This window comes from Pelecanus crispus, chromosome 4 (assembly GCF_030463565.1).
Source record: "Pelecanus crispus isolate bPelCri1 chromosome 4, bPelCri1.pri, whole genome shotgun sequence".
Lineage (NCBI taxonomy): Eukaryota > Metazoa > Chordata > Aves > Pelecaniformes > Pelecanidae > Pelecanus > Pelecanus crispus.
Genome location: NC_134646.1, coordinates 37,200,286 through 37,344,464, shown reverse-complemented (window position 1 = coordinate 37,344,464; position 144,179 = coordinate 37,200,286). Strand labels below are relative to the sequence as shown.

The window sequence follows — 144,179 nt, the reverse complement described above, 5'->3', positions numbered from 1 at the left end:
AGGAAGACTTTTTCTTTTTTTTTCCTCCCAGATGCTGCAAATAGTCAGTCTCAGAGTGTAGCAGCCAGACAGGTCTTGTCGTTCTCCTGTGTAATTGGAAGGTCCTTTTCAAGCAGAGGCGTTACAAAAGGTTGGCAGCTCTGAACGTGTGCAATAACCTGCTCTGCGCTGTGGCTGTGAGGAGTGGCGGCCCTCGCCGGCACGGAGGATGCTGTGGGCGAGCGGAGGATGCTGTGGGCGAGCGCGTGGGGCTGTGTGGGGTGGGGCTCTTGGCTGTTGGCTGCTGGCGTAGCCTCCTCTGGCCGGGGCCCAGGCTGGATAGGCTGTGCTGCTGGGAGGGTAAAACAGACTTGAAGTGACAAGAGCCACGGAAGCAATAGTCAGCAAGCAGTTTGGAGAGATTGCCATCCCTGAATTTACTGCTCTGTTAGACAGCTGTCTGTCTCTTCAAAGCAGCTTACTTTGCAAAGAGGGGTCGAGGGAAAAACATACACATTTTTTAAACGTGAGGTATTACTTGCTGAGGAGACTGGCTGACATTTTTTGAGAAACACTTTTTTTTTTTTTTCCTTTCTGTTTAGCAGTCTTAATTTCAGCCAGGGAGCTGCAGAATGAGGCAGCTGGCCAATTTTGAGTGTTTATGGGACAGTACTGGTCCTAATTTCTTTAAGAATAAACTCGTCTGATGAGCAAGTCAATGTGTGGCTGTGGCTGCAGCATTATTTCTTCTTTAATGAAGAGGCTGGGCTGTTCGACCTGCTGCTCCAATCTTCTATCTTGCAGTCATACATCAGAGCAGTTGCAGAGACTATCCATTGAATGTCTCAGTCAGCCGAAGAAGGTAACTATATTTTAAATTTTAACTATACCATTAAAAGGATGCTGTATAATTTGGACTTACATGATAAAAAGGCAAATTTCAGATGTTCTTAGCAGTTTTCTTGACCTTGCAGTAGCTATCCAATATCATTTTGTCATTATCAGGTTGTGTAGCAATAGAAATGTACTGCAGTAATTGATTTTGTAATAGGATCAGGTGATTTACTGGCTGCACTGACAACCACTTGCTTGCTTGTTCTGAAACGTGGAGCACTCTAATGGATGTTTTGATTGCAGCCTCGAGTTGCTCTGAAACTGCTAGATGCTCAAAGATGTAACATCTCATTTGTCAGATTGAAAACTTCTTTAGCTGTATTCTCCAATAACATTGGAAATTAATTGAATTTTTTAAATACTGACTCTTCAGATTCCAGATTCTTTGTAAAATCCTCTCAGTGTAGAATTGGAAATTGTCTTGGTCAACTTCATGCATGTCAACTTATCCCCTTTCCTGATAGCCACTTAAAACACATTAACACATGTGCTTTATGCATTTCCTGAGAATTTGGTCCATGCTAAATGTAGTCCAAGTCTGTGCCTAGAGGAAAGTATACAACAATTCTCTGTGGCTTTCTATTAAATGTATTTTTCTGTTAATATATTATGCTTTGGGAGAAGAAATCTCGCTCTAATTAGAAAACAAACCAAACCGAACTAAACAAAAAACATTCCATATCAGAATATGGATTTTACTGTAGAAAAAGTCATTAGGAGCTGTGATCCAGTGAATGAAATTGGGGGAACTTAATTGGGTCTATCTTTTGGACCAAGCTGTCTTAGGCTGATAAAATTGAAACATGTTGTTAAACTCTTAGAGCTTTTAAGAGATGTAGCGCACCATTCATCTCCAGGTTAATTGGAGAGTAGTATGAGCACAGAATATGTTACAGTGGTTATTAATAGTTTATATGTAGTTCTTTTCACTTTCAAAAAGTCTTAGTTTTTATCCATTATTGTGCAAGAACAAACATGCGCTTTTGAGTGCTTGTTCACTGTTATGTGACATATCATGTAAGAATGAAAATGTAACTCAGTGGGGTTTTTTTGTTTTTATTGAAAGTGGCTTTTAATTGTTGTTGTGCCTATTTTGGAGTGAAAACCGATGGGGAAAAAGTTGCATCAGGCAGTAGAAGAGTCTCGCATGGACCTCGAAGTAAGAAACAGTCAAAAGATAACTTCAGTATGCTGAAGTTTAAAGGATGACAGTCACTTTGGCCTGAGGACATCAGTATGCTGTGTACAATAGGCGATTAAATAACTAATAGCTAAGATCAAATACGTAACGATTTCTCAAGTGATCATATATACAGTGATTTAAGTGGCCTGAAGTAAATCAGGGTGGCTGGACTTGAAATTGTTGGCCCTAATAATGATTAAACTAAACTAAAAAGTTAAGATCTTTCATCCAGTTCTCACTTGATAAAAATCAGTGAGCAAGAAACATTTGATTTATACCAGTAGATTTTAATTTTGGTTTCCATTTACACTTCAGAGAAGGTAACGAAAAGAAAATTGATTCTCACTCATGTAATTTGTTACACCTTTTTCCTAATGAGGAGAATATACTACTATTTCCACGTTTGTTCATGTACTGTATTGCGTGACACTCAGATTCTTCTCAGCTGTTTGGTTTGGGTTTATTGGTTGTTTTGGTTTTTCAAATTTTTTTTTTTTAACATTGTGAAATGAGTATGAGTCCCTTTGCAGAAATAGGTTTCTATCTCACCAATTTATACATGTGAAAAGAAACCCAAATTCTGATTCCTCCAGTGTACAATACGTTTTTTCAGTCTGAAAGAACTGGTCATTGTGTTTGAGTAGCAGAATGAGCCCAGGCATGTTTTTTGAACCTGCAGAGGAGTAGTGTTCAAAGGTGGTCGTGGTGGTAGGGGGTAGCACTTCACTGAGCTCGGGTTGCAGGATTTACTTAGCGATAATTGAATTCAGTAATTTGACTTTAAAGAAGGTGTGTGGGGAGGCAACAATCTCACAGTGTTTCAACTATTTAAATTGCCTTAACAGGCAAAAGAAAATGCAACTTTTAGCTTAAGAGAGAGAATAATTAAAAATCACTTCCATTTAAAGGAGTTAACTTGATGAGAAAAATAAGCTTAAATAGTTTGCTTCTACTTTGTTTTTATTTTTATGCATCTTTGTCAAGGTTAGTTTATACTACATGGGAATTTTGCCACCATGATGTTGTATATTATAAAAGTATTTGTGAGAAAGTTGATGTGATCTGCTGTATTTTGTGATTCTAAACACAATGATAAAGAGCTAATGAATTATGTTCTGAAGTTCAAGAGGAAAATCTTTGTAAATCACTGAGGAAAATAGTTGGAAAGAATTGCATTTTTCAGAGAAAATGGAAAATAGGCTCTTTTTTGTAAAATAGTAGTGTTTTGTGTGCAAAACTGCACTGCAAAACATACAACTCCATGAAATAGTAGCTAGGGCAGGGAAGAGAAAGGGCCTTTCTGTTGAAAGTGATATGCTACTGAAATGGTAGTAAATACTGATAATAGGTGCTGCGGGAGTACTGTTGCCCTAATGGAGCAGAAGGAGTAATGGAACTAATTGAATAGTAGTACCACAATTGTTGAAATTGGATTTAGTAGTCTGAAAGTTCAGCTGGAGACTTGTCAGAGTGCCTCCAGTGTGTGTGGGTGCCCCTGCCCCACCGCCCGTGGCCACCCGTGGTGCACCCCAGCGTCGGCTCCAAATGCCCACTGCTCGGTTGCGTCCGGGGCGGATGGGGCAGCTAGACCTTATGTACAGCGTGTTACTCTAGGTCCTAGCACCTCGCTGGTGCTCTAATGAACAAAAGCCAGCACTTTGCCAGATTTAAGATGAGTTTCCATCTTACTATTCAGCCAGGAGATACTTCTAATGGTAGCTGCTACAACAGCCCTCAAAAGGACTTGTTTTCGAAAGAAATTGTTGTGAGAACAAAACTTTGAGTGTATGAAACATTAGGCTAAACATTATAGGAAAAACCTATATTAAAGTTGCAAAGAAACTGGCTTTGTCTTAAATGGTATGTTCACTGTTGAAAATTAACCTTGGTAATTAGGCCTCAATGTTTGCCGAAATTGATTTAATTCTGCACGCCATTTAGTGGGATGATTTTGTAGACTTAAAATGGTGCATGTTTAAAGTGTCTCCCAAAGTGTCAGCAAAAGGAATCTTCCAACAGATTAAATTCCTTTATTTAAAAGGAAAAAAAGCATGTGAGAGAATTATATCGATTTTATAAAAATCGATGCTGCTAATACTTTTTACCTGCTTTAACAGAACTCTTAGAGGTGTTTCCCAGAGAAATACTGACAAAATGATGTTTCCTGGAAGGACCTTAGTTTTTAATGAGTCTAGTTTAATTTGATTTTGCCGAAATGTGATAGAACTGGGTTTTTGTGTGCATGTACTGTTTTGCATAACCATACTAGCTTAGGGGAACTGAAAGTGTTACCAGATTGCAAATGCTTGTTACCTATAGGAGAAACCCCATAGTTCTGTTTACTGATTTCTTTGCAAAAATTAAGCGGAAAAAAAGAATTACTGCGTAACACTCTTGCAATATTTCAGTCCTTTGTTTGAGAAGTTCTAATATTCTCTATATCCTGGAAATGGAGCGTAGACCTTCATTCCTTTCTGCCTTAGCATTACAGTGATACAGGTAGCACTTGATAAAGAGTTGGATGTGGAAAACGTATGTTGTAATGGCGTCATGAGTAGAAAACACATGCTATAATGGCACCCTCGGTCTCCACTGAAAGTAGAAGCAGCTCAGCCTCCCCAGCTGGTCTGTGGCAGGGCAAGCGGGGCCCAGCTTTCTTTTGGGCAGCTTGCTCCGAGGAGCAGATGGTTTCAGGGAGAGAGTGGCTGAGCAGGAGAGCAGTTCTGGGGGTCAGGCTTACCTGGGAAGCTGCCTGTCTGCGCCACACTTGGGGTGTTTTGAATTGGGGTGAGAATGGGCAAGGCTAGAAAATGAGTGAAACTTTGCACGACTGTGGGAGCAACGTAGCTAGGTTAAGAGTAAGTTATTTCTAATGAGCTTAACTCATATGGTAGGTTTGGGATACTGGCAATGGGAAGAGTCTGTTTCTAATGCAGAACTGTGGAGCGAAACTCTCCCCAATAGTCTGCAGTGAGCGCTTTGCTATTTGTGAATGCCTCTGTAGCTAAAGACAAAAGGTAAGATCTGAACTGGTTTTCTTGCTCTCCCTGACCTTCCAGATCAGTTGAGGGCTTCTGTACCTGATTACTTAATGAGGAATTGACCAGATTGATTAAAAGCTTCCCCCTGCCCTTCCTGGTGATTTCAGTAGGAACAAATACTAGTTCACTGGCGGTTGCAGGTCGTTTTAGGGCCTCATCTAAACCTAACTTGAATTAAGTCCAGAGTAAAATAATGTGACTATGAAAATGGGTGCATGGCATATCTTGCACCTCGCAATTTGTCAGACATGCTCATTTTATGAGAATGTAGATGACGGTATTCTTAGATGTTTAGCCCTCATCTCAAACTGGGAAAGGACCAGAAGTGGAGAAGAAGAGATAATTTTTTAAAAAAATGGAAACAAGAGTCCTGCATGAAATTGGAGGAAGACTTGAGGAAGCTAAAGATGGGATACTAAGGGGAGAAGCAGTAAGTTATAAGGAACTAGAAACAGGCAGGGGTTTTATTGGAGGGTGGAAAACCTTGCTGTAAGCCACTGTTCTTATGCACGTATGCATGAAACTTGCACAGCTGCTGAATCACAGTTTTGGTTTTGCTTTTGCAGATAACATGCAGTGTGTGTGTGTATATTTATATACACACGCAAGAGTTATAGTTGGGATGTCTGTTTTCTTGTTTGTTTCCAGCTGCCCTCCAAATTGGTGTCATTAGAAACTTATCATGGGATCTGAATGTCAGGCTTCATTCTCTCAGGAATAAAATATGTGATAATAATTCTGCGTTTTAGATAGCAGTCCTGATGTGTCTAAAAGCAACCTGGTAACTCCCACATGGCTAATCTTAGCTCTGCTAGGAATAATGTTTAAAAAAAAAAAAAAAGGCAAAAATCAAAGCCTTCTTTTGGTAGAATTAAGAGAAAATATAAATCTAGATATATCCAATTAAAAAAGCACAATTATGCCTTTTCAGGTCAAGACCTTTAGTAAATTTAAGATTAATTCTTCTTGTAAATGGATTTTCATGTTTAAATGTTATGTTGTACAGATGCTGAAGGCTAAAAGTTCCTAACTTCTGTTTCCTGTGGAGATACCTACTTCCCATATTTTGTGTATGGCATAACAAAACCAAGTAACATGTCATGTAACAATGGCATAAAGTATTTCAGCTGAGCAAGCAGATACGTATTTTTTTGGAATTTCTTCAGTTATGTCATCTTATGTCCATTTTCTGGGTTAAGAGGTCAGCGTAATTATAACAGAATCATAGAATGCTTTGGGTTGGAAGGGACCTTGAGAGATCATCGAGCCCAACCCCCCTGCAGTAAGCAGGGATTGAACCTGTGAACTTGGCGTTATTAGCACCATGTTCTAACCAACTGAGCTAACCCGGAGAGAGAAGACTTTGCTGTATTCCATCGTATGGTGGCCTATGATTTTTATGAAGGAATGTTGACCTATGGGGTGGGTTTTTTGTTTGTTTTAAACTGGTCCTTCTCAGCATAGATGGGCTGTTCTGTCTGCCAGCAGCTTAACAGTGAAAGAGTCTTGTAGGCTTACGGGGGAGAGACTGGAAGGCCATGATGTTATGCATTCAGAAAAGATGCCTTGCTGTAACCAGAAGGGCGGAGAGGGTAAAATGGGCTGTGAATACCCCAAGAAATAAGTTTAACTTTAAATAGCAACAGACCTTTTCTTCTGAATAACTGGGAGGCAGAGAACCTTCCTTGGTGGTGTTTGAATGAGGTGGTGAGGGTACAGAACTGAGAGGGAAGAAGCCTTCTGTGTGTGGGAGACAACAGACTATGCTGAGGAACTGAGCGGAGGGAGAAAGGACAAATAGATTTTTAAGGTCAGAAGAACCATTATGATTATCTAGTCAGACCATCTGCATAGCGCAGCACAGGATTGCACCCATGCTGTAACCCCAAGTTTGAGGTTCAACTGTAACAGCATTCAGAGCTAAATCGTACCACTTATTCTCTTGATGCAGACCGTTCCGTACCACAAAACCCTAATCCAGCATTCACTGCATTGTCATCTATTAAGTCTTTAAAGATTCCTTTCTATATTAGTATTTCGATTTTCCTTGGTCTTTCTCAAGCTAAAGTGGTTTCTCTCTCCTACTTTTTTCAAAACGGCAGCACATAATTTCTTTCCTGCTGTTGGCAAAACAGGAAAAATGATGACAACCCAGTAAACAGCAACATTTTGTGGTAAAATGCTATTACTGACATCAATATTGTCATTATCAGAAGAACAGCAATGTAAGAGAGAGCAAAACCATTGCAGTGTCCTCTTGCTCAAAGCTGAATTTAGAAAAAAAAAGATCAATTTCGGAAATAAATGAGGTTTCCCAAAATTCAAAATTGGGACTAATTGGGATGGCTTACCACAATGTAGAGTTTTTCTATATCCCAACGGGCTGACATCGATAGTCTTGATTTGAGTACAATCATTCTCTTACAAATGGTATTACAAGTGCTACAACACAGACAATCCTGTTAATAGTATTAAAGACTGTAAGATTCTGGGGGTCAAATTAAATGTCAATTTTAATCAAACCAACTTTTCATATACAGTCTTAATAACTCTCCCCCCCCGATTTTCCCCCCAAAAAGGTTGCCTTTTACTCATTAAATTACACAAGACGGCAATGAGCCATGGAGAGTGAAATGTCATCACAGCAATAGAGATCTTCAGATTGTTGAGTAGTAATGTCACTGGAGCAAAAATGAACATGTGTGCTTGGCTTGGCTGGTTTGAAAGGCCCTCCAAGAAACTTCTTACCTACTGGTAGCTTAATGTTCCTGCTGTTCCTGTGAATGAATTTTCATTTTGCTAAGTACCAGACTTTACTCTTTGGGACTTTGTGCCGTGACATAGAGCTTGTTGCCTTTTAGCCTTAGTAGATGGTATTCAGGGACATATCAAGACTAAAGCTGATGCAGTATGAACCATTCTGGTCATTCTTTGCAACACTTTCAGTTGCTTAAAAATATCTTACATTCTCGTAAGATGAATGCTATACTCTGCTCTGTTTTGGTAAAGTGATTGCAAAGACTTTTTTTTTTCTTGTACATTTTATTTTTTTTTAAAGCTTCTGTTCTGAAGCTTTCAAATAGCACAGTTTTTATTCCAGTTTTAGTAGCATTTTATCTGTTGCCTTAACTATCTTTGCAGTTATACTGTAGTGCAAGAAAAACGGAGAAACAAACATCTTGGATATTGGTATGTTATGCTTTGTGGATAATATTAAATTGTAAATTTAACAACTTGTTCTCCACGGACCTCAAAAGATAGATTTTTTTTTTGTTGTATTATTATTAATACATATGATTTTTCTTAATTCCATAAGAAGCCTCTTTTTTTCCTTTATCCTCCCTATTGAGATGTCACTGATGATATTGTATTGATCCACTAAAAAGGTTTGCAGTGAAGCTTTTTACTTGATGTAGGCTGTCTTTTTAATTATAGCTATGCCACTAGGCTGTGTGGAGCTCTCTAGTTAGGGTTGTGTCAGCACTTATGTTTTAAATCCCTCATTTTTATCAGCAACTTAATACTGACAATAAAAAAATTGCTTTGAAGTAAATCATAGCAAGATCTTAGCCTTCAGGGTGAGTCAGTAAGAGTTCACTATATTAAAAACTATTCAGATGAATCTGAGTTAATGAAAGGTTATAACCTTCTCTTTTACAGACACACTCTTTATGTGTGCCCTGCAATACTGTTTTCAAAATATTTTTTTAAGGCTTTTTTCTTACTTGCGATACAGTCATTCAGCATCTAAAAAGCAGCAGATTTCATTGCCCCATTCTCTGGGTATCTCTAAGAGATCTACAATAGCTCCTGAACCTGCCTGTCTCTTTGTCTTGTTCCCTTTGCCCCCCTTTGCCCCCCTTTGCCCCCCTTTGCCCCCCTTTGCCCCCCTTTGCCCCCCTTTGCCCCCCTTTGCCCCCCTTTGCCCCCCTTTGCCCCCCTTTGCCCCCCTTTGCCCCCCTTTGCCCCCTGCAGTGGGTCTGAGGAGGACCTGGTGAAAATGAAGGGTGACTGTCTCAGTTGTGTTGCGTTCACTAAATGTATACTTACCAAATGTGGGATCCCACATAAGAAAGTAACGTGTGTGGAGGTGTAGGGATTATTTTCTCCTTATATTAGAAACATAAAGCTAATACTGTAAAAGAATGTTTCTAATATTGCAGACTGAGGCTCTTGGAAATGGCTGTGCATTAGATATCTACGCTGGCTCATGATCCAGAGCACAGAGCTATTCCCTAATGATGGGAGCCTAAATGAACAGGACTTGTTTTTTCCAGAATGGTCTTAATGGTAGTGCCTACACTTTGCACGAAAGGGTAATGGCTAGAGCACTCAAGGCCTGATTCAGTTTCTTCCTCATCCTGCAAGGCTGTAAATGCACATTCCTCCCTTTTCTAGACGAGTGCTGAGAAATTGTTTGGGTAGGGGCATCTTCCAGCTCTGTTGTGATATGCAGGCCACTGTGTGATCAAGGGGGAAAGAAAGCAAGAAGGAATATGATTTTGCAGACTTAGTGTACTTTGCCCTGAGTTTGGGGAAGAAATGCCTGAATACCAGAAGTTGCTCCCTGCGTTATTTCCAGGTCTCTCAAAAATTTGACAACTGTGCAGTTGAGAGCCCTGCAGAATGAGCAGGACTACAATACAGTTTTCCCTCCTAGCTGATATCCTAACAACTGGTTAGAGTCTTCATCGCTTCTGTTATTCTGCGCTTTCTGGGTAGAATACTGTACTGAGGAGAAGGAAACACTGGTTTAAATCTCCCTCATCAAATTTCGCTCTGGTAATGCATATGTGTGTGTTTCTTCATTTCTCATCTGTCTTCACTGAGCCTGACATACAGATCTTACGATCTTTTGACTTTTTTGTTTTGGTTTTAAAGCCTGGTCATTGGGCCCTCCTGGGATGGGAAAACGCTAGAGGAAAAAGAAGCATAATCAGCACAGGCAACTAGTGATGGGTGCAACAAGTGAAGAGGGAAGAGGTGTAGTGCTCAAAAAATTGAATTTGAAGAGTCAGAGTTGTAGCGTAGCTGTGCTTTGAACTCTGACATTGCTATAGATACAAGTCTGGATTTCACAGGAGCTTGATATCACAGTTAACTTCAATGTAGCTGACCTTGCTGAAGTCTGTGCAGACCTGTCTGCAGAAGGGAGACAAAATCGCTATTTCACCTTATGTTTGTTGTTAAGATAAAGCAGTTAACTATGAAATGTACATACATACCATAGCACTGAGCAACCTACAAAATATGTATAATAGTATATACCCTGGAAACTTCTACTGAATAATAAGGGTGGAAAAATATCTCATTAAATACACCTTGTTTGCATTCTGTGGGCATGTTGATAGGCCCTGAGGGCAAATATTGATACGTGAGATTCTATTGTAATGCACGTGCAGGAAGAAGTTGGACTGACAAGACAATGACGCTGTTGATACTTTATTTACCTTTCACTTTTTCAAAGCCTTCTTGCAGGGAAGTATATGTAATAAGTCTCACTTTATAAATGGGGAAATGGAGTGAAGAGGCTGAAGGTCCCTCTTCAGGCCCCTGGCAAATCTGAGCATGGAAACCAAGTCTCCTCAGACTGAATTCAGCTGGTTTTCCACTAGATCACATTTTCTCCCCATAGTATTTCCTTTGTGGGAAAAGGACCAAAAAAAAGTTAAGTTTCAAGTGGCTGAAAAGTGGCAAAACATTTGTATGGGTATTCCAAGTACCTTAAAAAGGTGATTCCCACTTGGTATAGCTGGAAAAATAAGGCACAAAGAAGATAGTGACTCATCTAGATTCTCACATCTGGAGTCAAGATAAAAATTAGATGCGATTCCTATCTTCTTAACACTTTTTAACAAAATGGTCTCTGTAGCCTCTTCTTACAGAAAGATGGAACTCACTGCTTCAGTTTCTTCTGTTCCACTTCTTCACAAGTACGTGTGTAGCATCTTTGCCAACTGTTGGGGACTGTGTGCCAACTAATGCAGCTGTCACTTGATATTCCCCCCCCAAGCTTTTTGGCTCCATCTGCTTGCCTGGTCACTTCCATTGTTTGCTTTCCATTTCCCACTGTGCTGGCTCCCAGATGCATAGTTGTCAGTAATAGTCAGTTTGTCCCTTTGCCCCCCCAGTCTCCCCAAAGGATGCAGATTACACCTTTCCGTCCTCCGAACGCCTATGCCCATACTCACAATTCAGGATGGGGAGTAGAAGAAGCTTCCTGAACATGTCAGAACTTAATGTATACAAAACCACTTTCCATCTGCTTTCTACCCACAGCCATAGCTATTTCTCACAATATCTGAAGTGACAACAAAATATTGTTCTTGAGCAGGTTTTGGTTAGGTGGCATAACTTGAGGAAGAAAGGAAACAGCTAGACAACACGGACTGAGGGATAGTAGAGGAGCTGGGAAAGCAGTTCTGTAATTTATTTTTCAAAGTTATAACAACCTCTAATTTTGAGTGGTAATTTACTGATGAAAGATTGGTCACTAATTCTTTTTTCTACTTAGAAAGATACCTTGCATAACATGAGCAATTCAAGATCTTAAGATGTACAAATCATGTTGCTAAGTCAGTGCAGGGCATCAAAATTAGTGTGGCATGCCAGCTGAATTTGAAACAAACATGAATTGGCAAGCCACTTAACCTAATTCAAGTGAGTAATGGGGATAGATTCTACCTGCTCCTTATGCCCGTTTGAGGCTCAGTTTTATTTATTTATCTACTTATTTAAAATATCTGTATGTCTCGATATATCTACTTGTAGCTGACTTGGTGCTAATTTTTGTTTCGGAGCTCAAGAACTGGCAGTTACAAACTGATCAAGCTTTGCAAGTATTGTTGGTCTGAACTGGGTCTCTCATTCCATTTATGTCACCAAGATTTTTTTTAATCTTGCTTATGTGTACATAATACATTAGTAGCTTCTCCTTTCAAAATTTCTTATGATCAGATGGGAGCACTGATGCCTATATGTAGGTTAATTTTTAAGTACTTTGTGTATTGTGCTTAACAGTTTGCACGCCTGGCACTTTTTCCTTTAGAAGAATGATTAGTTAACATGTTTTTGCTGTATTTCATCTTTGTAGAGCTTCTAAACCCACAGAATTCTGAGGGGAAAAACATAATACTGCATGTAAGGATAATCGTCATCCTGAAGAGACAAAAAATTGCCACTTTCCAGTTTGATTCTTACTAGAAATGTGAAGTAATCTTTCCCAGACTGAGAAGTTCCTGGCCATTTGGTGACCGTAGCTTCCATTGTGGACAAACTTGCAGAAGAGGTATCTTTCTTTATGAAGAACTCAATGGATTTGTATGTTTTGGTCTCAAATTAAAGGCTTCCTCAAACCTGTTTTATACAACATATAACATTAATCCTTTTGCTATTCTATAATGCTAATTGTTTACATGAAAATCATCCCCCTGCCCAGTATGCCACTTTCAAGTTCTTTGCAGACCTTTACTTTTGTAAATAAAGTAAAATAGCAGCCTTCTATCTGTGGAAAAAGGTAGGCAAAGAAGCATAGTATTTTTTGTTGGAAACTACATTTGATGGTTCTTAGCTGTTACATTGACTCAGTGGCCAGCAAAGGTAGCAAAATGACTTGGTTTTTTGGAATGTTTCAGATCCTTTATGATCCCATGGCATCTAAAAAAATCCCCAAACAAAATGATGCCCCCACTAGCACCAAACAAAAACCAGCTGTGAACCCTGTTCTGAGAGAAAAAAGATACAAAATGTGTATTGATATATTGAGACATTAGCTCATTTTATGGCAGTGACTATGCTTTCTCTAAACACACCAAGCCAAATCTTGTCCCTTAGTTGTTGCATCACATCTGAGTAAAGGGAGGAGATGGCACGTTTAGAGTAAGAGGAAGCTATAGTGTTTTCCATTAGAGAGGTGAGTGCTTTTATGCAAAGGCCCTGGTCAGCCAATACACAGCAGGGTAGTCTGGCATTTTCTAATGTCTATTATTTATCTTCAGCTTTGTTATGGGTGGCCAGGTTTCATCTCTTCTTGAACAGAGAAGAATCTGATATTTTTTTCAGACTCTACAGGAAAATTAAACATAAAAGCAGACTGTAAAACAGGTAAAAAGTAGAGCTAAAGGAGTGCAGAGCCTCTGGAAAGAATTTAGGACATTTTCGGGGATTTTGTCTACTTGTAAGTCAGTGTAAACTTTGTTATACAGATCCAGCCAAATTCAGGATAAAACATATTGAAGTTCTCACAACAAAGTCTTAATAAGTACCAAGCACTTCAGCTGTCGTTTGATGTACTGAACATGCCAGTAGCAGCAAGTGGGCACAGGATTTGATTTCTCTGCAAGTCAGTAGATGAGGCTGTCTCACTCTGTGTTAGTGCGCAGAGGGGCTGTTTGTGGAATAATGGGTTGCAGAAGTGCTAAAAGCCAGCGGCATCAGATTCTTGTAACTTATGGAAGAGAGTCTTAATGTCCTCTCTTGTCTGCTGATGTAAGAAGCACACTTTTAAAATTTCTTACGTGTGCTAGATCTCCACATACTGAATGAAATGGATGCTATTCCAATGTATGTAGTTGATCTTTGACTCTCAGAATTAAAATTCTAAGTGTAGGAACTATAGAAGATAATGCACATGACAAGTTCCTGCTTGTGGAAATAGCTGAGAAATAAAAAGGTGATGGCAGTTCATTGGCTGGCTGTTATCAATTTATTTTAGCTATTGCATCTGGAAAGGTTTTTGTATTGGCACATGCAGCTTTACAGATGTTTGTGACTGGTTCCATGAACAGGAAAATGTAGGTAGTTGAATACTTAAATCTTGTGCCATCACTTGCAGAGCGATGGCTAAGGTAAATGTCCTGATGACATATATTATATAAGGTGTAATTAGGTGACAGATGGCATCAAACTTCACTTGCAGTTGTAGTTGGCATAGTTTTTTGAGGAGGGAACAGTAAGGACACAGAGGTATTTTTGCACTTTATTGAGCCACTTCTATTCACAAATAAAAGATTTAGTGCATTACTCATGCTGTTTGAATGCAATTACAGTTTTGATTTTAAAAAGCAAGTTCTCAGATGGCCAGTGTAGATATCCTTGGTGCTGAGGAAGGCAGGTACCACTGCTATATAAATTTAGGTTTCTTTTTTAGTGTGTAAGTATACAGTGGTTATTGTATCTTGACAGACCATCTGTCACAGTAGCAGGATTGATATTCCTAGAACCACGAGTCCACTGTTTTCCACAGTAAAACTTACTATGACTGTAAATATAGGCAAATACTGCTAATACATGAAGAATTTTGTCTTCTCTTTAGTTGGTTTATATTAATGATTGTACTGATGGCTGGCAAAAAAGCTGGTGTCAGGCAAAATCTATTACAAACAGAACATTTAATTTCATTTTCATGCAGGGATTGTAGTACAGTTCTGCATTTTCTCAGGTAGAATTCAAAAAGGCATTGTTTTGGTACTTCATGGTTTTTAATTCTATAAAACCGATTGCTGTCCCAAGGTCAAATTTTTGTCTCTACTAGTCACAGTGAGAGGGCCTGTTGTTTGTAAGCTTCTAGTCTTGAGTTTGGTTTTGCTCATTTACTTGGTCAAAACTCTTATTAGAGATGGTATGATAGATCTACAACAGGATCCAAATAACTTGGCTCTTGCTAAGAGTCCCATGGAAAGGTGAATAGACTTTTGCCTCTTTCACATGAGATGAAACTTGGGTTGTGCTTTAGAAGCCTTTACATTTTAGGATCGTACACAGATTTACAGAAGCGTATGTTGGGTATGTCAAATCAAAGGAGTTCAGAGAGATGAAGGCTTTTTGAAAATACTTGCTTCTAAACACTGCAGCTGCTTTAGACATCACTTAGTCTAGTTGGTGAACTTCACTGCCTGACTGGTTTAACATCTTAATTGTTAGTTTCCAAGTCTTGTCCTAACAGTATCGATAATATGCTGCAAGGACAATGCTGCTTGGACTTCCTTCATCTCCATTGTTAGAGAAGCTTTAAATATTATTAAATTAAGGAATTGAATTCTTGGCCTTTGTGGAAGTGTTCCTCTTCTGGGTGCACAAAGCCAATTTATCTCGAAGCATAAAATAAACAAGTACTAATGTTATGAAGTGTCCATTTCTGCTTGTTTCAGCTGTTACTAAATATAAAAATTGATATGCTGGAACACTTACTCCTGAGTCGTCGTCTTTTTCCAAGCCCTGCATAATACAGTAGATCAATAATGCACTTTCTTGGCTACATGCGCTGAACAGATCTGATCCCGTTTACTCTGTATCTAGTAATGAATTATCTATAATTCGTCTGAGACCTTATATTGTATAACTTGTTCTACTCTTCACATGTTTTTACCTTGCTATCACTTCTAGTTTTATGCTGCCACATCTGCCTGGAATGTTTTCTGTTGTGACACACAGCTTCTAACTTCATCATCCAATTTCTTTTCAAAACACTTTTTCTGTGATCTCATCAAGTCCCACTTTCCTGTGTTACTACTTCTAATTTCCTTAAACAGTAGTGGAGGAACTTATAAGCAGCAGATCTGTCCCACTGCAAGCAACTGATTGCGTAACTCGATTTTTACATATTCCTTCTCTTCTTGGTCTGAGATTTCTGAATTCTGTTGAGCAAATACTGTCCTAAAGGGCAGTATAAATGATGGACTCTGCTGTACAGGAGCCACTTGGCTCATTCTCTCTGGAAAGATATGTGTGTATTGACAGTGGGAGATCCTAGTATTTGTCAAACCTGTTCTTGGAGAAGGGATTTGCCCTGTGAAGGGCAAATGAAAGCATCTGCATTTGGATTTCATATTTATGTTCTGGGTATGAAGCTTACTGGTAACTAATTTGGAGGGGATACATGCATACTAAGAAGCAAGCTCTGTGGTTGTTCTAATCCAGCAGATCCTAAGGACTTGAACAGACTTTTCAGAAATGCACTGAGGCTGCAGAGCAGTACGGAGCATTTCAGCCATGGGGTATTGTATAGCGGAAATGGTATACCTAGTATGTGAACAAGCGGGGATAGGTTCACTTCCTAGAGCCTTTTGTAGGATATGTTAACTCTTGGAAAGATATGTCAGTCTTTCTTCCCCCTCAGATTTTATTTCAAAAGATAGAGCGGAGCTTTTACATGCCACTTCATTACCATCTTTCACTACCTCTACTGTCTTTCATTACTACTGAAGCATACAGTCACCAAGTGTGTGGTCATTACATAAACAAATAGATGAATGCTCAAAACCAACTGCGGATACTTTTCAGAATAAACAAAGAATCTTCAGATATTTTGGACTTCTCATCACATCTTGTAAACTTACAGTAACAAGTCTTTTATAGAATAGAATATGAATGAACACATGATCAACAAGTGTTGATATTTGAGAGTTTTGTGTTAATGGCTGGCTGATTCCAGATCACTTTTGAAATAGTGTTTGGCACTGCTGCTACCAGAAGAGACTCAGTTGGTGTAGATTGACCTGTGTTGTATTTCTTCTGCTCTATTACAACATCTGTGAATATCAAAAGTCTGTGGCTGTTTCTACGTTCAGGTGTGATCATTCCCATTGCTGCTTATTGATGAGGGTTTGATAAGAGCAGCATGTACTACTGAACAATGGTACTGTATTTTGTAGCCAGAAATCCCTAATTCTTCAACCATGTTAACTTTCCTGCATCTTCATGAAGTGTCTTACCTTCTAATCTGTCCCACACATGCCTGCTTTGTTTAAAAAACAACCCACAAAACAAAAAAAAAGGGTGGGAAAGTCCTTGACAATGTTCAGTTCCTTGAGGGATGTTCGAAGTACAAAAGCACCTGCCTCTCCCATGGTTCAGCACAATCTTGTTAACGTGGAAGGTGTTTAGAAAAGGTTAGGGATTTTTGTAATAAGTTTCAGAGGTTTAGCTTTTTGGTTCCTTATTTTTGGTCATCGGTCTGAGTGGTTTAGCTGTCCTGTCTGTCTGCATCTTAGGCTCTCCTCTGTATAAACTGATTGCTTTGCTTTCTACTTGTAGATAAAGAATGCTAGGGCAAATTTATTCTCTCAGACCTTCTTGGAGAAGTGAATAACAAGAAGTGGTAGCAGAACAGAAGCAGACACATGTGAATGCAACATAATGGTAGCAAAAATACTAAATCCTTTACCTTTAGAAAGACCGTTTTTCATAGTTCCAGTTGTGGAACGCATATGCCCTCGCATGGCACATCTCCTTGAAGCCACTGACGAAGGGATTGATGATATCTTTCCTTATGCTTTCAGAGTATTTGCAGACTTGGCTTATATTTTGTTAAAATTCTAGGTTATTTTAACAACTTAAGGAAGTTCAAAAAAAAAAAAATTTAAAACTGTTTTGGGAGTAAAGCACTCTGGCCAAGTAGTAAATTCTGTGGCCATCTGGATATATGTATGGACTTTTGTTTTCCTCACTTGAAATTATCTGTCCTCATGAGCTTTCTCAGGATGCTCAGTTATGAAAGTGACTGCCAAAAAAGCAGGAAGCCCACGAATTAGGGTAGTGAGATAGGATCTTTCTGGAGTTTCCAGCTGACCAGTACTCTTTTCCTCATTTATTTATCAAACAAAAATAACAATAAAATAATTTTATCCCTTGGAAAATATTTAACATTTTAATTGTATTTACAGCTTGTTCTCTGCTTAAATAAGAGAAGTGGTAGCAGTTTGTCTCTAAATACCCCTTGCATGTTTCTTACGATTTCCGAGATGTGTGTTACGTCTCAAACTTTGTAGGCTGTAGATGGCAGCTACTTTGTAAGACTAGGGTTGATGTCCTTGGTTCACTTTTGATGGGTCTTGTGAACATGGAGAAGCTGTGAAACAGAACAGGCTGTCAATCTGAAGTGAGCTTTTACTAATTTCCCAGGTGGACGTTGCTGGGTTGCACTGGGTGTTTAGTTCAGGTTCAGCTGGGCTGATGACAGGTTACAGCCGCATGCCGCCTGTCCTGTCCCCCTGCTGAAGGAGATTGTTCACGTCTCTAATCTGTTTGTGGAGCTGCTTGTGCGAGTGCCTCCTAATCTGTTTCAGGCAAAACGAATCTGCTTAGCTGAGAATTTAAACTTGTAAGCTAACCTGGCTCATTCTGACTGAAGAGGATTAGTGATGCTTATGTGCGCAGGTATGCCAGGAGATCTGGTTGGATGCAGTGATAAGTAGGTTGGGTGTGGGAGGCTGAGCTACGCCTCAGGAAGAGTGTATGCATGTCTGTCTACACTCCTGTTCTTTCTCAAAGTTTCTTTAAATAGATTATTTTAATGTGTCAGGAAGTCTACTTTGAAAGCGAAATAAATCTTGTGCAGAGTAAGTGTGCTGGGGGGCTTGCTGAGCACTTGCTTTCTACTAGCTGCTAGTCCTTACCTGTTCTAAACCTTTTTTTAATATGAGTGCTCCGTTGCAGTTTTATCTCTTAATTCAGTGAGCCAGGATTTCCCCTATGATGCTTGTTTTAGTCCTGGCTATAAAAAGTTCAGCTAATATTTCAGTTCCCACTGGAACTGTATGTGCACAACTAATAAGGAAAAACACCAACTAAACGATCTTTCAAAAATACCTGCTAAAAAAGTGCTGTCAACTTGAAGTTGATTTGCTATATTTTGAAAAAGTCCTGCTAGAAAATCTGCTGAAGCTTTCTTTCATTTTTCAAAGAGATGTCACCAAGTTCTGTTGCATAACTAGGAGAATTTCTGTACAAGCTCATAAAAATCTCATGCTTTCTTGAAGTTGGTAGTGTGATTTCTACTAAGTCAATTATTTTTTTATTGATGGATGGTGCCTGCATCTCAGCTGCTTAATACTTCCACGTAGGGGTATAAATGATGGAACACTTGTCATCCAATCTCTGTTCCTTCACCAGTGGCAGAAAGACCTAGTGGTGTCCAGCCTGCTACTATGAGTTGAGCCTTTCCCAGATGTTATGACTCTTCAGAAAAAGTTTCCTGAATGCATTCTGCCTTGTAAATTTATCATCTGGGACTGAATAGACTTGGGATCAGACTTTTAAGTTGCCTCCTCCTGTCCACTTGTAACAAGTCCTTTAAAACAGACAGCTCCAAATCTGTTAAGGTATCTTTCTGGTGAGCACTAGCGCTGAGTGTGGCAGATGTTGCTCTCTGGGACAGCTCCACCTCCCAAGCCAGATGTGCAGCAGGCTTCTTTTTTTATTTTATTTCCACTACACACAGACTCAAAAATCAAGGAATGCAAGACTGTATTTGGGCAGTCTGTAAGAAGGCTTTGGGCCAGAAGTTCCAAAAAGAACCAGAACTGCCTAAGTTTACACTGACCAGTACTTCTAAAATGGTCAGTTCCTCAACAGAGAAGTCAATGTTGAGTGCAGGAGCTGCTGCTGAGAACAGCCACAGTCCTGAAACAGTTGGTGCTCTCAGTGTCAAAGTAGTTATTTCACATATTGAAACAAGATACCAGAGGCACCTAAAGAGTTTGTGGGTTTCAGGTCAATGCCCACCCATGAAGATGAGATACCTTGGAAACATATGCTTGATCTCACTAGTGTCCAAAGAGTATGTGCAGATCTGTGGACCCCATTGGTGCCATTACCTCTTGTTAACTGCAATACCTTTGAGAATGGCTATGAACTCAGTGGGAATGGATTTCAGTACATGAGCACTGTTGGAAGTAGAAAGTATGTTCTTGCCAGGCTTTGATAAAAATCTACGAGTAATGTCGCCAGGAAATGAAACCATTTCTTAAAGCCTTGTTTCTTTCCAGGATTCTTACTGGAGAAAGAAAATTTATTTGCTAGATACTTCCCAGGTGTCGAGATGGTAGGAATGGAAACGTAAATACCTTAGAAAGTTCAACTGTATTTTTTTTGTACCATTTTACAATTTATACCTAATCATTGCTTCTGTTGAGCAAATAGCTGACTTCTATGTCCTGGTGACCAAAAAGTGATTTCTGAACTTTGGACAGAATGGTGCCATTTATAAATCAGCCTTGCATCTGAGAACATGGAAGGCCACATGTAGATTATAAGAAAGATGAAGATAGACACAGACTTGAAGGCCATGATGGATGACTTGGACTTCACATTGCCAGCATGGTTTGTACTATATTCTGTTTTCCTCAATGGAGGACTGGACCTTTTGACAAATTGAGCTGTTTAGTGAGAGAGCCTTACAGTTACTAAAAGCCTTTTTGGGCTGCTGCAGTGAGAAGAGTTACTGTAAGGTCTATTTTGCAGGCTTCAAGCTGCGCCTGTCATAGGACATAACCTAATCAGCCAGGTTTTCCAGTAAGGACAAATATAGACGCCCTGTTTTTGATGGTGCTGTTGCTACTGACAACCAATGTATTATTCAGAAAGTCATCCAATTTGGTGTTCTATCAGTAGAAACGTTGTAGTGAAATACAGCTGTTACAGCTGGACTGTTCCACACATCACTCTACATGGTAGTGATAAAACCACATTCTGAATTGGTTGGATAATGGCCTCAAAATTTGGTTTAAATCGGTCAGTTATTTTACTAGTCCTTCTTGAAAAACTTTCTCTGTTAGAAAATAAACAACCAACTCAGAAATGTGCCTTGCCTGTTCAGTGCATCTATTCTCTTGTGTCAACTGGGTTTGACTCTTCAGACTCCTTTCCCTATCGTGTTGTGGGTCCCTGTGGCACATAGGAGACAAAACGGTCTTGTCTCACACATTGTACCATCTCAGCTGCTTTGGATTTCTGCCTGTCTGTTAATCTGTCAGATTATCAGCAGTCTGGCAAGTCTCTCCCTCTGAACATCAACACACACTTCACTAGGGCCTGAGCAACTTCACCTGCTTGCTTCAGAAACGTGCTGGTCTCCAAGATCAGCGTAGCAGCTGACCTTTGCAAAATGCTGTACACCTGATGTAGCAGCAAGGGCAGACACCAGGTGTGGACGGGGAGAGGTGCAGTCTATGTTTGATCGATACAGCTGATGCTGTTTAGCACTGCTGTCCAGGAAGGGTAGTGATTACTCTTCACCTACATGAATCTGCACTGACAATGCCCTTGAGAAGTCAGGAATGTAGATTGGCCTGCAGTAAAGGTGGATTGAGGCAATGACATCGGGGCCTCTTCCTCTTTGCAGCTGCCATTGTGTGACGGGTTCACTCTTGCAGAGAAGCTGTCCTAGCCTTGCATGCCTTTCCACATAGGCATGAGAAACGGTGGCTCATGCATGCCAACTCTGACAGACTAGTGGTTTGGTGAGACTTCCGACAACAGTCAAGTTTAGATCCATAATGCTAGCAGTGAAGCATGGCTTGCTTTTATTGAAGAATGTAGCTTCAAGTGTATGGGTAGGTGTTTATTTTGCAGTGGTGCAAGACGTTAATTGGTCCCTAGCTGTTACCTGCTCTCTGCTGGCAGGGTGTAAGGTCTGCTGTCCTTACGACAGTTCACATGGGTCACTCTTAATCCAGTGCCATCAATATCATATAAATTAAAGGCAACTGGTGAATTTAAGTTGACTTGCCTAATTTTGTCTGGAATGGGTTAGGGGGTACTCAGTTGACTTCAGTGAAGCTCCACTGAAAATACCCAGTGGCGGAGCATTAGCAGCATCTTAAATGATACTAGTCTCCAAAAAGGATCTCTCTCTACAACCTGTTTTTCATCCATTCAAATTATGATCCCAATGTCAAATGTTAAGATTGTTTATATTTGTATAGGCTGTATTAGAATCTCTTTGCTGGTAGTTCAGGTAAATCATTTATTTGTTCACTGTATCTGTGGTCAGTGCTTTCCCGCATTGGACTCGGCTCTTTTTACTGCTAGTATTCACACCACCTTTCTGCAGTAGGAACGTGCTGTAGAGCAGAAACATAGAATATTTAGAGTTGATGGCTTCATATGATTTGAAAGAAAGTTTGAATGCCTGCCTGACATTAATATCATAGGCCACGTTACATTCTTATCTAGGCACCTACTTTCACCTCTGGTCATGCAGATACAAAAAATTACTTTCCTGGTCCCAGAAGTAGTTTGGCCAAGCCAATTTAGGTTTCTGTAGGTTGTTAGGCAAATGCCCTGCTGCTGAACCATGCTGCTTAATCAGTTACTGAAATAAGATTCTCAGAGAGCCATTTTAAGGGCATTAAATCAATAACAATAATTGCAACCATTTCCATTTCTCCAGTGGAGCCTGCTAAGAGTCTGTTTGGGCTGGGGCCAGATTCTTTTAGACAGGTTGGGATATCATCTTCCTTCAAACCTGGCAATCTTGCATGCTGTTTGTCAGCAAATGCCTTGTTGTTCTGCAAGGTCAGACTTTAGATCTACTGCCGGAAAGCTTCCCCATGACACAGAGAACACTTAGGAACCAATGTGTGGTAGGCAGTGTTCTGGAGATGTGAGGTTAACAAGAAGGCATTTGCTTTTTTTTAATACCATGTGGAGACTGTAATTGGTGGTTTGGGTTTGGGGTTTTTTTTGGGTTTTTTTGGGGTTTTTTTTGCTTTTTGCTTTTAAGTGAGATGCCAGGAAGGGGAATTTGTTCTACTGTGTCCTGGTAGTATGTGACTTTGTTTTACTTATGTCTTTCTACTGCTGAAGATGCTGAAAATGCAGACAAACCGATGTATTAACAGATTTCAGCAAGTCTGGTAAATGCTGCTGTTCTGTTTGTCTTTCTATTTCTTGATTTTATTAAAAGGAAAAAAGTGCAGGTCAAAGGCTCCTTATCAGATATTGATGCAAAAGCATTTAAGGAGTTCATTGACTAGCTCCGGAAGAAAGTACATGATTAGGAGTTCATCTTTGAAAATACAGTATTCAGAATGGAGACAATGTTGCCCAGTGGATACTGCACAACATCTGATGGAATGTACACAGCTGAACATTTCATAAGATATGAATTGGGACTGCGGACAGATAGGCATTCTTCATAAAATATATATTACTCATTGTTCTTTTAGAGCAACCTCACAGGAATAAGGCTGAGCTGTATTTTTTTCCCACCAAAACGGTAAAATACACCAGTCTTAATATCGTGTTGCTTGCATGAAGCATGTTTTCTACTCTGGTAGATCCCTAGCTACCTTTTCTTATCTCAGAAATTCAGTTTATAACTCTGCTGAGCTCAACACAAATAAGAAATTATCTTTTTCCATAATATATTACAGCCTTTTACTCCCAGCTGCTTTAACAGTACTTCTTTTTTTTTCCTAGCAATTAGGACTACCTGACAGCTGAATATTATAGATAATCATCCTTCAGACCTTTTTTAAAGAAAAGGCGACTGAAAACAGGAAATTAAAATAGAAATTTTTGGCAGTGGCCTGGAAGAAGCATTGTCCATTATGGATCTTGAAGTAGGAAATGTTGTAGATGATGGCTTAGTGAGACTTTGGGGGTTTTGTTCTTTTTCCTTTGTCTGTCATTTCCTTGTATGCTTGGAATAATATGGAAGGACTGGGAATTTTAAAAAAGTTTTTAAAAAAATGTAGTATTTGAATTAGTAGATGGCTCTTTGATCTCTGGTAGGGTATTCTTTATTTTTACAATAACCTGATAATCTTTTCTAGAAGGCTAGTCTGAAGCAGAAGCCTGCGTCAGAACAGAATAAAGAGATCGCGCTTCTCGTGACATAACTTGCGTTGCTTCTCCTTTACTTCATTAGTCATTATTAAGATGCTTGAAAATACTGTTCTGTGCCGTGAAGCTTCTTGGGAATAAAGGGAGTTGATCATTCTTGGTGATTAGAGGTAGTATAAGAGCTGCTTGAAAAGGGGGTATTTATTTTAAATTTTTTTTAATCGCTCAAATACAAATGTTCTTAAATAGTATTCACTGCTCTTGATTTTCACTTTCCTCAGCTTCAGTCCTGCTGTCTTTAACCACTGGAATGCTTTTCAGTGTAAAGGGTATATGTGTTACCATTTGTTGGTGTGTTGTCATTCCACATTAGAGGTGTTCTAGCTCAAACAGCTCTGAGGTAGGGGAGAGTTTAGTACTTGGTGTTAATTTCCTCCCCTTCCTCGCATTTAAATTTAACTAAATAACATTTAAATGCAACTAAATTTAGTTGCTATTTGTCCTCAAGGTCTAGTCCCCCACTTCAGTTAAAGATGACCTTTTTTTGGTCCATCTTTTCTGCTCTGTGTGCTAAGTTGACCTTTTTTTTGGCTATCTCTGCTGTTCTGCGTGTCTGCCTGTTTGTGCTGCGCTACTGCAGCGTTTGAATTGGAGATTCAGTCCAAGAAATCATGCTACTGTTTTGCCAGAAGCTGACACCAGCCATCTGGTAGAATTACAATTCAGGATCAGTAAAACCCATAATTTGGGGAAATGTACCCAAAATGGCTTTTATGATTAGTGGACAGGAAAGAAATACAGAGAGAGTAGTCAGTTGGGTACTCTATAAGCCACTTTGAGGTTTTCAGACCAAACGTCCTAATGGCAGCATTCTGGCTGCCAAATGCTGTTTTGCCTTCAGAATAGTTTGCATTAATAATGAGCAACTCTGCTTGGAAGTTATTTATGTATTGCTCTTATGGTACAGCTTTGCAGAGCAGCACCACACTAGATAACCAACTGTGTGAATGGATTCATAAAGCAGTTTAGCATGTAATACAGCTAAGGTCTGTAGGTTTTCCCATTGGAAATGCATCCCAGCCCCAGGGCCATGTTCAGCAATGTTGTGGAAGAGGAAGAATTTATGTTAAGGCTTTTTTGGCCATGCCATGCTAGCCTGTGTGCTAAGCCTGGTAGTTGTGAAATAAGCCTGCACTGGAACTAGGCAGGTTTTAATCAGCAGTTCAATAACGTGTTTTGTCACTGTGGGAGCAGAGAGGAGGTGAAAAAAGCAGCTCTTGTTTGCATATATTCCCAGGGAGAGGCGGTCAGCTAACCGTGTCTTGGTAGCTGCGCATGTGCCGCACGTTCTCCAGCTGTTGAATGTGTGTGTTAAACTAAGATGGGGTATATTTCTAATTTAACTTGTAAAGTGGTGATGAATTCACTAGCTTACTAGGAAGCTATTACAGTGAGTAATCATCCTCATAGTTAATTCCATTTGGATTTTTCTCATTTCAGCATTCAGTGATTGGATCTTGCTTCTTGTCTATTAGATAAAATCCCTGTTTCCCTAGCTAGTTGGGGAGAAAGTAGTTGTTTCTGCATAGTAGTCCCGTTGCCTGTTTACTTAAAATAAGTGTTGCTGAATTATTGTTCTGGACTTCATAGTTGAGATTTCCAGTTCCTTCTGTTGGTACCTATAGCTTAACGTGTGTTAACTCAAGAGTTTTCCATGACACAGTGACACTCCAGCATAGCTTAACCAAAGTTTACTACTAGAAAGCAAGACTAGCAGTGTCATCCTTATTGCTCCTTGGGCTCCTTTCCTATGGATGAAAGGCCCTCAGCTGCATAAAACCGTCCTAAGCAGTTGCTGTTCGGGGCAACGGGGGAGGTCTGCATCCGCAGTGCTGTTGACAATGTTGTAAAACTGACTGTGAGGACTTTTGTAATAGGGGGAATATAGGTGGTCTGGTTTGCAGGCATCAAGGCACATGTAGAAAGTGGAACACAGTGCTTAGTGCTGTGGAGATTTTGGGCTAGCTTGGAAAGCTATCACAACTACCACAGACCCACAGGCCTTGTTTACTTACTTTTGGGGAAGAGGGGTGAGTTCAACCCCAAAATTATCCAAACCTGTTAAGTTTTAAGGACTGCTTAGTCTCCTGTTGCACTGTAAGAGGATTCATGATCTTTTTTGTAGAGAAATTCTGTATTACATGTGTATCTGTCATGAAGTAAGAGCTGGGATGATTCTGTTTCTATATTTCTAGCCTTTGCTAAGTAGGCATGAAACAGCATCTTTGAATTTGAAGGGAGTATAATAAACTGCCTGCCTATTTTTCTAATCTGAGAATTTTTCAGCCCACATGCTTCTCAACTGATGTGACTAAAGATACTCTGTTTATGTTGCTATAAGTATGATCTAATGTTTGCTTTTGGCGAGAAACTCTTCCTTGTTAGTATGCACAGAAGGCATAGTTTACGTGGGACCGAAATATTAACAGATAGAAACTTGCTGTTCTGAATTGAGCAAACAAGCGTGCTTGTGCTGTATCGCGAGCAAATAGTAGAACAGGCTTCTTGTAGTAATCTAATTTGTGAAAAAACAGGTATTCATTAATTATGCAAGGTAAGAATTTTTTATTTAGAGAGGTAAAAAATTTAATATAGGAACCCAAGTAATGGTACCATTGTCAAAGCAGGAGGGATAAGAAATTGAAAATTGTGTGCTTTACGTTTCTAGCACAGAGGTCCTTTCAATGAGAAAATGGACACTACTTGATAGTAAAGATTAAGTAGGGGCATGGAGGATTGTATGGAGGACTTGCCTGTTTTGTTTTCAATAGTTTCTGGAAAACTTGGCACCCTTTAAATAACTCAAAGCTTTTTTTTTTCTGCTTTCCTTTTTCTGAGGAAAAAGGGAGAGAAGTCTTTCATTAGTCACACGTGATAGTTAACTTGTCACATTTTACAGCTTAATCCTTTTTATTTAAAGAGTTGTTAGTGAAAAGACAAACCAGCCATCTCCTGTATAACAGTCATTATTAATATAACTACTAAAAATAACATTATTTATATGAACACAATAAGATCAGTCGTAATACTGATCTCCTCCTACTGTGGATTGTTGCCTCCCATTATATCTTTCAAGGAATTTAAATGATTTTATTCTAATTTATATCCATTCACTCTTCTTGATGAAAACATAACAATGCAGAATTAAAAATAAGGAATAGCTTTTGTACTTTCACTGCTGGTCTTGGCTTTTAGGGAGCTAATAGGTATGAACAGGATTCTTGATAAACAGATATGGGCTCCCCACTTCTTCAATACCACTGTACTAGTGTTAACTTGTCAGTTGGGATATGGCTTTGAGGAAAAGGACGTTGAATTTATTTATTTATTTATTTTAATACGGTTTTCTTATTAGTGGGTGATGGAGGCTTTCAACAATTTCCTCATGGGTCACTTTTGCATTTCCCTCTTATCTCCACCCCATCTGTACCACAGTATCTCACAGTAATTCTCATTTTCTTTAGTGTCAAATTTTAAGGTAAAAACATAACTTGTGTAACACTAGTCACTAATTACTTGCTATGATATTTTTCTCCTTTTTAAAACAAGGAAAATGCAGGCATTTTTTAACACTTCAAATACAAGAATTAAGGTCATGAATTACTTATGGAGAAGTGTTCGCAGAAAAAAAATCAGTGGTTTCCTCTCTTCCTGTTACGTGTTGATTGCTTTAATTTTGTCATCAGATCTCTATTAATACATTTTATAGCATAATTCTCTGTGCTAGAGCAGTAAAAACTGCTACAACTTTAACTTGGATTGATCCCCCTCTTGACCCCAGCAAGAAGTCTTTCTGTGTTAATCTCTTCTGTGTAAAATTTTAGCCAGAGCAGTCCTGTTTTTGAGGAGAACGCACGAGGAGGGAAGAAGGGGGCTTTTGGTTTAAAGCATTAAGACTTGACACTGCTCTTGCTGTTGCAAAGAGAATCTGTGGAATCCATTTTAGCTGCAATACCTCCAGATTCTGTGTTTGTGTGTGTGTGAACAACAGGTGGTTGTGTTGCTGATGAATCCGTGTGTGCCCTGCCTGTACACAGCAAGGAAGCATGTTGCACCTTTTCACCTTTTCCCACTCTTAACCCACAGTCACTACCTGTGAGGGTTAAGTGAACCTGTATCGAAGAGACTGGGCTCTTAGAGTGATGCCTGAAAAGAGTTTTGTTCATCTGCTTACTCATGCAATACAGTGTTATTTGTTTCTGAAGAAAGAATTGACATTAAAAGTTAATGTTCTGTGATGATGTTAAATGTGCACAAATGGAGATCATGTGGAAACACTATGGAAAAAATAAATGTAAAGAGAAGAAATGATAGATCCATAAAATGGAAGAATTTATTCTACCACACTAACATGACAAAGGCCTATTGAACAGAAAATCTTATCTTTGATTCAGCAGTTGAGTTTTAAGAAGTGTTTGGACATCTGCAGAAATTTATGTATGAATACAGCTGAAGGTCAGAAGAATGCAATCTGAGTGCTGGACTCCTGTTTTCTTAGTGATATAAAATACCTTACTCTGTATAAAGTAATTAGACACAATTATACATATTTTATCATAATCTAAAGAATAAGTATGTTGACTGCTTATAGCTCAAGCTGTTTCTTCTGAACTTTTGCTCATGAAAGGTCTATTCATCTCTCTTCTACCTCTAATATTTCCTTATCATGCCACTCAGTTTAAGTACTGCTAAATATATGTAAATTCTTGTAGCAATTACTCATTTCCTAAACTTCTTTCTGTATTCTCATTCTCTAGTGGGTTTTGTGTGTTATTTTGTATTTTATCCTATATTAAATACTTCACCTGAGTCTATCAAAAAGAGGTAGGATTACGTGATAGGTCCTCCATACCCCTTTGTCTTTTCAGCCCAGAATTAAAACAAAGTTTTAATGGCTTTTTAATGGCTTCTGTGTGTTTGTCCCCGTAACTGATAGCAAGGGACATTGCTCTGTCATGCTCTTGCTACCCACGTGTCATCAGCTATTGTCTCTCACCTAAATCCCTTTGCTTTCTGTGGGGAATGGATCAGAATGGAGCAAAGTGTCTGGGACTGTAAAGTAGCTCTGCGGGCCAAAAGGGATTGGGAGATTGAGGCATGGGATTAGAGAGGGAGCTGTGTTAAGAGGCAGTCCTGTGAGAAAAAAGTAAGTTTGGATGATGATATAGGGAGAGAAGGGACAAGGTCTGTTGAAATAGGATTGTGAGGTTAATAGAAGCAGGTGAACAGAAGGGAGAGACATCTTACAGTAGACCATGTAGTTGGAAAATTGGAATTGTCTTTGTTCAGAAACATTTAGGAGGGGAGGTCAGGGTGCAAGGACTTGATGAAAAGCCTCAGAAGGTAGATACAAAGTTGGGGCCAGATTACAGTAAGGAGGGGGATAATTAAAACTGGCCACACAAGAAGATTAGAGGCAGCTGGGCTTAATTAAATTTGCACAGGAAACTTCAATTGTGGTATATTTTTAAATTTAATGAATACTAAATCTAGTTTTTTGTGTGCTGGCAGATTTATGTTTGACATAAGTAAGTAATTAGAGGAGCACTTTCATTTAGTGTTGGTTACTTTGACCACTTTGCACAGAATAAACAACATGAATTGATTGTTAAAGTATCTAGAGAGAGTGAGAAAGGGAGCAGGATAATTTCTAATCCAACAGAAAAGTTACATGTGCTGCTCCACACAGTGTTGGCAGAGCTTTGCTGGGCAGGGTGATAGTAGAGCAGGAGCAGGGAATCTTTTTAGCTGCTAATTTGTTCTGGAGTTTGGAGCTGTGAATAATGGCGTTGACTGAGACATTTGAGGTGTGTATACATTCGGAAGAAGTAGTTTATCATTCTTAGGAAAAGCATGCATGCTTGTAGAATGGGATGCACTGTTAATGATGTATTTTATTTTGATGAAAAGTTATTGAAAGTTTTTAAAGCTTTGTGTTAATCTTGCTCTAATCAACATTTTGTGCTGATGAAATAAGGAAGGTTTGTTTGTTTTCCTCTTCTGTACAATGTATTCAACTCAGAATTCTATGACTCGAGGAGTCTGTTACTATGATCAAGTTTGCCATCCTGTGTAATGCAGCAAAATTATTCTCCTGTAACTTCTGTTTAAAGCTCGTAACTTCAGTTTAAGTTGTGGCTTTATCGGAGGTATCTTGTCTTTAAGTCTGCATGAAGATAATTGTCCACTACCATAACCTTATAAAAGAAGGTGGTGGATTCTTCATTTGACTTTGTATAGTTTTGGTTTCCAGTTATTGCATGTTGATTGTTTTGGTTTGTTACTTTGCTGTTGTTCAAAATCTTTCCCATATACAAACTGTGTAGCCAATAATCAGATCAATCTATTTAACCTTTTAATACAGCATATAGGTTGCTTGCTTGTGCTGTTTCGCATTGTTAGGTATCATGGCCATATGCTCAGATTTTTTTTTCTTTTTTTTCCTAGAACACAGTCCACAATCTTATCAGTGTTAATTTTGTTGTTTATTTCTAACCGCTTGATGCTGCATTTAATTCTCTTTGTATGCATATTTTTCAAATGGGTTTAACAGGTCTTAGGTGGCTGGCAGCACTGGTGTGTACCCCTTGTTAGGGTGTGTTTGCACTTGGCGTGCCAGTCTGGATTTGGATCAAGAGCACACTTTTAAAGTGTAACTCCTGATTGTCCACACCTGCTCCCCAACACAGTGAGTTAAAGCACAGCTGTCCCAGAGCACCTTCTGGGTGAAACTAAACCAGAAGATGTGCTCCAGCTGTGAGGGTCAATTTAGGGCCCAGGGGTCAGGGCTGGTCTGGAAATAACAGCCCTTTCCCCTCCCCAGAGCCCACACCCCGTGGGTGCCGAGTCTCAGCCTTGCACGTCTGCCCTTACTGCACTGCACTGCACTGCACTGCTTGCTAAGGTAGACCTAGCTTTAAGTTACCAACATGTCAGGGTCAACCTGGGGCAAAGTGTGCTTATAAGGATTTTATTTTTCTTTCAAAAGGTAGATTGGGATGTTGAAATGAAATCATAGGAGATCCTTAGCTTGGGTGGGATGTTCCTCTTTTACTTTCTATTTACCTCAAGTATAAATCAGTATTACTCAGTTCAGCATATCTAAGCTTTTTCACTGGGTTATTTATATTAATGTTAGGCAATATGTAGATATTTGATATATATACACACATATTATATATCAAATATCTACAGAAGTATTTGTGTTAATCCAATTGTCTTTGTCCACCAAATCTGTAATCTCAGAAGCATTTGTTCTCGGAGTGCCCACTGCCCATAAACCATGCTGTGACTGTAACTATTCTGTCTTTTCACTAATTGCTGTCCTGGTCAGTATTAGCATGACTTAGGTTAGTATCCAAGTCAGTCTAACTCTCTAATTGCAAAGTTAATTCTTTAGCAGAACTTGAAAAGTTTTTATACTTTGTTTAAAAAAAACCCAATCCCCCCTCACCCCCACCTCTCTGCACCCACCTCATTTCCCTCCCCCTTTTTTTTTCTTTACAGTTTCAAGTGATGAAAAAGGAATAATAAAATCCAACAGTACTGATGGAGATTTCGCGATTTTTCCCATAGTTATGTGTTTTTACAGGTTAAAAATGTTTAACAACTTTTGTATCTACTAGAGGGACAGAAGTGTTTCAGCAGTAAAGCGCGAAGCAAAGTGGTGGTTGTTCTCTCTCAGTACAGAATGCAGCCTGTTGTGGTTGATAAACCTGAGGCGTTTTCTCCGTAGTTTCCCAGTGTTGCTTGGCATTTCTTACAGGTGGTTTTGAGCAACTGTTGTTCTGGGTTACTTTTATAATCTATCTTCTGTGCTGAAGAATTCTGCTTAAGCAGCATTTAATCTTCAATATAGATGGGGGATACATTCATCAACTCTGAACTTACAGTTGGATCAGTCCAGGGACTTCCATTTTCCTTAGGAATTCCTTGCATTTTGCTTTTCCGGCTGCAAGTGTTATGACACTTATCTGGGAGTTGCCAAGTTAGACCTGTTGACCAAGTTTAATGAGCTTTCCATGTTTATGCAAAGTGTTGCCACTGCAGTGCAATGTTTTGGTGTCTGTCTGGAAAAAAAAAAATCTCTTTGCAGTCTGAGGTGGGTAGGAAAGCAACAGGTTTCTTCTATGGATCTGCTGGGGTTTAGCTGATTTGAGTAATTTTGGGCTCTGAAAGTATAAATGAAGGAGGCACTGTACTAGCTGAAAACACAGCATTTCAGTTCTCTTGTAGTTGATTTGTAAATACACTTCTTCCTGCAGAATAATAATCCTGTCTTATTCCTTATCCACCTTATATATGGAAATGATTGAATCTTGTGTATTAGCTGACTAGTTAATTCTGAAAGCACTTACGTGACAGAAGGCAGCTTTAATGTTTCAAATCTCTCTGATAATGTACATCCATCTGTTCTTTAGCAAATGCATCACCTCTTTGCACACTGATGATTTCTGATGTAGCACTGCTTGTAATTAAATTTTGATAATGCATTTTACAGGCTTGTGGAAAAAACGAGTTTATTCGTGCAAATGCAGAGTAAAACTGAAATCACTTATGACTGAAGCTAATTTTGTGAATTGATGAACACTACAAAATGCAGGAATAATTAAAAATATATAATAATACTAGTGTATGTTCATTTTTTTAATTGGCTGGAATTTCATTTGGGTGTATTAACAGTAACAATAGTATTGTTTTTGTCACTTAAGCATTTAGCAGAATCATGCATTTTACTAAGTATTTCAATGCTGAGCTTCCATGTTGGTTGCTTATGGATACAAATTGAAAGTATGTATTAAATTATGGAAACAAATGCAGCATTTGCAGTTTTATCAAGTAAGTCCTAAACCAATAAATGATGCATATATTTGAAGTAATGCTGTTGATACTGAAAAAATGTGATTAAAATTTTTAAGCTTCATTCATGGCTATTTAGAGAATCATTTGTGGTAGAAGCTAAAATTGCTAGATTGTGAAGGTGTAAATCTCTTGGATTTTTGTTTTGGAGGTGTTTGGGTTTTTTTTAATGACTCATTTTTACATGATTTAATGCTTTAAAAAAATCCAAATCTTTTCTCTTTTCCTGAGAAAATAAGATGTACTGTTGTCCTATTCATAATGCCCAAACTATGTAGCAAGCCTGATAAATAGGTTGCACTAATCTTAGATTATATATGCAACCACATTTGATATTTGATGAAATGGAGTTATTAAACATCACTCCAATATGGTAAGGCTTCCAGGCTTTGGGGAAAAATGTTAAGTGAAAACATTTCTTTTAGATGTCATGAAGAATGCACTGTTTCTCATGTGCTACTTACTATATGTAGAAAATTAAACACATTCACTTTTGATGCCGCTTGCACTCAAGGTTGGAGTCCTTAGCTTCTGGTTTGGGTCATGTGCACCCTGATGCCCTAATGCTTTTTTTTTCCATGGGTAAAAGCAGGAGTCAGCACAGCCTCTGCTTGCTTCCATCATGTTGTTGCCTTGACATGTGGAGCTTAGTTGTCTTTCAGTATTAGCTTCTCATTCGCTGATTGGAGCTAATTGCTAGTGGACACTTCCTTTGGAACACATATTTCAGCTTTTGAGCTCATAAGGTTTTATTTGGGGGCAGTTGTCATCTGCGTAGATACATGGAAGCTTGAGAACCCTGTCTTTGGGATGCAAGTAATGTTTCCCTGAGGAAGAGGGGACAGGTGTGCAGAATCCCACCTAAGAATCCTTCTCAATGCAAGACTTGAGAAACATGTGTAAATGTGTTTCTGCAGCTTTTGTGGTACAACACAGTGCAAATTAGCTTAGAGCTATGGTTTATGGTACTTTTTTCCCTCCTCACCAATAAGTTGAGTGTTTTTACAGTTGTCATGGAGCAAAGCTGGGGTTTATCTGTTCCACATCTCCATTGTCCAAGCCTCTAGGTTATTTTTGTATAAGAGAGAGAGGACTTTCTAAAAAAAGGGGCGGGCGGGGGCGGGGAGAGGTTAGGAAAATATCTTCCTGTACTGAAGTACTTATGGAAACTTTTATCCTTCGCTGCTCCTACTCCAAGGAGACTCAGCAGTCGTGTTCCCTTCCAGTATTGTATTGTTGTGCTTTCTGAATCTCTCTCAACAGTGTAGCCTGCTGAGTGTGTGGTGTGGTCTGTGGACACCCAAGGACAGTGGTTCTATACATGATGAAAAAGCTAGTTATTTTCTCTTTGCACGCATTTTCCTGGGCAACCTGTGAATCTGACTACTTGCTGAGTTCACATCCGACTTCACCTGCTCAACGCATCACTTGAATCTAGGGGAACTGGAGTCAGGATGTGCCAGCCTGAAAGGTTGTATAGCTGGAAACCTAATACCAAATTTAAGATCTAGCTGGATTATGTTATATCCCCCTGTTCTTGTATATTTCTTGCATGCACATGTGTAGCCAAACATGTGGATAATTTGGAAATTCCATTAGTATTTTTCGATTTCTATTAATATGCACCTAAATTTGGCAATTTTTTAACTCTCGGAGTCTCGTTTAACAATTCTTGTAGCTTCTTAAGAGTTTGGAGAACTTTACTGCTAAGAGTGATTTTTGCCAGGCGAGGTATGTGCTGTTTCTGGGCTGCGTGGGCTGCCTAATAACGTCTTACTTTTGACCACCAGGCATCTCTGTGGCCAATTTAAGACTTGGAAGTGATAAGGCTATGTTCTTTAATGGGTGTTCTCCTTTTCATTTATCTAAAAGGAAATCATAGTAACAAGAAATGAAATTTTCTGTAATACCTGAAAATACGCCTGCTCTTAAGGCATAAGACCAAAAGCAGTTCATCATTTGTGAGTAATATATAAAGTCTGTAATCAAATGAGGGGGAAAATATAATGCCATTTGAAACTGATCTTTGTCCCATTTTTAGCAAGTAATATCACATACTTGGATCTTCTGTTAACATGAATGTTAATGTTTTTTGTGGATTCTCTAGGAGGGCAAGTAGTTCTGAATTTTACAGAATCTGGTTCTTAACAAAGGTCATGATCAGACTGATTGACAGAAGAAACAACTCTTGCTACAAAGTTGTCTGCAGTCTGTTTGGGTTTTTGCAGTTGTGTGTCAAGCAGAAATTATTCCTTGTTTCTTGGAATTTGAAGTTGTCAGGAGTAACACAATGAAATAAGTTTTTAATGCTTTACCTAATAAAAAATTGTAACTTTTGTAATTTCCCACTTTTTCTTTTTTTAATCTCCTTAGAATGTGAAAGCATTTGCATCTTCAGATAGCCTAGCCAAGGTCCAAGAAGTAGCAAGCTGGCTTTTGGAAATGAATCAGGAACTGCTCTCTGTGGGCAGCAAGAGGCGACGAACTGGTGGATCTCTTCGAGGTAATGCCTCCTCAAGCCAAGTAGATGAGGAGCAGATGAATCGGGTTGTAGAAGAGGAGGAGCAGCAGCAAAGACGACAACAAGAGGAGCAGCACATTGGGAGGAATGGGGAGATAGGAGGAGAAGAACCTGTATTTGATGACAGGCATGAGTCTCAGCAGGAACAGTTAGAAGAAAATAACAATAGACTTATTACAGTGGATGAAGAATCTACTTGTAACCAAGAGGAAGATGATGATGAACATGCTGGTGATCAAGAGGAGGAGGTGGAAGAGGAGGAGGAAATGGACCAGGAGAGTGATGACTTTGATCAGTCTGACGACAGCAGTAGAGAAGATGAACACGCTAACAGTAACAGTGTCACAAATTCCAATAGCCTCATGGACTTGTCCATTCACCAGTCATCGCCATTCTACATAAAGACAAAGGTGAGAAACTACATTTTGTTTTTTAATCCTCATTAACTCTGAATTTTGGAAAATAATTTGCATATCTAACTTAAACTAAAGTATTACAATTAAGCAAAGATTTTACTCCCTAAAAAGCTCATTATGAAGAATTTACGCAGTTCACAAGAACTATACTGTTTGAACTGTTAATAATCAAATTATTTGTATGCATTTGACGTAAGCAAATACTCCTATATATTTTAAGGAATAGAGCTCTGATGACTACGTTCAAAAGATCAAGGTGTTTCTTTATAAATATTTTTATATGCTAACTCATACACTTAATAAGTCCCTCCTGGCATTATTTATGATACTGTCCTTCTCAAAGCAGGCAAGAAGGAAGGTAAGCAATTGTGCATATGTGGTGTTCTCTGAGAATATCTGGTGCATTTAGATGAAAACATTGTAATGAAAAAATAGGGCAGAATATTACAGAAACATCAGATTCTTCCTTCTGGCCAGGTTATAAGTTCATTGACAAAATACAGGTTAAAAGAAGTGTGTTAGCCAGTCATTCAGTTACGAAGTCATTACATAATGTCATATGGTATCCTGCTTGTGAGTACCTTGTGAATTGTGTGTAATGAGTGTTGAGAACTTCTGATTTGCAATAAGAATTTTGAAATAAATATTCATATTTTTATGGCTACTTATATCACCTAGCATTTTAGATTTAAACAATGGTTTTGGAGTATTAGCTCCAGTGTACATTGGTAGTTCACCATATTTTCCAAATTCTTCAGGAAGGAAGAATTCTGTTATCTCTTAGCAGCTTGAAAAACTGAAAAAATAATGAAAGCGGTGATAGTGACTAATAAAAAAGAGGAGCAGACAAGCATTCTTATGGAAGAATGCTGTTCCTAAGCCTATGTACCAATTTCTTTGTCTTAATCCTTAATTGGTAATGGAACAGCTAGCCTCTTCTCACCTTTCAAAAACAAAATGACAAAACCCCCTCAAATGTTGAAAATGTACTTTATTAAAAAGAAAAAACTGATGTAAAACAAATCAAAACCACAAAAAATCAGTTAACATAAGTTAACAGGGTTCCCTATGTGTTTGAGTATGAACATAAATGTATAGAGATGGAGAATCAGTCTTGAAGATGCACTAGAACAGGTAAATAGGCTGAACGTTTTTCTTCTGGAAGCTGCAGCAATATATTTTTGGTAATAGCAATTAGTATGTAACTCACTTGTGTGTTTATCTCAACTAAAATATTTGATTTTTAAAAAGTCATAATGTTTTCACATGAGTTTTTAGTAAATTATATAATTTTCTATTGCTAATTCTACTGTTCAAGGTAGTGAAGTACATGCTTTCTAATTTGGAGTGAAATACTGTCATATTTCATGTCATGCAACTGGCTTTTTCCAACTCAAATTCTTGTTTTATTCCAATGTTTTGGTTTTCTCAGATTTAGTATGACTTATCGGGTATCATATAACAACTTGCATCCAGTATGGACTTGATATTTCATGTAGGAAATGCTTACACTCAAAAATATATTTTTAAGTCTCTGAATTAGAAACTTTTTGAAGTGCTTTGTAAATAACCATACTCACATTATATACAAACAGAGCAGAGCATAGCTTTCAGTGGTGGTCAGTTCTGAAGCTTTTTTTATTATCTCCAATAATGAATGCAGGGGTTTTCTTTCTTTTTTTTAAGGCATATTTGAAATAAACTGAAACAAGCTGGTTTAGCCTGAAGGAAGTTGTCTGAAAGATTTTTTTGTATAGATGCACAATTTCTGTGTGGTCTGATAGTTGCTTTGTGTGTTGTTTCCATGCAGTGCTGGCCGTTTTCATCCGTGCTCTGTCCCCAGGCTGTTCTCCTGCAAGAACTGTTGGGGTAGCGAACCGTGTTTGGGAATTGTTCTCGATTCGTGGTGCAACTCTATTTTAGGTAGTTTTAACTGTGTACCTGAAGGATCAGCACAGGTTAGAAAGCTGCTTGGGCTGGCACTGCTCTAGGTCATGGTTACACAGTAAGACTGACATAATGCAACGTTAGTGTTGCCAATTCATTAATAAACCAACATTTAAACCATAGGAACACATTCTGTGTTAAGAAATGTTGTAGAAATATAGATGTGCTGGAGCACGAATGAATTACCAGAGTAAAAATAAACATGACTAATTAATGTGCTGCTTTTGAGAAGAAAAAGGAGTGTTTGTAGACTCATCAGCTGTATTTCCAAGTGATTTCTGGTTCTACCTGTTGAAGGTAGATAGACTCATCCTAGGAGACTCGAACCTGATAGATTTCTTTTTAGCTTTTCAGACGTGCTTCTCAGCATTTGTAGTCTAGTATAGTTCTCCTCATAAGTCTGGTTGCATTGCCTGCTCCCTTGCTGTATGCTGTACTCTTGTGAAACTTGCTTTGCACCGCCAGTATCGGCTGTGATGGCTGAATCCACTACTTACTGTTTGTGCGTCAGATGTAAACCTGGCTCCTCAGAAGCATGCATTCCTGATCCAACGGTTACTAGTTTGGTCTGGTTGTGCACAGCAATATTGGCAACACACAGTTTTCATCACTACCAAATACCAAGAGATAATAGTGAGACTGAATAAAATAGCAACTGCTACTGCCATAGGTGTCGTTGTGCAGCTCATCAACTTTTTGCTATCTCTGTTCTTTGTCCTTCTACTTTTTATTCCTTTCCTCATAAACTACTGAATCAAGTCTCTTTTTATAATCTGGCTTTTTTGCTTATTGGCCTTGCGGGATCCTGTGCGGTTAAGGAAGGAAACGGCAAGGTTTCTGCATAACACCACAACGTATCCTGCTTGTGTTTGCTGCCTGTCACCTGGATTGCCACTTGACAGCAACAAGCTCGCTGTGTTCTACCTGATAAACTTCACCAGAAGCATAAACCCCATTATATTTATAGAGAAATATATTTTATACATATTGTTTTAGGTAATATTTATATAATATATATAAAATTATGTATAAATATTTGCCTCATACTACTGCTCTGTGCAAACAACTGAGATAATTGTTGCCATAATGTTGTGAAAAAGTTACGACTAAAGGGCATGTGCACTTGAAATGAGAAGGCCGGTGGTTCAGGGGAGTCTTCGTTGCAATCACCAGCAACACCCAGGAATCCAGAAGGGTCTTTGTGGTTACCTGTTATGATTTCCTGCATAAAACGTTAGGCTGCTCTGTCTTGACTTCCACGCAAGCTAAAGAATGTTTTTAGAAAATTTCACCATTTGAAAACAGGAAGCAGTCCAGCAAGGCAAATCTATCTCAAACCTAGGTTAATAGTTTGTTAGTTATCATCAGTGTTTAAACCTCTGCACCTTTACTCTACTCTGCCTTCTTCCTGTTATCTGTCTTTTTTTTGACCATTACAATTTATTATTTTTGTGTTGTACTGAAGAGCTGTTTAACAAGCAGGGGTTTTTTCCCACACACATAAAGCGATCAAGTTCACTCCTGAAAGGCCTCTTAAATGTAAATAATGAGGACACTGTGTCCGTTGGGCATCTTTTTCTATTTTTTGTTCTTGTTATGATACTTCCCTGAACACACTCTCTGATTTTTGAACATCCATCTTGAATCATAGATAGAACTGAGCTTAAAACTCCAGTAGCAACTGTGCCAATGACAATTAAAATTTTTTCATGCTATATATTTACCTGTTTATATAACAAATGATTTCGTTAACACTTTTGACTGCAGCATTGCATTGGGATTTCATGTTCGACTGATTTGTCTAACATGATGCAAGCGTTTTTCAGAGAGCCTTCTCTTCTGTAAGTATGGCCTGTGTCCTTTGCATGTAGAGGTAAGAATTGACACTTGGTTGTATTAAAGTGACTAGAGCTTTCTCACATCCAGTGTACCTCATCACATCCTTTACTGTTTGTTAGTTTTTACTCCAATTGATCTGTGTCCTATCAAATGTTGTCATGTCTGTTATACAAAAATATTAAATAGCACAGGAGGGCAAAGTAAGTAATATGTGCAGGACTCCTACAGAAACATACGCTTGATGCTGATTCTTCACTGATTGCACCGTATTTGTGGCATCCATTTCCAGTGCTCTGTGATGGCTTTGTGTTACTTGAGTTCCTTAGGAATGGTCATGTAACAACTAACCACAACAAAAGCAGACAAATACATTTAACAGTGCATCACATATTTCATAGCAACTGCCCTTAAATACATTTATCTCTCGGTACATGTGGGATTCTGTAGCACTGCAAGGCCAAGAATGTATTACTGGTAGTCACCATCACTGGGAAATAGCTCATGTAAATTAACATTCTTGCTTATTTTAGATTTAAATTGTTTGTCTACCTGTGTTCATACTCCTGAAATTGTAGTATTAAAAAATATATCATGCCAGCAATATTTTATCTTTATCAAAGCTGTTGTTTATGACAGAAGTCATAACCAGCATGTTTTTATGGAATAATTGGCATCAATGCTGTTAATCCTATTCTATGTCAACCATTGCATTATTTTCTCTTGGACTGACACCTGGGTTTCAGCCTGTGGTTATCCAGATTGTACTCTGTTTCTGTTTTTTTTCTATGTATTGTTAGGTTTATTTGACATTTTTGAAATATTTTGATTGTTCTAATTCTTAAAAATAATTTTGGTCAAAATACGTATCATCTTTAACTCATTCCATTTTTTGTGTGTCTTTTTGTTTACTTAACTATTTCTACAACTCCCAGTTTCGTAGTTTTCAAATATTAATGACTGTTATCTTCAGTATACTTAAATCTTTTGTTTGTAATCGAGGCTTTCAGTTTCCATCAAGATGAGTTGTTTTTCTTTAACTGCTGTGAACTGTTCTTAGTTGGAGGAGTATTGGCTTCTTGATTATCTTAGAAATTGTTTCTAAACAGTTAAAATAATTTACAGGTTCATTCAGTGTTGGTTTGGACATATTTTATGGAAGGGGGGAAAAAAGTCATGATCACTTATACCCAAACAACCATGAATTTAACTTTGTTCTATTAGGTTTTCGTTATCTAAAATTCTATATTACATAATACTTTTAATATTAAATGTGTCTAATGTTGATGCCACCTCAGTTAGGAAACAATCACGTAAAAAAATTAAATCCATTAATTCCTGAGAAGCATTAGCTACATTCATTTCAGCAAGTATTGTCACAGAATTCTATGATTAGGCAAAATAACTACTTAATATTAGACTAGCGGGTGTGAGATCTCCAGAGGCATATGTATGTGTGCTCTAAGTCAAACTGTGGTATCAAGGCATGTTTCCTTTCTTACTCCTGCTTGCATGCTTGAAGTTGGTCTCTGGCAAAAGAGGAAAACAACCTGAAGATTATACAGAAACTAGAAGATGCAATTTACTGTGTCCATGGCAAAAAGTTGTATTATATGCGTAGGAAACAGTTGTTGGGAGATCTGCAAATGGCAGCCGTCTTTCATCTTAAAGTATGCCTCTCACTTTAGGCAGATGCCATCTTAAATTCTCATATAATTTCTTCTTCTCATGCCACACCATCCCATTCGAGGTGGGATTCCGGGAGCCATTTCATATTTCTCCACAAACTGTGTTTTGAGGGGAGAACACACCGGAAGGCACTAAAGGTATTTCAATGTATCCTGTAAGGGCCTGGATTTTAAAATCCAAGTGACCGGGTAGAGCAGGAGGGTTGTTAGCTGGTACATGGCCATTTTTCTTGTTCTGGGTTTCAGGAAACACATTTGTCTGCTCTGCTTGTCTGGAGGGATGTCTGAAGGAGTGTTTGAGCCCGTCTATGGGAGATGCTCAATCCTTCTGGAAAACAGGCACTGTTCAACAAGAGTCTTTGGAACAAAACCCTTCTTACTTAAATATCTATTTCCTTTTCTTCTATGGAGGCTGTCATGAAACTTAGCAAATTAGGGCATGTGGATGTGAAACACTATTTCTGTGCTAACTATTTGGATTTTGACGGTGACTCTTCATAAGGGGTCAGACCTTCTGCATGCAAAACCCTCCACTAACTTTCTGAGTTAGTGTCCTCTTCAAATGCAGGTTTGCTTGTTGCAGGATTGTGGGCTGTGATGGTGATTGTTTTTTTGGTTAACCAGAGCTTACTAAGAACCAGAAAACAGATTAGCTAAAATGAAGATTAAAAATTCTTGTATAGTTGGATCTACAACCACAAAAACCACTTTGATACCCCTTCAACAGTTGTCATATATTTGAGCATTTGCTTAATTATTAAAGGTAGTAAGAGGATTTTTTAATAGATGCCTTTCATAGATAAGATATATTACATATAACAATGGTAAAGGCTGAGAAGCAGCTTAATTTTCTTGTAAAAATGGTGTCCTTTGATTGCAGCATCCTCTGATTCCAGGCATCATACTGTCTGCGTGGCTCTAAGTCACTGGGCGTGCATGTGTGTGTAATGGTGCTGTTCCAAGAGTGCCTTTTCTTGGTTGTTCGTTGACCCCTGGGGGCGGGGGGGGGTGGGTGGATAGACAGCACAAATAAGCTGGGTTAACTTCCGTGGAGCTAGGACAAGATGCACCACAGAAGATGTGTCCCTTGGAGCTTAAATACCCATCTCTCAAGTTCTGGAACAAATCTAAAGCCACGCTCACATATGTAGCTTTGAGCTCTCAAGTAGTGCAGACTGGGACAGAATATTTACTGCGAGATGCTTGGTCCAAGCTAGTACGTAGAGCCACAAGGATGTAAAGGATTTCTTCTTCAGTGATTTTTGGCTTTGTATGGAAGTATAGCATTAGTTTTTAAAACTAAAGAAAACTGAGATTGCACTGGGCAGTTAGCACGTATGTGAAGTGAAAAGGGACTCCTGTATGAAAGTCTGCAGTTATTGTCAGAATGTTAATAGACCAAAAGCTTTGTAGGGATAGGGGGAAATAAAGGATGAGTAGAGAAGTGCTGATCCTTGGAAGTAGTTTTTTGTTTTGCATACAGGCAGTACACGCAATTGAGAGAAGGTTGGAATATTGTGTATGGGTGGGATAGCGGTCTTGTAAGTGTATGTCAATATTTTTCTCCTTTTCTGAGCAGCAGAGGGGGCTGCTGTTGCTTTCCTGCAGCTCTACAGAGACCTGTGCAGTGTCTTTGCAAAGGTTTTTCCTGATCTTGCAGCTAAAAACTTGAAGCATGTTTTTTAAGTCTAGGGAATAAATACAACTGGAACAGAAGGACTCACTATTTTTTATTTGTGAAGAAATCTGTTTTCAGTATATGAAATGACATAGGAATATTCCCTTTAAAAAATAAGTACTAAACATTTTCAGATGGCTTGTGTGACAAGAAAGCAATGTATAGTTCTCTGCTCTGAGTGTACAGGAGAAAGATAAAAACTTTATACAACAAAAAGAGGTTCTTTCTTCAGCGTTATTTTTTGCAGGGATCACACATAGGGTATGTAGATTCTTCATGCCTTTCATCTCCTGAGTTGTCTAACAGTTACTGCTTTAAAGAGTTTTTAAACTAAGTAATAATTTGGCTAAAGCTGTGTCAAAAAGGATACACATTAAGAATCGCTCAGATTGTAAAAAAAAAAACAAACAAACAAACAAAAAACCAAACCAAAACAAAAAAACCCAAAAAACAAAAAACCAAACCCAAAAAACCCACCAAAAAAACAATGGCAGTATTTTTTCTTTTTTTTTTTCCCCCTATTGCTTCTCCCTGGGATTCTCCTTTTTAATTAAACCTTTCACATCACTCCCTAAAAGCTTAGGAATTGGAAAATTTTCTCCTCCCTTGGCTGTTCTGAACTACAGCACTATAATACAATGAGTTAAGATAAGTAAATGACTTAGGATAAACAAGAAATGGTCTTTACAACTGCCAGTCAGAATTACTTTTGCATTACCATGACAGTTTAGTTATTTTGGAGCAAGTTTTGCTCTTAAAAAAAAATTATTTTTTTTTTTTTTACTCTGATACAGAGCCTTATTTTTATTTTGGACTGTAATAACATTTGAAATATTCATACTCAGAGATTAATATCAATCAACACTTTTAACCTTTGACTTCTTTCTCATTTATATACTGCACAGTTTAGTTGCTAATGATTCCAAGCATGAAGGATCATTTGGAAAGGTTATGCAACTGTCATTAAGATGTAGTTTAAGTATGAAAGCATCCATGGAAGGAATGCAGATTCTCAGTTTCTTTGTAGATAGTGAGGTTCTTCCCCATCTGTACTACCCTGCAGCATGCTTCTTTACTACAAATATCAACACTTCTTTTGAAAAGTACTTCTCACTTGCTCTGCTTTTACTTGACTGTGTTAAGTAATGGCTTCATTTGCTGCCCAAGGCTTCCAGAGGTTTAGCTGTACTTTTGCCTTTTGTAAGTAGAATCGCTCCTACACCTTCGCTTGCACGTAAAACTGGTGTTAAATAATTGCTGCTCTGCTGATTTTCCCTACTCTGTAAGCAGATCATGAAGCTTGCTAATTGATATATGGGCTCTGCTTGTAGTAATGTGGTTATCCCTGATACAGTTTGTGACTTTTCTAAGAACTTGGCTATCTAGTTCAGCTTTTTCATGCAGTTCTTGAAATACCTATTAATTAAATCTAACTGTCATGTTAAAATGTCACTTGCAGTCAAAGGACAGGAATTTCTTCTAGAACAAATTCTGTTTTTTCTTTCCCTTAATGAAGGGTGTCTTAATCTCTTTTCAGTATGATTTTTATAAATACTACTACAGAATTAAATGACAGTGCTAATGTATAATTTGTGAAGTAAGTAATTGTGTATAGAAAGGAAAGTCAAGAATCTCAGTGACTGGGAAGGAAGAAAAGTAGTTTAACAGAAAACATTGATGCTGACAGTTTGGGTCACAGTTTTGACTACAAGACTCTACTTAATAAGTAGATCTTCATTGATCTCCTCCCCCCCGGCCCTTGCAGAAAGATGCATGTTTTTTGATGTGGAAAGAGGTAGTGCTGATTTAGTTTCTCATTTAGTTTCCTGTTACAGAGATTGCTTACTAGACTAAAGACCTAGCTGAGTAAGGCACAAGCAATTTTCTACTTCTGTGCTAATAATTGAGGTCAGTCTTTCAAGTCCAGTCAAGGGTTTTACCTCAACTAGCCACACTGGAAAATAAACCTACAGAGCTTTTGATTGTGCCAGATTTGTCTGTACAGCTATCTGACTTAATGTACAATTGCACCTTCTTTGCAGTGAAGCCTGCATCTCAGAGTGTACACCTTCTTTACTTCCTGGTGGTTCTTACCAGACACGTCCAGTAGTTTCTCCTCAACATACGTTTAATTCTTCTGTAGCCATGTTGGTTGTTCACAGACATATTTCCAGCAGTTCCCTAAAGCAGAAAAGATGCCAGCCACCTTTGCGGTGGTGGTGGGGAGACAGCCTCTTGGTTTAGACTTACTCAGAATTATGCGTTGCCACAAGGTTGTATTGACTTGAATTGTCTTTCAGTTGCTTGGCCTATGCAGAGGTCCTTAAAGGTAAATATTGGAAAGGAATTTGCCTGTGTTACTCAAACTGCAATATCAGTTTAGTTTGTGCAGGATAAATTAAATTGATACCTTCAGGATAACTACTTGAAGTAGTGTCTTGTAGTCGCACACTTTTTCATAGGCTTTGAAATAAGTGTCAGTTAGGCACCTACACGGTTTTTGCTCTTCATCTTTGCTCTCAAAATGAAAGTGAGCTTTTTAAAAAAAAAAAAAAAAAAAAAAAGCAGTAATACCACTTCAACTCACCAATTATATGGCAACAACATTATGAAGTAGAAAATTGTGCAAATGTGCTCGAGAATACTTTCAGTATGCTTACTCTGTTGGGATATGTGGCCTGTCTAACAAATACATTTGGGAGCTCTGCCCCACTTAAATATGCCATTTGTTCCTTATGTTGTTCTTGACTATGTGGCAGGTGGTGTTGTCTGATGTGATCGTTAGCCCAAATATCTCCAGTCCGCAGTGATACAGCTGTATTTACTGAGCATTTTATCAGTGGATGCTGTTGCTCTGAGTGTCAGTTTTCAGCTGCTTCACCTTTTGGGTCTTAGCTGAAGTTGATATTACTGGTTATGAAACTTGATGCAAATGGTGAATCGAAGTGTGAAGAAAGCAAAACTTTTGCTGGTGAGTTAGTTTTTGGTTTTGTTGACACCCCCCCTTCCCAAATGGATGGTGTTAAATAATCTTTTGGCTATGAATTTGAAGCGTATGTTTAAAAATACCAGTTATGATCAGTACATTTCTTGTGTTCACTGATGTTTTATACTTATAAAATTATGAGATCTGAAATTAGCTTAGAAGGCTGGAGGAATAGGAGGTGATCTGAGGACCAGAATTACGTTTAACAGCTGCTGCGGGACTAACATTTTTTTCCTGATGCCTTTCTCACTCACTGTAATCTGCAAAATAGCAGTATGTCCTTTATTTCTACAGGAGACTTTTCATTATCTGCAGAACATGTTGCTTGCTATTCAGCAAACTGTGCACAGTAATTTACATATCTTTACAAATTCTTGAGTATAAGGAGGAAAACTAGACAATGTCAATTTCTGTGCTAGTTTAATAATTTCTGAACAGGCAGAATGCTTAAAACTGAAATTTCCAAGCTGTCTCAGCAGACTGTTTGAACAGCCAGCACCTAATGTCTATTGACAAAGGATGATTTTTGACACATGGACTGTTTTTCTTTGGTATTATATGGTGTCCGATCTGTGCATGAAGCTATGCTTGTGTAGTAATGATATAATATGCATTTTGTGTAGATTTATTCATCTGCCCTGTGTTCTGTTTAGGTTGCACGTGACTGTTTTGCAGTTTTCTTTATTGGTGAAATTTCTATTAGATTATTCTATTAGTTCTATAAAACCTAGAACCTGTGTTTCTATAAACAGTTCTCTCTGTTACAAGCATCTTCTCCCTTCTTGCCCATAGTGTGGTTAATGAAAACACTGTCTAAACTTCAACTTCATGCAAATTTTGCTAGAGTTCTGCCCATTCTCTCCTGGCCAAACAAGTTCCGGACTTCACCGAATTACTGTAAAATGTGCTTTATGTTAAAAAAAAATCTCTATAAAACTTTGTGTGCATTGACACTGTATAGTACAACTTATGATGTAATGTTACATATACTTAATTGGTATGGTGATTTTAAAGGTGAAAGTCATGAGTTCTTGTGCATAGATGGGTATCTCTATAATAATCACTGAAATATGAGTGGCAAACATTGCTGTCGAGCACCTCTTCTGTTCTTACATCTTTCTTATTCTTTCTCCTCTTCTTGCTAATATTAAATTTTGTTTCTTTAGTTTGTAACAAGAAGAATTGGGAAGAGGGAGAGGATCCAAGAAGGACACAATTACTAAAGAAGTGCAGAGATTTCTATCCCAAGTCAACGTGGTCCAAACCAACTATTTCTTTATAGAACCTTACTTCTTTTTATGTTTGTTCTTACTAAAAGCTGATGTTTTCTACTGACTTTACTACCTGACCGTATATTGCATAATATGAAAGAAGCAAATTGTGAATTTTAGTAATATTCAGTTTAATTCAGTCTTGGGAGACAGTGGCTATGCTTTTCAGCTGTGTCAAGAAATATTATTCTGTTGATGCTTATTAAATTTTAATACATTTGTTCAATCCCTGGTGCCTCTGCTGAAGTGGAAGATGTATCTACTGACACCACAGATTGCCAGCAGGGATAAATTCCACCTTATTCATCATCAGAACTCATTACTACTCTTAAGTAAAGTATGAACAACGTTTCCTGTAAGTGCAAATCACATTCTTGTTCTTATGTCATCTGGCCACTAGTTATCTATGTTTGGAAGTGGGCAGGAGACCCTTTGTTCTTCTCACTTAAATTATGGAGTGTCCCTTAAGGATGGCAGCTACTGCGATCATTATTGACCCAAATATACTGAGTACTAAAAAAAATTAAAAGACAACAAATAACGAACACTCTTTTTACCAATGCCATAATTCCTTCAGTTCTGATCCCTTGGTCAGATTTTCTAAAACACACAGAAAATAATTCACTTAATTAAAATGAATAAGGAAAAAATGAAACTAAGAAACTGGAAGTGACACAGCTAAATGGAAGAAATCAGACGTAAAATAATTTGTTATGGATCCCTCGTTCTTGCCAAATGTAATAATGTTGTTCCTTCTCTTGAAGCTGGACTTCATCCAAAGCAAGGACACTTTCAATTGGTACCCTGAGGCATTCACCCATCTGCACAGTTTTTGGCTTTGATGTAAACCACTAGTATTACATGTCCTACAGCAAGTATGCTAAATGCTGTGTTTACATGTATGCATGTTTATCTGTTTTGGAGGACAGTGTTGAAACTCTTCCTTCGCAGTGCCAGTCAGAATTTGGTACTGCTGCACTGCGTTTCTTCACTGGCAGGGTTTGATGTCAGAGTATCAGACAGCCAGTAAACTCAAAGCTGGATTTCATTGCCTGTATACAAAAAGTCAATTTCTGTGAAACACTTATAAGCATTTTAAATAATAAGTGATATTTGAACAAATAGGAGGGACAGTGATTGTTAAATAAAACTACAAGCAAGGCTTCCCCTTCTTCTAAAAAGAAAAACAAAAAGGGGGTGGAAAAAAGGAAAGACGACAAATAAAAAATCAAGGTGGCAACCATACCAGCCAAGAGTGCCAGCCCTTCCACAGACTACCTGCTTTTTTCTGTAGTCTAGGCATTCTTTACTTTGCATATCTTGAGCTTTATAAATAGCCTCACACCCCTTTGCAGTATGCTGTTAACCAGCTGAAAAGGATTATATAAGCTTAATTTGGTGCTGGCAAATGAATGCCAGTGTAACAATCAGTTGTTGCATTCTAGTAAGAAAAACACAATCTTGTGTCAAAATAGACCTTGATATTGTTTCAAACATACAGAATGTAATACTTTGAATTGTTAAACTTTTATTTTGGCAGTAGGTAGTTAGTGTAGCTAATATGAAGAGTGTTACTGTGTTGTCAGGCTTTATACAAGAGGAATTTTTTTTTTAATGCTGAATAAACAGTATCTGGTCAGAATTTTTCACTGCAGGAGAAAAAAAGATTTTTTTTTAGGTGTATTAGGTGGCAGAAATATCTTTGACACCTTTCTGATGTTTTGGGGATTGTTCCTTTTCCTATTTAATATGTAGAAAGGAAGAAGATTTTGAGTCCAAAACTAATTTTTGGCAGTGCTTTTTGGACACTATTCAGAAACCAATAATCACGTTTTAAATATTTTAGTACTGCTTTGTGTGTATTTTGCACACGTATGTATATAAGTAGAGAATTTCTCATTGAAAGTTTTGCATTTTACATGGAAGGGTGATACAGTGATAAGAAAAGCTGAATTACTGTATGGAAAACTAATTTTCCATTTTCCTGTCTTTGTTTTTCATAAAAGCAGCCTCCTTACTAATAAAAACACCTGCTTTCCCTTCCCCTGGCTTATCCTCAGCTGGGAATTTGCCTTGCATTTTAATCCAGTGTTAAATATTGCATGACTTCTCTACCTGTTGTAGTTCTTAATTCTTGTTTCAGCTCTATTTAAAGGTGCAACAACAGCATAAATAAGTGGTCAGCAAATAAATTCCTACAGAGCAGCTGTAGCAATTCTTTTTAACAGCTGGTGCAACTCTGACCAGACCAAAGAGTTAAACTTGCTTATCCAGCAAGTCATATTATAGCCAATGAGGACTGGGCAGACATTTCTGGAATATTTGTAAAACGCAAGATGATGCAGCTGGATTTCTGTTACATACCTGGAATATTTTCTGAAATGTTTAATGAAGAAATGAGGACACATGCTTTAAAGATAGTTGGGGAAAAAAGTGACAATGACAACAAGACCCCGTAGTACAGTAAATAAAGTTAGGAGGCTTGTGGAGTAAAGCCAAATAATATAGGCCTCTGGTTACAAATGATTATGTACACTTACATGAATGTCTAAATACGGTAGGAATTTTTTTTTTAAATGCACATGGTTAAGTATGTTTTAATGATATGATAGCATCATTACTATTGATATTATATAGTCTTGCCAAAGTGCAGTTTACTACACAGTCTGTATGTTTCTTTCATAAATGCTTGATGTGACCATACAAAAAGTTAGCTTGTGGAAATAGTCCCTTGTAATTTGCCAAATGTTCTTTTGCGCTAGTACTGTTGTGACTGAGGGCAGATCCTACGCCTATAGCTGCATGTACCCGCATGTTCCCTTCCCTTTCTTTTCAGATTAAATTCTGTATTTGTTGAGATGCCTGGGAAGCTTTTTATCATTGACGTCTATTCGGGACCAGTATTGCATGCTAAGGGATCCATGGACAAAGAGGGGTGATCTAATAGCTCATTGTTGCCCAAAGATGGAGGTCTTGACTACTCTCCACTCCCAAATACTTTTGCTGTTTGTCTTGGGTTTGTCTCATCATGCATCTGGCTGCTTTGTGAGCTGTTTACATTTGCTAGTGGAAAAATAACTCAGCAACAACAAAAATTGAGGGATTTTCAGGTATCCTGCTTAGTGGAGTCATTTCAGAGCTCACAAGCCTGACAAGTTCTACAGCCAGTTTAAGGAAGAGTTTGGAGTAAAATGGCCTGAGCAAGGAGGGGAGGTGCAACTCTTCTCCTTTTTTGCTACTAGAAGCTCCAGCTGACCTGTTTGTCTCATTTCAGTTCCAAAAAAGATAAGCTGTGGGATCAAACACATCCAATGGAGATCTGTTCATTTTTACTGACAGTCATTCAAACTCACTTCTATCGGTGGTCGCAATTAGAAACTGAAACTGGTGAACCCTTGCTATTGGTTCCACAGCGGGCAAGGCTAGTGTAGTTAAATGCTATACGTGAGTATTAAAACGCAGTAGGTCAAATTTGAGTATGATTTCATTTTTTCCATGCACTCATGCTTAGATACCAGGATGCTTAAACAGATATGAGCATGCACATAGGCATGAAAAATGTCTAGTAGATATGTTTATCTGATGATTTCCCCTTTGTTGATATACTTGGTATTTCATATCTTCCTTGGCCTCTACTAGTGGATTTCTGCAGAATGCTATTTTGTGGTGTGTGAAGTATTTTGCCAGACAGCAGTATAACCATCATCCTTATCTATATTTCTTTGAACCTTTATAATTTTTTTCAGTATAGGAGCATCACACAAGTTGTATCATCTTCTACCAGCAGCTGCAAAAGGCGTATCTCCTTCTTGTCCTTTCACGGCAAAAATTTTTAAGTAGCTTTTTTCTCTTAGGTGCCAACCTCTTACATCACAGTAGTTATTAATGGCCATACCTCAAATATGATTCCAGAGCCAGAATTATAACCAGGAACTGTCATCTGAGTTGAGTCCAAGTTAAGAAAATCTGGATTCTTCTTCAGTATGTTTTTAAGCTTTGTTGCCAACGAAGACAAAGCTTGTGCAGTTGAGACATCTGCCTGTCATTGTCTGTCTTCCTTTCAAGAGCTTATGCATCTCTTGACTAATTTTCACCCAATTTGACAAAGAGAGAGATTAAGGTTACACAAGTTTTCCAGGTAACTAGACAGTAGGTAGGAAAGGGAGAGACTTATTAATGCGTCTGCTGAGGAAGAAGTCTACAGGGTGACCATCACCTGGTTAGACATCATTGAATCGTTGTGGAACTGGGTTTTGCTCTGACCATCTAAACAGGTTCAGTTGATGTTTGTTCCTTACTTTACACCACAGAAGCCATTTATAAGTCCAAACTCATAGTAAGGCATAAGCCTGAAATAAAGCTTTGCTATGTCTGGACTGTTCAGAATGAGTCTTCCATGTAGGTCCCCTGACATTTTGGGACCATAAGGCCTTGGAGAAGCCATAGTATAATTCAAGCACAATTTGCACTGGCATGACAATCTCGTCTGGAGCCAGGCTTCATTTGTTGTGTTGCTTGTGGTACAACAGGTCTGCCTTTGGGTTTTTTTCCATGAAGTACAGAGAAAGCCATCAGTTCACACATTTTACTAGTAGTTTTGCCACTTGTGCATACTATTCAAGTGTACATTTTTTAGGAAATTCTGATCTAAATGAGATCAAAATGATCCTCTGCATTGATTCCCTCCATACCCTCTTTAGGGGTCTGGGTCATTATGTTTGGTTATGTTTTCTTATACATGCAGATTTTTGTATTGGGTAAACTTGGATACAGTAGAGACTCCTTAAAGCAATAGTCTCTTCTTTGCAGCACCACTAATACAGTGCAGTTAGTTTTGTACAGCAGTGCCTTTTTTCTATACGGCTTATTTGTTTGCCTGTACAAAACAGACTACTATGCAGTGTATCATTTGGGAACTATTTGTATACCGGTATTAGAAATCCCTCACATAAATAAACTTGGGACCACAGTCGCTATATAAGAGTAGTTACTAGCGTAGTATAGACTTAGCTTTGCAAAGGTTCTTGCTCTTTCTGCACATGGGCAGGGACCAGTGTGAATATCACAAGAGCAATAAGGCTTGTATATAATGTAAATTACAGCGCGTTCTGCATACTACAGCTACGCAGAGCTTACTAAAGATGTTATTTAGGAAGTATATTATCAAATATATTCAAAGGATCATTTTGCTACTATTATTTTCAGGTGACTCTTAAATAAATGTTGCAGTGCTCTGCTTTATCCATTTGAGGGCAGCTGTTCACCAATGTTAAGAACTGTGGAAAAATTGTCTGGGGTTCTGCTTTCTGCATTGTAATCTTCCTGTACTTGGAAGTACTTCATTTAGGTCTCTCTAGGTCTTGTACTGTTCCATCACTATATTAAAATGTCATGAATTTGTTTCTTTTTTTCCAGTAATGTTACTATGCAAAACAATTGTCAGCTCTAAGAGAAGATTCTCTAAAGTTTGGGTAAGCTGGTTTTCGTTGTTGGGATAAATTCTTAGAGCCATGTCTTAAAACCACGGCCTTCCTGAGTGAAGTATACTGAATGAGCTAGTTAATTTTGTAACATTTGCCTTCTGGTAAACAGCTCCTAAAAAGCTCTGCTACAGGATCACTTTGAATTACTCTGACTGGAAGGTATAAAAATTATTGCTGCTTACTACATGCTTTCATTTTACAAAGACATCTCTTCACTGGACTGGCCAAAAAAGAAAGAGGAGTCTTCTGGATTCTTATGTTTACAGTTAATAGTCCATGATGATCTCAAATGAGTATTTTCAAACTCAAGTTTTCAGGCACTTTTATACATCTAAATAAAGTGATTGGATTTCAGACGTGATCTTCTGATTAAAATGACAGGCAGGCACTTAAAAAGAGCATCATTGGAAATCAGGCCCACTTTATTTAGAAACAGGACGTTAGAGAAATGTATTACAAAGCATTAAAGCTCATTTTTCATAGTTTCACATTTGTCAAGTTTATACATGTTCTCACCCTGTATAATACAAAAAGTACACACTCTTAAAGAAAAAAGCAACAGAGTGACGCTCTACACTTTACATTTAGAGCTTAAATTAGAATTATATGTGTAGTAGATACAAAAACAAGTGATACCTACTACATGCAATATATTCCTGACACTTGTAAGATAGCCAGCCCTCTCCATTTTTGTCTTCCTGTTACACCCTCTTACTGCTTAAATTAGACTGTGTTGTATTTTCAGGCTAAAGACTTTAACTTATTAAATGTTTATAGCTGTCCAGCATAGCTTGGGGCCTTTAAACATTACTGTAAGACAATAATACCTACAGTCAGTAATGTGTAGCAAATATAAGACTAAAAAGAAATGATGATAACATGGAAATAGAATTAGGCCAACAAGATCTCATCTGCTAGTGCAAGTGTGTTTTCTGGGAGACGATGATAAAAAAGGGGGAAAAAGTAGGCAGAGATAAAAACTGAAGCTTTTCCTTATTGCTATGGTAAAGTGTGAAATCTAGCATTGTAATTTCATATGAGACAAAAAAAAAGCCTTATTTTGCTTTGGCTTTATCCACTTAGAAAGGGGACTATGCTGAATGTGAACATGATACACTTTTTTTTTTTAGCTAGAAGTGTGTCCCTGTGCAATTGCGCTAGAATAGTTTGGTAGTTCCTGAGCAAAAACTAATGTAGTGTTGGGTCTTTTATCTCAAACCACAAAAGAAGAAGGGCTGACAATCAGAGTTTTGTCTTTTCAGAGGTGTGAGAATAACCTGCGACTGGAGACTTGCGCTGTGAGCGGTGCTTGGAGAATGCCATGCTTCAATCTTGTCTGCTCCCCAATTGTATGTAAATCTGTAAATGGGCCAAGTTATGTTCCTGTTTTGCACTTTGGTTATGAGCTAATATTAAAAAAAAAAGGGGGGGGGGGGGGGAAACAACACCTAAGCCTGTAAAGTAGTAAGATGCTAGGCTCTGATATCAACTAATAACAGTTGGTACTATAATAGTGATCTGCCACACTGTCAAATTCTTCTTTCAGCAATTGCCCAATGAAATAATCTTTTAAACCTGAGTTTATTTCAGCAGTTTCTTTTAGCGCACACACACACACACAGACATTTCTCTATGCAATTAAATGAAATATTGAGTATTTATTAAAATAGAATCTGAGGTTTGCTTTGTATGAAATACTGTATCTGATCTTGTTTTGTTACATACATACTATTCAAATCTCAAATTATATTAATATAAATACATTTTTGTAAACTTCCCACTTTGGAACGAGACAGTGACCGGTACATCAAAAATGGAAAACTTTGTCCTTTTGCTTCTTTTTGATACATCAATAGAGATACGTGAGTTGATCTCTTTTGAGTTTTTGGTTCTGTTCTTCACTTTAGTTATCCAAAGTAGAAACAAAAGGCTACTTTTTCTCACTCTTTGGAGTACTTCAGTGAAGTTTTCTTATTTGAGTGAAAATGAGATCCCAAGACACATTGCCAAAGTCTTCCAGCCAAGTGAAAGCCTAATATTTGTTGTATAAAATATGAAGTAATTCAGAATGAAGCTATAAACTGTGATCTCATGATATTGCTGTTGAGTACAGGCTAATGGTAAACTGTTTTTTGGAGTTTATAGGATGAAGTACAAAGAAGGAAATGTAAAAGGGTCTTTTAGGAGAAGATGTATGTCTAAATGTGCTTTAGAACAGCGTTTGAATGTAATGGTGGCGGGGGGGTGTCAGTGCATGAAAATACTGTGCTACCCAGCATTCTATCACAGCATTTCTGTATGCAACATCTGTAAAGAAATACGGATTTTTTGTTTGTTTGAGAGATATTTTGTTAAGTGAATGCTTACTGTAATGTATGTATACTCAATGAAACATTAGAGATTTTTATAGTGGTGTGGGTGTTTGGGGTTTTTTTCCTGTAAAAAGCATTCAACAAGCAAATGTTTGGTCAGGGCAGGCCTTCTATATGCAAGTGAGACATGCTTACAACTTGGCTTTTTGAAGGGGAAACAAAGGACTAAGTGGAGATGCTAATACAGGCATATTTTAATGCTGTCTTTTGTCAAGTTACAGTGTTGTGCTTCAGGCGTGAAAGCATTACTACACTCCCTCTTTTGCCCTCACATAATTATACAGTTAATTATCTTTGGGTTGTGCATACAGGGACTTGTAAGATTTCTTAATGGTCATTTATTCACTGTGTTTTGGACTGTACTGACTCAGTTCATACAAGGGCTTTGATGGCTTTCTGCGTCTCTTATCAGCAATTTCATAAGACATTTTCACAGGCTTTTGTCTCTTTCTACTTAGTTTTGCTCAAAAAGGTTTTCAAAATTTGAATACATTTTTAAGAAACGTCCAATTATAGGGATTGGAAAGGGACTGTGGGAACCTAGAGGTATTGTAGGAAAGCTAATTTGATCAAGAAATTATTTGAAATGGAAATAAACTAATTGTGGATAATCTGAGTAATAGACATTGCTGTTCTAGCTTTGTTCTGTGGAGTAAGAACTTTTTGCCTGAAAAATGGCCCTCAGTTGGTTTGTTGCTAAGGGTAGGCGGAGCCCTCCCCACAGCCTTCAGGGGATGCTGTTCCCAGAGGAAGACCCTTCCCCTTCCCATCAGTGTGATGGGGAGGCCTGAGCAAACTGGGACCCAAACCTGTGATGGCCAGAAGAGGGAAGAGTATTCCAGTACTATTGCATCCCTAGAGACAACGCCACCCAGATGCTGCTCCCCCCACAGCAGCAGGGAAAGGGGAGGAGGTGCAGGCTGGGGTACCCGTCCATAAGTAAGGAGGGCCAGGAAGAAGGAGCTAAAAATCACAATGGAGGTGAAAATACAATGATAGCCTCTACTTTTAATAAAAGCAAGTTTCAAGCCAATTATCTTCATTTTAGGGGACTCCCATTTTTTTCCAATTGGTTTTTTTTTTTTCCATTTTTGTTTCCTTTTTTAACTTTTGGACTTAGCAATGTATTATATTTGTGGAGACAGTGGTTGAGAAACAGGTTTTTAGTCACTTGCTGTCAAATTTTATTGGAAGTCCAGAAGTAGTCTGCCTGGAGAGTGGTGGAGTTGATCCTGCAGTAACACTGTTACTGTCTGAAGGTTGCAATCTCCTTGGATTCTCCTTCTGTGAAAGCACAATGCCAACTCATAAATAAAAAAAAAAAAAAAAAAAAAATTAAAAAAACTTCCTTTAAAGCGCGGGTGTAAGTGGCTGTGGCTATTAAAACTCCTGGCAGTCATGATTTTCTTCTTTTTCAGTCTGTGGATCTCTTTTTCGAAGAGGGCTCTTCTGACATTGCAGGGGAGGTCCACCAGCTGTTTGACTGGCAGGAGCAGTCTGCCTGCCCCTTGGTAGTTTAATTCCTGTCTATACTAGGATAGCTTGCACTTCACTGAGCAGCAGACAGGTCAGGACACTTGGCAGGAGAAGGTTGAGAGACAAAGGCAGCAGGCTGTGGGGAGCTGAATCACCAGTCTGAAACTTTTTTTTTTTTTTTAAAAAAAAGAAAGCATGCAACTCTAGAAGCCAAGTTTTTAGCAATGTTCTTGCATTATTAGTAGACTTTGCAAATTAAGAACAATAAAATGTCCAAACCTGGGAAAACTGCCGTCAACCATGGCTTGGTTCCTGTTGATCTTAAAAGTGCCAAAGAACCTCTACCGCACCAAACCGTGATGAAGATATTTAGCATCAGCATCATTGCACAGGGCCTGCCCTTCTGCCGGAGGCGGGTAAGTGTAAAAGTCTTTAAAACCTAAGTTTTGATCACTTGGCTTGTAGCTCAGTGCTTTGTCATGGTGCATTCATTCCATGAGGAAATACTTATATCTGTATTATCTATTCACTCCGGGTGCAATAGAGGAGCCCTCAGGTCATTTATTTCAATAATTCTTGTGCTTTAATTTAATTAAAATCCATATATTTTGTCTTAGCTATTACTCATTTAAAGGGACATGCCAGAGATCCTTATATAGTTGTAAACCATGTAGATGAAAACAAATGCTATACAAAATAGGTGCATTCATAAATATGTATTTTGCTTTTATTCAGTCTTTTAGGTGACGTAGATAGTTTGGAGTAAAATCCATTGAATGCAGTTCTGAATTGTATTGGCACATGTTGGATACTAAAGTAGAGAATTTAGAGGTGTTAAACTAATTAATATTTAAACGTTTTTAGTAAGAATTCTTAAAATACGGTTTTAATACTTCTGTAACTCAGTAATAGAGATAACATTTTTGCTGTTACAGAAAATAAAAATAGCATGTTACTATGTGGAGGTTGCGATATAGTTTATATATAGACAATCCTAGCTTGACAAGCTATCACGGGTCTTATGCTACAGCTTCAGGAACTATATGAATAAAGTAGTTCTTAAAGCACATTTTATGAGTAAAAAAAAAAAAAAAGACTCTTAAATTCTGTTCTCTCTGTAATACACAATTTTCAATAAAAAGTGAGTATTTTCAAATTAACTTACATAATTTTGTTACTCAGTTTGCATGCTGCTGAGCTCATAGTCTTTAAAGTAAAATTAATTTTTCTTCTTTATTACTCTTTGGAACTTCCAGTAAAATTATAAATAAATTTGCTCTTCATAATTAATTTTCCCAACATGACTTTGATTTTTCTATTGCTACTGAATAAATACTATTTCCATTTATTGATGCAAGTTTTAAAATCTAGCTCAGCTTTTGTAAACGTGCTGGCTTTCCTTGACTGTCAACATACTCCTTTTTAAAAAACTTAGTTAACTCACAGATGAAATTTAAATTTGACAAAATCACACTTGAAAGGTTGATTTATTTTTACTATGTTGCTTTGAATGTCTGAGAATGTTTCTTATACGTAAAAGCTATATGGCATGTGTTGAAAGTGAGCAACAAGTATCAACATGCAGCAATGCAAAAATTAGAACATATATATACGCATGACTTTAATATTGGATCATGTGCATTTCAGAAAAGTATTTTTTTCTGAAATTAGATATTACACATATGTGTTTGAACGTTGAATAGGAACATTTCATAAGGTTGAAAGTGATAAAGTAACCCTCTATATATTTTAATAGCTGTGCTTTCAAATTTTTTATATAATTGGAGAACTGTTTGAAAATAAGCATTTGGAATATGTTTGGGTAGTTTTAGTTCCTTTGTCTTGGATAAAGCATAGTATACAGCATAGAAGATAAGTTTAGTAGATATATTTCACAAGTCTTTTTGTGGCTATATTAATACGTTACACTGTTGGAACTTTAATGCTGATGTTTTCTGTGTGTATTTTCTGTAATGAGAAGTGTGGTCACATATTAACTTATCACAAATATGAAAAAAATAATTTCTAAAGCAGTTCTCTGAAGACTTTGCGTTGTTCCAAAATGACCACAGTTTATCTTGGTTGTCCTGTTTGACACCGCATCCAAGCAGTCAGTTTAATGCCTCTGAGGTTTTAGGTCTAAGAGGGGTTAAGAAGCTGTTCAGCATCTACTTTTCTTTTAGCATTAGGACTAAGGAGGAAGTTAAGAAATGCTGTAAATGTATGTTTTACCAGCTAAGCTATCATCAATCTCTTTAAGTTTATCTTGTCTTCTGAAACTAGTAATTCTCAGTATGATGGCTGCTGATAGTTGAAAAGATTAGAGCTCCGCCTTCAGTTGCATGCCTTGCAACACTCAAAGACTGCATGTAACTCATAACGATTACCGTATTGGGTTCCTTCCATTCTAACACACGTAGGTTGCATATAAGATCTGCATTTTCATTTCTGCATATTTAAGCCTGCCTCCCCCCCCCCCCCCAAAAAAAAAAACCCCAAAACCCCACAACCAAACAAAAAAAACCCCACAAACAAAAACCAACATGGTTTTGGATATCAACGGATAAGAGAATCAATACTTTTGCTATGGAGATTTATCATTTTATTACACATAGCAAGAACCAAAGAGTATGTTCATGTAAAATATGAGTTCTGACACAAAGTCTTCGTGAATATGCAACTCTTAGATTTATTTTTTTAAAACTCGTCTTTTCATTTAATAAGTAATGCATTGAATTATTTAGCATCTAATGGTCAGACCCAAACTTGATGTGCTTTAGAACATGAGCTACAGTTTGCTTCTAGGCTACTGAGTTGGTAATATGTCAATACCAACTTTTTTTCTGGCAAGTGTATGATTGGGCTATTTAAACACTGACCTGACTTAAAGATTATCGACCTTCTCCTTGTTTGAACTCATTTCTTCCCCTCCTTAATTGTACATTAAACCAAGCAAAACATCTTTTAAATGTGTACTATGATCCTTGGGAGTAGAAATACTTCCGTTATGAGAGCTGACAATTCATAGCTTCTGCATCCTCTGCATTAGTTATATTGGGCTTCTATCAAGAAGTGCACTATAAATGGTCACAGAACTTAACAGTTTGCCCTTATGCATTTTGTCAGTTTGCTCATGTAGTTAAAACACTTGTCTGCAATACTACTAATCTGAATGCAGTTAAAAATAGTATTACTTAGCATTCTTTGTGTAGCACTTGAGAATAACTGCAGTGCATAGCTCTAAAAGTACTGTACTTAGACAATAAATGTATGTATTCCTTCAAAGCTGTTGCTGAAAACATTGATGCAGTATCATCAAATGTAGACATAGCCATGGTCCTCTTTAGCTGTTAATGTATCTTCTGTAGGCACTGAAGTAGATTTTGCAGTATAATGTGAAGAGGCAATGAATACCTTTCAACTAATGCACACTTCAGGTATCAGATATCATTTAGCTCTTCAGTGCGATGTAACTGCAGCTGATCATTGAACATACTTATGAGATAGTCATGCATGTCACGTATGATCCAAAATCAAGTGCTGTATTTTGTTTGCCATGGTAAATACTTTCAGTTGACAAAAAACTGGTCTCTTAGTTAACTATGTGATTTTTCCCTTAGACTGCTCTTAAACCGCTAACAGTAGAAGTGTTTTTCCTTCTGAACTGTTACAATTCTTAACTATTTCAAAAGCTGTACTTTAAAAATAGATTTCTTTCTTCTTTACTTTTCCTTGTTTTTTCCTGAAAATTCCAGTATTTGTTGCTCTTGGAGGTTGCTGTATAACAATTTCATCACATTGAATATATGCTTTTAAGCAGTGCTAATAAGCTGGAGAATTTGTGAAAGTCAGTTGTTCGCTTGCAGCCTTTCCTTCATTTCAAGTGGCTTAAAGTAGCACTGAATTGTTATAAAGCAGGGGTTTCAGTGTGCGCCCTGTGGTATTCAAGCTAGAAAAGTCAAGGTAATAAATGTATCCATTTTCAGTGCCCATACTCTCAGAAACACCAAAGATTCTGTTATAGTGTACCGTTTTGTGAGAATAGTTTTGCTGTATGTGCGTATGTTTCACCCTCAAGATGTATCCAACCAAATTTTGGCAATTCATCAACTTAGTCCATCAGTGAAATGCTTCCCTCTGTAGGTTGTAGTTGTGTGTTAGGTGAACATCGGATAAAGCATTTAGGCATTGATTTATATACCAGCCTGTGTTTTTTATATATAAAAGCATCCACTGCTCTTACGTATTACATGTGGTATTGGTCCGTTTGTTACTACAGTAGAGCACTTGGAACAAGGCTCCAGTTCCTTTTCCTTCCTCTGGTTGACTGGTATGCTAATAATTTATTTGAAATATTAATGTGTCTTACGCGTGAACAACTTCACTTATTTGGACTTGTTTCTTTATCCCTTCATTTCTGTGTTAAAACAACCAAAACAACCATTTCATTGTCAGTCAAATCTATGTAAATGCTTATGCCACCAGTGTAACCAAGTAGTCCATCCGTTCAGTTTTTCAGGGAAATGTAGCCCTGAATTTTTCTGCTACAAATCATATTTCTTGCTTGAGTGCAGCACATTATTTCATGGATGACAGTAAGAAGTTACTTAATGGACAAAAAGACTATTTAGCTCTCTCTGAAATGGCATATCCTCCCATCTTACACTTCCCTGTATTTCAGCTGACTTTGGATCAGGTCCTGAGTAATATGAAAAAGAACTAAACTATTTCCCCCTTAAACACAAAATTTAAAAAAAAAAAGAAAAATTTACCTTGGAATTTGGTTAAGAGACTGTCAGAAGAACAGAAAGAAAGAATGTGTGAAAATGCGCATACGCGTGTGCGCGCGCATGTGTATAATTTTTTAATTTAAAGCTTAGGGGAGTCTTAAGAGTCTGTCACTGGACAAATAGGAGCACTCCCACACGCCTGCACCTTCTACAAGAGACCTTTTTGTTCTGGGCTTCGTGGCAGGGAACTTGCATTATGGCCACTGGTGGTAAGAAGCCTCTTCAAGTGGCTGTCAGAAGTAACTTTCTTTTGAAGCTGGCTTAGCCTTTACTTCAAATTCCCTTGTTTGTATTAGAATTTGTTACCTGAATGGAAGTACAGATCATGGACTGATCAGTTCATATCTATATGAAATGAAGTATGTTCTTGTCCCGTATGCTTGTTTCTCATAAAGGATTGTGTCCGTTGCTCTGAATATCCAAATATTCACTATAAAGTCAGCCTTATAGAGGTTTTACTTTTCATTTGTAAACTTAAAATTTATAGTGTTTGTTTTCTTGCTTTTATTATTTTTGGAGTTTCAGTTTTGGAAGATCTTTGGAATGAAACAGAAGTACTTCAGAGGTCCAGCAGAAGGAAGTTAACTGAAAAGGCAGATGGTTTTGAGTGTAAAGAAAGGAATACTGAAAAGTTACAGAAATGAGCAAGACAGTCTTGTGTAACACTCTGCCTAGAGGGTAAATCCTTTTAGAAGATAAATAATCTTGAATAATGAACTGTTTCCTCTCTTTTTTTGCAGTATCTCCACTCTGAATCTGCTTTTCCCATGCCATTCCCCCTCTTACAAGGGGAAAAAAAGTTCTTCCTGAGTGAGGTGATAGCCTTGAAGAAAAGCAGTATGTCGCTTATTTTCTCAGTGTGGAGTGGACGCAGTCTAAAAATTACTTTCTTCACCCTTTTTTTCCTTCTTTCTGCAATTATCTCTTTCATTTTGCTTGCAAGCCAGTTGACTCTGTACTGTACTTGGGAGGAATAAAATAGGAATCACGGAAGTGGAAAAAGAAGTGGACAGATCCTCAGTTATCTGGTCAGCTGGAGGTGGGGTGGTTCAGCCTGACTCAGCTGAAGAGCCCCGTGGTCTCCCTGGCTATGCTTACAAGAGGTTTGCCAAGCCATACCAAAATCTTCTTTTTTTTTTTTTTTTTTTAAACCTCAAAATCATGGATACAGTCACATGTAGTCAGCGTTTATGGCTCTGTAGAACTAGATACAGGCAGAAGTATGCTTCTCCACCCCTTCCCTTCCTGGGGTGTTACAGAACTCTGGGCTTAAGATAGCCATTGGTAGGAGGGAGTACTTAGTTTGCTGTTCAAACAGCTGTTCTCGGTGTCCCCTGGAAAAAAGAAAATTGCTAGCTAAACTGTGCATATCTAGTCCAACCTGCTGCACTGGGTCAAAAATACTTGGACAACCTCTGACAACTCACTTGGGTTTTTTTTGCAACACGTGTCATAGCACTCCCAGAGACTGCTTTTCCAGAATATTCAGTGATCTTCTGTCACTATACTAACTCTTTGAGAAACACTTTTATATTTAAATTGTTCTACCTATTTCTGGCCAAGATAAAAGCAGCAATCGGAAACTCATTTGTATTTAACGCTAGCTAAAATGTTTTTCTTTGCGGTTTTGATGCATTTAAAACTTCCATTTCTTGTGCAATGAGCATTGCTGTCTGTTACAGACTGATGCGTGGGAGCAGATGCTGAAAGCATGTTACTACGATTCTGCAGTCAGTCACTTCCCTTCAGGAGGTGTCAGAAGGAAGGTTGCCTGGGCAATTTTACTCCTTTGTGCCCAATTGTTTAGATGTCTTTAGAAACCTTTATTGTTATTCATATTGAGCTATTCAAACATGCTGGATTGACTTTGTGAAAGCTCTTTACCTGCTTAAAGTCTGTCTGTTTTATTGTCTCAAGCTGTGGAGGTTATAGCATCCAGCAGAAGAAAAGAGGGAATGGGTGACAGCAGTGATGCCGTAAACTGACCCAGCTGCCTCTTTGCTGATTGATCATGCCATAGGGGGAACTCATGAAATGTGTAATTAAATACTTCATTTATTGCTTTGAAACCTAATTGCCTTAACCGTGAAATCTCCATTTTCTCTTTTTGCAGTCCCTTGTTCACTAAATAAACACTTTTTGTCCTTCTACATTTTCATTTCCTGAACAGATCTTTTCCAGGTATGGGGGAAGGATCCTTTGTAAGGAAATAAAGCTCTGCCGTGTCATGACTATTTCTTAATACAGAAACATAAAGAGGGCAAATTAATTTTAACTGGCAATCTTTGTTCTGGCATTCCCCAGATTTTGAGTGGAAGTCAAACTGGACTAGAACGACACCCAGGCAAGTCAGAAGCGGGACTGTAGTATTAGCATCTTGCTCTCGGATCTCTGCCACTTATCACAACGAATTGATTGTTGTTCCTTATGTGATGAACCATTACTGTCAGGGAATGATGGTTTTGCCAGCTTAAATAGTTCCACTCCTCAGAGCGAAGATACCATCTCATTCTTAGTTTCACTGCTCGGCTTGTGTTTTTCTTCCAAACTGTCTGAGGCTGTGGTGTGCTTTACCTCACTCGCCCTTCTCCTAGTTCTGGACTACTAATTCTGCTTTCTCCCCACAGCTTCTCACTGATATTCTTCCTCTGTTAAATGTGGGCCTCTTTTTCCTCTCTCTCCCTTTGCCCTCTTTCCAGCTCCTGGTACTTCTTCGTTTCGTGATAAAATTGTTTGAAAATATAGTTTTGCATAGGGACAACAGCAGTATCTTTCTAAATTCTATTCAGGTGTTTTATAATGTTACTCAGTTGTTTGAAAAGGCAAGAAAACAACACTGGAGTTGACATGACTTTTCCCTTTATTTTTAGTCAAGGAAGTCTGTACTTTTGATTTGTTATGTTCCTTAAAATATTTTTTGAGTAACCAGTTTGATTGCCAGGTTTCTTGGTAAGAGGATCAAGATGGTTGCAGATCATTTGTGTAGTCATGTGCAGTTTGATCACATTTCAGAAAAACTTCTCTAGTTACTTGGCTCTCAAATAAATGGACATGATTTTAATATTACAATGCACAATCCATGAAGTAGGGTAATGGTTTTTCTTAAAAATTCAGATGATAATTGCAAACTACTACATTTTTAATATGCTACAAATACACATGTTTGTGAAAGAGAAGTTCTGGTTATGTATGTCATATGAAAATGTTGATCCTATGCGAGAAGTTGATACAGTAAATCTGTTTTTAATAACTTTGCTACTACCGTAACATTTTGAAGTAGCAGGCAAAACATTTTAAGATTTGTGTGTGCAGTGTTTTTCATTTGTTTCGTAGATCAAATTCTAATATATTGCAAGACCACCAGAGCTCCGCTGACCCTAAAGTGATTGATAAAGGGAGGAGAGAAGAAGAATGAGTTAAAATGCAAAAATGATACTAAAAGTCTAAATATATTCTTATATATATGTTCTTCCCTTATGAATTATCTGAGTTTAGCAATAACTTCCTTAACTGAACTTACTTTATACTTAGTATCAAAGGAGCCCATAACACTTGGTAAATGCTAATGTATTAAACTTCTTTGTGAGCTAGGGAATTGTTTTTGTTTTACAGGGAATAGTATAGTAATGTGGCAAAGACAGCAAACATTTTGTGTTGTAATTAGTAAAACATGCTTCTTTCTCTCCTCTCTGTTTCAGATGGTTCATTATTTCAGACAGTTTATTAAGCTTGTATATGCTGCATTGCTTTGCATATGCAAGGTAGTAGAATTTTATTTGTAAAATGTGAAAAAGCAGCAACTTGTATGTAGAAGGCTCAGGTAGGTAAAAGACTTATTTTAGGAATCTGTAATATGTAAATATGTGCAAATTTGAGACCAGATATTTTAATATGTGTACCTTCCTATGGAATTTCTAAAATGGCATTTGACTCCAGCTTTTTTTAGTCAGCATATATTTCAGCTTATAATGTAGGTAGTGTATAATGAAGGTAACAGGTTGCAGCACACTGCTTTTACATGGTATAGTGTGGGATCTTTCCTCATGATTTGGATGCCCCCATTTATATATACAGACATGGGTTTAAAAAGCATACTTTTATTTACAAATATTACTATTCATATTATAATAAGTGTCCTAAATGCTGTATGCAAAATTGTCCCTGCAGAGGGAGCTTACTGCTTGCAGAGATGAAAGACAGAAGACAAAATGGGAATAGAAACAAAATGTGTTGTTAGCTGCTGGAAACAGAAAATTGTTCCTTGGCTCATCGGCCAGGAGCCTGTCGGTGATGCTATACTGCTCTCTTTCTAAGGACACTCTCCCAACAGAATTTTACCTTCTGAAAATTGAGAAAGAACAGCAGAGGAGGTCCTACAAAGGTATTTTGGGTATGGGTTTAGCGCCATTTTTTTCCCCTACTTACCCTGTGTATAGGTAGACTTACTACTATACTTAAACAGTTAATATTTTGTTGCTCTAAGTCAATCTGCATGATACAGTGTTCTGTAAGTACAAATGGCAGTCTCTTCCAAAGCATGTTGCTATTAATAAACCCTAACACAAGATTACTTCTCATGATAACAGCAGCAGCTGGCAAGAATGTTTGCAATTTTAACATATTTGCAGCACTACTACATTCCATCTTGCATTTCTCCTGTGGTTCGTTGTCAGTGAAATTTCAGACTGAATTCTTACCATGAATTTCTTCATGGTCTCGCACTCTTCCCTTCTTTTGCCTCCCCTTCTCCAAATCCTGTCTAGATACCAAGCTATCAAAGAAGTCCTCTACTGTCTAGTGCCTGTTCTGTCCACATAGCTTTTCTAAAGCATCGCTTTTCTTTCCTGCCTTTTTACACCCACAGTGTTCCTGTCCTTTGCCTCTCCGCTTATGCTGCGTGCAGTTCTGGGAAGCCCTTCCTGCCCACGCACCTCCTTTAATGAAACGAGGAATTATCTGTAGCTGGCTAGTCTAATATTTCCTAATTGAACCAGATAAGCCATCAGGTTGAAGAAATATAAAAATACAGCTGCTACAGCATCTATGAATTAATTTTTAAAATACAAGCATTTAGGTTTAAGTATAATAAATTAAGTATTAAAATATTACATGTACATCAATTTCCACTTCTTACCCTTGCTTTATTATCTCCAGGCAGATAATAAACTCTCATGGCTGGTACCAATTCTCTTCTCTTGAATAGCATCCAGAATAGATGCTTGTGCACCTTTCTTTTTTGGGAGGAATGTGTTTGTTTTAAACAATAATAATCTTCTGTTTGTTTCATGTATTAGACATGTAAGTTTGCCACTTTCTTGCAGTTTCTATTCACACTGATGCAAGAAATAAGTAAGATTATCTAACAGACACTGCACATGGCAAAAAACTAATCATACAAATTAGAGAAAGCGAAGCTACATCATCCCTTTAGCCTATGGCAGGATCTATGGTGTCTGTGCTATTTCTGACTGAGATTTATCTAATGGTATAAAATTGCTTGTGATAGAAATTGTTAGTTTTCTCGTCAGGTTTGAAATATCATTATGTGTTGAGGTCACTTTGCAGTATAAAAATTTGACACTAATTGCAATTAATGTGAGGGCTGAAATTAATTTCTGGATTTATTAAGGACGTATGTCCATAGCAGTACTTTTTCACTTTAGAAAGAAAATGGATTAGAATAATAACAGCAGCTATTTTGGTCAGTGCCTAATTCGTATGTAATATTAATGTGGATTAAAATTGCAAAAGTAGTTTCATTTTAGGGTTGGTTTGTTGATGTTTTTTAAGACACCCTTCCCCCCTCGTGGGTTAGAGAAAGTTTGTTATAATTTTGTTGGAATTATTCCATTTAATTGTAAAATTAGTTTGCTGAAAACGTCTTTTAGTTGCTTCTCTGCTTCTGTTTTCTTGTTGCATAAAGAGCTGGTCATCATGGGGGAAAAACTTCAGTGAGTTGTAGCCATTCCCTCCCAGAAGAAGAGGAGGCAGATTGAGCTGCCTGGTACCAAGCTGTGTGAGTGATCGTGGGCTTCCATGAGATCTGTTGGCATAAGTAAAGTTAGCTTGCCAAATGGCCTGCATATTGTGCTGCCTTACTGAGTGAAATTCCTTTGGAGCATCTGATTAACGTGGATCACATTCTGGACTTGGCACCACCTCAGTTTATTACATCTGTTCAACCTGTCTTCCTTGCTTTGTCCTGTGCATTCCCATGAAGGGTTGTATCCAGATGCAGCTGTCTTGCAGGCACAGTACTAAGCCCTGCGCCAGTCTTGGGATTTCTGAGAAGGCATCCAAACTTTTGAGAGGGTCAAGAGGAAATAGTTTCCTGTTCTGAAGTGCTGGCCCATTTTAATTTGAGCACACAAATGAATGTTTTAGATGTCCAGAAATACTGCATATTTGTCTGTTTATGGCCGCGTTTAGCAGGTCCAGCCTTACTTTTCTCAATTTAGGAAGAGCTTGTATCAGAAGTGACCTATTCTTTCTGGTGTGCGGAGCAAGTAAATGCTTGAAGACATCCAAGACATCCTCAGGGAATTAATTAATTCCTGAAAACATGGCAGTGAGGAGAGGTGGGTGTAGAAACCCTCACCCTCCCTGCCCCCCCCCCCCCCGCCCCGCCCCAGCCCACACACACACTCACCCACCCACCCTGACTTCTCTCTTTCTCTCTTCCTGATACAGAGGGAAACCTGCAGTAAAAATTCTCACTGGTCGCTAAAGTGCAGGAACATTAAAAAACATGATTTGCACCTCTCTCCACTAATTTGGAGTGCCCTTCTGAGTTGGGGGACCTAATTTATAGAAACAGGTAACATTGGCGGCTCCTTGTATTGGACATGTAGACCATATGAATTCATAATTGCTGAAAATTTTCAGCATATTCTTTGGGCTTCAGTGGACAATTTATGTCCCCTGAGGTTATTCAGACATAGTTACCCAGTCATAATAGGTACTGCGAGCCTAATAAAACTAATCTCTCAAGAGACATCAGTGTTTATTTGCTCTTAGCATTGTCTGTCGTTTGCGTATGTATGTTGATATAAAAATTGAGACATGTTATTTAATAATTGTCCCTAAGGCCTTGTATTTTCTTGGTGATTTTAAGATTTGTAATTCAGATTTGCACTGCTTCAGCATGAACAATGTTAGTGAGCAAAAAACCTCGAACTGTCTTCTCTATGAAGAGAGAACTGTAATCTCCATGATATAAACACCGAAATGTGTATATTTTTTTACATAGTTTAATGAGTGTATGCATAATGTACAGTATTTGTATATTTATGTATTTGGAAGGAGGGGAATAGAATCCTTTTTGCAAAGGTACTTGTGTTGACACAAATCAAACCTCAGTGGGATGAAACATAAGACAGAATTACTGAAAAATAAAGAAGTACACTAAGTAGTAGTTTTAAATGTCATTTAAACTATTTTCCACTGTAATTTTAATTTCAGATTGCCTGTATCTTAGAGTCATTCTACCTTCTTGCTTAGCCTTCAGAACCATGAAGTCAGAACACCTATTTGTGCATTTTCATGCAAGAAATTCCTTGCCGTGAGGCGACGTAGGGAACGCACTTTGTTCCTGGTCCATTTTTTCTTTATTCCTGTAATGTAGCACAAATTTGAAGCTTTGATCTCTCTTTACGATGAGTTTTAAGCTCTTTACAGAGTTTTGAGAAATAGTTCATGTTTTGATAGTATGTGGACATATGGGGAATGAATATTCTGTGGAGTCTTGAGACTAAACTGTTGAAAGCCTGAAGTATTGCTTTTGGGTTTTTTTTTAGCTTACTAGGAGACAAATTTGGGGGAGAAGGAGGAGGTGGTGAGGAAAGGGAATTAAATGCAAACATTGCGACTTCGAAGAAACTGTATTCCTTTATAGATGTTTCCAATTTAATTTTATAAAACAAATACTGAAATTAATGGGAAAAATAATTACTGCTGCAAAGAGGCCAACAACGTGAAAGCAATTGAATAAATGGTCTTTTTTTTTCCCAAATGTGGCCCTCTCTGTATTGTATGTACCTTAAGAGAGTATTGTCCAACTATTTCATTCCAGTCTTTAAATTAGCTCAGCATTATCAATAAGCTTTTTTTAATTTTCTCTCGAAGAACAAAAAATCAGTATGCATTCCAGTAGAGAGAACATACAAATGTATGTTGTCTTTGAAGAATCGGAGTGCCTGATATTGGATGTGGCATTCCAAAGCATGTAATGACACAGATCACAAAGCTGTTGCCCTATTAAAAACCTAATATATGCAACCATCTTTGTATTTCTACAAGAATGTCAGTTGCTACTTATAAATATGCTAAAAACCTTTCTGAACTTCTGAATTCGTTTGACAGTGCTTGTGAACTTCATGCTCTATTCTTAAAATACAATATATAATTTTCATTCCGTAGCATGCAATAATAAAGCTAGTAGGTAATTGCTTCCTTTTTTCTTCCATTCAGAATTGGGGATTCATAGCATCTCGTTATCTAATACTACTTAATAACAATCCTCAGAATACATACACAGATATAGATGCTGCTTTTTCAGGGAGAGTTTTAAGATTTCCTCTAGCTTCTTGCCAATAAGTAGCAGCAGTGCTGCTTCGTAAGACTCTGCCCTTGATTATGCGTATCTATCACAGACATACCAAAAACCGTATCAAATACAAAGGCTTTGGCCAGTTTTAGGTGTGCCTTCATTAAGGGTTTTCACAAATAGACAAATTAGCAAATTTACTACTACTATCCAGCAGAACAAACCTTAAGTTCTTCCTTTTTCATTTTTCTTTCTCTTTATATTGTCTTATATTGTAGCTATAAAGTAATCAGAATTTTTCCAGGATAAACAAGAGCTTAGTTTTCAGTAAGAAAAATATTAAAAGGGAAAAACCTTGCATATTGCCTTCTAATGTATTATAATTAAGGAAACTTTTTTCTTTCTCCAGTCCTTTGCCCTTCATGTCTTAGAATTTTTTATTTCATTGTTATTTTTCCCAGCTTACCTTCAGTATGCAGTTTCTATTCTGTACACACAAGAGGGGAGACAAGAACCAAGGTGTGGTTCTAAGCAGTAGCTTTATAAACAAATCTGGAAACTAAGGTAATCTTGCTTATGTCCTTCCTTTCCTTGTTTCTTTCACCTCATGGATGACTGCTGTCATAGTGTCCAAACCTGCAAACAGAACCCCTGTCTTTCCATGCTTGACTTGGAAAAGCAGGAGTGGTTTCTTTCCTGTTAAACCAAAATGGAAAAAAATACTTGTATTGAATACTGGCCACGTGTCAGGTTGCAACAGGTTAAAAGTTGGAGGTCTCTGAGATGATACAGAAAAGATGTTTCAAGGACTGGACACTCATGATGTTCTGACTAGTCTAGAAGGCTAGAAGTCTAGAAGGCATCTAGCACAAAGCCAAAGGCAGATGAGACAACTCCATCCTGTCCTAATCGTGTTGGGAGTAGGATAATTTCCACTGAGAGGGGAGACCTCTTGAAGGCCCTGTGATCCTTTCTACTTTTCTTTTCTGTCAAGTTTCCATACGAGTGAGGCTTTAGGAATGCGTTTGGTTTTGTGGACATAAAATTCAGTTGTTGCATCAGTGCAGCTTGCTTATTAATAAATGGTCTCAAACTGAAATCTTCCTCAGATTTTGCTGTCTTGTTTTAAGTAAAATTGTATATATTTCTTTACAAAGCACGATAAGAAATTTTCAATATATAAATGGAACTGAAGATAATTGAAATTAACCTATTTTGTGTGATATATGTATACATATATATTTAATTTGGAATGGGGAAAAATTTTCTGGGTTATACGAATTTTTTTTCTGAAAGTGTAATTTTACTTCTGAAAGTGTGTTTACCTCACTGGGTCCAAATAGTTAGTTTTCATTTGATCAAGATTTAGAGAAGGACACTTTTTCCGTATGGAGGTAACAGAAGGTGTAGGCAGGAGGATGAAACACGGCTGCATAGAGAGTCTCTGAAAAAAGAATTTGAGGGCACTACTTTATAAACAAAGTTCATTAGGTGTTGAAAAATCACCACTGCATTTAAAGTGTAAAATGTTATTTTTTTATCATTTATGAATGAGAGTGTTTGAGCTCTGATTTACAGCCGTGTTTATCTTCATAAAAATACAAAAATCCCTAAATCTGATTCTCACATGAAAGCAAAACTGGAAGTGGTCAGGAGCATTTGGTAGATTACCCTAAATAAAAAATTGAGAGATTCAGCTTACCTACAGATGCAACTTGAGCTGTACTTTGTGTGGTCTTAATGCAGTGATTTAGTTTCTTTGTAACGGTTGAAGGGAAATGGCATTTTCTGTTTCTTTGGCAGATGCTTCAAATTGAGAGACTGTTTAGCAATATTGTAGTTATCACAGGGTGGAGAAAGCCCAGCAGTGCCACACACCAGTCCTAGCCTTGTGTTGTAGATAGAGCATTGCTTCGTTGGCTACAAATGACATGAGATACGAACTGAGACTGACAAAAGACAGAACAGAAAAATTAGTTGCTATAGTACCAAGCAGCCAGAGCTATATTGCTAAAAATGTGGCAGTTTCTGACTATGCATGTCAGCAAAATAGAAAATTTTTGTAGTGGTAGAAGGTATTGAAGTATTTTTTTAGTACTCCCAGGGTGGCAGTCTCAGCTGACAAGAACTTTACATCATTTTAAGAAGTGACACTGTAGATTATACAGTGAAGTCTCTTGAACAACAATATATTCCTGAGAAAGAATATATCATGACTTGTTTGAGAATCCATTCATTTCATAAAAAGAAGACCTGACACCGAGTGTTGGACAGACAAACTATGCCATAGTTCTTGTTTTAATCTTGTTTTATGCCTTGCTTGCAGAGTGAAAGCTGGATTGCTTGTAGTTACAGAGATCTGACCTCTAGGTGCCACCAGTATGATAGAAATACAGCCCCCTCTTCTTCATCAAAAACCTTTCAATTAACCTGGCACTGAAGTTGTAAGTTAGCAACCTCTTTCAGAGAGGAGAAACCCCTGAAGAGGTCATGGTGGTTCCCTTGAATGCCAGCTTCACTTTAAAGCTCAGAATGCGTGTTTTAAGGGAAAGATCCCATATAGTATCGTGATTGACACTTTTGTGGTTAAAAAAAAAAAAAAACAAACTGTTTGTATGACTAGGCAGAGAAAATAAAATATATAATGGCTCAGATATTGTCACTGAAATAACTAGTAACTGTTTCTCCAGACTTGTTATAAAACAACTATCTTGTCTTTTAAGTCCCCTTGTTTCTACTTGCATGTAGTCAGAAGAGAAAGCTTGAATTTCATTTTCCCATTGTTACTAGAGAATCCTTTGGATATTATCTTTATGGTTATGGAAAAATGAATTTTTGCTATACCTAGCATGCCATTATTTATGATCTTTTTTTATTAGAAACTGTTTCTTCTAACAATTTGTTAGTGAGGGGATGCCCTACCCTGACGCTGGTGAAGAAGCTATGTAAGAAGTCCTTGTAAGCTGGATTTTTAAATACATAGTATATGTGTAAACACACAAAGCTACAGTAATAATAATGTAGTAAAATCTGATGGGGGGGGTGCTGTAAGTTTGGGAAAACAGGAGATTGTCTTTAAGTGTCCTTTTTACCATTATTGTGAAGAATGCAAATTGCACTGAAGTTTGAAGTCTCTCAGTGGATACATTTCCTAAACATCATTCAGAGAATCGTTTTGCACGCCATTTCATAACTGTTGGTAATCCAACTTAATTTTTCCTCCTCTTCCTTGAAAAAATTGTGCTTGTGTGCAGGTGACTTGAATGGTCTAATAGGCATGGGCTTAGTCTGTGATGCAAATTAAATTATCAGCAGAGTCTGCTGAAGCTAGATGGATTTTTTTTTTAGCCTGACCCAGAGAGACATTTGCGATGTTCTTGTGAACTATAGCGTGTCTAAAATGTCCCATGGATTTAATAAAGGGTACATAGAAGGAACAACTCCGGTGTACCATTTATTTAGAGTTACCATACCATTGTAATAGACAGAATAGATTTAGGGTATTTTTTAAGCAAAAGAGATTTCTAAGGCACATTTTCTACTTAAGGCTATGCTTGTCTTATGTACCATATGAACATTTGTAGCACACGAAATATTTTGAGCATAAATTTTTAAAAATTGCAAATTTTGCCATTCTAGTTTTTTAAAAACAGTATTTGTCTCTGTGCAATATAATGGTTTGGTTTGTGGTCTCATTGTGTACCCCATTTTGTTTTCATAATGAAAAATATAATTTTGGATCACAATGACATTCAGTAAGGTCCTTGTTGTCTTGCACCTCTTTTATGCCTATTTGTCATATTGTAGGAAGGACTAGGAGGAACTGCAAGTTCTTGTCCTGGCTTGAGAGGGGAAATACTGGGTAAATCCCCAAGTTACTGTAGTAATCTTTTCTACAAAGACCAGTTTCTTAAGGAAAAAAAGCTGAATTGCTCCCTTTTCTAATACTGAAATCTGAACTGAAAAGAGCTAGAACTTAATTTCTGGCATTTATTTCCATATATTATGGATTTTCTGCAGAAAAGTCATCCATTAATTTTTGTAGATGAAAATACGTAGTTTATCTGAACAAATGGTACGAACATATGTATTTTTTCCTATTAATATGAACGAGTAATATACTTTATTCTAAAATAGCAAAAGACTGATCCTAGCAGGTCTGGATAGAATTGCTAACTATAACAAACAGTCCTACATACAACCAGACACTATTAATTTTAATAAAACCTGAGAAATGTGTTTATTAATGTAATGAATTTACTTATACTGTTCTTCGCTCCTCTTTCTTTCTTTGGTTACTAACTGTTTTTAAGTGCAAGCAAGCTTACAGCTATTGAAATAGAAGATAGGTTCTTATACTTTTGTCTTGCCATGTGTCTGTAGAACGTACAGAAAAGTAATACCTTCTGTTACTGCTTTATTTTTTTCTTCTGAATAGAATTATAAAATCGTGTTGTCTTTTATGTAGTTCAAGAACAGTATGAAGATTGGACTAGTACGCCTCGATTTCTCAAGATTAGTATTTAGTTTGAAACTGAATAGCACTGCTGCATTGAAGAGGTAGAAAATACAAGATTTACTCACACTAGAAAATAAATTATAATACACTTCTCAGCAAAGGCTGAGAGATTAAACCATCAAGAAGGTTATCCAAAACTAATATCACTAGTAATAAAGAAAGGGGAAGAAAGGGGAGGTGGGGATGAGGTTTATGCATTAGAAGATTGAATTATTTATGAATGAAGTTCACCTTCCCCATAGTAAAGGTTTGCGAGTTCTGTGGATGTGCCATGTACTTGTGAAATATTGTGTGCTTATAGTTATTAGGTATGTACTTGCAAGCCAAATGAAGATGCCAGCTGCCTCATTTTCTGTGCAATTTTCTAGCTATGTTTTTCACAGAAATTTGGGGGGGGGGCTGTCAAATATAAAAATTTAAGAAAATTACGGTTTAACATAGTTACCATGTTAATTTTTAGGAATTTCACATCATGCACCTTGTGGTGTTGTTTCTGCAGTGGACGTGAAGGGGCAGTGTAGTGCTGTCTATAAATCTTCTGCTGTTTTCATCTTTTCAATCTGTTCTGGAAGATCACAGTTTGAAATATGATTATTTTATCTGTTGTGTGTACATGCCTCACTTGTAAGGGAAGTATGTTAATTGTATTAAGTTAAAGAAATATCCTAGAAACGTCAGTACAGTTAAGAACATTCTTGTTTAAAATGAGTCACTGTTTTCTCGATACTGTTTATACTCATGAATACAGATAATATTCAGTATTTTTTCAAGACTTTTAGTGTTTAAAGGTTTCCATGTGCTAGAAGCACGTGAAGACTATGGACAAGTGCTGGCAAAGTACAGCGAGGCTTGAAATAGAAAGGGTATCATCAAAGCAACTTTGATTCCTTTTTTGTTTGTTTTTTTTAACTTTGGCTATTCAAGTACATTTGAAGTACATTTTCCTTATTAATGGCAACCATTGTATGTTCATTACTTGAGACCCTGCAGAACTGAACTACTGGAGATGCCCGATAATGTTTTTCTCAAGTAGAATAAGTTGGTATCCAAAGCAGGCACTGTGCCAGTATTTCTTGAAACCACCATCGCAAACAGAAGGGTCATCATCTTGGGATGTATGGTCTGAAATAATGATTATAGCTATAAGCCTTAGATATAAGGAAGAAAATTTTTACAGTGAGGGTGGTGAGACACTGGAACGGGCTGCCCAGAGAAGTTATGGATGCCCCATCATCGGAAGCGTTCAAGGTCAGGTTGGACGGGGCTTTGAGCAACCCAATCTAGTAAAAGATGTCCCTGCCCACAGCAGCGGGAGTTGGACTATATGATTTTTAAAGGTCCTTTCCAACCCAGACCTTTCTGTGATTATTTCTGATGTCACTGTTCTATCAACAGAGCCAACATTCACTCCAGTCTTTCTTGTGACAGTGTTCTGGTTGGTGGTGTTGGTAAAGATGATAAAATAATGAAGATTTTGAGGTTAAACTTTAGGAATGAGTGAGTGTAGCTCTGCCAGTTTCAGTGGCAAGCTTTTTCTTGCATACTGTGTCATATTTTTGATTTTTTTATGTTTAGACAACTTTGGGTTTGTTTCTGTGAGTGTCTAGTTTTGTTTCTAAGTAGTAAAACATTGAATTTTAGATGATTTCATATGGAGCATGCAAAAATCTTGCACCTTTCAAGTTTAAATCTTCCAGAATAAGTGGGACTTTCCTTGTTCGCTGACTCTGCTTTAACCCAGTCTGTATATCAGGACCATAGTCTGAAAAGGTAAATAATGGTATTAAGAAGCTCAGGCTCCTTTGAAGATAACAAGGAAGGCAAACCTGGGTTAGTAGCATAGCAAATACCATTTAGATACAACACTTCTGTAGTATCATATTCCTTCCTCCTGGAGTGCTGATAAGCTGAAGAAATACCTATATCTGGAAAAAGCCAAAGTCATTTTGGCAGATAATTTTTCCATTGATAAAGCATTGTAGCTTCTCTCATAATAAAATACTTCCATTTACTTAGTTGTTTTAAGCAAACAGTTTTCATCCTGGTGCATACTAAACAATTCAGAGAACAGATTCAAAAATAAGAACTGTGATATTTATTATAAATTTTAAGTACAGAAAATTATGGGAACCACTGATAATTTTAATGACTGATAATAAATATATAGACTGAATAGTAACACTTTTTTAGCCAGTAAGTGGTTTATGATTAATTAATAATTAGTTAATATTTCATGCATCTCTGTATGTTCAAAATGTCTGTTACCTGTTTCGTCTTCTGATAAACTCTTTATTAATCCCTTAAGGTGCTTAAAATACGAAAAATATTTTGAAATGTGTGCTGGAGTTCTCCAGGAAAGATCAAAGTACATATTCTTTAACTTAAACTCAATAGATTTGACCTACATTAAAATTTGAAATTAGGTGGAGACTTCCAGCAAACTTTAATAGTGATTTTTTTTTTCTTCTATTTATTACAGGGTTATGATAGACATGAGCAATAAAAATGTCATTTGAGAATGCCATTGTATAGCTGCATGACAAGCTCTTTCATGCCCTGAGAAAATTGCTTTCTCTTTTTTTTGTTTGTTCTGTGATCACCAGTGAAAAGAAGCCAGTAACACAGCCAATTTTGTATGTGTGTTCTGTTTAACTCTCTAAGTGCAACGCATAAAGGTTAAAAGATTATGTGTGCTTTCTTAGGAGCTGCCTTATGATGACCTTAGAGGTAAATGTATCTTTTTCTTTCCCCCCCAGATAGGGGGTTCACTCTTCACCACTTTTAGAAGCAACATAGTGTTTTTATTGCAGTATGTCTTCCTAGATGACTTTCTGAAAAATATCTTACTAGCCTTACTTGTCACAAAAGACAAATGTTAGGATGCTGAGGGTTTGAAACAGTAAGGCATTTAAATTAGGAATTAAAAAAACCAAAGCCCTACATATCAAACTTTTGACAGAGCACTTGTTTGGGCAGTGGCAATACACCATCTTTTTCCATGTTTTTCTTAGAAAGCGTTAGGCTCCAGTTCTTCAAAAGCAACAGTTACAAACTAGATGCCATTGGGAAATCGCAAACAAGAAAGAAGTCATGTATTTTCACGTCAGCTTTATGTATCAAAACTGCATGCATCTTTCACATCTGCCAGCAGATAGATGCATGCGCTTTCAAGTGCAAAAGTGCATGTGCAATTTTTAGACTTTATGCAAACAGCGTATATCTAATTAGCTACTTGCATAAACAAATACTCAACTGCATGCCTTGTATGCACGTCAGCTGAATGCAGTTATGCACAGATTTTCTTAAAAGCAAGTGTCTTTTATGCTCACTGCCTAAAAAGCTTGTCAGTGTCTGGACGGTAGCGTGGATGTTGTCAGCATTTTAAAAAATGGCTTTACAAAAATGGATAGGCTGAGAGGGCTGTTATGCAAAAAGTTAATAGATAATACGGTGCTTGTTGGTCACACATGCTGAAAGTACCAGAAACTGAAGTAGGAGAGTGTGTTCCTGTTCTTAAGGACTTCCCCCGCCCCCAGCCGATGAAGAGATTTGTTAATGAATGGAAAACTTTCATTAACAAGTCGCCGCCTTTAAAAACTAACTGAACTCGCAAATGATCAGAATAGCATTTGGCATATGATTAGTACGCGAGGAATAAGCCTTAGAAAATTTGAAGAATTGGTTCATGCAGTTCAACAAAAGTACTTTAGAATTTGGGCTTTTCTTTGGTAGCTTGTGCCCCTTTGGTCTCTTTTCATTTTCTTGCTATCTGTGCAGACCCTTTACATTTTTTCCAAACCTCCCCCCACCCCTGTTCAATAGCTAATCTGCTAAATTCATGCTACAACTGCTTCATTGAGTGGAAGCGTTGTTCTGCCCGCTTCGTACCAGCTTTGTTACTGTGCAGTATTTTTCAGCTGTTTGTGCTCATTACCATACAGCTGGTATTTAGAGGAGAGGGAAGCAGGCAGAAGCTGTACTGTCTGCAAGTATAAGAAGCTCTTTTGCAAATGGGGTACTGGCAGATGGGACATGTGTTTAAACGGGTTTTGCTGATAACAGACTGCATTAAAAATCATTCTGAGAAAGTCTAAGGTCAGCCCCATGAATTCAGAACTTGAGAGGTATTCAGCTTTTGGAAGACCTTTATAGAATGTTAATTAACCCTGGTCCATGAAAGTGACAAATGGATTGTTGGAGAAATGTTAGATACTATGCTGCTGCCCCCACTTTATGGTTCATTTCCTTTAGCATCTCCTGATTTGGTTTGTGGGATTTTTTAAAAAAAACATAGGATTGTATACTGTGTTCATGATCAGGGCTGTTGCCAAAACAAATGAGTGAACAAACAGTAAAATCCCAGATCTCATGAAAGGAAAAATAATTTTCCTTTTGATGTTGCAACTGAACTTCACATTATGTACTATTATATAAATCTTTGCCAGAAGCCAACCCTTTACATATAGATGGAAATTGATTCTCTTGGAAGCAATGTGGGTAGTACTGCACTGGCAGAGATGATCTAAAGAGATAATTGAACAAAGTTTGTGTCTGGAGCTGGTGCGTCTTCTACCGGATCTACTACCATAGCTGGGAAGGGGGGACAAGCTTTTGGACATACAGGTTGCTCTTCCAGGCCTGAAATGGAAGCAGGAAATTTTGAGGTTAAGTGCAAGCTGAGAACAGGTGTTCTGCATTTAGACATACATGTTAATCATTTACTGTCTGAAATACAAGGTAATTGGTATGTGCTAGCACAGCTCTGCATGGGCCTAGTGCATGGCCCTTGTAACAGGATCATCAAATTCCTGGCTTCCTCCTGGAATTCGGTGCATTTCGTGCAGTGCTCCGAGCCCCTTGGGACACCCAGGGGTGACTAAGCAGTCGCCTCGCACAGATGGAGCGCTCTGACAGCTGATGAAGGATGGAAATACCGTGGGTTAGCATTTCTCAGAGTACCCACACTGTCTCTGACCCTCTCAGTCCTAACCCTCCAGGAAGAGCTACAAAATGCTTTCCAAAGCATTGAGCCTGGTACAACAAAGCCATAGATTCAATAGAGGTATTGATTTCATGGCATGTTATAATCTTTTTTTCCCCTTGCTTCACACCTTTCTTTCCCACTGGAGACAAACTGCATTACTAACACTACCCTTTCTGCTTGGTGGGAACCAGAAAGTCTCAGATACATACCTAAAAGTAGACCAGGTGGTCTCAGAAGCATACCTGAAACCTTGTCAGCTCAACTTCTTGCTCTCCTCCCCTTCCCCCTGCCCCAACTGTATTACTTGGAGTAGTGGAAGATATTGCCTCTACCCACAAACCTTGTTCTACGGATAATACGGAGGTATGCTGTATTTGTGGATGTTGGTCCTGCAGTGCAGCAAACTGTTGTAGTTCCTAAAGTCAATGCCTGGAAGTCAGAAAACGAGCTCTGATTCCAGAACTGCTAACAAATGTTTGTACACTGTAGGCCAGATTTTTATGTTCTGGAGAGAGGAAATCAAGTTGAGATGCTTCTTACCTACTTAACTATTTGCTTAGAGTTTTATTTCAAGATAGTTACAAAGCATCCAAATATTTTCAAGAACACCACTGTTCAGCTGCAAAATACCATTGGTGCTGTATAGTGTGAGCTACACATGTGGAAAATGTGATGCAAAGACTTTTGCTTTGAATGAGTTAGAGTGATAACATTTAAAATCATATTGATAAAATTGAAGATTAAGGTGGGGCTTTCTGTGTGTTTTGAGTTGCAAGTTAAATGCTGTTCACTGGTTAGCTTTCGCATTTTAAGCACATTCACTCTGTGCTCGGCAAGAGTGAAGTGCAGAATTCGCTAACTGCAAATCATTGAAGTTCTTTAAATCAAATATAATTTATTAGAATTCTTGATGTGTATTGCATACCGCAAAAAAAGTGACGGCCAAAGCAAGACCCTGTTGTGATAGCTGCTGCACCAAGGGTAGTTCCCTTCCACCCCCTGAGTTTATAAACTCCAGCACTTTTCTTTTGCACATCTGCCTTAAAATGCAGTTATACAAAAGTACAAGAAGAGCTTATGAACAGCTGCCATCTTCTGGATCCAGCTTTGCTGGCTGGAGGCTTTATTTGCACACCTCTGTCTTCAACCCACCCTCCTCCTTTCTCCCTCTTTTCCCAGTACTGCTGCTCTGCCAGAAGTTTCCTCCCTTCAGCTTTGCTGGCAAATGGATTCTGCAAATGCTCTAATTTGCTTTAGGCAAAGTTAGTTAAGTTTAAAAGGCTATCAGCTACCTGGAAAATCTTTTGCATGAAGGAGATGAAAGAGCAGCAGAGCTCTAAGGTCAATAACCTCTTGCAGAAAGGTGGTAGAGTACCTGGGGGTAAAACATCTTTAACGGGCCAAGTTGTTCAGAGTGAACATCCATCCGTGGTGCACACAGAGCAGATGTAAGCATTTCTGTCACTGTAAATGCCCTCATACGGCTGCTTGTGCTAGTATCGCTACTTTGATTAAAAATCATATGCTGGAGGTTGTAGACAGAAGTTCACTTGGCTAAAATCCACGCCACTGGAAACCTCCATCTCCCCCTAGCTGGTTGCTATTGCCCTTTTGGTGGTGGTTACGGCCTCGCTAGAGCCAGCAGAGCTCCCACACGGGCTGTGGGGCAATCAGCCAGAAAAGCTTAGCCAGTTTAAATGGGTGATTTGCGCTAACCCAGCTAATTTTGCCTAAAGTGGATTTAAAAACTCTCCTATGGATTGTTCCTTTGGTTCTGCAGTGGGGACAGTAGCATCTTCTGTTGGCACAGCTAAATGTGGGGGAGGACGTGGTACAAAAGCTGCATGGTGTCCAGGTGTGACAAATGGGCGGCATGTTGAGAAAGGATCTTACTCAGCACTGTGCTCAACCCTGTGGCTTAAAGTTGAGGAAATATTAAAGCTTCCTGTGAAGTGGCTTGATGAGTAGATATGAACAAAAGACTCCGCAAGTCTATTTCAGAAGTCCTTTTAGGTAAACTAAGAAGGGCAACTGTAAATTAACTTGGTGGTTTTGTTCTTGCATACCAGAAAGCACTAGGTACTTTGCAGGCTGCGGGCAGGTGGTAACAGGGAACTTTATCATCTCAGTCTGGCTGTTTATAAGCACGATGTAATTTCAATGTTAATTTGAATTCAGTTCATGTGTAAAACTAATTCAGTGGGAGTATTTGGCCAGTAAATAATTTAAGCTTTTGCTATAAAAGAAGTCAGAATGTCTAGGTAAGTTTTTCACACTAAATACAAAACTATTGCATTCGTGGTACAAGTTAGAATCTTCTAGGTCTATGATGTCATCTTTGTATTTGTGGTAGGGAATCTCAAATGACTGAGACTTATGAGAAGCAAATTACATCTTTAAAGTTGTCTAAGAACCACCTCTTGGAAAGCCTTCTGCATGTTCCTACCATAAATATTTTGAAAAATTAACGGAATTCCTTTGCATTATTATAATTTTTACAGGTGTAAAGTTTGTTCCACATTATTTAAAAAATAATGCATGTGACTACTAATGTTTGCTTAATGTCTAATTAACGTTTGGTGCTCAGAATTGATAGATGTACAGATTTGAACAGATTGAGAGATCTCGGGCTGTCTATCCTTGCCTGTTACGCTGTCTACACATGAGTTTTGTGATGAAGCTTGTGGTAGGATCTTAAGTGCCCTTAAGGTAATAGATGACCTTGCATTAAAGACTAAAAGAAATATTCCTAACAAGCAGACTGTCTGCTACAGCATGCACCACTGTAGATGAAGTAGAATGAAGTTCCATCCAGAACCTCGTCCCACTAAAGGTATTTTATACTGACTTGTTTCAGAAAAGTCCACGATGAAACCTTCAGTGAAAGAACAATAGCGTAGTTATCTATGGGAACTGAAACAGTGGAGAAATCAATGTAATGAGTAATCAACATCTGAAGCAACTGACTGGCAATGAGAACACATCAAAGACAGTTTTCAGTGAAAGGACGGAAATTACTGAAACTTCACAGTTGTTTAGAGATGGAGTACTTCTGTCTTTGTTATGCTGAGGTCTTGGATCTCCTGTATGGGCAAAACCAAAGTTGTCAGTTGCTGACAACAGAGAATGTCCTCTCGAAGTTTTTCACTTTTGTGAAAAGATTGTCTGCTTCCATGGTAGAAGATAGGCTTTTAGCTCAGTTTTCCTGTTGTGAATATTTCTGCTTTGGAGAATTTTGCTGATGGGCCTTCAGCATGTTGGGGTTTGGACAAATCATGCAATCCAGTGAAGTTACTCATTTATTAAAAAAAAACCCAAAAACCAAAACACATCAGTCCTGCATCCCTGGGGTTTGTGTTAACAGCTGTACTTTAAACTCAAGAGCTCAGTGTTGCTTCAATGATGAATCATTTTTGATGCTTAGTATTCAATTAAGAAACCTTCTCAAAAAAATAAGAGGCAAATTAAAATAATTAGGAAATTGTTGTGGTGTTGGCCCTTCATGTGTATTGTTGAAACAGAAGTATACCCAGATGTACTGCAGGTGGAAATACCACTAAGGAAGGTACACCTGCAACAACGTCAAAGTCCTGAAGGAAGGTGATTGGTAGCCTGATTCACCAGCCTTGCAGTAATCCACTTTGCTGACATATATGCCCTTCTCTAGTTTTATGTTGGTGTCGCTTTCTTCAATTTTATTCGCTCAGTCACCAAATGGCTGTTCATAACTTTGGTTAAACAAAATTCTTAGATGTTGTCTTGTAAATATATTCTGTGAAGCTGTGCAGAAGTCACAGGTGCTATATTTTTGTCTTGCTTCAGGTCCTGAGCAATCTCTGGAAGTACCTTTGGGTTACAAAGGATCTTTTATAAAAATTCAGAATGAAATTATACAGCCTGTGTCTATCAAGCCTCTTCAAGAGGGGTTTTAGCATAATCCTAATCCATCTACTGTTTTCTCATTTTGCATATGACTAGTGACTGTTTCAGTCATTTCTGTTCCTACATCCTACATTTGTTTTCAGGAGAGAAGAAAATACAATCCTAATTCACATTAGTTTTGCAGATGTATGGAGGGAAAGCGGAATTGAATTTTACATCTTCTCAACATATCATGATTTCCAGTAAGCACAGGGTAGATACACAATGTCAGAGACAGCAGCCTGAAGGCCTGTACGGAAAGAGAATACCACAGGGGAGCAAGATCTCCTCTGAGAATAATGTTGATAAAAGAACTGAAAATGGCCTTAATTCAAAATAGGCACTGCAAAGAAACAAATACCCTGTCCCCTCTGAAGACAATGTGAGAAATAGAAAGATATCCCCGCTTTGTGAAACAGACAGACAGATTATTATGACAGATGTCAGCTGCGAATAATGGAAAGCACTTATTCTGGTCCATATTAGTTTAGGCAGTGTGTACCAGGAAGAGTAAGAGTACAGCCTCCATTGGCCGCAATGCAGTGATTCACTGAGGTTTTGAAGCTATGGATAATAGATTTATTCTGGTGAGCTTGAAAACATCATCTGATGAGGAATTTGTAAGTAATAGCCATCATGGGTTCAGCTATTTCCAAAGCAGAAAGATAATCACCTTCCTCCCGGTTACATAAATTTCCTGTTGCAATGTGTGCTATAAATCAGATGAAAAATGTGCATCAGACAGCATGGTTTACCAGGCAGAAATTGGATTTTGGTGTGACACCCAGTCCATGGGTACCCATGCTCCCTGGTAATCCATTTGGTAGGCTGCTAGTTGACCTTTTCACCCTGGGGGAAAGGGCAAGGGGCAGCAATAAGATTGTTATTATTTGGTCCCCCCAGTCTCCCTAGTTGTCAGGATTTAAGAGAAAACAGTCTCCCAACCCTGGCAATAATCTAGGTGCAATATGTCATTTTTCAGGGCAGGACTAACACAGACAAATACTGTACTGGCTGAGGGAGCAATGGTTCTCAGGCTGATGAAGTTGGTGGTGAACTTACTTGATGCTTTTGCCTCACCAAGAAGATCTATTATTTCAAGGATCTTTTCAGTGCCACCAGATTCAAAATGGTGGTTAACATTTGCACTGCAAATGCTCTTTTACCTACACTTGGGGAATACCAAGAAGTTCTCAATTTCATTGCAGTAAATTCTTTCAGAAGGGGTAGAAGTAGTCAAAGATCTTGTGTATTTCTCAACAAAAATCAGGACAGACACTTTGGGAAATCTTAACATGAACTATGTTTTTCTTTTTCCCTGTGTGAGGACAAGCACAACGACTTTCAGTCCTTCCAGCATAGCACCAGTTGATTCTCTGTGGGAGTTGTCGTATTTCTTATCCACTAAAGCAGACTCCTTAATAGCTCCTATCACAGGCAGGCAAGCTTTAGAAGTTTAGAGCATCTCTTACGAGACCTGGTATTATACATCTAATTCGGACCAGTATGTCTCACAATCACGATTGCATTGTTTCCAAAAATAAAAGAATTATCCTTTCCTCTCTGACGCATCAAAGCCCAACTCTTAGGAGGGCTAAATCTCCTGGCAAGAAGGTTGTGGTAAGATTTGCCATTCAGCTATGCAGCAGCCAGTGCACAAAAGCTGACTAAATACCGTTGTATTGGCCTTCGACACTTAGCTGTGCATTCTTGACAGAAGTGTTCTGTCTGATGTGTTTCCTCTATGAGGGGAACTGCATGGATTGTGTACAATCTGTACAATGCTTTTGGTTGCTGAAGCTCAAAGAGTGATTCTTTTTTCTGCAGTAAGGAGGAAAAAATACTATCATAACCGTCTGTAGGCAGTAGCATGATTAAAAAAAGGAAGAGAAGCATACTTCCATCTTACCTGAGGAGCCTGTTTCTTTTGAGTACCAAGTTTCCAGGTGGTGGTCCACGTTGCAAAAAGAGAGTCCATCCAAAATACAGAGAGAAATGAATATTAAAAGTTTGGTTGTGTTTTGTCAGATGATGTTATCTGTGCTATGGAAAATAAGGGAGGGAATTTCAGCCTGCAGGTTAGGCCATAATTCACCTTGACTGAAAACTGTCACATGGTGGGAGTTCCAGAGAGCAGGGCGAACGTTGCTTTGGTGCCAGTGATCGGCAGGTCCGGTTTGCCTGTAGTTTCCATCGAGCATCTGGCACCGAGAGCAGCACGTGAGGTGGGAGGTGGAGGCAGGACCACCCCAGTTGGGTACGGCTGCTTTTTCCATTGGCATTGGACAGACCCCAGAGTTCGGAGGCGTGAGCTTTGGCCCTGGCAAAGGCGAGAAGCTTTGAGGCCGAAACAGAGATTTTTTTGCAGCTTCTTTCCCCAAAGACCTTTTCTCTCATTTCAACTTGAGGAGAGTTGAAACTGCAAGGCAGAACCCAGTCTGCTGTCTTTTGTCCCTGTCAGAGTAAGCTGTTGGCCACAGTTATTTGTTTCGCAGTGAGAGCCACTAACTGTTTAAAAATCTTCAGTTTCTAGAAGTGTATTCAAGATCTGAAGCAGTATTTTTGAACACAAAAATGCAATTTTTATTAAAATGCGAGGTTGTAATAACGCCTTTCTGGCTGGCAAATAACTAATTTACATCAAGCCACAACTTAAAACATAGCGTTTGGAACAACGTGAATACAAAATTGTATCCTTTCCTATCCCATGTGTAGGAGGAAACCATCATAATTGCAGATACAATGAAGCAGTGGATTTTGACATTTTATTAAGGTTTGGACATATAATCACTCTTCAATGTTCTGTTCAAAGAAGCCTCTGCAGAAAATAGCAGAAAATTATCATGCACTGATAATGGAGAGAAGCATGTACTGAACTTCTGACTTACACTCTTGTTACTTGCTCCATCGCATTCCCAGTTCTTTGTGTTTTCTCTTTATGGCTTCTGGTGTTCTGTGAGTAAAGTTCCCATTCATTTTTGGAACTAAAAGGACATAAATAATAATGGCTGAATTCAGATATGACACAGGTTAACAATAAGTAGAGAAATTCTTTACTCTCAGCTCTCAAAAGCAAAGCTGATGTCTTTTCCTACTATTTTCTTTTGATTTCTTTTCCAAACATACAAGAAAAGTTAGCTGTCTCTGGCTATTAGCTGAGATTGATGTCATGTTATATTTCTTTGTGGTAAAGTTCTTATATATTGTTTAAATACTAGCATCAAATTCTAGACTCTGATTATAAACAAAGTCACTTTCTTTTGTAAAGTTACTTGTGTAACTACTATCTTGAGGATTTTAGGCAAAAAATATTTGTATAAATTGCCTTTTGCACACATCTTGGTGCAAGAAACTCATCCTAGCAAAAATGAAAGGAAAATTGTTTATGGGATAAGAGGAGCTTTCTCATGTCAGGAAAAGTATTCCATGTTTAAAGAAATCCATGTTTTTACTGATAAAAGAATTATTCAAATGAATCTACTGTGTTCCAGTAAGTAATAATCTTTCACCTCATGTCTGCTGCAACTTAAAAAAAAACAGTTTATTATTATGACTTCACTAAAATAGGTGGGAGAGGAATTACCCATTCTGTTTATTTACCAGTGAACAAATTTGAAAAAAAGAAAGGGAAAAAAAAATAAGATCAGGTATTCAAACAGGAATTTTTAAAAAAGACACACAGAGAGAGAAGGTCATAAATTCTTTGTACTGTCTTTGACTTTGTACTTTTTGTATATTTGAACTCTCCCTCCCAGGATTTTTTTCATATTGCAGATTTCTGTACATGAGTGGATTTCTTAAAGAGCTTGCAGATACAGCCTTTAAAGGTGTCCTTCAAGTCAGTTAGCAGATGTCCTAAACTTCTGTAAGCAGATTAGGCTTTGTCGAATTTTGGGGTTTTTTTTTTGGGGGGGGGGGGTATCTTTTTTGGGGGGGACGTTGGTTGTTTGGGGTTTTTTTGTATCTTTATTGCGGAAGTATGGTCTAAGCTGTAGTCTACCATATTATTTTTCATTATCTGTTGAGAGGTCAAGCTTATACTTTTACAGTCAAATCACATGGATGTTGAATATGCATTCATGATAGCATACAGAGATTTTCTGGTTAAAGAAAAAAGCTGTGAGTATGGTTGCTTCTGCCAGAGTACTTTTCATAGAAGCGATGATGCTTTGTGTAATAACTTTGCTGATGTGGCTGTAAGGTCTTACGCCTTGAACAGTCCCAGTTTTTACCTGCTGTTTTTCAGCTAACCAAGCCCTTCATTTGGTTACAGCTTAGCTGGGCAAAGAGCTCAGATCCTGTCTTGACAAGAAGCTGTAGCAGCTTAAGATACTATTTCTTCCAGCTGTTTGTGGGCGCTCTGCTCCCACAGCACAACTGGTAGAAGGAATATGCTAACGCTCCGCAGCCACATCTCTGCAAAATCCAGGGGCTTAGTTTACACCGTTGCAGTCATTGATAAACATGCGTCTAAGTCTTGTAGGTTGTTTGCCTAGGTAAGCTCAGCACAAGCCCTGTGTTTAAGGGAAATGACCTCTCAAATCTGCTGGCAAAGTTGTTCGTTAAAATGAAATGGATATTTTAAACAGTAAGGCTCTGCCACCCTGGCTTGTTTGATTGGAGTGGATTAGGTCAGGCTGTTTGCGCGAGAGCTGCTTTGCTGGCGGGTGCAGGGGGCTGTGGAGGAAAGGGTGAGTGACGGACGACTGAGGCAAGCCTGTTACTGCCTGGGGCGCAGTGGACGCTGCTTCCACTGGTACAGCACAAGTAATGTAACTGTGTCAGCGTGGAGGGTAGTCGCAGTCTTAGGGAGGCTTTGTTGGCGTCAGTATAGCAGGAGCACGGGCTCTGTAGTAAAATCATCTTGCGAATTGGCGTGGCAGTACAAGGTCTGTGGAAGGTGGTGAAGGAAACGTGTGATTTGAAGCTATTGTAGATATTTCGTCAATGGGTTTGGAGTACCTATCTTCCTAATTAAAATTAGTTCGTTTTGAAATTGAAACTTTTACGTGGGTGCAAATGCACATAATGAATAATATCTGAGCAGAATGACTTTAATTTCACTGGAAAACCTTTCCATCTGGTGAAACCAAAAACACTTCCAAAACACATCAATAAACAGTTTCTCTGATGTATCATTTTATGCCTGCAGAATGAAAGTGCAATTTCATTTAGTTGGCCTGAGCAATAGTAAGGGAATTGTTGTGGAGTGGGCTCCAGAGCACGTATCCAGGGCCTGAAAAGTTTACACTTTATCTGCTAGTATGTATTAAACCTTGTGCTGCTGTTCCTCACTGCTTCTCTAACCTGTCTCATAACCTGAGAAAGCAAGGTGCCATGAATCCAAGTCTTCATTGCAACTGCCTGCTGTTGGCTATGTGCTGCCCCCATGTATATTTACTAACATGTAATTCTTAACAGAACTGTTGTGGTTTAGCCCCAGCCAGCAACTAAGCACCACGCAGCCGCTCGCTCACTCCCCCTGCCCCGATGGGATGGGGGAGAGAATTGGAGGAGTAAGAGTGAGACACTCCTGGGTTGAGATAAGAACAGTTTAATAATTGAAATAAAGTAAAATAGTAATGATAATAATAACAATATAATGATGGTGATGATAATAATAATATACAAAGCAAGTGATGCACAATGCAATTGCTCACCACCCGCCGACCGATATCCAGACAGTTCCCGAGCAGCGATCGCTGCTCCCCGGCCAACCCCCCCCAGTTTATATACTGAGCATGACGTCCTATGCTATGGAACAGCCCTTTGGTCAGTTTGGATCAACTATTCTGGCTGTGCCCCCTCCCGGTTTCTCGTGTACCTGGCAGAGCAGGGGAAGCTGAAAAGTCCTTGACTAGCATAAGCAGTACTTAGCAACAGCTAAAAACATCAGTGTGTTAGCAACATTCTTCTCCTACTAAATCCAAAACACAGCACTATGCCTGCTACTAGGAAGAAAATTAACTCTATCCCAGCTGAAACCAGGACAGTATCCACCCCTTATTCTATACCATCTACGTCATGCACAGGCCCTCCCCTTTCCAATGTGTTCTAATTAATCACCACCGCTTTCCCTATCTTGATATATACACACAGATATCATTCCCTTCGTCTATGGCCCATCCCTCTAAAATGTCTATTGAGTTCATTTAGCCCATGACTTTGGGTTCCATCTGTCATCACAGTCTTTCAGAGCCCGAGAGGTGGTGTGCAGTGTTGGATTGTTGCATACTGAAGCCAGTTCTCATTCCGACACAGTTTCATCAAAGTTCATTTTCATTAAGCTGGGCAATTCTTACTGTAATACCATTGATGTGGCATATAGCAACCATAGCATACAGTATTATATACTTAACATTAACATACTATATTATTATATTAACATTATACTATATTATTATATTAACATACAGTTAAGAGATAACATACAGTATTGTATAGCAATTAATATCATACAATTCAGTTCACTGGCTATTTTCACCCAAAATCAAATTCCCTTGAGGTACACATTGGACTTCCCCATCCTTTCGCATCACCCACCAAGTGCACCCAGGTCCTTGAGCAAAAGCAATCCCACGAATGGGTTTGCCTTTGCCAGAGGGGGAAGTAACCCAGACTGTCTTCCCCAGCATATTTTTTATGTGCACTACAGGGACTTTATCTCCTTCTACAGTATGTAAAAGTTTTGATTGGGCAGGGCCAACTTGATTGGCAGATCCCCTGGTGTTGACTAACCAGGTGGCCTTTGCTAAATGTGTCTCCCAATGTTTGAATGTTCCAGCACCCATTGCTCTCAGGGTAGTCTTTAACAGTCCATTGTATCATTCAGTTTTCCCAGAGGCTGGTGCATGGTAAGGGATGTGATATACCCACTCAGTGCCATGCTCGTTCGCCCAGGTGTCTATGAGGTTGTTTCGGAAATGAGTCCCGTTGTCTGACTCAATTCTTTCTGGGGTGCCATGTCGCCACAGGACTTGCTTTTCAAGGCCCAGGATGGTGTTCCGGGCGGTGGCATGGGGCACAGGATATGTTTCCAGCCATCTGGTGGTTGCTTCCACCATGGTGAGCACATAGTGCTTGCCTTGGCGGGTTTGTGGGAGTGTGATATAATCAATCTGCCAGGCCTCCCCATATTTATATTTCAGCCATCGTTCACTATACCCAAGGGGCTTGAACTGCTTGGCTTGCATGATTGCAGCGCATGTTTCACATTCATGAATAACCTGTGCAATACTGTCCATAGTTAAGTCCACCCTTCGATCACGAGACCATCTATATGTTGCATCCCTTCGTTGCTGGTCTCAGGTGTCATGGGCCCACTGAGCTATAAATAATTCACCCTTATGTTGCCAGTCCAGATCCACCTGAGCCACTTCCATCTTAGCAGCCCGATCCACCTGCTGGTTGTTTTGATGTTCTTCAGTGGCCTGACTCTTGGGTACATGAGCATCTACATGACGTACTTTTACAACCAGGTTCTCTACCCAGGCTGCAATATCTTGCCACAATGCAGCAGCCCAGGTGGGTTTGCCTCTGCGCTGCCAGTTGCTTTGCTTCCATTGCTGCAACCACCCCCACGGGGCATTTGCCACCATCCCTGAATCAGTATAGACACAGAGCACTGGCCGCTTTTCTCATTCAGCAATATCTAAAGCCAGCTGGATGGCTTTCACCTCTGCAAACTGACTTGACTCCCCTTCTCCTTCAGCATTTTCTGCAACTTGTCTTATAGGACTCCATACAGCAGCTTTCCACCTCCGATGCTTTCCTACAAGACGACAGGACCCATCAGTGAACAGGGCATATTGCTTCTCATTTTCTGGCAATTTATTATACAATGGGGCCTCTTCAGCACGTGTCACCTCCTCCTCTGGTGATATTCTAAGGTTTTTCCCTTCTGGCCAGTCCATGATCACTTCCAAGATTCCTGGGCGACTGGGGATTCCTATTCGAGCCTGTTGTGTGATTAGTGCGACCCACTTACTCCATGTAGCATCAAGTTGCATGATGTGTAGAGGGGACCCTCCCTTTGAACATCCAGCCCAACACCGGCAGTCGGGGTGCCAGGAGGAGCTGTGCTTCAGTACCAACCACTTCTGAAGCAGCTCGAACCCCTTCATATGCTGCCAATATCTCTTTCTCAGTTGGAGTATAGCGGGCTTCGGATCCTCTGTATCCCTGACTCCAAAACCCTAGGGGTTGACCTCGAGTCTCCCCTGGTGCTTTCTGCCAGAGGCTCCAGGTAGGGCCATTCTCCCCGGCTGTGGTGTAGAGCACATTTTTAATATCCTGCCCTGCCCGGACTGGCCCAAGGGCTACAACATGAACTATCTCCCATTTAATTTGTTCAAAGGCTTGTTGTTGCTCAGGGCCCCATTTGAAATCGTTCTTCTTCTGGGTCACTTGCTAGAGAGTGCTTATGATCAGACTGTAATTTGGAATATGCATTCTCCAAAAATCCACAACGCCTAAGAAAGCTTGTGTTTCCTTTTTGCTAGTTGGTGGGGACATGGCTGTTATTTTGTTGATCACATCCATTGGGATCTGACGATGTCCGTCTTGCCATTTTATTCCTAAAAAATTTGATCTCCTGTGCAGGTCCCTTGACCTTACTCTGTTTTATGGCAAAACCAGCCTTCAGAAGGATTTGGACTATTTTCTTTCCCTTCTCAAAAACTGCTGCTGCAATATTGCCCCACACAATGATGTCATCAATGTACTGCAGATGTTCTGGAGCTTCACCCTGTTCCAGTGCTGTCTGGATCAGTCCATGGCAAATGGTGGGGCTGTGCTTCCACCCCTGGGGCAGTCGGTTCCAGGTGTACTGAACACCCCTCCAGGTAAAAGCAAACTGGGGCCTGCACTCTGCTGCCAAAGGGATGGAGAAAGATGCATTAGTGATGTCAATTGTGGCATACCACTTGGCTGCCTTTGACTCCAGTTCATATTGAAGTTCTAGCATGTCTGGCACAGCAGCACTCGGTGGCGGTGTAACTTCGTTCAGGCCACGATAGTCCACTGTTAGTCTCCACTCCCCATTAGACTTTCGCACTGGCCATATGGGACTGTTAAAGGGTGAGTGAGTCTTGCTGATCACTCCTTGGCTCTCCAGTCGACGAATCAGGTTATGGATGGGAATCAGGGAGCCTCAGTTTGTGCGACATTGCCGCTGGTGCACTGTTGTGGTAGCGATTGGCACCTGTTGTTCTTCGACTCTCAGCAACCCCATAATGAAAGGCTCCTCTGAGAGACCGGGCAAGGTGGACAGCTATTTAATTTCCTCTGTCTCCAAGGCAGCTGTACCAAAAGCCTACCGGTACCCTTTTGGGTCCTTAAAATACCCTCTCCTGAGGTAATCTATGCTAAGGATGCACGGAGCATCTGGGCCAGTCACAGTAGGGTGCTTTTGCCACTCATTCCCAGTTAGGCTCATTTCAGCCTCCAGTACGGTTAGCTGTTGGGATCCCCCTGTGACTCTAGAAATACAGATGGGTTCTGCCCCTTTATAACTCGATGGCATTAGGGTACACTGTGCACCGGTGTCCACTAGAGCTTTATACTCCTGTGGGTCTGATGTGCCAGGCCGTCAAATCCACACAGTCCAGTATACCCAGTTGTCCCTTTCCTCCACCTGGCTGGAGACAGGGCCCATCTAGTCCTGGTCATAGTATTCATTATTCGCTTCCTGTAAATATGAATCAAAAGTCCCTTTATTAAGAGTAGAAGTAGGATCAGCTCTTCTGCTCTGTCCAGGGAACTGCCCACTGGAAACTGGAGCAGCAATTTTCCTGGAAGAACCTCCTTTTGTGATTGTTTTTCCTTGTAACCCATGTACCTGTGCCTCTAGGGTCAAGGTAGACCGATACCCAGACAGTTCCCGAGCAGCGATTGCTGCTCCCTGGCCAATTCCCCCCGCCCCCCCCCCCCCCCCGCCAGTTTATATATTGAGCATGACATCACATGGTATGGAACAGCCCTTTGATCAGTTTGGATCAACTGTTCTGGCTGTGCCCCCTCCCAGTTTCTCGTGTACCTGGCAGAGCATGGGAAGCTGAAAAGTCCTTGACTAGCATAAGCAGTACTTAGCAACAACTAAAAACATCAGTGTGTTAGCAACATTCTTCTCCTACTAAATCCAAAACACAGCACTATGCCTGCTACTAGGAAGAAAATTAACTCTACCCCAGCCAAAACCAGGACAAGAACTTAGGCCGCTTGTATATCTATCCTGTGAGTAGTTTACTATAGTTTTCCCTTCACAGAGCCAAGAGATGTTGCACAAAGTCACATATAGCAGCACTAGAAGCAGAACTCAGGACTCCTTTAAAAAAAGAAGATAAATTAGACCAAAGACTTGTTTAATCAACTAAGTTGTCTTTTGAACTGAATAAATGAAATGTATTTTAGCAATGCTATCTGCCTAGCTATCTGTTCAAATCACTTGTGGAACAGACGACTTGGCCTGCCCCATCACAATAGGGGTTTTTTTTGTGTGTGTGTGAATGAGCTGAGACTGCCAGTACGGGAGAAGAAGGTCCTGTAACTGCAACAGTGGATAGCAAACACAACTGAATTTTATGACAGATCTCTTGATGTTGGTTAAGTCATTTACCTCTAGAATTTCTCAAAGACAGACACTCTTGAAAGTCAGGTATGCCACTCTGAAGGTATCAGATTCAGGAGGTTTTAATGGTTAAAGCAGCAGTAATATGGGTTTAAAAAAAATCTCGCTTCAAATCCTGGCAGTGCCGTGAGTTCCCAGTGAATTTGGATCACTTATCCTACCAACAGGGAATCCAGTGTATTTTGGCTTCTATGAGTCTGACCAGTTGGTACTGTGAACATGCCATCTTACAACTCAGCTATGTTGGCTGAATAAGCTGCCACCCTTCAGGCTACTTGCAGGTATTTGTCATGCATCCTGCCAGCAGACTTCTGCTGTTTCAGATCTGCCACTTAAGCTGCTCATGTCATCACTTCTTAGCCTGTTTAAGGGGAAAAAAGTACATTTATTGCCAAATATCTGCTACTATATATAGTTGTATAAGCCAGCTTAGCTCACTAACTGAAGTAGGTTAAGGAGGGAAGAGTAACCTCTTCTTCTGGTACAGCTATATCCAGAAGAGGATATGCCCGTGGCTTTACATGTCGAGAGTTGGTTTTGTCTAGTTTGTTTCAGAAAAGCTTATGAAAGGTACACTTAGTCCCTGTCTTACAGTGAAGGAAATCTGTACAGGGTGTGGATATTTCATTAGGGAGGAGATAGCAGTAGGCATGAGGAAAGTTTCTGGAGTAGACAGACCTCTGGTCTAGGATTGTTTTGATGTAAAACATGTTTGATTGCCAGTGGTCATCTTCCCATAGATTTGAAAATAGGTTTCGAACTGGGAAAATCACAGTATCTTCCTCTTCTAAAAGATTTATTTCCTTGTCAACTGCAGTTTTTGACTGATGTAGTCTATAGTCATTCTCTGGTCTGTGCAGAGGCATTGATATGGAGAGTGTGCGCTTGTAGACATGCCATTCCCAGTCATTGCCCCAGGGTTTCTTTACAACCAGAAGGTGGAAATGGCAACATCAAAAAACAGTCTGATTCCTAGCCAAGTTTTTAGTCCTTTCCTCCTTTAGGTTAGTTAAGCCCTCAGCTTGTGGGCCCCTCGCTCCATTCAGTCCCACTGAGCTGGGGTCTCTACCATATCTCTAAGTAGTTCTTACTTTGAAAGGGCGATCTTATTACAAGGAATATTGATGGTATTTGACAAGCCCTTATTATACACATTGAGTTATCTGTTCTCCTCCTTTCCAGCTTTGAGATCACTCCCAAAAAGTGCTAACAAATGTATTAGGAGCTCCTTAAAATTAGTTTAACATGAAGAAGCAAATATACTCAATTCTGTTACTGGTTTAATGCAGATCAAGATAATATTCTCACCTCATTCCCAAAGGCCTCAAAAGGAATAATGTAATTCCGTGCTGGCATCCATACAGATAAAAGGTTGTATAATTGCATTATATGGAAACTACTGCAAGCTGCTCCTCTTTTCCCTTTCATTTAAAAACATTTTGAAGACACTAATGCAGGGGGGGAGGGGGGCTTAGCATCTGAGCACTGGGAAGTTTTTTGTCAGCCAAGTGCTATTCCAGAGTATTTCTGAGAACTGTGGTTTTGTTTTGGAGAGATGAAAAGCTGGAAGAACTGGTAGAAGGTTTTAGAAAGACCTGTCAGAGACATAAAGTGGTTAATTTGCATTCCTGAAATTCTTGTGTTGTCTGGAAGCAATCAGTTGATAATTTCTTTCAGGCTGAAGTTTTTGTTGGGCAGGACGAGATTTGTTCAGATATAGATGTTACTGTTCAAACGTATGTTAGAGAACCTAAGCTAGATACTGGCCAGGGTCCCAGCTGGATGATACTGCAGCAGCCTTTGTCCACCTAATTTCAAACTACCCTCAAAACACTTCTTGACACCATCAGCTAGCTGGTTGCGTGGTGGAGTCTTGTTTGGAGACCAGTTACATGTTCTGTTTCATCAAGTGCTAAGTCTGATGGTACCTCAGTAGAGAGAAAAGATTAACTGTATTTGAACCACTCATTGGGATCTCTGTAGGTATTATGTATCCTTGAGCACAAATTCTCCTTGGGAGCTGAAGACAGTTTGCTTGCTTATTTGCATATTTAGGTAGCTATAAAACTACACAAATACTAACTGCTAGATGCAGATAAGGAAAATAGCCTTCAAAAAGAGAGAGAGGATCGGATTCAGCCTGCTGGTTGTTCTCACAGCCTTTATGACTGCTCCTCAGGCTGGTACCCCCATTCTCTCATACTTGGGCACCTGCTAAACTTGTAAGTTAGAGTTCCACTTTCTATTGCAACAAAAAAGTATAGGTTTTGTGGGGGTGGGGGTGGGGCATTATAATTGTCTGTCTTGTGGTTTTTTTCTTCTGAGATGAGATTTCTTTTGCTACAGCTATCTCTTTAACCTTGGTGTACACTGCCTGTGCTTAGAGAACAGCTTTAGGATCACAGCTCTTCAAACAGATACCTTTTAGATTGTAATAGATGTCCCCTGCAACTTGGAAATGGGAAATGAATTGGATTTTCCGTGTCTTGGAACTGTTGACCCATGCTTTAGATCAATGCAGGCTCTGGCTTGAGTCTTTCTCTTTTCTCTTTCCCACGTTTAGTGTGTAGTACTGAACAGCTAACCCAACTCACTATTCACATTTCTCCAGCTCTTCAGAGTGCAACAAATGTCCAGCTGTCCACCTGCTGTAAAAGTTAAAAAAAATCCAGTCTTAAACTAGATGCATGTAATATAGTAATGTTATCCCTAGTTATCATGAACAGGGAAGTGAATGAATCCCTGTTAGTGTAAATGTTCTTGCTTCTTGGTATCCTCACCTGCTGAGAGACATTTAACTTTCCTCTGTGATATAGCAAATTAAGTACTTAGTTTTTCTCTCAGTATTTTGCATAAAGAAGCACAAAGCATATTCAGATTTTCTGGTTAACGAGATACTACTCTGAGAGCACCCAGTCAGTAGCTCTTCACTGTGGAGTAGCCCACACATCTGGCCACAGATTTGAGGCTCGTCTGTCTAAAAAGAGGAGGATTTCAGAGGACTCTTTGAAGGACTGTATTGATAAGGAGACTGACATCCCTATCCGAAGTTGAAATGTATCTTATTGCCTAACTTGATCATCTCCTATGACAAGGCGACCTGCTTAGTGGATGAGGGAAAGGCTGTGGATGTTGGCTGCCTTCAGTAAAGCCTTTGACACCGTTTCCCACAGCATTCTCCTGGAGAAACTGGCTGCTAATGGCTTGGATGGGTGTACTCTTTGCTGGGTAAAAAACTGGCTGGATGGCCGGGCCCAAAGAGTTGTGGTGAATGGAGTTAAATCCAGTTGGTGGCCGGTCACAAGTGGTGTTCCCCAGGGCTCAGTACTGGGGTCAGTTCTGTTTAATATCTTTATCAACAATCTGGATGAGGGGATGGAGTGCACCCTCAGTCAGTTTGCAGATGACACCAAATTGGGCGGGAGTGCTGATCTGCTTGAGGGTTGGGAGGCTCTACAGAGTGACCTGGACAGGCTGGATCCATGGGCCGAGGCCAACTGTATGAGGTTCAACAAGGCCAAGTACCAGGTCCTGCACTTGGGTCACAACAACCCCATGCAACGCTACAGGCTTGGGAAAGAGTGGCTGGAAAGCTGCCTGGTGGAAAAGGATCTCGTGGTGTTGATCGACAGCCGGCTGAATATGAGCCGGCAGCGTGCCCAGGTGGCCAAGAAGTCCAATACCATCCTGGCTTGTATGAGGAATAGTGTGGCCAGCAGGAGCAGGGAATGATTGTTGCCCTGTACTCAGCACTGGTGAGGCTGCACCTCAAATACTGTGTTCAGTTTTGGGCCCCTCAATACAAGACAGACATTGAGGTGCTGGAGCATGTTCAGAGAAGGGCAACAAAGCTGGTGAAGGGTCTGGAGCACAGGTCTTATGAGGAGCAGCTGAGGGAACTGGGATTGTTTAGTCTGGAGAAGAGGAGGCTGAGGGGAGACCTTATCGCTCTCTACAACTACCTGAAAGGAGGTTGTAGTGAGGTGGGTGTTGGTCTCTTTTCCCAAGTAGTAAGCGACAGGATGAGAGGAAACGGCCTCAAGTTGCACCAGGGGAGGTTTATATTGGATATTGGAAAAACTTTTTCACCTAAAGGATTGTCAAGCACTGGAACAGGCTGCCCAGGGAATTCGTTGAGTCCCCATCCCTGGAGGTATTTAAAAACCACGTGTACATGTGGTGATTAGGGACATGATTTAGTGGTGGACTTGGCAGTGCTAGGTTAACAGTTGGACTCAATGATCTTAAAGGTCTTTTCCAATCTAAATGATTCTGTGATTCTGTGATTTATTGGTTTAGCTTTTAACTCAGTAGTCTGCAGTACCTATTTCTGCTGCTCTGAATTATGGGGAAGGCTAGTATCTTCTGCTCTATCTTCCTTGGCAGGTTGATTGCTCAGTCTAAACTTGAGGCTGATTAGCTTTCTATCAAACTTACTTTGTGTTAATCAAAATCAGTAAATGTTAGCATGCTTTTCATAAGGCACATGAAAAGACTGTTGCTGCCGTTGTTGGTTTAAAAAAAAACCCAAACTTTTGCCAGATGACTTGTGACCAGGTAGTGTTCTTGTGCTGACTCACTTAGGGTGAACGTGCTCATTTTTTTAGTCCTGCATACCAGAGAATAAGAGAGTTGCTCAGTGTAATGTTGCATGCAAATTCGGAGACCACCCACTATTCCTAAACACAGGGTTTTCAAATAATTTGTAACCAGGAGAGACTTTGAATGAAGTTTGCAAGAAATCTAGTAGGAACCAGCGTTAGGCATCCCTTGTATTGGTCAACCAGTTCAGCTTTTTGAATCAACATAGCCTAGGACTTTCTAATCCCTCTGGTGATAGTGGTCTGCCTTCTAATTTTAGTCTCTTTCAGTTTGCAGTTACTTGTAAAGCACAATAGACCAGTGGAAAAAAGTCTGCATTTTAAAATAGTTTTTGAAGAACAGTGTAGGCATGAGTCATACCTGTCCCTGCAGGCCATAAAGAAGCTGTCAACAGTTAGCTGGGAAGAAGTGTATTTAAACTTTGCTCTTGCCAATTTAAATCACTTTATTCAAAAGCATGAATGAGGTTGTAGTATTCCATTAAGACTGGTTTTATAAAATTTTAATGAGGAAATATATTTATAAAAGCAGCAAATGAGTTCTTCCCAGAATTTTCTTTTAAATCAAATATTCCTAAACATTGTCTATGATTTTAGAAGGAACAAAAGTGAACATTCTCAGATTTTGTCCCAAGGGGGAACTCAGCTGACAACTGGGACTGTAGTTAAATAACTGCATAGAGATTTAAATTTAGGTTGATAAGCGAATGATCTGGTCAGTGGCTTGTAGGACGTTTTGTTGGAGGTAGATAGTAAAATGGGGATTATTCAGATCTGGCCAGTTGTCAAGGTACTAGTTTGTTCTGCATATGGAATTAGACTAAAGGGATGAGACCACATGATGTGCGAAGCTCATGTTGAAGGTTAAATTACAAGGAACCTAATGGTACTCTGCGCTTCAATTTTTGCCAACTTTCTGATCAGAAAACTGAGACTTCTGCTGAATACCAGACTGCAGGCTGGTGCTGTCGTACTCCTCCCTCCTGCTTCCCTTTCCCACTTCCATTCAGTCTCTCCCTGTCACATCAGCAGGCCTGTGACATATAGCAGGATTTCTTTTTCCATTTCTGGGAGAAAGATTGGCATACATAAACCAGTTTGGCGCTGATTGAATATTAGAGATGGAATATGATAATAAAAGGAAAGTGGGCAAAAAAACCCCTAGAGATTTGTCAGAACATTGCTGGCATCGCTTTACCAATCTTACAGCTAATAACATGCTTTAGCAGTTGCTTTCAGCAAAAGAGAAGGAATAGGGATAGGATGTACATTTGCACAAGCTTTATTGCAGCATCTTTAATCCCTCTTCTTGTGTATTAATTTCAAATAATAGTTTGTAATATTTTGCATCTTTCTAGAATATTAAAATAGTTTGATGCACAGAATAAATTTCCCCATACAGCCAACCACATTGGTGACTTGGACTATTCCTAGACATTTTGCTTTGTAGTATTTCCTTGGTTTCATTTTTTTGGTAAATCAGTAACATTAGATGGGCTACGTTTCCTTCAGTAATTGGATTTGTGAAATACTAAGAGTCTTCATAACGTTACAAACCTTAAAACCACGGTTGCCATCTAATTTTGTGGTTACAAGTGAATGGAATAGCAAGACAAAAATTTCTGAAATCTCTAATTTGCTCCATCCTGTCTATAAATAAAGAAATTGTAAGTTTCAAAACCCAGGAATTTAAATAACTGACTTGCTATTTATCCCACAGTGAATGCATTGGTTTAGGGAGCACATCAGTTGCATCACACTGAACTGGCAAGTTGACAGAAGTTTTGGAGAAGTGGTTAAGTATGTGATGTCTGAGGTTATGTAAAGGTTGCAATATGCAGTTTTCCTTGAGGGTAGAAACAGGGGATTTTGACTTGTAATTTTTTAATTCAGGTATAAATATTATAGCTTGGTAAAGGGAGCATAAGCTTTTACTGAACAAAATGGTTTCCCAAAAGAAGCTTAGACGTAACAGTGGGCAGGTATGACCATTTTCTTTGTATGCTGTGGTTCTTAGGTTTCATACAGGTAGCGCTGTTTGAAAATATCTCTGAAACACCATGAAATGTGCCACCTTATTTCATACTTTTTGCATTCTATGAGAGATCTCTGTTAAAAATACCTGTTCTGGGCTTGAATGTATTAGAGGTATCTATCCCTAATCTTACCTAAATAATGCTAGCTAGATTGTTGGGGGGGGGGGGGGGGTGGGGGGTGTTGATTAACAATTCTCACCCCTCTTGTCTGGATGAGGGTTTACTTACCCTAAACTATGCAGTGCTACATTTCTTGTAGAGGCGGGCAAGCATGTTGTATGGTTTCTAGACTGGAAGCACCTGTTCAAGGAAGAGTTTGTTTAGAAGGGGCAAGTTTGGCCTGCTCACTCTGCCTGTAGCCCCTTTTGACATGAAATTGCACAGCCTAAGGTTAATGACAGTGGGTTAGCAAGGCTTCAAAGCGTCTGGTGTGACCCCGGCATGCCTGGCATTCCTTTCTGCTGTGCAAACGTTTGGCATCGATTCCCTGGAGAAACAAGCTCAGACGTGGCTCCCCCAGGCCTCTGGAGAGGGGAAAGTTGTCATGGCAATAAATCATGAGGGTTCGTGGAAGATGAGTAAATCCCCTTCTCTGTGCTCTACTGTAGGCATGGACTGTGGTGAGACAAGGAAGCTGGATCAAGCAGGTATAATATGTAATTGTACCCTTTATAACCACCCCCGTCACATACCGGTAGGGCTGAGTGTGCGTCATGGAAAAATGACCATTTGCTTGTACCAGAGACACCTTGGGCTGCGAGGAGTCTGTGTTCCACCGGGTCATAATGTTGACCAGACTGACCTGCACCCTTCCCCTGGACTCACCGAGCATGCTGTAGCCAAAGGCAATGTGGGCATCTTCCCCATATTGGCTGCTTCCAGCTGCTCCGCAGATACGGCCAAAAAAGCCAAATATCCTCTATGTCCTGCAGTCCAGACGCACCCTCCCTTGTTGATGCTTGGACGTTGTATAGAAAAATGCTTCCCCTGAATTCCGGGGAAGGAGAAAACATGGAAGAGGATGGACAAGGAAAGGAGTAATAAGGTGGAACAGTAAGTCTTACTAGACTGAGATGCTGTGGAAAGGGCAGGAGGGAGGGAACTAATGGGAAATTGCTGGGCCAGGAGATTGATACAGGGAGCAGAGGGCAGGGGAATGGAGGACCCTGGGGCTGGTGATCACAGAGAAGCGAGGAAGAGCAAGGGACGGGTGGGAACCCAGGAGATTCATACACGTTCAGCATAACAAACTCCTCTCCGAGGCTCAGATTTGTGGGTCCTATCCTTCTGCTATCAGCAGACTGCCCTGAAACTTACTGGCACGTCATAGAATCATAGAATCGTTTAGGTTGGAAAACACCTTTAAGATCATCCAGTCCAACCATTAACCTAACACTTTAAGGGGTTTCATCTTCCTCTAGCGCTGTTGCACCAAGGGTGGCATCCTGCCGTATTCCTCACCGCTGGTTACCTGCAGCAGTGGGGCAGCACGCAGGGGCTCAGGCTGTTCCGTGCCACTGGCATGCCAAACAGGGAGTCACTGTGTTGCCAGATGATGGGGGGAAAACTAAATTCCCTTGACATTATAAAATCCTGCCAGGATGCTATGCCTAAGATGTTCGCAAGTTTGCCTTTGCAAACTTGATGCATGTGCACAAGTGGGTAGATGGCATGTGCACAAGTGGGTAACGATGCATCTTAAATTACAACCTCAAATGCTGTTTTTTCCACAGAATCTGTGTCTTATTTAGTATGCACCATGCACAGGGCTGTCTTGGTAAGCAGCTTTTTAGGAGTAAAAGCATCTTACACCTGTCATTTCATACCCCTTTGAATGCTTGGTTTTGTAACCTTTATACTCTCTTTAGGTAATGCAGGTAGGAAAAGAGATTTGACATTTTTAATAGTTTTTTCTTCAAATTCTTTCTAAATCCTTCTGGTATAATCTGTAACTCCAGGAATTCTTCTGTGTGTAGCCTAAAGGCTCACCACTAACCCCTTATCATTCTCACATACTATAAATGAGGGACAGAAACTATTTTGTAAATAGATTTCTGTAGATTATGCCAGATAAATAAGCACTTCTCTTGGCAATCAAAATTAAGCTATCTCCAAAGAAAATAAAAATTGAAAACTTAACAGAAAACAGGCAGTAGATACCAGTGCCCTATTTGTATTCAGTGCGAAGGACAGACATTTTTGGAAAGCCTTCCAAGTCCAAGTAGACTTTTCTTTTTCTGTACAAAGGTGATTTCCCAACCTGCTTATGTTTGAGTGAAAACAGTTTGACCACTGGTGTTCAAAGGCAGAAATGCACGCTTCACCGATTTGGAAAGATTCTTGTCAATATAAACAAAACCAACTCAGCTCTATGGTTGAAATATTGAAAAAAGGAACTGATCGCTTTTAGGGTTGTGGGGTGGGTTTTTTTTGGTATTGTGGCCATCATCTGTTGATCAGCAAGAAGGGCTTGTGCTTTGTGTGCCTATGGTAGGATTTAATAACAGTCTCAAGTGCTTGGTGTCCTAACTTTATGGACTACATCACAGGCAGAATCTGTGAAGTGACTATAATAGGAATATAAAATAAAATTACTAAAAATGGAGCCCGGGGTGGTATTCTAGAAAGTGACTACATAAGCACCCAAAGAGTAAGGCATGGACTGCTATCTTTGTATTGCCCCAAACTGCATACCCTGTGCCCAAGTGGCATCTGGCTTCTGGCATGGCAGCCACTGCCCTTGGCTTCAGTGGCGTGTAAGGATATCCGGGAGAAGAGCGGGCCAAGGGAGGAACCCAGATGGGATGCGCGGTGCCAGCTTCCTCCACAGAGAAGCGTGGGTGCCAGCGGGTTGCAGGGGCTGTGCAGCAGGGCAGGGTGACACCGGGCTGGCCGCAGCAACCTGCGTGGTGCCACTCGGGCTTGCGCAGGATGTAGCACGCAAGGACATCTCTTCGGGAAATTTAGGAATGTACTTTGGTCTCTGAAGCAACTGCTGCTGCATCTCAGACAGAAGCACAGCCCTGTTCAATGTGAACTTGAGTTATTAGCATAGCTATTACTGCATCTATAAATAGAATTCCTCTTACAATATATTAAGTTTAATGATATAATAAATAGATTACAGTTAACTTTAATAGGAGCACAATGAATGGAGATGCAGTTCTTACGAAGATCTGCTGCCATTAGTGAATGTTTTGCAAGATGCATTATATGTAATACCTTCTTCTCCCTTTGAAAAATGAATAATGTAACAATACCGTGTAGAAACAAAACACAAAAAAGCAACTCATAATGCTCCTGTTGCACGGAAGGCAAAGTATGTTTTGGAAAGGAAAGTGCAGGTTGCATTAGCAACCTTAACTCTGCTCCTTATGAATATGCATTAGTTTATTATATGATAATATTGCTAGTTTTAAAACAAACCATACAAGATTTCTCTGTAGGAAACTTGCATGTGGTTACTGTCACAGGGAATTAAAAGCAACGTGAAGCCTAGCTCCACTGATATTTTTGTTTTCATTTATCTTTTTCTTTAACATGAAAAAAAATGCTTTGGAAGAAAATGTTTTGGGGTTTTGTTCAGTGAAATAATACACAGTTCTAATGAGACAAGCTCCCTGGAGTTGTAACATGACATGTTTAAGGAAGGTTGACATTATACCCCCTGCCTGTGGTTCACCTTGTTGTGCTTGTTTTATGGTAAAACTTCAATATTTGAGTGTCTATTTCCATTTGACAGAGAATGAAGTATGTTTTTCAATGCAAATAAGTCGCTCTGTGGTAATAATACAGCCCCCTGGGTTGGGAGGACAAAGCCTAAACCCCAGTTCCTTGCCATTTCACCTAAGGCTGCAGTTTGGCAAGTGTTTAAGGTAGCTCTTCTGGGGGCTTGGGGAAGTTAAAGAGGAGAGTAGGCTGTACCTTTTCCTGTACTGGCACAGACACCTGTGTGGCCATGCAGTGAGGGAGATGGGGAATCTGACCTGGCTAAAAAACAGCCCAGCAAAAAAGTGTCCCCAGGTCAGTTGCCACCCTGGTTGGCCACACAGCCGTACAACGAAGGCTGTGGTGGCACACCTCAGAAGGTGATGCAAGCGTGGAAATGAATGGCCAAGGGCAGCTGCGAGTTCAGGGACTGGGGTTTTTTTTTTCAGTGTCTGTGCTGGCTTAAATGCACATCAAACTATAGCCGAGAGTGTGATGCCTCTAGGTGTAAATAATAGGCTTATGCTCTCTGCGTGGAACACTCGGGTCACAGTTCCTCATACCTTTTTCTCAGTGGTGTAGCTGGCTCAAGAAGTTTGTGCCCTGCCTGTGAATTGCTCATTTGCTTCTGCTGGCTCAGTTGTTTGTGAGGCATGGTGGAAAATTAAACCAGTAACTGGTTCTTAAAAACTAAAAAAAAAAAAAAAAAAAAAAAAAAAGGAAAACAATTAAAACTATTTCTCCTCACCCCATATCAGTTAATGAATCTGGTTCACAGAGCATTTCTACAGATGTTTGTTCCTGTAGAAATAAGGGCAAGAGCCATTCAGGAATGGGAATGAGCAGGTGAGACTGGGACATCTTTAAGCTGGTGTTGCCACCAAGAAACGGTGTGTGGAACTGCCCCCTTCATAAATGGGTATATGACAGCTTTGGCCATATTCGTTTAAAATAACCTAAGCATCGAGGCATATGTTGCAAGTTCTGTGCCCAACTACAGACAACCAACAAAGAGGACGGGAAGTATGACCTTCAGAGGGGAGTTCTGCTCTGCTGGAGACGTGGTGATGCCCTATTACATTAAGCCTGTCTTTGCAATCTCCCTGCTCTTAAAACATAATTTGAAGTTTATTCTAAATAGCCAGCGCTGAAGTCTGTTACATACACTTCATGTATAAATCCTTTTCAGAGCTATTTTTGCAGCCATTAACTAGCATACCTTTTGAATTCTATCACAATATATTTAAAACTTAATGTTTTTTTAAAGGCAAATGTTAAAAGGAAGTGGTTTATGGGAAATCTCTGCTACAGATATATACCTTTAAAGATGGCATTTATAATCAAAGTTCATACTATTCTAATAAAATCAGGATTTATTAATAAATATTAATCTGATTTTTCAGTTGCTATCTATATTTCCTTCCTTGCAAAAACAAAACTTAGGAGTTATTTACAATTTTGTTTAACTACTGTACCTTACTTTGCATGGAAACAAAGAATAATAATGTGTGGGAAATTTCAGTTTGAAAGCAGTCTTCAAAATGCTTTGCCAAGAAACATTATACAATTAGTAAAACAGTTCAGTAGTACCTATCATACTTTGTCGTATGTATTCTCCACTGCATTTAAGTAAGCTTTGGAAGACTTTGTGCAATTACTGTAGTGCCTCTGTGTGTCCTTCCTCCCATAACAGAGTTCCTGTTGGTTTCCCTGCTTCATCCCAAACCTTAAGTTCATCAACACTGCAAAACTGTGTCACTGATCAGTAAGCTACTGATCAGTGCGCATTGCAATGTGCAGGATTGTGTTTGACCTGTACTACACAAGATCATAAGTTTAAATTTCTTTCTGTAACTATGTTGAGGCAAACATGCTGGAGTGGACGTCTCTAAGCCTGCTGCAGGCATTATAAGTAAATTGAGTAAAAATTCCTCCATCTAAGCCGCTTCCAGGGAGTCGAGTTGCACTTGTTCTTCCTTCATACTCGGAGCATAGCAGCTGTTGGTCACAAACCGGTGCACTTAAACTTCATTTCTTCGAGTCTGTTCTGTTGCATCGATACTAGTTGTATATTCTACACAGACACACGGATACACCTGTGTGGTAAGGTGCATCATATGCTGTGCCCTTGAACTTTTGCCTGTTATCCAAATATTGCTTTCCCTTTATTGGGCAGTGTCCTAAAACTTTGTCTCACCCTGCCTGCAGGTATGGAATTTACCCATAAAATCACTCCAGCTCAGCACCTAGGATGCACGCTAATAAATCTCAAATTAGCGACAGGGTTTAAGGTCATTGCCTAGCCCAAGATGAACCAGGAAAAACCGTGAGAACGTGGGATTTCCAGTGAGTCACTTGTTTCATTTCATAACACATGCAAAAAGAAAAAGATCTGACAATGATAGTGGTGTCCTTTTGTAGAGGAAAGGCCTGCCCTGAATTACTTTGGAACATGTTTAACACTTGCTATCATATGGGATTTCTTTCTTCTCTTCTAAAACTTTAGGCAAGTTGGACTCTAGCGTCTGCCTTTCTCATTGACTGAATGGGGAACTTAGGCTTTTAAATGTAGGTGTGCTAAGCTAAGCTGTAGTTAAATGTCTAAAGCAGATGGCAGAAGTACCTCTCTGCGGGGCCAGATTCTTGCCTGAATGGGAGCATTTGGCAAATTAAATGAAGTATGTGGTCGGATGAAGAGGTTGAATATAGAAGACAAAGTGCTGGCTGCTGCAGCTGCCCCAACTAGATTACCAAGCAGAAGGGAAATGTTTAAAACCTAAGTGGGTCCAAATTTGAGAAAGGGAAAAATAACCAAGCGTGACTGTCCTTCCCGGGTCGTCTTCACTGTCTTCAGCATAAACCTTGCGCAGCTAAGGATTTGGCCCCACTTGATGAGGGCATTTGGTTTCCTGGGTGGAAAAAAAATGCAATTCTATTAGACAACACACAAAAATCCCTCTGAAATGTTTCTAAAGGAGTCAGTCTGCTAAACGTCTGCTAAATGTGCAGAGTACACAGAATCCCTTCTGGCACCGTCTTGAATGATGCATTTACCAATATTAATGGAGATACCAAACCATATTGCTCCACAGTTCCTCCTGCACACATTATGCTCCTAACGCACATATGTGTATGCGAAATGCCAATTATGGTTTTTGCATTCCATGGTTTAAGCACCAGTGTACTTCCAAAATGCTGACTGGCCGTTACCACGGCCAGACCATCCTGTGGTCTCTCCACTCAAAAATGTTTCGCCAACAAAAAAAACCCAAAAATGTTGTTTCTTTGGTCTGTTGCACTGTAATCTCTGTTCTTCTGGGGATTATATAGCTCTGCGGGTGATTTCTGTAATTCATTCTAGTGTTTCATTAGAAGTAATAGACGGTCTTAATTACAGCATGCCACATGACAAACTGGTAAAGGTGCTAGAAATCTTGCCAACAGGAAAAGAATTGGATGGTGTGAATTTTTATTAATTAAGAGCTGGCAGTACTGACGGGAAATAAGATTGGACTTGTGTCCACTGGAAACTATGTAATTTTGGTGTAGACATTTTTCTAAATGTCATGAATTGTAAGCTTTTTGTGGTTTTAAAAACTTGAAAAACTATCTTCAGCTTAAACGAAATAAAACTAACCTTCCAAGTTGAGTATATATCAAATAGGGAAAGAAACAGGGCAACTTTTGATTTTTTTCGTAATGTTCCTCTATAAACTGTAGTCTACCTCAATGTACCTTAATTTGTGATGAGCATTTACTTTATAGCACTAAGTAAGTATTCCTAGAGCATATTAAGTTATTGCCACCAATATTATTGCAAATGTCAGTAGAGATGTAAATGAATGAATGCATCATCTCTGCTGCTTGCTGTCGGGCCCTCAAAAGCATCTGAGGGGTCGGGGTCTTACTCCTCCACCGTTGTATTTTCCAGGAAGGTGCAGAGCGAAGCTGTGTGACGGGCAAGCGCTGCTCACTCTGCCCGGGCTGGGCAGTTCCCCGCTGTTTTGCAAGCCTTAAGTAACTTCTTACATTTGAGAGTGTGGTGTATTCATGACACTAAACTTTTCTGAGGACTGGGGAGTTTTCAAAGTCAAGGGAGAGAGAGAAAGGCCTTGCTAGAGGGCAGTTTAGAGCGGGAGCCTAACAGCAGGTGTCCTTAGCCTCTGGTGGAGCGTGTTCCTCTCCATCGACTCCCGAGAGCCCAGGCTGTGGTTAGGCGTTCTGGGGAAGAGCAGGCACCCAACCAGCAGTCTTGCAACTACCCAGAGACTATCAGACTTAATTTGAGGTAGAGAGGATGATTCTTTATTTGTAGAAAATCGAAAATGGTACCACGATAGAGAGAAATACTAAATAAGTGAGACCCAGAGCCGCATCCATATGCAATTTTTGTCTCCTGTTCTGAGAAAGGCAGGCTACTAGATGAAAGATGGTCACCATTCAAATGTCAAAATCTGTTTGTGGTATCTGTATCTAAAACTAGGAAAAAACCCAAACCTTTTGTGCAGAATAAATACCGGATATACCAAGTTTTCTACCACTAGCAAGTGATTGTTGGGGTTACTACGTGGGTCTTGACTGAGGCAAAGAGATTAGCAGTTAAGTTGGTGGTTTTTTACCATGCGAGAACATCTGCCAATCTTATCAAAAGAGAAGGAATCGGCAATAGTAGTACTCCAAAAGAGAGGAAAATAGTAATTTCTAATTGTTATTCAACTCAGTGACTGCTTACTCCGAAGCACATTTTGTTCAAAAGATAAATCTAGTTATGCTGTCAGGTTACACTTGCCTTCGGGCAGGGGGAGAGGCTGATCCCTGAGGATTTCCTGCCAGTGCCCGCTGTGATGCTGGAGGAAGAGCAGCCGTCGTCCCCGCTCTTCATCGAGCGCACTCCCGGGCTGGGGAAGGGGCAGAGATAGCTGTGAACGTTACAGGGCATTATGCATGCATGTATATAAAGTACTTCTAAATCCCCACAGCGATAATGTTCGAATTCTTTCTTACTCTGATGATTTGGGTATTAATTTGCTTCCTGTGATTATTTAATGTGTATATGCAGCCGATGTTATTTTTTTTCTTTTCCCTTTGCATGTGATGTGCTAGCAAAGGAAGACAGTAATAGTCTCCCGGGATATGTACAGCTCTGTTCGTGTCTGAGGTATGAAGTCAACTCAAGACCATTTTGTTCTCATAAAATATACAGCACTGCAGTTTAATGGATAATGGCATAAATGCCAAGATTTGATGGGCAGAACCATTTTCACTGGGAGACAAAAAAAGACTACGAGGACTCAGTGTTGGATGGGAGATACATAAAACTGTATAGAAGCAGGATCTTGTGTGCTATGGGGGTAGCGATGTTGCCTTATCCGAGTGTGCTAACACCTGGCACACAGCTATTATAAAGAATAATACATATGAGATTTTTTTTTTAAAGTACTAATGAAGAAGCTGATGGGTTTTACAGAAAGTAATTCCACTCCTTTAGATGTATTTTCTTTTTTCTACTTTTTTTGTACTGCTTTGGGTGATAAAGATGTTTCCCCTCAGGTCAACAGGAACTGACTATGTGTTTGCTTCTGTTTTGAGTGCATCGGTCCGGAGGGCTGCTCAGCGTCTCCCGTTCCCACTGCACATGGGGAAAAATTACAGGGGAACATTGCAGCTTCAGATCATGGTCTGGGTATGCTCTGCTCTGCTCTGAACATGGGCAGAAAACTTTGCGGGAGGGGAAAAAAAAAACCAAGGAAAAATTGCAGAAGCTGGAGGCTCTTATGTGAGTTGTCTGTGTAGAAACTTAAAAAAAAAAAAAAAAGCTGCCTAGCTGCTGTGCTGGTTGCAGGTTATCTGTCTGAGAGCCCAACCGCATGTCAGGAACTTCAGTGCCCTTGAATCGAACCGGAAGGGTGAACTGAACAGATTTGTTGATGGGCACAGAGTAGGAAATGACCAAAAAATGAGCGTTCTTTAGCAAGTAATTACCTAGGGCTTTCCTTACTTACGCTTTCACTGAAATACAGGTGCGAATCCTTCATAGGATTCATGTTTGAAGACCAAGCTAAGATGGCTTGGTGTCGCCTGGGGGCTGGCTTTCCAGGGAGCGGGGAGCGTGTGCGCGCAGGCTGCTCCAGGTGCGCGGGGAAGGCTGCCTGCCTTCTGGGGAAACCCTGGACCGGCTCCTGCGTTTCACAGCTTCGCCGCCGCTCTGCTGCGAATTAATATTTTAATGTGTATTACATAATTGTCGGATTCGGGTCTTCCAACTCCCTTAAATCCTCAAAGCCCGTTTGTTCTATTGTTTAGCCAATGGAGGGTATTTCAGCATCTTTTTTCCCTGGCCAAACTGTAGCGTATTTCGAATTATTCTAAAATTAACCGCACTTTTGAAGGACTAATTTGTGTCCGTCCACGGAATGCAATCATGTACGAGTCCAGCCAGGCTCGCCGAGGGCGACGGTATAATTATAATTAGTGGAAATGAGCTTGTTTTGCTCCCGCTTGGAAAACCGTGAAGCGTGCGGCGCTGGGGGAACGGGGCGAGGGTTGGGGGGCAGGCCCCCGGCCTCTGAGGCGGTTTGGGGGAAGAGGAGGGGAAAAAAGGGGGTGGGGGGGTGGGGGGATAACCCCGACCCACGCAGCGCTATTTTTTTTAAAAAAATTTTTTTTTTTTTTTTTTTTTTCCTTCTTTCCTTCCCCCTCTCTTCCCGGGGCGGGGGCGGCTCGCCGCCGCCGGGGCCCGCGGGCTCCCCTCGGCCGCGCATCCCGCAGTGCCGCGCCGCCGCTGCGGAGGCGGGCGGGGAAGGGAGGGACGGGGCGGGCGCGGGGGGGGCGGGAGGCGGGGGCGGGCGGAGGCCGGCGGGCGGGCAGGGGGAGCCGGGCGCTGCGCGGCGCAGGCGGGCAGGGCAGGGCAGGGCCGAGGCGAGCCGGGCCGGGCCGAGCCGCGCCGCCGCCGCCGCCCGCCGTGCCCGAGCATGTCGGCGCGGGAGGCGGTGACCTACCTGCCGGAGAAGGGGCTGTACTGCCAGCGCCTGCCCGGCCGCCGGGCCCGCGGGGCGCCGCAGCCGCGCAAGGGGAAGCGCGCCGACACCATGGGTTTCTACGGCACCCTCAAGATGATCTTCTACAAAGTGAGTGCCGCCCCTGCCGGCTGCGCGCCCGCGGAGGGACGGAGGGAGGCGGGGAGGGGCCGGGGCCGGGGCCGGGGGCCGCGCATCTTCCGCGCCGCCGCTCCGCGGGCGGCACCGTGCCGGCGGAACCGTGCCGGAACCGTGCCGGAACCGTGCCGGAACCGTGCCGGAACCGTGCCGGGGGCCGCCGCTCGGCTGAGCTGCAGTGTGCTGCCGGGGAGGCGGCCGGCGCTGGGTGGCGGGCGGTGATGCGGAATACAGTTTGCTGCCCCTTCTTCTTTTCTCTTTTTTTTTTAAATACACCGCAGTCTCAGTTATTTCGATAAATAAACGTCGTCTAAAGGAGTTGTGTTTTCCTAGCGACAGATTAAATATTGACGGGGATGTTTGCTCGGCGGTGCCTGCTTTTCGCTTACACAGATACCGTACCCATGTCTAAATCCTGCCACTAGACCTCTCTGCTGTAGAGAAAGTTTTATCTTCTTCCTATAGTAAACGACATTTTTTGACCGTGTATTTACTCAGCACCTTCTGAGATGCTGAAAGTCTGTCTGTGTGGTGGACCCCGTGAGAAAGTTCCCTAAAATACCAGAAAAAAACCCAAACCTACCAAAAGAAACGGGTGAAATCATTATTAGGCAACGGAATAGAGAACTGCATATTGTTTTCTTTGCTAACGCAAAAGAGTAAATCGCTACAGCTGCTCGTTCTACTGCAGGCTTCATACTTGTTATTTTTAAGGTGTGCTTTCGCAAAACTGCATCTCCCTCTTGCGAGAAGCAGAAGAGGAATATGATGGTGATCGTATGCCTCTCAGAAAGGCAAGCTGGAAATAAAAATTTTCCTTGAATGGGAAAAAAATCCTTTCTGGAAAGTCTATCATCAAATACTGAAATTCGTGCTAAAACATCTTATTTATGCTCCTAGTAATTTTGATGGCTCGCTCATCTAGCACAGTGATAAAAGATGGTATCCATTATTTTTCAGCGGTGCTTACAACTGGTTTTCCTGGGGGAAGCACGGGGGGCTGCTCTTCCTGGGGCGTGGGGAGGCGGCGAGGGTGAGGTTGGTGGTTCGGCAGCGCTCGGGGCGGTTCTGGCTGAATGCTCGTCTGGTGAGATGCTGCAGAGTGTCCCATGTGAGGCATGGGCAAGAAAACACGGCTACAAGGCAAGCTCTTCTGGTTGCATTGTAGCTCTTACTGTAAAAATGAGAATAGTTAATCTTCGTTATCCTTCCTTTGTAATCACTGATGAAGCAAAACACAAGATCTTCCCTGACTGTTTTTAGGGAAAGCCATAAAGGTATTTTAAAAGTTAAAAAAAACCCCAAACCTCACAAAAGTCTCTGGACCATAAGCTTTAGAGGATCCTGTTGGGGTTTTGGTGGGGTTTTTTTTAGGCAGGTAGACTGATAAAATAAATGGTTAAATAACTATGTCATAACGTAACATTAAAGAAGATCAAATCTGTGGTGTAAGAAAGATGCCAACTTTTAAACTGCATCTTAAGTACGAAATTTTGAAAATAAGGGAGCAAATGGTCAAACTAAAGTCTGAATTGTTACACAGGTAGTTTATGTATTTTGCGGTTCACAGTTGTAAGCAGCGGTGAGCATCCTCCTGCTGGCTAAAGTGTTTTGGTGTGTCACATCTTAAAAAAAGAAAACCAACAAAAAACTCAGAAATTGCATTTGGCGTACGTATGTCTCGTTGAGTCCAAAAGCCTGTGGTTAAAGATTACCCAAATATGTAGAAAGTAATCTGTATTTGTCTGACTGGATAAATATGGCTTTCACTGGTTTCCATCTCTTTGGTAATTTTTGCAGACTGGCTTCCCCTTTTAGCAGCTGCCCTGCTCATTATTTGCTTTTGATCATATCTAATTGTGGGTGACATTCAAGACCGAGGTTTAGTGTTTTTCATCCTTACCCTTCTTGTAAAAACGTCGGTTCATCTGTCAGTCAGTTTTACTGCAGTTTTATAAATGTTTTCAACATACAACTTTAAAATAAAAGGGCAGACAAAAGAAAAATTGGAATTATTTTTTTTTTAGGCCTGAAAATGAGTATTTGGTTCATAATGCAGACGGGCTACCTAGAATTTAACCATTTCCATGAGAGACTTAGGAATGAACCTGAGCACAAAGAATGAAGGGGTTTGGTTTAGCTCTTTCCCTCCCCTCCCCGGAGAATAGAGAGAGAACAGTTTAGTAAATAAACCAGCACAGAGTTCTGCACACTTTTTTCACATTGAAATTTGGAAATGAAGAGAATATAATTCCAATAGATTTTAGACCCTAAGCCAGCAATAATATGTACACGCACCGTATAAAACATGTATCAAGTATTGTTGAAGCTAGAAGCTAAAATGTTGCTTTAAATCATCTCGTGTCAACTTTGTTGAAATTCGATATTGAAGTAAAAGGTGAAAATGGATTAATTTTACAGAAGTATGCGTAAGTAAGGCTGGTCACGTAACTAAATCCGTATTGTTACTCTTCTCCCTCACCTTGCAGATGAAGAGAAAGTTGGACCATGGCTCCGACACCCGTTCTTTCTCTCTGGGAAAGAAGCCCTGCAAAGTCTCAGAATACACAAGGTAATTAAATGCAATAACAGATCACTGGATCCGGATTCCTGCGTATATCCCATCTTTCCAATTGCGAAGCCTGATTCATGGCTCCTCTTAAAGCACTGTAAAGAAAAGAAGGGGTAGTATCAGCATTTGTATATTGCTTAGCTAGTTTAAATTACGTGAACTGAAGACGAGTTTTAATGAAGTAGCCAGACTTGCATTTCTTCAGTTGAGGTTTGTGTTTCATTCTAAACATAGCGTGCCCATTTACTTAGGGACTTTTTGAGGGCTGAAGCATTCCTGGGAATAAAATCGATCAGATTTTTAAAAAGGGACATAATGATAAGCCCTAAGACTATTACAAACTGTGATCAAATGTATCACTTTGCTATGGTAACAGGAATGAGAGAATGGAAATTCATGTAGGCAGAGCAGACCATCTGATCTTAACAGGAACACACACATACTTGTTATCCACAATATGAAATTATTATGGGTTCTAGTCTGCTTCCTTACTACTCCCAAATTGTACCAGATCGCACAAATAACTGCCGCTCTTCCGGTCAGATGCTTTGTGGGTTAAAGCACTCCGAAACATGAGAAGCGGTGGTAGAGTAGGGCCCTGGACGCACGCCTTGCAACTGCAGTTCTTACTGTACAGTTGCCATAACAATTGTGCTAGGAAGTCACGCTGCTTCCCATCCTGTTTGAATTTACACCATTTTACGGTTTTTCCCTGTAATAAGCATCAGCCCTCCCACAAGCATTGCGCTTGCCTCCCAAAACTGGCCGGGGATGTTGCTGCTTCTGAATACGCTATAGCAGCGTTCAGTCACTGATGGATCTTTCAAAAGTAACTTGGATTTTATTTCTCTTCCTTTAAGAGGTTTATCAGGGGAGGAGTGAAAAGTTAAGACAGTGTGGGGAAACAGGTTCCAGGGTTGCTTTTCAGATGCGTAAACGCTGCGGTAGAGGGGCGATGTCTCGTTGCTGAGAAGCACGTGTTGCAGCTTCCACGTCCCCCTCAAGTCTCGAGTTGGTAGCTTCTCCGGGTTTCTAAATCGGTCCAATGGAAGAACACTCTCGTTGGCTGCCAGTTCTTCAGGTGACACGCTGTTCTCTGCACTCCCGTGAGAGTAAACAGTTCAGCCACAAAGTACACTTTTGTCAGGTGTATCTGTCAGCTTCAGAGGAACGGCTTGACTTGTCCAGCTTCCACAGAAACCCGACTGGCTGTTTCAGGGGAATGAAATCATACAGGAAAAAATAAAGCACAAACAAAAGTCTTGTGGTTTAATCTCAGGTCAAAGGAAAGAGGCTTTTAGATCCTGTTTTGAATAACTGTTTTTGACTGAGAACCAGTTTACAGCAGAAGTCAGACTGTTCTACTGGGGCAAGCTCAAGGCTACGTATTGCTCAGATCCCGTATAAGCCAATTTTCAGAGCCTTATTTTGGACCTTAAATGATAGGCCTTCTGCTGGATCTCTGTACAGGTGATGAGAATGAGTAAGCGGTAAACCAGATTTTATTTTAAGAATACTTTCAATTGACATTGCTTGGATTTTAAGTCATTATTGGCATAAAAGAATCCTTAAATAACATGTGATCCCCTCTCTTTTAAACTGTTGGATTATATTTTATTTAATAATATTTAGGCAAATGATGCAGTTTCTGTGCCTGCTTGTTTCCATTTTCCCAAGGATCAGACACTCTTTAAAATTGACAGGCCTGATGAACTTTCTTTGCATGTAACAGGTAAAGCTAATAAACAAATGTCATTAAGAGGATCCTTCATCTGTGAAACAGTATTTTTACAGCAGCTTCTGTTTCTGCTCTTACTCAGTAAAATTAACAGTTAAAAATAAGCCTGTTCAAACTAATCTTTTCTTTACCAGTTTGGCTGTTAGGACGTGCTATGGTTGTCCTTCAGAACAAGGAAGAGTAGAGTGAAATATTCGTAGATTAGATGAGATAAATATTAAAAGGAACTTGCCTTGCATTATTTCAAGCTGTTCCTCTAGCCACTGAAAAGTCAGTAAAACCCCAAAGCTCATACCTGCTAAAAAGCTGGATTTATCATACACAAAAGCAAAGGGTTTTTTGGAGTCCCACGCTGTATTTAAAAATTTCATGCTTGTGCAAATGCTACTGGAGTTCCAAATTTCCTGCTAGGGAATACAACTTTGATATTCTGTGAATGAAGTACTTTATATTATGGGGAAAAAAAAAAAAAAAAAACAGTCAGCTGCATTTCTTTAGACTCCTACAATAGCAGCATAATCCCAGCTCTTTTAAAAGCTCCATGCCATATGAATGAGCTGGTTTTTAACATGTCAAAGTCAAAAAAATCAAACTGTAATTGAGGGAGCACCTTTGGCTCCCTTTTCCCTCTTCACCTCAACCCCTTTAATTCCTGCGTCACTCCTTCAACACGCAAACTTTAAAATACTGTATTTCAAAGCGCAGTTCCAAACCACTAAGCCACTAGAACTGCTTGATACTACTAGCTCTTTGTCAACAAAATATATTAAGAGCTAAAAATAGATATATTTTTTCTTCTGTTTGGCAATGAAGCAGCGCTAGCACATTTCACACACAGGTGAGGCTCTGAGCTCTGGCTTCCTACATCACCAGTCAGAAGGCACAAATGCAGCCCAGAAGGAAAGGAAATGCTCTGGCAAGGAAAGGAATGTATAAACCTGCATCTTTATAGACAGCCTGCTGGCCAATTAACGGAGTGGTAATTTTTCAGCCTTGAAAGGTGATCCCTATTTTCCCCCTAGCTGGAGGATTAGTACTGCAGTGGTAGAAACAGGTGGATTTATGAAAGCAAGGGAAATGACCTCTTGAGTGACCAGCAGAACAATTTTTCATGTTGCTGCTTTTGCATAAAGTTGAAGAGTTTAGGTAATAGTTGCAAATTCTGTACTAGACTTTTTGGTTCTGCAATAGACTTCTAAATTTTCCTTAATGTTTAACATGCGACTATCACTTTTTATTTGTATCGTAGTACTACGGGGCTGGTGCCATGCTCTGCCACGCCTACTACTTTTGGGGACCTGAGGGCAGCCAATGGCCAGGGACAGCAGCGTCGCCGCATTACATCTGTGCAGCCACCGACGGGCCTTCAGGAATGGCTGAAAATGTTTCAGGTAACCAGTGCCTAGAGAAATAAACACCTTGAAGCAGCTTACCTCCATGACTTAAGTGAAAGGTTGCTTCAGTAGAGGCAGTCCTCCGTAGACATCCCCGAGTGTCTCTGTCATTGATTTTGTGTGCTGTTGCAAAAACAAATGGGCATCAGCTTTAAGGAATTGTTTCCTGTTTCGGCTAGTTACTGTAGAGATTCACAAAAAAGAACTGCTTTCTCCAGTTTCGTAATAAAATAACCCTTCCTGTTTGATGCTTTCACATTTTCTGCAAAGTCTGTCCGATGTGTAACAGCTACCTCCATGGCCTCAAGCTAACTTGAGACATTTTCGCTTGGAGACTAGTAAGCATTAGTGCATGGTTTGCTTCAGTACAGGTATAGCACTAAATTTGTCATAAGTCTGGTGTCTTCTAAGAATAGAAAAGTTTAGCAAAAATAGATTAAAAGGAAACGCAGTGTGTATTTTTACTGATCTTTGTATACTGAACACAATGTCAGCCAGTACATGCATACACAAGTGAACAGAGGTGGGAAAGAGGTTTTCTGTATCATTCCAGCAGCCTTCAGCAATGCCTAAAACTTAATCTGACAAAAGAAAAAGTGCAGAGGACAGTGCTGTGCACCACTTGCAGAGGTTGAAACTGAAACCTGCACGGACACCCATCTGGTAGCACCTAAGCCAATTTTGTGTGCGGTCATACAAACACAGTTTGGGGCAGGCTTCTGCTCCTGCTCCATAACCGGTACCATGGCGATGTCTGTACTGTACAGTTTTGCTCTGTATTTTTAAGAAGGAGGGATGAGTCCTAGTCATTGATTTGAAAAATGGAAATATTGTGTCTCCCTGTCTTGATTAATAAACTGTTACTTCTAAAAACATTTTCAAAAGGAGTAAGTAAGTAATACAGGCATTGTTTCAATTACCATAACAGGCAAAGATAGAAGAGCAATATTGCAGATACAGTAGCGAGCATACAATTTTGCAGGCAGAAGCGTGCTTTTGGCTTGATTCATGCTGCCACATAATACCATTGATCTCAATCACTGTCAGTTCTGAACATTAAAATAATAATGTAGAACTTTATTTTTACCCATTTATAATCTGCTTAAAACAGTGGAAGTTTGGAATTAAGATATTCTTGTACACATCATTCAGTTTCTTAAAAATGTTCACATTTAATTATTATGGTGTATCTTTTTCAAGACTGTTCATAGAAATATGTCTTTTTAACCCCTAAGAATCGTAGTTGAATGGTACTTTGTATATATGATAATGTAATACTACATTATATTTTAACATTTTTTAACGTTAAAGCCTTTGTACTAACAAAAGCTGTTTTGTTATCTACAATGTACAATGTGTATTTTCTCACATAAGATTGCTGGTTATCAATAGCGACATATTTTAAAAAAAAAAGATTGTGAAAGGCTGAAATGTTTGAGAGTGGTGCAAACATGCTATCAGCTGTTTGGTCAGGATAAGGAAAAGAAGTCTGTAAGCCCGTGGAAATTTTGCCTGTAGTTATGTTGTTATTATTTCAGGGTCCCAAATTTGGGGTTAGTAATGTAGAAACCATGCGTTAATAAATACATAATTAGATACTTTTGACTTTTCAAAATACTTAGTTGCAGTACTGAATTCCTAAATGCTGATCTATACTCTTAGGGGGGCTCTGCCTCACAACTGGAGATCATCAGGTAGCAGTTATTGATCACTTCTGTCACTGGTAGTTTTTATTGTATTCACAAAAGGGAGTCCCTTATTTTAGAACCAAAAGCTTTCAGTCACGTAGCTGTATCTCAATGTTCTATCTCCTTGGCTAATGCCAAGCCACCTCATTTTCTGCGTGCTTATTTTCCATGTGAGTTTTATGAAAGGCGCAAATCTTAAAAAGTCAAATGATAAAAGCATGTTCTTGGAGTAAGGGGAGCTAGCTCTACCCAAAGGGCAGAATTAAATGGCACATGTAGCATCATTCTTGTAATACAAAGTTTTTCCTGTACAGAAACAGAAATGGGAGAGCTTTCATCTTTATGTACTGTATGCCTGGTTAATAGCACTATCTTATTTTATATGAAAATGTGTTTCCAATTAATTTTAAAGCTAAATTTCTAGGGGCACGTTAGCTGGACGTGTGTACTGTTTCAAGGTAGAACTGTCCTTTGGCACAGAAGCTGGCAGTAACAAGTGATACTCGGTTATTTTGAGGTCTCTCACCTGTACATTGGCCTTCCGTTGTTCTCCTGTATTATCTTTTCAAATTATAAGGCAAGACCACTCTTCAAATAGTAAGAAAACTTAAGATGGCCTTTAAGGGGTTTTTTTTAATTTATTTTTTATATGTTATTGCTGCTGTTATGTTTTATAGTTGATCTCAGCCTTTCATTTTGAAAGTGACAAAAAACTAACGCAGAAAGGAGAAACGGTTGGAAGTGTAGTTGCACTTTCTTCAAAAATGAAGATGTATATTGATTTAAATGAAGTGTTAGTCTGGAAAGAAAAATAGAAAAGCATTTTAATAGGTTCAAACCATTTAATTTCTTGAAGGGCTATTTATTTTTTTCTGTTTTGCAGTGGCTCTTGGCTTCAGGTCTTTTTAATACCCACTATAAGATTTTTAAAACTCAGTGCCCAAGTGTATCTTTACAAGATTTTTTCTTTTACGAGAAATTTTATTTTATTTGAAGCAGGATGTATTTTTTAAGTCACCAAATTGCTTGCCATAAGGAAAAAGAAAAATCAGGTGCATGCTCAGTTCAGTCAGACATGGTACTGCTTTAAAAATTATTAAGTTCTCTCTTTCTCTTTTCATTCTTTCTACTTCACATACTTACAGTGTTGGGTTTTATTTAAGTAGTGTGATAAAAAATTTGCATTTCCTTGGAATGTTGATGTTAAAAGTTGTTCTGTACAGAGTACGCATAGGCAATCACTTTGAGTAACTAGTGAATGCTATCATTTTACCTAAAATTGGAAGCATTTTTTTGCAGCAGTTTAGATAGTGTCCAAAATGCTTCTGTCATTTCTGGCTGGCAAGAGTACTGTTCCTTGCTTTTACATAAAGAGTTGGCTAAGCCACCTAAATTCAAATTACTTACCATTCTCCATTCCTTATTCTTCCGAAGACGCTCATGAATGCATAAATATATGACTGAGTAGTCCACCTCTTCCGTGAAGCAGGCGGTAAAGATTGTATCATAACCAGGACTGCAGCATTTTCTGCTCTGTATCTTGTGGGACTAGGTTGAGGGTTTGGTGTGTCTGTACAACCCCTACGCACAGAATGGGAGAGATCTGCACTACAACTACATACCCCTGTTGGCTACATCACCATTACCAGCTTGTTTCAGAGGACTAGCGCAGACTTAAAGTAGATCTCCTGATCATCCCTGCTTATGTCCCAAAGGTTTGGGTCTCAGGGCAGTTTCGATACATACAAACTAGACTCCTTTCAGAAGAAACTCTTCGTTGTCCACCCTGTTGCAGGGACGTAAGGGTCTGACCCAGTCACTGCTCTCCTAGGCAGGTTCACGTCACGTGCGGTGCAGATGTCCAGCCCCGGAGACCAGACTAGGTCTTAGAGATGGGTACATGTGGGGGCTTCAGCGCCAGCTGCTCCCGAACCCCTCCTGTTGTGACAAACTACTTGCTGATGTAGACGGTGTTTCTTTCAGTGGATTTTGCTTATGTGCTATTTTTATCCCGACTGAGATACCTTTGAGGTGGAGGATGGCAGGGCTCTTGGTAACTGATCCAAGAGACAGACAGAAGCAGGCTCCAGAAGAGCCCTTCCTGCAGGTCTCTGTAGCGACAGACCTCCATTAACAGAACTCAGTAACAGAGAGCAGCACCCTGAAATTAAACCCTTTAAAATAGGTGTCCTAAATATACTGATCATAGAAAAAGGATGTAATTGCTACAAACTAATTGTACAAATTGGAGCTAGCAGATGAGAGGTGTGCGACAGAAAAACATAGACCATGGAAGAGTAGAGGTGCAGAAACAGAAGATGATAAAAGGATAGATGGCAGGTCAGACAGGAGGGATGAGGTGGAAGTTGTAGAAGCAGCAAAGATGTCATTTATATTGATTATAAAGCTGTTCTGCATGCCTGAAAAAGAAAGATATTTACACCTAATAGCAAAGGGGAAAAAGAAGGGATAGTTTTCAATGTAGGTAGTGCCGTGGTTGCAGGAACTGCATTACTGGATGAGGAATCGGTATGAACCAGCCAAAAGGCCTTGGCTGACAAATTAACACCTCCCTGAGGAAATGGGAGGAAAGAGCGGGGATGTTTGTTTAGGAATCTCAAGTCATTCAAAGAGCAGTATCGGTAGTCCCTGCTGGCTTTCCAAGAGGTATGTGAATGAATCCTGGAGTTACCTCTTCTAGGGGAACCCGTGCTAATAAGAAAAGCTTTATTTTAATTTTACATTAAAATTAAACTTAAGTTTTGAAGACAAGGAAAACCAATTGAACAAATGCATTTTAAAGATGAAGTATATTCTTACAAGGATCTTCAATTTGAAAGGGAATCACCTGATAGAAATCCAAGGTATCTGGACACTCAAATCACATGTCTCAGAAGTCTCTCATCATGTACAATGTTTGAAACTTTGCAAACTGTTTGGCACACATTTACTTTTTTTTCCCCCTTCTGTGACATTCACTGTTGTTTCTCATCAAAGCCACAAACTTACTTCTTACCCTCTCTGCTCGATGTGCTACATGCAATTTTTTTGCAAACGGATCAAGCTGTGGGGCCCAGACACAGTAATTTACTAGTCTTGCCTTCATTAATGCTAACAGTTGTGTTCATCTGGCAAGGCTTCATCCCAGTTTTCCATGCCAAACGTTTCCCTCAGAGACCCCTTACTGACTGTAGCTGGAGGTTTGTTTGCTTAAGTGAAAGACTAAGGGGACAATGTCCTAGAGAAAACATTCTGTAGCAGCTGATTGCTTATAAAGAGCCTTAGGAAGCTGCCTGTAGCCATCCCCTAATGATGAATGGACAGATGAAAGAGGGCACTGCTTTTATTCATTAGCATCTGTTTCCCAATCTTGAATCTTTTCCCTTTTATGGGGATCTGTATTATATTTTAAAACCAAAAATGTCTAAGTGTAAGAGAGTTACAGATTAAGATAGTGTACAGTGAAATTATTAATAACATGTTCATAACTGCTAGCAATGTTTGCCACAGCAAAAAGCAATGCTCTTCAGGTTGAGTTGTTCTGATGTAATAAATGTAGCTGCTTATAAATTAAGGGTAGACTGACCTTGGAAATTTATATTGTAAGGAAGTAGTACAAGTATTACTTTCCCTTTCTTTAATTCTCCTAAATTCAAACACGGCTGACAGATGAGATTAAAGATTGCAAACGTTTGTACCTAACACCAGCTAAGCTCTGGGTTAATGAAACCAGCAGTTGGAAAGTTGGTGAGATAAACGGTTCTTCAGTGCATGAGTTACGGAGAACTGCCCTGTGATGCAAACGTTTCCATTGAAAGAAATCTGTAATAAAACCTGTTTGTAACAGCACCGCTGCAATTTACGCTGAGACATTCTTGTTTCCTTTTCATATTCTGAGGTATTGGATATGAGACACGGAAACCCTCATCTCATATGGTGACAATCTACATACACACACATGGATGGGGAATATTTTCTTACCAGCTTAGAGCATCTTACCAGTTGCCAACAGTGTGTGGAAAGGCTTGGGTCATAGGAACTTCCTTCCCCTCCTCTGTTAGGGTAGGCTGTCCAGTATCTGCCACGCGTTTGCTGTAGAGCAAAAGCACATAACCAGGGTGAACAAGCTGCTACGCGCCGCCGGCTTCCTCACAACCGTCCCGGCAGGTGCGTGCTCTGTCGTGAAGGCAGCTCGAAGGGGCTTGCGCTGCCCTGATGGGACGGGGTCACCTGAAAGTCAGGTGGGTCATCATGTGGGTAAATGAGACTTCTCTTGACAGTGCGAAGTGTTCTGACATTTTAATTAGGAAGAAATGATGCAAGATGCTGATCCTTCTACATCAAGTAAAGCCTGGGCATTTATCTGCTTTGCGTTCGCTTTCAGAAATTCTACCTTCTCCTTCACTTGCCTCATTGTTCTGCAGAAACCTCACAATATACAAACATTGTAGTATTGCGGAGACTGGAGTTAATTGTCAGAATCAAATCCAGAGAACAGAGATTTAGAACTTGAGTAATAAAGGTCCTGAGATATATGGCAGATTAATACAGAAATCTTAATTGTAAGGTATCTTGCCTTTTTTTTTTTTTTTTTAATTTCAGTTAGCCTCTTACCATAACTGTAATATCATTTGTCTGTGCTAATTTACTTGTAAATGTCACTCTAGAAGACGTTCAAGAATATGAATGTGAATCTGCTCTCAAAAACCGTGGTGTCTCATTTTCTCTCCTCTCTAAGGCTTTATTCATGCTCTAATTCTGTTGCTAAATCAGTTAGCGGTGGCTGTTGTTTTTTCCTCTAGAAATTATTTTTTTCTTCAAATTGTTTTCACATAACAAATCAAAACTCTTTGATGAGCACAGATGAGTTTAAGACATGCTTTTCAGATGTGCAGTATATTCAGTTATTAATTTTTTCCTACAAATGATGCTGCTAATCTGCTATGCTCTCAGATGAGTGCCTTATTAAAATCTTCAAATTTTATGGTGCCCATTAGTAAAAATGTGAAGTAAGAAAATTACCAATCAAAATTCCCTGTTTATTCAAGTGTAAATTGGTACTTACAAAATATACGTTGGTTTATAGCCAGGATTCTGAAATTACAGCATTGTCACTTAGGGACACACCATAGTAATAAGCAGGCAGCAAGCTAATGTACTTTTAGAAAAAGTTTCTTTCTTTCCTTTCCTCTCGTTTCATTTAGAGTTTTTGGTCTACCAGATGAAACATACAGGTTAAAAGTTATCATCTCACTTGAATGCACAATGGAGAGAGACAGAGAGTTCTGTTGCAACCCCTTCGTTGTCAGGAATGTGTGCGTAGATTTCATGAACTTCAAAAGAAGCTTAATTAATTTAATTATTATTATTAAATATTATTATCTATTTAATTGCTAATCTGTATGTGTGTGTATAACAAATCCTTTCTTATGAATCAATGTAGTAATTTTCAATATTTTGCGTTGATTAAGTTTTCATTTTTGTGTAATTAACATGAGCCTTTATCTTGCTGCCTCTTTTTTTATGCTCTTTATATGCTTGTATATAGTTCAACAAGGAAACTCAACTTGCCTTATGGGCAAAGCAATGGCACTTACTAATATAAACCAAACTAGTGTATTAAACTAAGCTTCTGTTTCTTTTTTTTTTTTCTTGCAGAGCTGGAGTGGACCAGAGAAATTACTTGCTTTAGATGAACTGATTGATAGTTGTGAACCAACACAAGTAAAACACATGATGCAAGTGATAGAGCCCCAGTTTCAAAGAGACTTCATTTCCTTGCTCCCAAAAGAGGTGAGAAATACAGGTTAATACTGGACTATGCAGTGCATCAGTTGCCACCTTTTAAAAACTTCCATGCTAATTATGGCATTCAGTTTTGCCAACCTAGTGATGTAAACTGATGTGAGAGGTCCACAATTTGGTACACTGCTGTAACATGGCTAGTGTAATTTCAGATTAACATGCATTTATCTCTTGATAGGCATTTAGATACCTGGAAATACGGGTAACTCCTTTAAACAAAATCCCATTAGCTTTAAAAATATCTCTGTATCTTAATTGGGCTGATTGTGCCTTTTTTTTTTGAAAACTAAGTCTGTTAGGGCATGCACACACAAAAATTTCTTCTGGATGCAAGACCTTTCTGCATGGTATTGTGTAAGAATAAGCATTGTTGTTTAATGCTTACGTGGTGGGGGTTTTGTAAATACTATCTTTGAATTTATTTTAAACAAACTGAGCCCTAAAATCTCTACCAAAAAAACCAAAAGTAAACCCACAAAAGCACTTCCACTAAGGATAAAGCCAAACCCTAATTAAGCAGGTATCGTACAGTAAATCCTTTACTGCAAATCAGATCATGTTGTATAAGGTTAAAGCGAAACTAAGATTTAGATTTCAGCCTATGCACTTTCCAGCGTTTGTAACTAAATGCTGTCCACAGAATAGTAATTCTTGATGTCCACACAACTAGAACATGAGGGTGGATATGAAGGATTACAAACCCGGTTTGCTGCAATTATTAAATGAATGTATTTTTTAGTTCATTTGGAAATGACCTTGATTGATGTTAGGGAATTGGAAATTGGTTTGTTATTTGGAGTGGGGAGGAAGTCTGTTTTCTTTTGCCAGATGTACCGCATGTTGGGTTTTCCATGTGAAAATTTTCGTGAGGGCTGAAGTCTTCGTAAATCTTCAGTTACTAACGCATTACAAAGCAAGTTCTTAAAAGATAATTCTGGTGCTAGTATTTGGTTGCTGTGTTTCACGTGGTCTTACTACCTGAAGACTGTTCTGTATCTCCGTTTCTTTGCATTTTTTCTGGAGTATATCCTATTTTTTAATACTTAGATGTACAAGACCCTTCTTCGCTTTTATATACTGTCATATCTTCACGAGTCGGGAAGCGTCGCAGCCTTCCCTTGGTGGTTAGCATTTGTAAGGGTTGGAAGCAATTTATGTAACGAGTATTAACTTAGTACGCACGACATGAGATTAGTATTTTCAGGAGCACTTCCTATGGCAGCCTTCTTCATAAGTGGAAAGGACACTGGGAGAGGAGATAGTAAGACCTCTGCACGGTTGTCGTGTTTCTGGAGAAGCTGCCCAAGGCAGCCTTAGTTCAGAGGCGGAGGAAGGCAGCAAAACTTTATCGTTTGAGAAGACAGAAGATACTTTGCCACTTCTACACCTATTAAATCTGGAAATTTAATACAGAATTGATAACAGTAACTCACAGCTCAGTTGCCTTTGCGTGATTTAGTGGCAGAAGTAATTCCAGTACAACCAGTGATCTAGTTGTGCTGTAACTAATGATCGTGTTGTTATTTCAGTTTTAGCAATTTCTTCACAGAAAAGATATGCTATTTAGCTGTAAAACTTTCTTTCTCATTTATGTTTCTTGACTCCATTGTAAGCTACTTGTGTTTAATTTGTTTAATTTATTTTTAGTGTTTGTTCTTGCCTCTTGAAACCAGAATATTGTCAAGTGCTTGGCTTCATGAAAGGCTGACTTCACCAGTGAAGCTGGCTTAAATAATTTTAGCTTCCTAACCCCCAGTCACTGTCACCAAAAGGAACAGAGTTAAACAAAAAAACCCATCGAGCTAACTCCACCATCTCCTCTCCTTTTTGAAGATCATTCTTCACCCAGCTCTCCTAAGTGATGCTGTCCCCAGCTGCTTACGCCAGCTGCAGTAGGGGGTGATGAACTGAGCTGTGGGGGCAAAAATAGGTTGTTAGGGTCAGTAGTTCTGCGAACAGGCTTGCCTATCGAAGCCAGCATCCTGTGAAAACACGCTCTCCTGAGTTGTCGCTCTGCATTATCATCGATAGTTATCTCCAGTGCTGTTGGATGCAATGCAGTGATTTTATTACCTAACCAGAACGAGAAGATGATTTGGACAGAAGGGCTTTTCTTCAAAAACCTTTTCAGCAATGCAAAGACAGTAACTGAATAGCTGAATAACAAAGAAAATGTTTGCTTTCCTCCTGAGGAAACATGCAGTCAAACAATTAATCTGAAATGGATACTCCTATTTTCTTGCTGAGACTTTAGAAATAATTATTGAAATTACTTGTTTGTGAAAACCAGGTCTAGAAACCAACAGATTAGGAGTTTTGCTGAAATCAGCCAAAGACATTTGTTTGGTGCCTTGAGTGTAAGCGAAGAAAAACGCGAGAGACTGCTTATTATTGGGTATTATTAACACTACGGTGGAGAGTAGCCACAGTTGAGTCAAAGGTCAGATCTTCGCTACCTGAAGTTTTCTTATAACTAGATCCATGAGCTGAGACAAAGGGACGTCATCTTTTATGCACTGCTAATCTTAAAGTCAACTGTGGGCTGTGCTGACCCTTGAAGACTATTTAGATAAATATAGTCTAAAATAAATGTCACCCATACGTGACCTGGTTTAGAATCAGTTGGCCTGCAGGTTTTAATTAACACCATCTTAGCAAGCGTCCATATCTGTAGGGATAGGACAGGAGATATTTAAACAAACTCTGCTGTCCGTTAAGGAACATCCAGCAAAAATGGAAAGGATCTCTTTCATGTTTTGAGTCTTGCCACATGCAGGACTATGTGATGTGTGTTAGGAAACAGCACTTCTTTTACATACTGGGAATTAAGACAGAAAGTCTAAAAGGACAGGTACAGCTGTCGCTCTTGTAGCAGAGCGCCTTGCACCAGATCCTAAATGCTGACTCCCTGACTAGGGACAGAAGGAAGATCCCTTGGCTTTATGGCCTGGGGTGCATACGGGATCTAATGCATAACTTAAGACACAGGTCCCTCAAATGTGGAGGCCTACGTGCTCAACGTGAGCTGTGGGTGATGACTTGCAAACAAGGTGTGTGTGCAGTCAAAATGCAAACAGTTCTGGTGTACTGAATTTTTATTTCCTGCTCAGTCGCTGGCTGGTCTAGATTACTGAAAGTAAACGTTTCTCACATAGTAAGGCCAAAAATCTGCTGAGGTCAACAGCCTATGGTTATGACTTCCTTACTGAATTTCAGTCTGTGCTGCTTTGAAGGGCAGATTCTATTTATATACATCATAACTCCCGCTAAAAATTAAATAAAAAATCCTAAACACAAAAAGATACGTGAAGCAGAAGTAAAAGTGGATGATCTGATTTCCCTGACAACTTTTGCATGCTATTCGTTACTGACAAAGACCTCACTGTTTCAGCGTGTGAGTAGTTTTCTGCATCACTTTTTATCAATATTGTTCTTTGTGCAGAGCTTTTAGCCATGGAAGGGACTTTCCTGCCTCTTATACTTCTATTTTCCATGACTGGGGAGATGCATTGTTGCTGTCAAGTAGAAAAGCTGTACTTGGTCATCGTACACTTAAGGATAGCTGTTCCTGTATTTTGGATTGTGTTGTAGATGCCTCTGTCCCTGCTTAAGATTTTAGTACATCTGAAGATATTTGTGGAGATTTCGGGGCTTTTATCGTGGTCATTATATGGCTTAGCTCAGTCAACTGAGGTCTGAATTCTCCCAATAACCTGAGTTTTGTCACATGGAAAAGTTCATCTTGTGTTTATCTTCTGGTGCTTACTGGGATTTCCCATATGTTTTTTGGTAACATACTGCGTAGAGTATCAAAGTTACATATTTCAATCCTCCTGCATCCCACGCCGTAAAACTCCTGTAACACCACTTAGGAGTGTGTTTGCATTCTAATCAGCAAAGGAGCGATACGTATGCTGCAGAGTTCCCTACAGCTGCAGAGTGCTTTTGAACTCAAGCGCATGTAGCATGCAGTTTTTCTGGATTCAGGCTTACCAAGTGATGTTACTCATGACAACATGCTTTTCCATTTGCTCACAGGGTGAGTGTTGTATTTTCTAGTTAAACTCTCAAAATAACCTTTGGTATACTTGTTAGCTACAATAACGTAGACATAATTAATAATGAATAATTCTGTTAATGGTTCAAAGTCATGTGGATTACATTTTAAAAAAGACAATAGTGATTTCAGCTGACATGTACCCTCTTGCAAATACAGGAATCATTTCTCATGTGATGTGTATGGATTTAGTTACTTAAGATGATTGTTACACTTTCATGTGCCCACTGGAATAAACTGTAGCTCTGTTAAGTTTGTGAGATCGTTTAATAATTTATTGTTTAATTTTTCTGTATTTCAGACCCTGATGTGTAATAACACTTCGAGTTACTTCACTTTTCCTTTCAAAGGCAATGCAGAAAATACACTTTCTTTTTCTTTTTTACAGCTGGCACTGTACGTGCTGTCATTCCTGGAACCCAGGGACCTTCTGCAGGCAGCCCAGACATGCCGTTACTGGAGAATTCTGGCTGAAGATAATCTTCTCTGGAGAGAGAAATGCAAAGAGGAGGGTAAGGCTGAGCAGAAAGATGGATGTAATGGTCAAAGTGTTGCTGTTGTAAAAAGTGCAGTTCGTTTACATAATAACCTTAAAGTTTTATGAAGGCAATTCAGGTGACTTCAGATTTGCTGCTAGTGACGCTTTGAGCTATGTGGCATGTATCTCTGTTGAAAGTAAGAAGCAGAAATAATCCATGGAGTACTAGAGCTAAGTTTGAACATGCTATTTATAAAGTATACCAGGTGTATGTTTTTAAGATACAATTATTTTTGCTTTTTAAGGAGTATTTTTATTCAAAATACAACCAAAGCAAGAAAGAGCTGAGATGTAAAAATGATAGGAGTATAGTCTTGAATTTGTAAATAACATGGAGGAAAAACTGTTCCAGCAGTCGGGCAGAAGGGATGCTGTAATTTCATGTCATTTGTAGGAAAATTAACAGAAAAATGGCACGCGGTATGGGGAGAAGGTGCTAACTTGATTGCTTAGAGAGGGACATGCAATCCATAAGCCACATGGATATTACCTGCTCGTGCCACATAAAGAAGATACGGTGGTTCAAGCAGTAATATGAATGGGCAAAAAAAGGCTCCCAGGGAAGTAGCCACATATTTGAGCACATGAAGAATGTTAAGTTTTTATTTTTAAGGAGAATGATATGAACAAGGAGTCTGTTCTGGGGGGCAGAGCACATGCATGTGCTCTCAGAGCAGTATCCCTCTTGGACACAGGCAAACACAGGGACCTGTCCAGGCTGCCTCAGAGTATGGAGACGAAAACTTGTATGAGGTCCATGCAGAGGCTTTACAAAACATGACGAAGTGAATGTAGCTGGCTATTTATAAAGGCACCTAAATTAACTAGTGTTCTTTTGCAGTGGAAACCAGGTGTCTAACCTCTTCAACTTTCTCTAAAGATTCTCCTCTTTCTTACAAATTTCAGTGAAAATGCATTAAGAGGACAGAATGAGAAAAAAGAAGGCTGAGAGGGGAATGAGCCTACATTTGTGAGCTTAGAAGTGAAAATAAATACGGCCAGGTATGAGAGCAGAGACAAACAAAACAGTACTGCAGCCTGCTTAGGCTTAGTGAGGTGCTCAGTAAAACAAAGGAGCAGTTAATTCAAGACTTGCAGATAGAGACACCAGAGAAGGGGCTAAAAGCAGAAGAGTGAAATCCACGTACTGGCAAGAGGCAAGACTCTTGCTGGTAATGAGATGCGGTGGAGAGAGGAGCTGCATAGAAAAGAGAGATGGCTGAGGGAATTATTTAAAAAAAAAAAAAATCTCTATAGTAGCAAGGCTAAAACAAAGCACTGTCGCTTAAGTGTCAGTTTGGAAAGGGCATAGCTATACCTAAATTCCAAGCAGGAGAGGACAATGCCAAAAGCACACAGCCTTTTGAATCAAGAGAAGAATTAGAAGCTCACTAATATCAAGAGTCACAGTGACCTTAAAGGTAACAAAGACAGGTGACCAGAGAGGAGGACTGCAGACAACAAAGGTTTACTTCTTGAAGGGTTCCAAAACAAGCGTACGAGTGGTTATGGAGTTTTTTGGACAATATCCATTTGAAAAAGGCAATACTCTGCTACATTGCCTCGGAAAGGGGGATTCAGAATGAGCTAGTAGGTTGCCAGCAAAGAATGATGAACTAGAGCTTTTTCAGCCATGATTACGGTAATGATTATGCTTAAATGACAAGGGAAGATGTGGTATAAAGAGCTGAGGAGCAGGGCGGTGTCACTGACACACAGTGCAAATATTGGCATGCGGGAGGTGGTTACGTCAATGCAGTATTTAATGTCAGAGGTCACTGTAAAGGTTTGGGAGGGAGAGAAGCTTTTTTATTTGGGGTGGCCTCATCTCTTCCCCTCCCCCCCTTTTTTAAAAATTCATTTTAGGGATTGATGAACCATTACATATCAAGAGGAGGAAAGTAATAAAACCAGGCTTTATACACAGTCCGTGGAAAAGCGCCTACATTAGACAACACAGGATTGATACCAACTGGCGGCGAGGAGAACTTAAATCACCTAAGGTAAGTTTCTGAGCTATGTGCGTGGTGCCATGAACAAAGCAGGAACAACTCGTAGGTTGGTTGTTTGGGGTTTTTTTTATTGGACAAGCCAGACTATCCATGCACAAAAAGCAACGTATTGTTACAAAAAAAGAAACCCACCTTGTATTTTAGCTTACCCTGGGTTTAAATTAATTTCTGAGCACCATATTAGCAAATGAAAATGCGATTCTTCCTACAGCAGAATTCTTTCACTGCTGTTCTAAAAATGTCTGTACAGTTCCGTGAATTCCTATAAATATGCCAGTCTCTTTGAGACAAATCATCTCAGAAACTCAATTGGAAATACTTAAAATTAAACATACACATATAAAAGATACATAAATACACATATATATGTGTATATATTTGTAGAGCTGGGCCATGTTGCAACATAAAAATACTCCAGAACTATTCTGTGATCATTTCATGCTTTATTTTTATACATATTCTTCTAAATTAAGCAGCACAAGACAGTAACTTCATTCTGTGTTAAGATTTTTTTTCTTTCTTAAAATATTAAAATTTTTTAATGACATTGATATGTTACCATTACATCTTTTCCAATATGAAGATATGAAGCAATACTTCGAACCTTTTGTAGAATAAAATAGCAACCGTCTAATCAACCCTGGTATTGAACGTGCAGTCAGAAACATAAAGAAAAACAATATTTATAGCCTTTTAAGGTTTGAAGGCAATTTGCCTGTTTTCTTGATTATTGTAAAACAAAATAATAAAAAGTAAGAACAAAAAAATTCCTGTGGAAAACCTATGGCTATATCCTGCTGTTTATTTGGCCGTGACTTATGTACATCTCTGGCAACAGCTCTGTATTTCTTGCCCTGATACACCACATCAAGTTATCTTGGAATTATTATTAAAATTACAGCCTCAGGCATTATCCAAATGCCCATTTCATTTCAGTGAACATCTTGAAAAGTGTTTAGATATCTTAAATAATAAACTCCTCATCCTATGCATTCTGATAAGGGTTTTTTTTCTGTATTGCAGTAAAAGATACTGAATTGCCGTTTTTCCCAAATCAACCATTGAAAATCCCACCTCTGTAAAGCAACATTCCAATCCACATTTCTAGCGCATTAAATTATGGCTTTTGTTTGTATTTAATTGAGTTAACAGTTTTCTAGCTTTTTAGTTCGGTGCTGCCTGGCATTTAATAGATTACAATGCTTGGCTGGTAAGCGGGGGGCGGGTAATAGTCAGCCTTGACCACCAAAGTACAAATATGTGGCAAATAATATGACCCCATCCTTTTTGTTCAAGATTGAAACAACTCTTAAAAGGTGAAAGCAACTCAACTGAAAAACAAAGAGGTGGAATAACTCCAGAGGAATTGAGCAATGTCCAGTTACTAATTCAGCCTACTTTCAGTAGTGATTTTTCCTGGTACTTTCAGAGGCTTACAATAACTGTAGTGTGCTTGCTAAGCAATGCAGTATCGCTCCACGGAAGAAGGAAAATACCTTCTTTGGTCCCAGCTGGCGGTAAATTAGACGTGACACACGGGATTAAGGGGCCTTATTATTATTGAAGCAACTCCAGCGTTTTATAATTTATAAATCAGAAGAGCACTTTGTTTCTCCTGCTTCTCTCTAATCTCCCGCGTTCAATTGTGACCGTATGTTTTTTATGTTCTTTATCGTCAGGTGCTCAAAGGCCACGATGACCATGTGATCACATGCCTTCAGTTCTGCGGGAACCGAATAGTGAGCGGCTCCGATGACAACACACTGAAAGTGTGGTCCGCGGTTACAGGCAAGGTAAGTCGGTTATTTTGCTGAATTCCGTAGGAACTGAGCTACAGGTAGAGCGCTGTTATGTCAAAAATGCTGCTGTGCCATCAGACCGTGCTGCAGGGTGGTCTCTAGGGCCGTCTGGTGCAAGAATTGGAAAAAGTACCGGTAAACATTTGGGTCATCGTTTCCTACACAGAAACTATTCTAGCTGAAAAAAAAGTCACCTTGATGTGAAATTGCAATGCTGCGCCTGTTACCATTGGCATATATCCTGGTTCTCTTGGCAATTCTTCTATTCTTGTGGAGTCATTTGTGACATGGATTCTAAAGAATTTGGACAGATACGTTACTTTATCTTCCTTAAAGCTTAATTTAGCCAGCTTTTACTCTTCTGGATCTCCCTTTCTCACTTGCCTGCTAGCATTCTTTCTGTTGTTTTCAAGTTATTGAAACAGGGTGTTCATTTTACTGGCTCTCATTTCAAATACAGAGTTTGTTTTTCTTTCTAAGCTACTATATTGCTGAGCCACCAAAAAAAAAAAAAAAAAAAAAGTAGTAACTTGCTTTAGGTTTAAATATTTCCTATTAAATTAGATCCAGCTCAGGCAGGAATTTAATAAGCTTCAATAATTTAATTCTGGCTTAGAGAAGCAAAACAGTATGTGCAATCAAAAAGACAGTACTGAACATTTCACTCGTGTGAGAACATCACAGCTACTCAGCACACCAATTTTTTGTTTTAAGGTGACTGACTGACCATGCTCCAAGGATACAGACAAGGCCTCAGGGAAGCAGTACTTTTTCCTTCTAGACTAGTATTGTATGTACTTAGCTTTGTTTTAATGATACAGTTACGTGAACACCAGGACAGCTACTGAGGATAACACGTTTAAGATGTAAAAGGTATCCGCTTTATAATGTTGAAGCTGAATGTTTTAAGCATTTGTCTTTGCATGCCTAGAGGATCCTTGACGGGACTGTAAATACTACTGTGGGGAAGAATAAAATTAAAAGCAACAGGCAGCCTCACCCTGCCTGTTGGCTTCCCTACAACAAACTGTCTAATGAAGGAACCCATATTGAAATTTACATTTTTTAATTGAAAAGGGCAGCCTAAACTCAAATGAATAATACTTCCTTTGTACATCCCACCTTCTCAAAAACAAAGCGTTCCTTTCAATATATAAAATTGATCATAGTAGCATGACTTAACAATTCCCGTTCAGTAATTTTTTGGAAGTAATTACAAATCCTGGTGTGACTATTTATCCCAAACCTTTAAAAGCCAGAAATTGTATATGAAAGGTGGAAGAGTGCTGTATCAGCCCTCATGCTTAGTGATGCTGAAGAATTAATAAAATAAAAAACCCTAAAGGTTGGTTTGCACAAATGAACATGACTAAATAATTCCCTTGACAGATGTAAAGCCCAAAATAAGGATTCTGTGTTCTTACTGCTTTAGAAGGATGATTTCTTAAAACACGAGCAAAGCGGTTGAAATTAAAAAAAAAAACCAGGAACTGTAACAGTGAATAACAGCTATGAACTGAAAAAGATGGATTTGATAGCAGTGAATTAAGCTAGGAGCCAGGAATTGCAGAAGACTGGTAAAAAATGTTAACAGGAAATCTATGTATGGCAAAAAAGCAAGGCATTTTGAAGGATGTTAGAAAGAACAGGATATTAACAACAGAAATTAGTATACTATCACTGATGCAGAAAAAAAATATTTATTTGGGGAGAAAATTCATGTGATGATGGAAGTACATCATGCAGTGATAATAGAACACTTCATTTCAGCAGAAACTCACAAGGATGTTAAACAACAACTACCAAAGTTATGGTTTTTCTTACTGCAGCTGATCCAGATAGATATCTGTATTTGATGATTTTTTTTTCCTGAAGTAACCTGTGGGGTAAAACTGGTGGTTTTTTCAAAAGGTATGAGCACAAGGAGAAGGTCCAGAGGATGGCCAGGAAGTTAAAATGTGTCTGTTCAAATGGAGTAAACTGAAAGACTGGGTATTTGGGATATATTATGTCAGATAAAAAATACTGGACTACTACAAGAAGAGTCAACTAACAGTTAAAGGAAGGCCACGGCAATTAATGCCACTTAGCATTAGATTATGGAAAAAGAGATCATCAAACTCTCTTGACCTCTTTTCTCGGGCAGTTACAGGTTTGATAAAAATAATAGTGCAAAAATAGATGGCTACGTGCACTGCAAGACCATATCCCCATGACACGAGTGAAGAAAATAGAGCAATGCAAAAATCAACATGGCACGTATTTAAATGGGTTAGAAAGTGGGTAATTATAGAGATCATGTTGTTAACGTAAATGCAGAGTCTTCATGGAGTATCTTTCTAGAGGGGTCTTGCAAGGCTCTCTTCTTGTCTGTGCTAATTAGCACTTACTGCTGCCTGATGAGAAAGCATATATAGTAGTTACTTGTAAGGAATACAGGCTGAGAGACAGAGACAAGTCATTGTTCCAGAGCAACGGAGGTTTTATAGAAGTAGGTGTGAGCAAACACTGTCTCGACACGGTGAGAAATCATGTTGTACATTTGCGGTCAAAGAAGGTAGGCTGTGCTTACATAGCGTGGGCTTCTCTCCTGGGCAACCGCAAAGTCTGAAAAAAGGTTTGAAACGTGATTTTGCAGTATTGGTGCTGTAGCTGGCTTACAGAACATGATGTTTCTTGGATAAAGAAACAGAAAAGTAAAATAAGAGTATATGGTTTCTAGATTGGTGGTAAAACTACTAAGTGAATGCTTTCTCCAGTTCTAACTGGAGTGACTCAGGAAAATGCCAGGAAAATGACTCAAGGCTGCAAAACATGCCCTGTATTGGGAAATTTGGAAAGACAGTTTAGTTTATCAAGGGGAAGATTATAGGGAAAATTATTTACAGTTTGTTGAAGTACTGACAATGGAGAGAGAAGTTTGATGAGTATTTTCTAAAAGGTGGGATTTTTTTTTTTTTTTAGTTCAATCACAAAGCACCCTCCAGGGGTCTTCTGGCTCTTGCTATGAGAGACTACTGTTACCTCCTAGATTACTTTTTCTTAAGTTTCCGTTCAGCTCTGTCAAAAGGGTAACCAAGCAAAATATCTCTTTTCAGTGTTTGAGAACACTGGTTGGGCACACAGGCGGAGTCTGGTCATCACAGATGAGGGACAATATCATCATCAGTGGCTCTACAGACCGAACGTTGAAAGTCTGGAACGCTGAGACTGGAGAATGCATACACACCTTGTACGGACACACCTCCACCGTGCGTTGCATGCATCTCCATGAGAAAAGGTAAGGCTTTGTCCAAAGCTAGAGCCACGGGTTGGCTTGTTAATACACACTTGCGTTCTCAGAAGATGCCTGTTCAACTTGGGTACCTCATCCGACATGGAGTGAAATACAAACCAGGCAAAGCATTCACACTAAACTACGTAAATCAACACAAGGGAGGAGATGATTAATAGCAGCAAAAGCATAAGAGTACTAATTAAAGAACAGAAAATTGAGTCATGTACTTTATAAAGTCACATTCGACATTATTTCAAAGCTAATTCTTTGTTATGCTGTGATCCAGTCTCCCACACTCTGAATAATTTCTCCCTTTTGTCAATGCTATAAACTTCTTCTCATTTTACAGAATGACTTTTTAAGTATCGTCACTGCAGTATTTTATTAAAATTTTAACTGCATCATAATTTCTGCAATAGTAAACCACGTCTTGATTCAACGAACATTGGTAAAGTTCTTTTACTTGGCTGTGGTATGGAGCTGGACAGAGTGCCTGCTGGTTGCATTTCTTCTTTTTTGAAGAATGATGAGGTTTTTCTTTATCAATTCCATTAATGCTAATTCCTTCCCATTTCTGTTCTTGCCTAAAGAAGCTTTTAAAAGTCTAAACTGAAAAAATCGAGCAGAATAACTGTTACTTTACTAAAACATCTAAAGATCTTCTTTGTTTAATTGTTATAATTAGTTAACTGAGTCATTAAAACAGAATGCTCACAGCACTGGCTTGAGCTCAGCGTATTCGTAAGCTTTCACAGATAGAGACATCAGTCCCCATCGTTTCTCATGGCATCGTTTTGTTGTCCACAAATGAAGTGCCTGTTTAAATACTGAGTGCTAATTATATCAAATAGACAGAGCCTGAGAAGGTGAGTAGAGCAAGGAAGAAGAACACTCAAGACATTTGCGACCGTAATGAAATGTCATGCCAAACCAGATCTTTGGTGGCTAGTGGAATAATGCTATCTAACGTCCCAAGTTAAAACTCGTAACTGATTTATACCCAAGTCTAATGGTTTTAAAACTTTTCTGTCCGATGCTAAGTACAGGAGGGGTTTTCTTGTTCCTCCAGAGTGGTCAGTGGTTCTCGAGATGCTACCCTGAGAGTTTGGGACATAGAGACGGGCCAGTGTTTACACGTTCTGATGGGCCACGTAGCTGCAGTTCGGTGCGTTCAGTATGATGGCAGAAGGGTTGTAAGTGGTGCATATGATTTTATGGTCAAAGTGTGGGATCCGGAGACAGAGACCTGTCTGCACACGCTGCAAGGGCATACTAACAGAGTCTACTCGTTACAGGTATGTGATTTTCATCTGCTGCTTTAGTTTCCTTAAGTAACATTTAAAGTCAGTTTATTTCACTTTATTAAATTGTGGGTGCCTGCTCCAAAATTATACAGGCCGCAAGAAGATAGAGGCATCGGTGGTACTTTCCCTCTTTCATTTTGTTACATTAGTTACATGTTGTCTTAATTTAGAGACTGAGATTTTTTTAGAGGAGCTTGGTTTTTTAAAGCACCCAGTACAGTAAAGCCCAAATCTCTATACCAGCAAGTTAAGTAGTTTTCTGGGTTGTTGCATTGTTTGGTTGGGTTTTTTTTTAAATCTTGCATGTGTTTGGGAGCTATGGTTTTGGTTTCCCCGAAGAAATTCTGATGTTTCTATTTTAAATAAATCAGATGATCCAGTAATTGAAAATGCGCTAAAAAAAACCCTGGATTATCATTCTGAATTACGCAGAACTGTTTATATGTATTTTGTAGTCCCATCTTCCAGTTCCAAATTGTAATTTGTAGTGAGGCTGAACCTAAAATTTTAATGCCCCAATGTAAATCTCCGGCCTTCTAGTTCCTCTTCTCTGAGTAGAGGCCAGATCTACAACTGTGAGGCTTTGCCAACAGAGACGTGTCATTGTAGATGCAGGTTATTACGGTACCACTCTGCAGCATGGCTCTGTTGCCTACCAGTCACCTGACTGCTCATCAGAACTATGCTGGCAGATATACATAGACCTCAGGTAGGCTCTTCTTACCATTACCGACCCAAAAGATCATCTTGTTCATTCATAGAGTCAAAGCATCACTTCCAGGCGTTGAACGGCGAAATAAATTAATTTCATGCTTGTGCCTGTTCTCACCACAATCTGGCAGGACTTGAAAAACAAATTAACAAAGACAGTTCAAAATTGGGAAATTGCATTCAGCATGTAACCACTCTGGTGTGTGGCTCAGAAAGCAAAGCTCAGCGCTAGAGACGTTTTTCATAAATGCTTTCATCATAAGGTATCTCTCACCATAATAGACTAAATATGAGCAAAATGCCCAATTGGTTTCCTTTCCCAAAATATGTAGTAAAATTTATCAGAAATCTCCAGTTCTTCTCTTATATTCATATGCTGAGGGGGATTCTCCAGACAAGCAGGAAACAAGTTAAAAATGCTGTACTACCTACCTATCTCTTAAAAATATTCTGGAGGTTGTATTTCATCAAGAGCAGTTTAGGAACAGTGTATGTTATTCTGCCTTATCTTCACCAGTGGCTCTTGTTTGGCCTATGAATATTCATGTCTTGCTCTGATACTGTAGTAATAATGGATCAAATAATTGGGTTATGTTACACACCGATACTATTGTTACATATTATGTTACACACCGATACCCCATCCCTGGAGGCGTTTAAAAAACGGGTAGATGTGGCACTTCGGGATATGGTTTAGTCTGGTCTACCCTTGATTAGTCTAGAGTGGGCTTGGTAGTGTAGGTTAATGGTTGGACTGGATGATCTTAAAGGTCTTTTCCAACCTAGATGATTCTATGATTCTATGATTCTATGATTCTATTTACACCCTGTAAATGGAACTTGGTATTCTAAACCAAATCTCGGGGAGGCAGGAGGCTACAGGTGCTTACAGTTTTAGGACAGAAAGATTCTTTAAAATTGCATGGGGAGCTCCTGCCCTTGGCCTGAAATAGCCCCGAATGGCAGAACTCCCATAAATAGAATAATCAGCCTGTCATCTCCATGGCGGGTTCTGTTTTACCTCAGTATTTCCCCATTTGTAGACCCCCTAACATTTTCCGGAGATTCTTATTCAGCAGTTGAAGACTACTGACCATGTTACGTTTTCTTACTTTTTGTTAGCTGCCTTTGAAGTAATCCACAGATTCTCAGGGTTCACTGATACCAGCTCAACCAGCGATCATAACCATTGTCTGACTATAGCAGTCTCAGAGTAAAGTTTTTCTTGATGCCCAGCCTTGAAGCTTTCTTTCTGAATACCTTACATACATGGAATACAATTAATTTGCAGGAAAGGGGGGAAAAGAACTCAAAATTTGTTACATCAGTCCGGTTTAGTTCCGTTAGGAAAGAAAAACGTTCTGTAGTGTTTCTACCCAATGTCTGCTGGGCTATTTAGCACTCCTCGTCCTTTTATTGGAACTCAAATTAGTTCACATCCTCTTCTGAAAGCAGGGTGCCCAAAACAGGATGCAAAATTCCAGTCAAAGTCTTGTCAATGCCTACTAGAAGTGAAAAGTTATTTTACAATGCCTTATATAATGGTTGGACTGGATGATCATGGTTGGACTGGATGATCTTAAAGGTCTTTTCCAACCTAAATGATTCTATGATTCTATATACCTTACCCCTATGTCAGATACCAGAGTGGGTTTCTTTAGTATGTTTTCACCAGCAGATAAGTGGTCTGTGTGTGCCAGTCTCTGTCTACATTCTTTTGAACCTAGGTGCCATGCTCAACCGTGTTTGGTCATAGAGATCTACAATGTTAGTTTTCTGCAGGTTTTATAAAAAAGAAGCACTCTCAGATAGTTGAGTTCCCTTAACTGGGTTCTTTCCTCACCGTTACGAGATACCAGTCAGTCCACATGGACAAGTCGTGCTGGGTTGCCCTAGCTGTAACAAAGACTCCTGCCCAGCCTTCCTTCCCCCAGGCTGCAGCTGTACCTGCATTTGTTCGCTGCCCAGCTCAGATCTTCACAACTTTCTCTCGACTTTTACACTTTTTGCTTTGGGTCAGTTCTACCATTTCAAATGTCACCCAAATCCTAATGAAAATACTAAATGCCAGACCCACACACCCCTCCCGCCCCGGAACTCTTTCTGATACCTACAACCATGCTGTGAACAAAGTTCTGAATGGGATAGATAATATCCCTGTGTGAAATTTGCCTCCCTCTTTGTGAAAATACAACCAAGACATCTGCTGTTTCACACGGCTTTTTACTCTGTCACAGAAAAAAAATCATATTGGCTAAGATGATTTTCCCACAAATCTGTTTGCTGCTACTTAGCGCATGGCTAAGGGCTTACAACCAGCTTGATTATTTGTTTGTTCCTTCTGGAAATTGAACTTAGGCTGACCGATCCATAATTCCCCATCTCCCATCATCATCTCCTATCAGTAAAGAAGGGAATTGTATTTACCATCTGAAACCTTGTCTGTCTTCCATGGGTTCTCAAAGATAGCAGCAGATGTCTCTGAGATTGTCTTAAAACAACTTGCCTTATGTGGTTTTTCCCCCCCCGTTCTAGCAAAAGCTTGTACTCAGTTGTCAGTGGTGTTAGTGCTGTGAGCCTACACTCAGATGGCTGAGGACTGAAGCAAAAAAAAGTTAAATAGCTGGCCTCACGTGGTGTTTCCGTCCCACTGAGCATAAATGAGCTGCTTTTTTTTTTGCCTTACTCTTGTTTGGGGTTTGGTTTTTTTTTTTCGGTCCCCCCACCCCCTGGAATAGTGTTTTATCATCCTTAACATCTCTTGGTAGTTTTATCTTGGTTTGTGTCCTGCCTTTCCGATTCTGTCCCAGTGTGCTCTTTTAAACACATCTATTGATCTAGTTTCTACTTTTTCTACAACTCCTTGTGCTTTAGCCAAGTCGGTCTTGGTAATTTACTACACTTTGTATCTTTCCTTCACACAAGGATAGTTTGTGTCTTTAAGAAAGTGCCAACTCTCCTGAACTCTTCTTCCCCTTAGAGAATAGATACATAAAAACCTCATGGGAAGGAAGTCTCAATTGAAGTATTCCTCCTTGAAGCCCCCTGGTTTTATTCTACTGCTTTTTTTTTTTTTTTGAGAATTCTGGACTCCTATGTCGTTGTCACTATCTCTCAAGTTACTTTCCACCTCTGCATTCTCACATGTTCAGTCCTCTTGGTCAGAAGTGTCTCATCTCTTAGCTGATTTCTCTCCATGTTCGTGTTCTCCATATTTTTATTTTATATGTAACATAAGACCAGAAAATCCAAGAATTTGGACATCTGTGTTAGCCTGTATACCTTTCCCAACAATAACTAGGAAGTTAAAAAGTTCCTCACTGCACACAATTATGATTATAAAATAGCTAAACCCAGCATTTTTCAATTACATCGCTTCCATTTTCCTGTGTTTTGGCTTCAGTATAGATGATTCTGGATTAATGTTGTTACCCTTCTCCAGCTTCAGGTCCCTCTCACTCATGAAAAGCAGGTTTGGCTTGTTAACATCTTCATTAGGAAAAGAACATTCTCTTACTGTTGCACCCTGCAGTATAGTCAGGATTCTGTTGTGTTTAAGAGTTGTATTACATTTGAAAGACCAATAGTTCAGAGTCTTCCTCCTTGAACCACGTACCTCATAGACCAGGTCTACAACAGGAAATTACACTGACCGTGAATCACCTGCTCTGATATCAAACGTGGCCATCTCTACTTAGACTGGATTATTATTCTGTAATGCAGCTTCCAAATATATATATATAGTATCTAATGTCGCATTTAGTGAATTAAATGCTTAATAGCCTTCTCCATACAGAGCATTGCAAGATCCTAATGTAATTGTTTGTAATAGATTTACCTTTCTTGTAGTTTGATGGTATCCATGTGGTGAGTGGATCTCTTGACACTTCCATCCGAGTTTGGGATGTGGAGACAGGCAACTGCATTCACACGCTAACAGGCCACCAGTCTCTCACAAGTGGAATGGAACTCAAGGACAATATACTCGTGTCTGGGAATGCCGACTCTACAGTCAAAATCTGGGACATTAAAACAGGACAATGTTTACAGACATTGCAAGGTGAGCTTAAACTACCTTCATGTACATCAAGCTGCCTGCAGTAATCTACATTGCAGATTCTATATAAAAAACTTCAAAAATTGCATACAAAGAACCAAGCGCGGACCACTTACAACTTAAATATTTTCCTGATGACAGCTGTATGATCTTTCTCTGAATTAGAAGAACAAAATGTATTTAATCTAATCTATTCAAATCACTTGCCTATTATGAAAGGCAGATGGTCTGGACTGATAGCAATTTGCTACGGGTATATTAGCCTAATAAGCCACAGAAATATGTAGGAAATGACATCTCAAAACAGCCAGTCAACGTATTTATTTAGGGGTCACTTGGATGTTTCAAAGCCCACTGATTAATTGGATCAGGAGGCAAAGTACACTGTCTGTTGCAATAAATCAAGAGAAATGAGTGGAAGATGTTTTCTTTCTTTCAGTAAGAAGGAAGATTTCCATTTCCATTCTGACAGTTGCCACTGAGGCGTCGTGCACACAAACGCATTGTTCTGTTTCCCCCCACAAAAAAGGTCTTACATCATTCCCATATATCATATGCAGCATCGCTGGCTGGAGCAGAAAATTAAATTTCACTATAAAGCAAACTCTGCTGTTGTAACAGTATATATTTATATGTCAAGGTATAACTCAATATTTACTGATAGAGTAATCTTATAATAACACTTCAAAGGGACTTGGAGACAAACGCTTTCAGTGGTCACCTCATTCTGGAAGGTTAAGTTCATTTTCATGAATGTCCAAGTGCACACTTGCCCTACTGTTTGTGTACAGCGAAACGAGATCACTGTAACAAAGAGGGAAATACCGGGGGATTTTTCTATACCTGCACTCACTTTTTAAAAGCGCAGCAAGGCTTCTGTACCTTTTAATGCACAAAAACTGAGTTAATGCATTTAGGTAGAAAAAGCTGTATGCAAATAGCTAGGTATTTATTTTATACGCAGCGCTGTCTGACATTGCTTTCTAATTACAACTAAAAATGCTTTGGTTTACTGTTACAGGTCCCAACAAGCATCAGAGTGCTGTGACCTGTTTACAGTTCAACAAGAACTTTGTAATTACCAGCTCAGATGATGGGACTGTAAAACTTTGGGACTTGAAAACGGGTGAATTTATCCGAAATCTAGTCACATTGGAGAGCGGGGGAAGCGGAGGCGTCGTGTGGCGGATCAGAGCTTCTAACACAAAGCTAGTGTGTGCGGTTGGGAGCCGCAACGGGACTGAGGAAACAAAGCTGCTGGTGTTGGACTTTGACGTGGATATGAAGTGAAGGGCAGAAAGATGAATTTGTCCAAATGTGTAGACGATGTTCTCCTTTCCCTCCCCCTGAAAAAAAAAAGAAAAAAGAAAAAAAAGAAAAAGGAAAAAAAATCCCTTGTCCTTGGTGGTGCAGGATGTTGGCTTGGGGCAACAGATCCTAAAGACCTACAGACTACGAAGGAGAAGACAAAGATGACAAACTATAACTGACAAGAGAGGCATTTGCCGTCTCGTCACATAAAAAGGCTACACTTTTGACCGGGGCAGCTTTGCAAAAATACGACTTTCAAAATGAAACCAGGTGCAATTATTTCTTTACTTTCCTCCAACTGCTCCTTGAGCAATTTGGAGGTGGAAAAAAAAAAAAAAATTGTTACAGTTCTTGTTAACAGGTTATTTTACCACAAAGATCTTGAAAGAAGCTGCACAGGTGAGCCTGCTCGGCGCCCCTGGGTTCCGGCAGCCCCTCCGAGCAACGCGCTCTCCCTTAGCCCCGCTCTGAGCAGGGGGTTGGACCGGACAACCTCCAGCGGTCCCTTCCAACCTCTACGAGCAGTCACTGGTTGACTTTCAAAAACTAGAGAGCATCTGCAATGAAAAAAAAAACAAACAAAAAACAAAGAGTCCATTCCTGGTGTGGAAAAGCTAAAATATTACTGTGAATTGTTTTGTACAGTTTTATCAGAGCTTTTTCTTTTTTTTCTTTTATTCCTCTTTTTTTGCCAACCATTGCCAATGTCAATCACAGTATTAGCCTCTGTTTAATCTATTTACTGTTGCTTCCATCTACACTCTTCAACGCATA

The 144,179-nt window shown here is 39.4% G+C and overlaps 1 protein-coding gene across 4 annotated transcripts; it reads left to right on the top strand.

Moving 5' to 3' along the window:
* Nucleotides 1–34,962: 34,962 nt before the first annotated feature.
* On the top strand, nucleotides 34,963–143,384 carry FBXW7 (F-box and WD repeat domain containing 7). Of its 4 annotated transcripts, XM_075709279.1 has the most exons (12): nucleotides 105,712–105,727; nucleotides 110,949–111,115; nucleotides 113,632–113,714; nucleotides 116,702–116,843; nucleotides 124,193–124,327; nucleotides 128,785–128,908; nucleotides 130,801–130,937; nucleotides 132,626–132,739; nucleotides 135,844–136,025; nucleotides 137,092–137,317; nucleotides 141,887–142,097; nucleotides 143,116–143,384. In XM_075709279.1, exons 2-12 carry the CDS (start codon nucleotides 110,960–110,962, stop codon nucleotides 143,382–143,384), a joined length of 1,779 nt encoding a protein of 592 aa, XP_075565394.1. In that variant the 5' UTR covers nucleotides 105,712–105,727; nucleotides 110,949–110,959. The 4 variants fall into 4 exon arrangements, with proteins under 4 accessions (XP_075565393.1, XP_075565392.1, XP_075565394.1 ...); XM_075709278.1 differs by lacking the exons at nucleotides 105,712–105,727; nucleotides 110,949–111,115 and adding an exon at nucleotides 34,963–35,514; XM_075709277.1 differs by lacking the exons at nucleotides 105,712–105,727; nucleotides 110,949–111,115 and adding an exon at nucleotides 56,527–56,673.
* Nucleotides 143,385–144,179: the final 795 nt, after the last annotated feature.

Excerpts from the sequence above, each read along its gene's own strand:
- FBXW7 (XM_075709278.1), top strand. The coding sequence starts at position 35,026 with ATGAATCAGGAACTGCTCTCTGTGGGCAGCAAGAGGCGACGAACTGGT. Across the intron at positions 136,026-137,091 it reads ATGCATCTCCATGAGAAAAG|AGTGGTCAGTGGTTCTCGAG; the intron begins GTAAGGCTTTGT and ends TTGTTCCTCCAG. Across the intron at positions 142,098-143,115 it reads ATGTTTACAGACATTGCAAG|GTCCCAACAAGCATCAGAGT; the intron begins GTGAGCTTAAAC and ends TTACTGTTACAG.